Source organism: Mustela lutreola, chromosome 3 (genome assembly GCF_030435805.1).
Source record: "Mustela lutreola isolate mMusLut2 chromosome 3, mMusLut2.pri, whole genome shotgun sequence".
Taxonomy (NCBI): Eukaryota; Metazoa; Chordata; class Mammalia; order Carnivora; family Mustelidae; genus Mustela; species Mustela lutreola.
This window is the reverse complement of record NC_081292.1, coordinates 210,454,932-210,580,985: the sequence shown is the minus strand read 5'-3', so window position 1 is coordinate 210,580,985 and position 126,054 is coordinate 210,454,932. Positions and strand designations below refer to the sequence as shown.

The 126,054-nt window shown below is 40.4% G+C and overlaps 1 protein-coding gene and 2 long non-coding RNA genes across 15 annotated transcripts; 2 read left to right on the top strand and 1 right to left on the bottom strand.

The window, feature by feature from the left end:
• Window positions 1-6,494: 6,494 nt before the first annotated feature.
• On the top strand, window positions 6,495-9,690 carry LOC131827685 (uncharacterized). The gene is made up of 3 exons (XR_009352126.1): window positions 6,495-6,686; window positions 8,502-8,589; window positions 9,562-9,690. It is a non-coding gene; the product is annotated as an uncharacterized LOC131827685 (long non-coding RNA).
• Window positions 9,634-108,550, bottom strand: TFPI (tissue factor pathway inhibitor). 13 transcript variants are annotated; one of them, XM_059168644.1, is made up of 12 exons: window positions 108,462-108,550; window positions 98,237-98,325; window positions 95,561-95,605; window positions 85,971-86,101; window positions 52,535-52,630; window positions 48,298-48,417; window positions 41,747-41,944; window positions 34,906-34,944; window positions 31,115-31,291; window positions 29,773-29,955; window positions 12,758-12,937; window positions 9,634-12,057 (listed from the first exon to the last, which is right to left on the bottom strand). In XM_059168644.1, the coding sequence occupies exons 6-12, from the start codon at window positions 48,413-48,415 to the stop codon at window positions 11,951-11,953; spliced, it is 1,002 nt and encodes a 333-aa protein (XP_059024627.1). In that variant the 5' UTR covers window positions 48,416-48,417; window positions 52,535-52,630; window positions 85,971-86,101; window positions 95,561-95,605; window positions 98,237-98,325; window positions 108,462-108,550; the 3' UTR covers window positions 9,634-11,950. The 13 variants fall into 13 exon arrangements, 11 of the variants coding, with proteins under 11 accessions (XP_059024627.1, XP_059024626.1, XP_059024630.1 ...); XR_009352123.1 differs by lacking the exons at window positions 85,971-86,101; window positions 95,561-95,605; window positions 98,237-98,325; window positions 108,462-108,550 and adding exons at window positions 16,261-16,285; window positions 73,944-74,246; XR_009352124.1 differs by lacking the exons at window positions 85,971-86,101; window positions 95,561-95,605; window positions 98,237-98,325; window positions 108,462-108,550 and adding exons at window positions 16,261-16,285; window positions 73,944-74,238 and having other exon boundaries at window positions 29,773-29,898.
• On the top strand, window positions 65,880-68,388 carry LOC131827684 (uncharacterized). Its single transcript, XR_009352125.1, has 2 exons — window positions 65,880-66,064; window positions 67,986-68,388. It is a non-coding gene; the product is annotated as an uncharacterized LOC131827684 (long non-coding RNA).
• Window positions 108,551-126,054: the final 17,504 nt, after the last annotated feature.

Below are 126,054 nucleotides of genomic sequence, written 5' to 3'. Positions count from 1 at the left end.
ATAAAGGCGAACCAATAATTAGATGTTAAAAACACAATATAAGTTAAAAATACAAACTAAAAAGACTTACCATCTTTTGTCTTCCAATAAATATATACATTACATACATACACGTATTTAAGTATTGGAAACGATCTAAAGCTAGACAACTCTGACGTCCACGGCTAGGCTGGAGTGGACTTACTCCTGTGTGTCTGACCAGGAATACAAATCAGATCTTCAAAAGCTTGGGGCACCTGGGTGGTTCAGTGGGTGAAGCAACTGCCTTTGGCTCAGGCCATGATCCCAGGGTCCTGGATCGAGCGCCATGTCAGGCTCCTTGCTCAACGGAAGCCTGCTTTTCCCTCTTGCTCTGCTTGCTACAGCTCCTCCTTGTGCTCTCTGTCAAATAAATAAATAAGATAATAATAATAACAATAAAACTAACCTAAATCTTCAAAAGCTTACAGCAGAGTTTTCTCTGATGTCTATCAAATCAGTCCCTCACTATAGCCAAGCTTAAAAACTATATATTCCATCACTATGTGTTAGAAAAAAAAACAGTCATTAATTGGCTATATTCCTGTTCTGGCTAAATACAGCTGACATTTGAGAGAGACATTATTTAGGGGCATAATTATTACCTCCAAGATTTCTCTCTATAAACATCTGTATCTTAAGTAAACAAGGTTTCTTGACAACAGCCATTAAACACATATTAATTGATCACCTATCGTGTGCCAGACAGTGGACAGATATTAGAAGTACAAAGTGGTTCTTCGTACATCGTCATGTACAAGAGACATGGTCCTTGATCTCAAGGAATTGATTTAGACATTTATTTTTGCTTATATTGGTTAAATAACTCAGATTGCTAAAAGCAGTGTGTCCAGTGACTGGAACAAATCAGGCTACGTAGATAGCAAGATAGGATGGAGAAAAACAGATTTCCTGTAGAAAAGCATTGTCTCTGAAGATGAGAATTATTCTGGAACCTAGAAGGGAAAAGTAGGAGACATTGCCTAGATTAAAAAGAAGGGTTTGGCCGCAACAATTTACTGAAAGAGTGCTCAGGTGCTCAGTTAGGGTTAGGGTTAGGGTTAGCATGAAGGGAATGAAGCAGGTTTGGAAAAAGGCTGAGGTGAGCAAACCTGTTGTCTCAAGTAAAATCTGGATTTGACCCACGAAGGCAATTGCTCGATCAGGGTCGGGCTCTGGAAAAGCATTAGCAGGACAGAGTTGGCCTCCCAAATGCAAAGGAACCTGTCTTTACCGGCTCCTCATTAGTCACTGTGGGAGCCACTCTGGGCGTGGGGAGCATCACTTCTAGAGAAGGAACTGCTGTCAGCCACCATCGGGGGAGGACAGTTTGGAGAAGGATGCGCCGAGGGCTACGAGGAACCGATTCTCCCAGCAGCTGCAGGACCCGGCCCTGGCTCAGCAGAAGACATGTGGGAGGGGCACCAAAGTCGAGTTTGCTGGAAATCCGTCACAGGCCAACAAAGCCCATCCCAGGGCTGCACTAGGTTATCCGTAGAGGCTGGAGGCCGGTCCGTGAGAAGAGAGTGCGGCGTGAGTGCGTCAGGACCAGGATGCAAGGTGTAGGACCTCGTAGATGATGGGAAGGAATTTGCATCCACTCTACGTGTGGTGCTCCTGCGACCCAAACCAAGTTTTATGCTCTGTTTTGGTGTGGTTGGGTCTGGCCGGGGAGGTGGGGCTGCTCTGAGGGGGTAAGTGCCAAAGCTTTTCCTGTGAAATGTTTCCATGTCTTTCTGCCGTTGTTAATGAAGATAATGTTCACAGCGTTAGCCATGGCTCCTTATGTATGGGACCCTTAAAGCCCCCTTCTCGTGGCATGCGTGGGTACTCAGAGAATAAAAATACTACAATGGAAGGAAACCCTTCTTGTATTAATTGTAAAACATAAAAACAAGTTCAATAACGATTTGTAGTGATTAGTGTATCTTTAAGTACTTACCCTCTCGTCGTGCTGCTGGGTCTCTGCTCTGTTTCAGAAGTTGAGGAAGTAAAATAATGTTGATAACAGACATTGTTTCAGATATCTGCTCTATGCTTTAGATATTTAAAGCATAAAGCGAGGATTTTAGTCTCATTCTTCAGATGAGGGAAGGGAATCCTCGTAAGTTTACACAGCTGGAAACTGCTAGAACTGGAACTCGAAACCCAAGTGGTTTCGTCTTGAAACCCGTCCTTCTTTATGCTGTTGGCAGAATATTTACCTGACAAGCTACTGAAGATACTTCTGGAGGAAAATTGTATGGCATATAAGTCAAGTGATGGTGATTACTGAGGCTTCAGTGAGATAATCCCACACAGGAGAAAAATGAGTATGAGCAAGATAGCAAGATAGCACAGTGTTCAGCAAGTTTGCATTAAAGCTTCCCCACTGGATTGGCTATTTTTCTATTTAAAATATTTATATTTTGGGTTCTACCCGGATCATGCACTTTTCAATGCTACTCATATCTGAATGCTCATATAAGTTTTTTGAATATTTAAGAGGATGACGTAAGGAATAAAGATGGTCATTTCTGACACTCAAGATTCCTTAGAAACAAGACATTTAAACTTTGTAAGGTAAATTTTATCTCTGTAAAAGGTACATTTTACAGAGAAATAAAAACATTCACTGATTTTTTAACCCCCCCTTTTACCCTTGTTATGGAACTTTCCATATTAAAAATATTTTTAGCACCCCTTAGGCAATTTTCTCAAAAACAAATTATGAAAATATTTAAAATTCTCAAATACATAATTTTTACATTTTTCTCAGTTAATCTTAAAACCACTTATGTCAATTCCATTTCTTTTATTACATTAGCAAACAAATTTCACCTAAAAGTTCCTGCTTTAACTTTTACTGCCTGACTTACTTGAGTAACTCTTAGAGCTCAGAGACTATATTCTGAAGCCTTAAAATATGAAATATTTAACAAATTGTAGTATGACTAGTTAGCCATTTTAGTAGAGGCTTACGGTGTAGCAAACAGGACACTGAGGACTTCTACTTACCATCTCCCATGTCACAACAGAGGCCATTAGGGATACGAAGGCTTAAAAAGCTCGAATCTAGGCTGATTTGAACCCAGATTCTATGCTGTCCATTATTTGATTTGTTTTTCCTTCCACAGCCTTTAAAACAGTACGCATTTGTGTGAGTAAAGGTTCTATTTTACTACTGAAGCTCTGAGATAAACTACGCTTTAAAGATTCTCCTCCCTGATGGATTGTGTGTGTCTGTAATTTGTGAGGGCGGAAGAGAGAATACGCAGAGTTAAATAAAAAGTTTCCTATCATACTTAACATTACAGTTTGAAGACTTTCTCATTGAATAATGTCAGATATTTTGAGTAAAAACGTGGTAATTGTTTATTTCTTCTCTGGAGGAGCGATCTCTTGGCGAGGTGGATCATTAGGAAGCTCACAGATGTTCACATTTAGAAACTCTGGAAATTCCCCTAGAGTGATTTGCAAATTTTGTTGAACATTTGTTGAGAGTAGGGAGTATGTTTAAAAAATAGACTATTGGAAAGTAAACATTCTTGCTTTCTGATTCCAAAAATTGATGAAGGCAGTAGTAGCATTTTCCTCTGGCTTCTAACTTGAGAACTCCTGCAGCTTAAATTATAACCTCTGTAAAAATACAGATTAAATAGACATTAAAACCCTCCAAATAGGTTCATAATTGATTTCGCTGATGTTATCTCATAATGAGAAGAAGAGCAAATCATCAGTAATGCTGACAGGAATGGGTTAATTTTGGCCACAGTTAGATATAACTAAAACTTGTTAAAATAAATTTTATATTGAAATACAAGTTTGGGGTTCTAGAGATAATTTATTTTCATTGAATTTTGCTAGTTCCTTTATGAATGATTTTTAAAACACGGGGTGCCTGCGTGGCTCAGTCGGTTAAGCAGCTGATTTTTGGATTTGGTTCGGGTCATGATCTCATGGGCCCTAGGACGGACACCCCCGTGGAGCCCGGCTGGCAGTCTGCTCGGAGAGTCTCTCTCTGCCCTCCCCCAGCTCATGCACTGGCTCCCTCCCTCAATATTTCTCTGTCTAAAATAAGTTTTTAAAAAGAATGATTTAAGAAAGATTAAATGCTTTTATGTTTATTTCAAAACTTTCAAGATCGTAAAATGCCTTGATGACCTCATGTGAATCAGAAGCACATGAATTGCTTTCTCCAGAATGCATATAATCTTGAGAGGGAAAACAGTTAATGTTTCAGAAATGTTTTTAAATCATAAGCAAAACCAAACTGCTAAGGCCTTCGGAACCTCCCAGAGTGAGTGGAACCCCCGCTAAGTAATAAACTGGAAGCTTCTCATAAAATCTTCTGGTGTCTGGGAATCAACAAGGCACTGAGGAAGAAAATGTGATTCGGACATGGACCATTTCGATAAGGCAAGGTGCATCAACATAGGCCAGTTTTGAGGGAAAATAGCCAAACATTGAAGATGACCACGGGATGCTAGAGGAGACATCATTACCGAGGGAACAGCCTGGCCGGAGTGGATTTGGGATGGTCTTGGTCACATACACTTTCTGGAATACTATGTATTGGTGTTGAATGCTTTTAAATAGAGAATATTACCATAAAACCCTAAAATGCCAAAATCGGGAGAACTCTTACAGGCAGTCTAGCGCAGTCATTCAAGTATGAGTAAACGTACGGCTAAAGAAACTGGGTGACAAATCACCACCCAGTTGGGTCAGTATTGGAACCAAAAATAGTGTCTTAGGTCACACTCAGGAACTTTTCCCCAAAGCGTCTGGTGGAAGGTGAAAGCATTAAACGAGTCTATTTTAATTAACTTTTGTTTTCCCAGAAAAGTACTGCAGGCATCCCTTTGAAAGATCGGTCAGCACGAAGCCTTTCCTACCAGTGAACCTCGGAGCTTCATATCCGACTTCATGCTGGCCATGGGAGGAACAATCCCACTTTGTTTCAGTTTCTCCAGGATGGTTCCCCCACACTCTTCTCTGTGCTTTAGGAATCTTCTCTTCCTCGCTAGTATTTGACATTTCCTGTGTGTGGAGGACGGATGCTGGGGTTTCCGTTGTCGGTTATGACGCAGCGTCTCCATAGAGGAGACCTACCCTGCTTCTGTCTTCAAGATCTCTCTCCCCTCTCTTTTAGCTGCTCTAGTTTTCTGGACTTTCTGTTGCTTCAAGATTAGGCTCCTGAATTGATTTCCTAGTTTTCTCATTTTCTACATTTTAAAGATTTTATTTATTTATTTGACAGACAGAGATCACAAGCAGGCAGAGAGGCAGGCAGAGAGAGAGAGGAGGAAGCAGGCTCCCCGCTGAGCAGAGAGCCTGATGCGGGACTCGATCCCAGGACCCTGAGATCATGACCTGAGCTGAAGGAAGAGGCTTCACCCACTGAGCCACCCAGACACCCCATACAATCCAATTTTTGAAAAGGATTTTTTTAATTTATTTGACAGAGAGAGAGCCCGAGCAGAAGGAGGGGCAGAGGGAGAGGGAGAAGTCGACTCCCTGCTGACCAAGGACACGATGTGGGGCCTGATCCCAGGACCCTAGGATTGTGATCTGAGCCAAAGGCAGATGTTTAAGCCACAAGACTCAGGCACCCCTCTTACTCTCCAATTTCCATTCATATGCCGCTTTCTCTTTATAATAGAGATTTTTTTCTCCATTTCTTAATTTGATAAAGCTTATGTATTGGGGTTCCTGGGGGCTCAGTGGGTTAGGTGACTGACTCTTGATTGCTGCTCAGGTCAGGATCTCAGGGTTGTGAGATCCAACCCAGCATCCGGCTCCACTCCCAGCGCAGAGTCTGCTTGGGGTTCTCTCCCTCTGCCTCCCCTTGCCCCATGACCCCAACCTTCCACCACCCTCCGCGCGGGGGCTAGCTCGCTCTCAAAAAAAAAAAAAAAAAAAATGTTTATGTATTTTACATTTTCCTCCTTCACAATCTCAAAGGATCTTGTGTCCCTTTTTTTGCAAACACTAAGGGCTACAATAAATAGAATATTTAGCTCTTTCTATGTCTCTCAACATATGAATTTAGAGAAAATTTCAATTTTCTCTAAAGGATTAAAAAAATTTTTTTTGGTGTACATCTTTCATGGGATTTAGTGCTACGTACGTTTGGGGTTTTGTTCTGTTATAGCTAGTGCATATTTTCCGTTTTTCTGTGTAGTGTACAAAAGTGCTCTTGATTTCATTTATTGAGCTTGCATGTAGCAATCTTGTCATACTTGTGTTATTTGTTTTTTATTTTCCTAGATTTTCACTTATTTTTTTAAAGTTTTTTTTTTTATTTGTTTGACAGAGACACACACAGTGAGAGAGGGAGCACAAGCAGGAGGAGTGGAGAGGGAAGCAGGCTCCCCACGGAGCAGGGGGCTTGATGTAGGCCTGGATCCCAGGACCCTGGGGTCATGGCCTGAGCCGAGGGCAGAGGCTAATGACTGAGCCTCCGAGGCGCCCATGGATTTTCACTTATGCTAAGCATATTGTATGAAAATAACTTTGACATAATTATGCTTAATTTCTGTTTCTTTTTGTTTGGGTTTAAAATGAAGACTACCTGGATATGTTGAGTAGTGATGTTAGTGGAGCACACGTTGGTCCTGTTCCTGAGTCTCATGGGCCGTTTCTGAGATTTTATCACTACACATCATGTTGTATGTTTTTGGCAGGTATGCTTCCTTAGATAAAAAAGATCTTTATTTTGCTCAAAGTTTTAAATTCTGAAACAAGTGTTGAATTTGACCAAATGAACTTTATCTATTAAATGATTATTTGGGTTATTTTTTTCTGTTAATACTTTCTATTATACTAAATAATGACCAAAGGTGACCCATTTTTATACACTTAACAGTCATTGGTATTACTGATTTTTTTTTCTTTTGCATCAGATTCTAATATGGCTATTACTGCTCCTGTCTTAATAATTTCGATATTTTCTTCATGAATTGCTTAATTTTTAAAAAATGCTGCATTGCACTATTATTGATCTTGGTTATTGACTTTTTTATTGTCTTCTCAAATTTTGTGCCTGAAGCCTCACTCTAGGCCCAACCCTGGCAGTCAGATCACGAATTTCAGGTAGTGCTTATGGCAGCAGGATGTTCAGAGTGGACTTGTGACTCACACTGGGTTAATCAGAAAGTCACATTTCTCTAAGCATGATATTTGGGTCAAGGCTGGCCATTAGATATTTGGGTCAAAAAGAGGACAGCCAGGATTTTTTTTTTAAGATTATTTATTTATTTATTTGACAGAAAGACATCACAAGTAGGCAGAGAGGCAGGCAGAGAGAGAGGAGGAAGCAGGCTCCCCGCCAAGCAGAGAGCCCCATGCGGGACTCGATCCCAGGACCCTGAGATCACAACCCGAGCCGAAGAAAAATTCCTGAGAGTTTTTGTGTCCACAGCAAATTGAAGGAAAGATACAGAGCTTTCCCATATATGTCCTACCATGACATGGGCATGGCCTCCCCCATTAGAGCCAATCCCCCAGCAGAGCAGTACATTTGTGCCAGTGGATGAATCTCCACTGACCTGTGATAGTCACCCAAAGCCCATAGCTTATATGGACTCACTCCTGGTGTACAGTCCATGGGTTCGGAGAAATCATGACCTGTACTGACCAATTTCCGTCATTACGGCAACACACAGAGGATCTTACTGGTCTGAAAATCCTGCGCTCTGCCCATCCTTCTGCCTTTGCTGCTTACCCCTCGGAACCATTTCCCGTTTCCCTTTCCCACACCACCACGTATCGGGGCTCCTGCAGCACGTAGACTTCCCAGTTTGGCTTCTTCTGCTTAATAATACTCACTAAAATTCTTCCATGTCTTCTCACGATTTTGTAGCGCTTTTCTTTTTGACACTGAATAATATTCCGCTGTCGGGACCTGACACCGTTTATCCGTTCATCTGCTGAAGGACCTCTTGGTTGCTTCCAGGTTATGGCCATTATGGATTAAGTTGCCGCAAATATCTGTGTAGGCTTTTGTGTGGACAAACATTTTTATCTTATTTGGGTAAATACAAGGGGCTTGACTGCTGAATGGTATAGTAAGAGCGTGTTTACTTTTGTTATTAACTGCCCAGTTGGTTTCCAAAGTGACTAACCATTCTGCGTTCATACCAGTAACAAGTAAGGGCTGCGCCTGCTCCGTCCGTGTGTTTGCTGGAGTCGGGTCGTGTCCATGTACCTGGTTTTAGCCATTCCAGTGGATGTGTGGTAGCAGCTCATTGTTGTCATTTGTATTTCACTGATGACCTATGATGCGGAGCGTCTTTTCATACACTTATGTCATTTGTAGCTCTTCTTTGGTGAGGTGTCTGCTAAGGTCTTTGACCATTTTTTTTTTAATAGCATTGTTATTTTTTAGTTTTAAATGTTCTTTATCTATTTTGGCTAACAGTCCCTTATCAGATGTATCTTCTGAAATTTTTCTCCCAGTTCATGGCTTGTTTTCTAATATCTTTTATTATCCTTTGCAGAACAGAAGATTCTAGTTTTAATGAAGTCCAGCTTGCTGGTGATTTCTTTCATGGATCATGCCTGAGGCCAGGACTTCAATTCTTTGAGGTAAAAGAGTATAAACTTTTCTAGAAAAATTTATCTGAGAGGATGTGAGCCTTAAATCCTAGAAGTCATCTTGTAACCCTGTAAGATTAAAAAATAAAGGCAAAAAATGCTGGGCAGAAGAATCAGGAATAAAGATAGACTGCACCTGAGTCCATCTATACTGAAGTAAAATAACTTTGGCCTTTCAAATTTTGTGATCAAATATAACCCCATTTTGTTTCAAACTTTGGGGATCCAAATTTTTGGATGAGGAAATCCTATTCATTGTCCTCATGCTCTATTTTATTACATTAGATAACCAGATGTGTTCACATCTCTCCTCTTTCTTTGGAGAAATGAATTACCGTGTACCACTACTCCCTTAAAAAGTGCCCTGAGTAATTCTAGCCCAGACACCAGCTACAGGGTTGTAATTCAGGGACTGGCCCCAAGGGAATGTTCTGTGAGGCGGAGTACAAGAAGAGTAATTCAGGTGTGTTCACGCTAAAGTTCTTGAGAAAGAACTGAAAGTCAAAAGTTGGAAACTAAATTCAAATAATAACTTCATAAAAAGGAGACAAACAGGAACATTTTGTAAAATCACTCAAGATTTCTCCTAAATAGTTGATTAATGTCATTTTCTTCCTCCTTCTGACATGGAAATGGGCCATGACACCTTTATTAGTCAAGATTGGAAATCCTTATAAAATCTGTATATGTATATTAAATAAATATGTATATTAAATAAAATATGTATATTAATGATATATATTTAAATATGCATGTCATATTTATATAACTGTAGGAGACAATTGTAGAAATACGTGTGGAACAGAGTATGCATTGTAAGGCATAGTAATTAATTTGTTTAACAAATAAGAAGTCCTAGTATTTGAATGCACATTTGTAAATGAAAGAAGATTATTAGCAAATTCCAATAAGGGAGGTAAAAGTCAACTGAAGCTTATGGAACAATGTTTTTCTGTCTCTTAGGTCTCAGTCTTTGTAATAACTGAAGAACACTAAACTTTTTTGAAGTATAAAAAAACTTCGTAACAGTTACACTTCATTATTCAAGATAATATTTTATTTCTTGTAATGTAAAAACTAAAATCATTTGAGCAGTTTTCAGCATATTTGTTAATTTTGAACACAATAAACAAAGTTGGTAAATATATATAAATGCTGTATAATGTAATTCTATATAAAATTCACAGTTAGATGTATTTGATTATGTAAAACAAAGTAAGACAGTACCACCAGAAAGCTTCTTATCTAAAATTACAGCAAAAATAATATTCTTGTGAATTAAACATTGCAAACTGTCTCAGTGTGAGTCTGTCTCGATTACGTAATGAACCCATGGGTGGTTTTTGGAGAAAATGTCCAACTCACTACTGTGTTATTTATACAGTGTTGGTGGCAGCTAATCACTTGACCTAAGGAGACGTCACCCTTTATTTAAGGGTGTTGCTATCCATGTATAAATGACAAGAAAGCATACTGCACAGGGATTTTGGTTTCCCAAAGTCTCAAATTCCACAGCAAACATTCAGTTTAAGACTATTACTTATGTATATATTGTGTGTATGTATTCTATTTGAAATCAAGATATAAAGTTAAGTGGACAAGTTGACACTATTTTATAATGATATAATTTTTATGCCATAGGATGAAAATGATTTATAATTATATCTTAGGACTTCATATTCAGCCTCAAAAGTATGTGGATTTTATAGCGCACATGAGCTGGACCCTGAATTCATGTGGAAAGTTGAGAAAAGATCACATTTTTAGGTAGGAAATCAGCATGAATAAGTTGAGTAATTAAAGATGTAGTCAGTGAATAGCATATACCCTTTTAGCTAAATTGAAAGTTAAGAAAGAGAGCAGTAGTTAAATCCCAAAAAATACATATGAAAATAAAATTGTGGGGAATGGGGTGGGGTTAAGTACCAACTAGTGAGTCCTTGATGGATTCTGAGTGGTGGGGAAATATACTGAGTTAATTCTTAGGAATTAAACCAGGACTGACGTGAAGCGTGCAATAGGGACCTGGAGCTGAAGGACATGAAACAGGAAGCAATCGTGTTCAGAGACCGATGATATATATTTCTTTTCCTCATACATATATATATGAAGAAACATAAGAAGTCAAAATTGGCTTCAAACTTTCAAGACTGAGGAACAGGCAAAATTAGAACCCTACTGCTAGAGGAAAGTCATAAAGCTAAACTAAGTAGATGAAATGGTTACTTGCTTCTCGATGGCAAGTTCCCAGTTAAAGGCAAAGCTAGAGATGAGGCTACAGAGACCGGAATGTCCGGAAGGCTGTGGAGTCCGTCCGGCAACGGCTGAGCCGAGAAGGAAAGGTCTAGATCTGGAGGAACAGAATGAACTCCAAGGAAAGGTTAGGTCACTGAGAGGGAATATCACTTAGATTTTCTAGTAGAATCTTCCTCTTCGAAGGAAATAACATGACTTTCTTTTCCCCCACCTTAAACATGACTTACTGGGTTGTACTACATGCAGATCCCAAGGATAAATAAGTAGGTTTCAGCGGGTTTAAATATTCTTACAATTCTGGGTAAGAGAAAACTTTGTTAAACAATGAATTTGGGACACACATGAACAATTTCCTTTTGATTACCATTAAAAATTTCCCTTTCCACCAAGCCTCTTCTCACCACCATGACCATGATCTTAACACACAACTATTCAACCATTTTTACTAATATAATGGGTCATAAACCAACAAAAAATAGTTAAACAAAATCAGGCACATAATAGAGTTGATTCTTTTTGTTCTGATAATGGTTTGGCTCGAGATTGATCTGAGGCACGGGCTTACGAACAAGGAGAAGAGTAAGGTCCAGGGAGGAAGGCACACGACGGATTGTACTATTCCCAGCTCCCCTCAATGCGTGGTTGGCCGATCGATCCTTGCAGAAGAAAGTGCTTGTCACCATTTTAGATGTGAAATCCAAAGGGGGTTTGATCTTTAATAGCTATATTTTTTAATCTGTGCATAGGCAATAAAGGAGATTATCATCTACATGATCAAAACAAATAAATGACAACATATTTTCAAACAACTGATTACCAAATGTAAAAGTGGACCGATTGGATGTGGTCAGTTATATGATAACTTGTGGTCAAAGGAAATAGAGAGGGATTGAGAGAGTAAGTAAATTCATAGTAGCCAGCCCTGAATATGCACTTCGATTACATAAAGAAGTTAATTCTGATACAAAGTATTAATAGTGGTTAATATGTACATAGAAAATTCATGGAAATATTCATTAAAAGGATTTTGGGAAAGAAAATATAGTGAAAAGTTTCATCCAGAATATTTAGAACCAATACAATAATGTAACAAAATTTATGTTTTTTTAACAAAAATTTTTTCATACACTATTTTCACTCTCTGCTTCTTTCTTTTTCTTTTGGTTTTAATTAATCCTCCTTTTGATATTCTTTGGATGAAACCTACATAAGGAAGAGAAACAAATGTGTTGTGCAAAACAGAGTAATATAATAAAACATTTTATTTACATTTTTCTCAAATTATCTTTAAATATATAAAACCAAAAAAAATTGGCTTAAAAGCTTTAATTAGTCTTTATGCAGAACAAGCTATTTCTAAGGAAGTCATTTCACATATATAAGAATGAGCAAAAATGGATAAGCATGTTTCTGACTTTTATTTCTCATCTTCGGTCAGAAATTCATGCTCATTTTATTAAAGCAAACATGTGGCTGAATATGGTGGACTTACGTGTGATTTTTTTACTTATATGTTAATACTCTATAAACCTGCATCATTTTAATATTCAGAAGAAAATCAGTAGGTACATTTAAATGTTGTGCATTGTAAGACAGCTTAAAAATATTTTGGTATAATTTACAATGAAACCTTAGTATGTAAATATTAAAGAATAGAATGTTTTGTTTCAAGTAGATTATTTTTTCTGTGAAAGACACATTATGAGGAATTGTAGTTAATATCTCCAGCAATATCATCTAAATGTCATTGAAAAGGGGACATATATTACCTAAATTACAATATTTTGTTTATTATAAGTAGAACTAATATCATAATATTTTTCTTATATTAAAATTTGTTCATAATTTCAATGCAATTATTATCTTAAACACTAGTGAATTAATGGGAAAAATGTCCTCTTACCTTTCTTACAAGCCCTAAAACATGCTTTTTTAGAAGTGAAATTATTTTCATTCCCTCCACACCCACTGTACGTAAATGGGCGGCATTTCCCAATGACGGAATTGTAGTAGAATCGGCTCTCATTGGCGTGACACAATCCTCTGTCTGCTGGAGTCAGACACCAGGAAGGACCGTGAAATTCTAAGAACATCAAGAAAACATAGTAAATCACATGACAGGTAATCTGAAAACTTCACATTGTTTATTGTTCATCTATTTTCTTATAGTATATTCAAAACAGTAATCTGATTGAATAAAAGTAGTACTCAGTGAAATTCATGTATTTCAACTCCAGGAAAATGCTTTAGTAATCTCCAAGTGTTCACCGCAGTAGGACCTCGGGGAAATAAAGTAGATCTGTTTGTTAAAGTGAAGTGCTGTGGTAACGCTCTAGAGGGGAAAAACTAGTTGCACATGATAGAAACCGCTATTCAAAAATTTATAAAAATTTGTTAACCGTGTTCCCTTTAGCAGATTATCAGTGTTTACACATCCTTTTGTTTGTGGATGTTCGACTTGGGGAGAAGCGTCGGATGAGCAGTCCTCCCTCTGAGCGACACAGGCACTGGCACTGAGGAGGCGCGGCTGCTGCCGCCCTGTGACTCCAGTTCTAGGTGGGGTAGTTAACCACAGTTTAAGGCACAGGAATTCAGGTGTTCGAGCTTCAGAGGAGGATCCCTGAAGAGATGACTGATGTGGTGATCAAGTTCTCTTGTGACCTGAGGCATCAGTTCTTGATGAATTAGACGTTTTTGCAAAGGCAGGCGTATTGTTAAAGCCGGTGAGCTAGGACACATGCGGGTTTAAACCAAGCATACAAACTGGTCTGTCGGCGGACAAACCACTTTAGAAACCAAGAAAGAAAATGCAACCAGGGTTATATGAGGATCGCTCGTTTTCTTAAGACAAAGCAGAGAAATAGTTTCAGTTCAATGCTAGTTTTTAGCTCTTTGGGGAATTCCTGTCAGTGAGGGGAAGCTGGTGCTCTAGCCACAGACTTACGAGGCTTCACATTAGTAAACCAACACTGCAGGCAAGTTGGTAGATGGAATCCAAATAATAAAACTTTAGGGGCTTTGCCAAATAGTGAGATGTGGGACAGCGGATGCAGACAAAGAGGGTATACTAAATATACAAAACTGGCAGAAAATAGATCTTTGAGGAATCCAGCCAATGAAGGCAAATAGGTTGGCCAGAAAGCTAAGTGGTTTGATGACAAGCGAACCCCCGATGAGACTATAAAAGAAAGAAAATGAAACACTTTGAGGGGAAAGATGCAGAAATTATTTGATCTGATCTGAATTAATGAACAATAATCCTAATTAGAGGGGTGCCTGGGTGGCTCAGTGGGGTGAGCCTCTGCCTTCGGCTCAGGTCATGATCTCAGGGTCCTGGGATCGAGCCCCACATCAGACACTCTGCTCAGTAGGGAGCCTGCTTCCTCCTCTCTCTCTGCCTGCCTCTCTGCCTACTTGTGATCTGTCAAATAAATAAATAAAATCTTAAAAAAAAAGAAAAGAATTCTAATTAGACATAAAAAATACAAGCATCTACATTTCCTCTTGCCTTCTTAATAATGTAAATGAAGATGAGAGTGTCTTGATATAATGGCTCATATACTAGAGAAATCCTGGAAAACAAGAGTCAGAATACTACAGAAAATATATAAGACATTTTAGGAAGATGAAAATTCTGTGTCAAAATTGAAGAACTGTAGTCACCTAAAGAATACTGTATTATTTAGGTCCTTGATTAGGTCTATGAACACTGATTTTTAAAGGAAGACCTTCAGATCTGAAAAACTAAGTCATGCAGCCTAAGTCATCTTTTATGTCCTCCTATGTGGGGGTTATAGTGCATGATTACTGCCAGCATAAATCAAAACTAAAATGTTACTTGGTGAGAATGTACGCTTAACTTTCTAGAAACGGTTGAAGTCTCCTGCCTCCACTATGGCTTATGCAAGAGGAATTTTCTAACAGGACAGTAGAAAAACACTGTTATTGAGCCTACTATTGTGCGACTTTTCCAGCTCTTTATGCTCTGGATTCTCAGTAACCCAGAACCTAGAACATGAGGTGGCTCTCTCCTGCTCCCACTTCTATCCATGAGCTTCCCAGGTCATCACCTGTGTTCAGAAACAAAAGAAATATTCCTCAGGCAATTAGCCTAATTTGAGAAACAGAGAAAATTGCTATTTTTTTTTTCATTTTCAGCAAGCACCCACAGATGCTTCACAGCTGATGTAGAAATACGACAGTATGACTTATTCCTTAGTTTCACTTCTGCATGTTGGAAACAGGACTGAGTAGTTCACAGTAATTTGAAGATAATAAATATAGACATTTCTGTAATTGTTACACTTCTTTACAGATGCTAATTATTATGTGTTAACAGCAATGTTCTACCTAAAGTTCTTATTCCAGGGCAGAGAGAATTTTCTGATAACATGAAGTAAATCCATCCTTCTGTTCCCGTGATCTGCAGCAAACTTAGCCCCATAACAAAATCAAGGCTATTTCAAAGTAAGAACAAGCTTGACTGGTACATCTGGGGCTCCAGACCTAGACTGAAGTTAGCAATGGAGGCGGCTCTGGAACCGTGGGGCATATACTATGGGTTTGGTGGGGAGAGGTACCCTAGCTTCTGTCTTCCTTTGGTCACTGAGTCTTCCAACAATGTCTGCCACTCACCAAATCTACTCAGAAGCCATGGGAAAAAGCACGATGTATGTATAAGACAGGGCAAGAGGCGGCAGTGAGATTAGCTTGAAGGCAAACAGGCAGTTGGCCCACACAGATGCCATTGGAGTCTCATGGTTGTTCACTTGTTTCACTTTTTTTGCCTTGATTTTAATCACTGTCTACACAGATTATCAAATATAACTCGGTGTTTACTCAGATAATTATTATGATTTGTAGCTCTAAAAATACAAGTATTTTGATAGTGGGTTAAAATTTGAAATTAATTAGTAAGAATGTTGTATTACAGTTAACTTTTAAAAGTTTTTAATACAATTCTCCTAAAATCATTTGAACTCCAAGTAGTTAAGACTATCATTGGATTGGTGCCCCTGGCGGCTCCGTCAGTTAAGCATTCGACTCTGGATTTCAGCTCAGGTCATGATCTCAGGGTTGTGAGACTGAGCCCCACGTTGGGCTCTATACTGGGCAGGAGCCTCTTGGGATTCTCTCTCTTCCTCTCCCTCGACCCTCTCCCATCCCCCTCCCTCTCCCTCTCTTAAAAAAAAAAAAGAAGACTATCATCAGATCACGCTGGCATAGACAACAACCTATGACTAAATAATGAAGCAGACGGCTTTTCAAGGACATTGTAGTTCTAACGATTTTTTGAGTCCTTGATTATCATCTCCAAAGGTGAGGAACAGGGGTTCTTGCCCCCGTGGGGAGGTAAGCTTGGCTGTTTTCAAGTAACACACACTCTAGAGACACATAAGCACTCACCTATTCAAAATCCAGACAAGGATATCTATAATGAAAGAAAATATAAAGGTTTTGAAGTAGTTACACAATGTAGTTTTTTTTGGTCTAGATTATAATTATTCACAGGTATTTAAGATAGAATAAAAAGATACTAACCTGACTTCTGTTCATTTTCCAAAGGTAATTTAATAACCAAATGCATTCTGTCTTGATCTTGCCATTAATAACAACTTGGATGACTTCCACTTAGAGGCTCTAGGACAGTTTTCAGAGTTCAGGCTCCGCTACATGCTGCCAGGAACTGCCATGATCTAGTGTTTCTGCTAAACTGGAGGGCGCACTACAAAATCAGTCTTCTATTCACAGTGGTTTATGTAAGTTTTCTCCAAAACTTATACTGAAACTTCAAATTTTGTAGTCACTCTGAGTCCTACCGTGCTGTCTTCCTGTTCCCATTTTACATACCTAACATTTAGGCTTTTATTTTACCAACCAATTTAGGATCTATGAATCACCCCATGACTTGCTGAGAAATGTTTTGTCTTCTGAGATTGTTTTAAGGAATTGAATAACAAATCTTTCCTTTGAATAATATGTTCTTTTCCCCCATAATTTTCTAGTAAAGAAAAATATAAAGACTTTAACTTTCTAATTATAATTTATCATTGTAAGACACTGAATTAATGCAAAAGTATAACAAATATAAAACAAAAGTTCTCTCTAATTTGACCCTTGTCCCTTAACTGTTGTCAATGTTTCAAATTGCTTTCCCAGGCAAACGGATACGAGCGTACCACTCTGTGTCGTCCTGTACTTACTAGTATTTTGTGACTGTTTCAGTATTTGCTCATATCCACCTTCTTGTTAATAAGCGCAGTGCTCGTCTCTTGAACTGAGTCCAGTGTGTCTAGTCAACCACGACTCATGTGGATTCTTGTTTTCAGCTCCTATTGATGGCTCGTGAGCATTCTTGTACACAGGTTCAGATATTTCTAAAGATCTTTCTAAAATCAGAATTGTGGGGTGGCCGGGTGACTCAGTCCTGAAGCGTCTGCCTTCGGCTGAGGTCCTGACCCTGGGGTCCTGTAATCAAGCTCCACATCGGGCTCCCCCTCAGCAGGGAGCCTGCTTCTCCCTCTCCCTCTGCCTGCTGCTCCCCCTGCTCGTGCTCTCTCTGTCAAATAGATCAATAAAGTCTTCTAAAAATAACTTAAAAAAAAAGAATTGTGCAAAAGCCATACACGATTGATAATTTTGTAGATGCTGCCAAATTTTCCACTAAAAGTTTATATAAATTTATACTTCCACGATGATGTTTAAAGGTGCCTGAACAACTGCTAAATAAAACGTGGGCAATGCATTTAATTACATTCACTCTTCTCTTCTCATACCCACAAGAGCAGATGATTCCTGGAGAGACGTTTTTATTACATAGGGACCTTAGCAGTGCTCAAGGTTGCAACTCCCCAGAACAGACACTACTACGCTGTTTATTCTTTACTGTTAGGGATTCTCCAGAAGCTACCTTCAGTCTATATTTTATTTACTTCATGATGTGGTAGGGAACAAAAACAGCAAAGAAATGCGAAAAGGAAATATGCTAGAATGTTGACAGTGATTTTGTTTGTGAAATGCAAATATGGCCAGTTGTTTTTTTCTTTTCTATTTTTTCAATTTGTCTAATATTAAAATTATAAAATAACACATGTTAGAAATAGGATTATATAAGCAAAATATTTTTATATTCACCCCAGAGTCCTGGGGTCATAAGGAAAAGGCTGGAGATTGGGAATCTGCTGTGGTGAGAAGTAGAGAGTATCCCTGTCACCTGTGAAGACACTACTTACAGAGAGTAATTCTGTACTGCGGGAAAAGCAGTATCTCCGTTCACTCACATGGGAAAGCTGGTGTGAAATGGGCAGAGACTGGCGTTCTATATCGCAGGGAAAGCCAGCGGGGCATGGGAACAGGAGTACTGTGAACTTTTTTCCTTTCTGTCCCTGTGCACAGTAACCAGCTGAGATTGAAATGTAAGAAGCGGGCTTCTAGGACAGTCAAAACTGAAAGGTCATGGGGGAATAGACTGTGAGACGCCTTGTCCCAACAGGAAGCTCCAAGGTTAAAAAGAAAGAGAAGCTGTGCTGGTGTCCACTGTGTTGGACTTCTGTGCCTGGATACTGCCTACTCTGTGGACAGAGCTCACAAAGTTATCTTTATCCAAGGGTTTTTCTAAATAAAGCCATCAAGCAAGCAATCCACGGTAAAATTACAAACTATGATGCTGCTATATGAGTATAATTTATCCTGAGATAATTGTCTTATAATCAGAAAAATTCTTCCTTAGATGGCTGTACAATTGAAGACCCTGTAAGACTTTAGTAAAGGTGAAAATTAACATTTACTTAGTCCCTTGAGCAGCTTTCAAGGAAGAAAGAAATTTTAACAAGTGGAAGAGATAGAGAGGAACATGAGAAAAAGAAAGGACAAGAGTCAGAATATTCCTAGTGTGGGGCACTTTGCAAAGCCCAGGCTATCTGGAGAGGGTGTAGTAGGTGCCGGGCTGGGAGAGTAGATCTGGGCCAAATTCGGAAGGTTTCTGATTACTATAGACTTGGGTTTATGATATAGACATGAATGAACAACTTAAAGTATTGAAGGATGAAAAACACAGCTGTGTTCTTTCTTGATATGTGAAGCAAGCTCCACCAGGCCTGTGGAGGCTGAGTCCTGCAGGAGACCTGGCGACCCCAGCCGAGGCAGGTGCAGAGGAAGTGTAGGAAACCAAGCGCTGCACGGCCTCTGGCAGGGAGGGAGCTGGAAAGACCACCGTTCTGGTATTTTTAGACGGTCGACTCAGAAGATGGAATACTTTCAGTATGTTATGAAATAAATTATAGTATGAAACGTAGTCATAGCAGTTTTATAATTTACAGTTTCATCATGGCTTTCTTTCATTGTAGCTTTACCTAGAAAAATCCCTGAAAAGACAGAATTGTGAACTGTGCTTGTGCATTAGCCAGCATCTAAAAGAATAAATCCAAGAAGTTAGATAAAGATAGAACACAGGTTTAGGAAAAGATGAAGTTTTAATTCTGACACCCTTCAATGGAAGTGCTATACCACGCTCTGTGCCCCACACCGCCCGTGCAGCTCTCCGTCTTAGCACGGAGCGTAGGCACTGACGTCATCTTCACATCTGTCCCTCACCCCACTTCACAGGTGGGCCTGTAAGGAACAACACCAGCTTTCTTATTTTTTATTCAGACTCCCCGTTCCTGTGACGATCCCCATCCTAGAGAGTCACTCAGGATTTGTTGAACTGAACTGACATTAAGAAGTATAACAGATTTATGCCTCAGGTCATAGGATACGATTAGAAACACCGGAGAAGGGGGGTGGGGTTATGGACATTGGGGAGGGTATGTGCTATGGTGAGTGCTGTGAAGTGTGTAAACCTGGCGATTCACAGACCTGTACCCCTGGGGATAAAAATATATTATATGTTTATAAAAAATAAAAAAATAAAAATAAAATAAAATGAAAAAAAAAAAAAAAAAACAGGTTTTCAAGACCTCCCATCAGGGTATCCAGTCCAAAGACACGAAATGTGCATTGGTGTTTTATAATCACATCTGGATTTTAGAAGGGCTTAATTTTACTTCAGATAGTCATAGTATTATGACTATTGAATGAAGATACTTCAGGTCAAGGTTACAGGCTTTAGTTACATGTAATAATTATCACTGATAAAATGTATAAAATAAAACCCCTGATCATTTCTTCCTGTTATAAACCTCCACTGACACTGCGTAATCATGATCAAAACCTTCAAATATTAATAGTTCTGACTCCTTACTGCATGTTAAACATGGGGATAAGAATTTTATATTTTCCATAATCATCAGCAACTTTGTGAGCTATTGCTCTCCATATATAACAAATGAGGAACTTGGCCAAGAGTTGTGTGATTCTTTCAAGTCCACAAAAAGACCTGGCGAGTAGGAGGAATTTAAACCCATATCTTTCCATCCATAAGCCAATGCTCTTAACCACCATAAGGTGTCCTCCAAAAACTACCTAGAAAATAAAAATAACCGAGCAAAGACAATAATTATCAGATAAAGAGAAAGCTGCCGTAACTTCCCTTTTATATCCAGTTTCCAAATTCTGTCTCCTTTGCAACTCGGGCTCAGAATGTCTTCTGTATTTCTTACCCTAAGTTACATGCATGAAGTCGGAGTTTATCAAGTTTGAACAGGAAAAAGATACCTCATCCAAATAAGTCATCAAATGAAGAAACTGGAAACAAGTCTTGGGCGTAGGAGTGCTGAGCCGAACAGTATTCAAAGAGCTCAGATATGAAAGGCAGGAATTACTGCATTTGCATAGTAACCTGGACCGATTCTGGAAAGAGACCGAAGTTCCCGGTGTTTGTGCGCCCTGTGAGCCCATGTGCACTGGCCAGCCGGCTCTCCTTTTAATAGCGGGAAGAAGTGAGAAGACTAGAAACCACGTCCCGCCGTGTCTCAAGAAAAGATAGAGGTCAGATTTTCCTAATTGATATGTTTTATAAAAGTGCTTTTTAAACTCTCTCCTGCACAGATTGGTCATTATTCAAATAGAAGTAGGGCAGTCAGAGAATTACAATATAGAGTAGCACAGGCTTTTCTAACCCGTTCCTCATTCCTAACCTGCTCTGGAGCAGTTAATACCAAATTCCTGTGATAATAGGGCTGTGCCACACAGGTCCACGGAACGAAAGAGCCCAGTGATAAACCCAAACGTATCTGGTCAGTTTGTCAACGACAAAGGAGGGAAGGATATACAATGGGGAAAAGACTGTTTTTGCAATAAATGGTTTTGGGGCAACTGGTCAGCTCATGCAAAATAATAAAACTGGACCCTTTCTTCACCATATCTAAAACTCAAAATGGGTTAATCTCAATGTAAGACCTGGAACCATAAATTCCTGAAAGAAAACAGGCTGTGAATTCTTGGGCATTGGTCTTAGCAATATGTAGGAGTCTGTCTCCTCAGGCAAAAGCAACGAAAGCAAAAATAAACAAGTGGGATTACATCAAACTAAAAAGCTTCTGAACAGTGAACAAGACAACTAGCAAGACGGAGAGGCATCCTGTGGGATGGGAGATTCCATGTGCAAATGAGGCATCTGAAAAGTGGGACTATCCAAAATTTGTAAAGAACTTGTACAGTTCAACACCCAATTAGCAATTCCACTTAAAAATGAGATAACCTGATAGACATTTTTCCTAAGAAGACCTACAGATGTCGAACAAATACATGAAAAGAGGCTCAACGTTACTAGTCCTCAGGGAAATGCAAATCACAGCCACAGTGATACCACCTTACACCTGTCAGAATAGCGAGTATCGGGAGACAAGAAACAACAAGTGTTGGCAAGAATGTGGTGGAAAAGGAACCCGCAAGTGCTCCCAATGGGAGTGTGTATTGATGCAGGCACTTCGGAAAAAATTATGAAGGCTCCTCAAAAAATTAAGAATAGAACTACCATATGATCCAATAATTCTGCTGCTGAGTATTCAAAGAAAGCAAACACACTAATTTAAAGAAAAGATACGTGTGCCCTGCATTCATGGCAGTGTTACTGAGGGCAGCGAGCTATGCAGCGGCACAGACGTCCTTCGGTGGACAAACGGACAGCACACACGTACACCCCACAGAATATCGCTCAGCCACAAAAGGAATGAGCTGTTGCCATCGGTGAGACCATGCTTGAACCTAGAGGGTACTATGCCAAATAAGTCTGAAAAGTCAAATTGCATATGATTTCACTATATTGGAATCTAAAAAAAAACAAAACAAAACACAAATACAGAGAACAAACTTATGGCTCTGGGAGGGCATGGGGACGGAGGAGTCCACAAGTGTGGGCGCGCTCGAGCCGCGGGAAGTCTCCGTCCTATGGTGGGTCGTGCATGCACAGCACGGGGAGGATGAGGGGTACTGGAGTGACTCTGCGTGGGGGCAGGTGGGCGCTATGACAAATATGAATGTCAGGTCACTGTGAGCGAACAGTGCTGTAGGTCACCTTATCTCAATTAGAAAGTACCGTCCAGTTAAACTTGTTAATTCCTTAGTTTGCAGCTTGTGTTCATTTGTGAGTTTTGACTGACAGTTTATAATGGTCAGATGCTTAATGAGACACAGTATTTTACTCGCCCGTATATGATTAGTGTCATACAAAAGAATTTAATTCATCAATTAGAGTCTGTTTTTTCCTTTTAAGGAAAGTTCAGGAACACTGCTCTGGAGGACTCCCATGACCTGGGCAAGAGAGCGTATCCTTGTTGAAAGCAGAGACGGCCCAGGAAGAAAAGGATTAGCCAAAGCGGCCAGTGGTCACCCAGGGTGACTGTGTCCGGCTGGCAGCAGTGCTGGCAGAGGGAAGGTGCTACGGGTTTGTTTCTCACCGGCTCTGCTGCCAGGAAGTAGACGGTCTTACGGCTCTAACGGGTCGTCTCCACAAGGGACCTATTTTAGAAAGCCAGCTTGCCAGTACCTGTGTGAGGCACCAGTGTCACCAAGCAGGTGTATTTCCATGAGGGAAGCACAGGAGAAAGAGGGTGCTTTGGGAGGACGTTGAAGTGAGTTTTTGATGAAGGGGATTTTCAGAATTGTTGACAGGCCAGCAGCGAACTGTGGAGCTGGACGAAGGGGTATTTTCTTTGCAGACACTTCTGGTGGCTGTCAGAGACACAACAGGTGACTGTTTTCTCGAAAATCTATAAAGTAACTGTTTCAGCGACGGCTTTCATTTTACTTTCCTTCAGTCAGTTTCTATAACGTCTCTTCCAAAAGGCCAATGATAACCAGAACTTTTTTAAAAGATACATGTGTATGTATATGCATGTGTATCTACGTCTGTTTTATGTTTATGTTTTCTTTTCTCTCCATTTTTCCCACATGTATGTGGAATCTGGCCTGTAGGTTATACCTTGAGTACAGGCAGGAGCGAGAGCACCTCAGGTACCCAAGTGGCTTGCAGAATGATACACAATCATTTTCCCTTGACTTCGTGGCTGCCGGAAGAAATACGGACTAGGTCCAATATTTAGGTGATTTTTTTTTTTCTGTCAGAGACCAGGTGGGAGACTGACTGGCTGGGTTTTGAAGTCTATCACAAGACTTTGTTTTTTTTTTTCGAAACCTATAGCTGATGTAGTCCCAAAGCAGCTACGACGAGTTGACGCAGAGAAGTAAAGACACGATGAGAACCAGGAAAAGAAATCACTTTTTAAAAAAGATTTATTTTAGGGAGAGGAAGCCAGCATGGGGGAGGGGCAGGTGGAAAGGAGACAGAGTCTTAAGCAGAGCCCGCTGAGTGCAGGACTCTGAGGTCACGACCTGAGCCGAGATCGGGAGTTGGATGCTTAAACGACTGAGCACCCAGGTGCCCCGAATCACTTTTTTAATCAACAGGTCAGGTCCATTCAAAAAGCCCAGAATCACATGCAACTGATGAATCACAAAATTAACCCCTGAAATTAATAATATACTATATGTTAACTACATTGCCTTTAAATTTAAAAATCGCAGAAAAATAAACAAATAATTCCTTTAAACAAAAAAAGAGCCCAGAATTAGTATGAACAGTTGAGAACATTAGCTTTTCTTTGATAGATATTTACCAATGAGCTCTATTGAGAGGACTGTATTACTATGTTCACATAAATATTAAAACTTTATTAATGGCATGTTATCAAAGGCATCACATATACGATATAAAGCAGAAATATTAAAATGTGCACAAAATTCTGACTTCTCCTCAAACGGACATGGACGCATGGACACAGAAGGTGGGCGGAAAGACGTGCTTCCCACCACTGTCTGTTCTGTAACTGGGGGTCACAAGTCACAGATAAAAATCGTGAGCCTCCTGTCCTAGTGTAACACTGACCTGAATACTAAGGAGGGAAGATCTGCAAAGCGTATAACACATGGTCTCTTCCCTCAAAAGACTTGTAATGTAGCCAATGAGGCGAGCTAAGACAACATCCAGTCACAGAAGCATGAGGGGAACCAGCACAGGAGGCCAGGAGAAAAGGAGGGAAGAAGGCTTCCTCGGGGGCAGAACGCAGCCTCCATGCAGAGGGCCGTGGCTTTCAGTAAGGAGAAGCCGAACAAAACATCAGGAGCCCTAAGAATGGATAACTCGTGTTTACTAATAACAGAGTAAATGAGTTCTACTTAATGACAGTGTCCGTTCAGAAGGGACAAAAATACTTTGTATTTAGTGAGACAAAAATCTGGGACAGGGTGCCTGGGTGGCTCAGTGGGTTAAGCCTCTGCCTTCGGCTCAGGTCATGATCTCAGGGTCCTGGGATCGAGTCCCGCATCGGGCTCTCTGCTCAGCGGGGAGCCGGCTTCCTCCTCTCTCTCTGCCTGCCTCTCTGCCTACTTGTGATCTCTGTCTGTCAAATAAATAAATAAAATCTTTAAAAAAAAATCTGGGACAGTTAGAGGGGTAGCAGATAATGCAGAAAAATCTAAGACAAGGGAATGAGGCTAAATTACCACAGAAAGAGTCTATCTGTAAAGGTTTTAATTTATTTTCCTCTAATGGAAAAGAAATGTGAACTTGCTCGACTAAGATACTCTGACCCCAACATAATGGATGAGTGCGAGTAGAACAGCGATGTCAGGAACGCTGCATGACCCCTTGTTCTCTGTCTTTTCTGTCCCTCCGTGGACATAGGCATGTGTACGCATGTACTGTGCACATATACATACATGTGCATGTGTCTATATGCAAACCTATAGGAAATGTCGTATTGAACACGTGTGATATATGAGTACGTATTAATATATATGGTATATCTGATCTCCTTGGTACCTGTCTGAGGTTGATGACATCTGGGTTGCCTGAGCCAGTATTGGTCCAAGCTCAGGTTTTTTTTTTTTTTTTTTTTTTGGTAGATCATATCCCAACACATATGTGATTTTTTGAAAATAGAAATACTTTAAAAATAAATCTATTTTATCTATCCACCAAAATGACAGACCTAGTTTTCTGTCAATATATATATTTATTCCAAATAGATCTTTTTTTTTTTTTTTTTTTGGCATTCCCTTTCATTTTCATCAGTGTCCCTATTTGATGACATCAGATGGAGACCATCGAAACCCACAAGACTGACATTCTGAACAAACAAAACAGGTAGACTGAAAACGGAGAAGACAGGAGTGAACATTTCATTAGAAAAACAACAGAAGGACGGACTAGAAGGAGAGGGTGATCAGAGGAGACAAGTGCTCAAACTGAAACAGCCAGAAATGGGGGCAGAACTCTGAAAGTTTGGAAAGCTGCAAGTTTTCAGAAGACAAAGAAAAGCCACACAAAGTTCTTTTGGCTTCAAAGCCCCGTCATACTTCTGTATGACAATAATCTCAACTTGTTTCCACTAAACATATCTGAACTGTGTAAGTTTCCATCTCTGTATGAATTTAGGTCTCTTGTCCTTTCTCTTCTGAAGGTTAATTGTGGTTTTGTGACCTTATGTGGACCGATCCGCTTAGCTGAGGAAGTAGAGATCTTACGAGTGTCTGAAATACCAACTTCTGCGAAGAGGAACTTAGAGACCGTTGCTTTGCAGGTGAGAAATGAAGTCCAAGGACGTTGTGGGTGTTGCTCTGGGTCCCCAGGTAATAGCAGTGAGGGACACTTACGTGGCGTGGAGTGGGTACCGCTCTGTGCTTAGTGTACCTTGTATATGGGCTGATTTCACCTCACAGCAAAAATTAGAAAGAGAGAACTGCATTACTGCCATCCTCACTGGAGAGTGGGAAACTCAGGTTTGGAGAGGCTAAGACGTAACTCAAGGTTGCACAGCAACAAGTGGAAGAATGGGGATTTGAGCCCAACTCTTCAGGCTCAGAGTCTTCGACCTACTGGACTATTGTGCTAGTCCCAAAGGAAGAGTCAAGAAAACTAACTGTGGTAGTTTTTCGTTCTGAAGATGAAGTACAGACGTACACATGTTTAGAGGGGGGCTTTACACGGGTTTCTCTCACACACATGGTGAGAACAAGCATTTGTTTTACCTACGTTGATATACTCATTACTTCAGCCCATCCAAACTCAAATACTTGCACATAAGGATGAGTTTACAAAAGATGTTTAAAAATCTCCTTAAGGAACAGCGAGACTCAATCTTTGAGATCCCCTATATAGCCTACCAATAACACAATCTGGAAATAAAAGGAGAAAATTAAAGCTCAGTTGGGCTTGGCATTCCAATATCTCCAGTCAAGGAGGCTCACTGGGAAAAACATTCTCAAGCTTACATGCAATTTCCTGGTAGTTAAGGATAAACATCAAACAAAACTTCTAAAAGGTTTTCCTACTATCATCGTGAAGAGAAACATTAAAATTATGTTTACAAATGTTCTCCTTCATAACGATAGCACAGTTTAGCTACATTTTTGGAATATTCAAATACTCTGCCTAAGGATTGCTATTTAATGGAAAGAATTTTAAATGAATGCTATCCTATTTTTGTTGTGGGGTATGTTATTATTCCTACACATGGAATCACAATTAAAACAACTTACGTCTTTTCAAAAGAAAGTAATACGGAGAACCTTATACATTTGCCAAAACCTTGAACAACAAGGTTTTACAGAAACATAGAAACATATTTCTTAAAACATATTTCTTAAATTATGCTAATATAATCGCAAGCACTGACAGATGTAATTATTTTTGAGCTGGAATATCAACAGTGTCTTCATAGACCTCAGCAAAAGCCTTTGGTGGAGTAGGAAAGGGCTAGTCTGCGTACAGGCAAAGTGGGGGCACACCTTCCCTCTGACCTTGGATGAGGTGGAGGAGGGCTCTTCTGGGTCTTGGTGAAGAGCAACAGCTGCATTTCCACCTTCCCCACCTCGGACGGGAGGGACACGGAATTGAGTGGATCTTAGGAAGCCTGAGGGCACAGCTGCATTGTCCCCTTTCCCGTTAGCCTCAAACTGCTGCATTGTCCCCTTTCCCGTTAGCCTCAAACTGCTTCTAGTCGCTATTGCAATATTGTTTCATGCTTTAGCTCAGGAATGTTACAAAACAAAAGAATGAGAAATGAATACTCTAGAAGAGAAAGAAAAGGAGTCAGATTGGCTAGAGGAATTGAATAGAGGAATTGAAGCCTTGAGGCATTTACATGTAATAGAAAATGAAATAATTCTCTAGACAAAGAAAGGAGAAAGGTTTCCCTAATTTTAAATGCACTTACTATGAAAGAATTAAATGTCTGTTGTTTTAAATAAAAATCCTCTTAATCTTATTTTCTTTTAAATTCATGTTGTGAATTTTTACTGTTTCCTTAGTAATTTTCTGTTATAACCATTAATTTGGGTTTTTTTTTTTTACACTTTTCATTGTACAACTACATAAAAACCTAGGATATTTATCAGACAGTATTTAAAACTGATTTATCATCTCACACTTATTTTGTCTCCTCCTTTCTATTTCGGCCATGTGCATGCCAAAATCATGATTTTTATACTTGATAAAAGTTTAAGGCAAAACTTTCTCATAACTTATTCCATCTCATAACTGATTCATTATGATAAATCAATACAGACCTCTATTTGAATTAGTGAAGCATTCCAAACAAAAAATATTGAAACATATTGAAAACTGATTTCATGCATGATTTTATTAGTAGACATATCGTATCACATGTCTCTTTAAATGCATTAAGTTTGTTACTCTAAACTTTCCCATCTTTCACACAGTAAGGTTTAGCGCACTTTTCAACATGGCACACTTAGCCGGATAAAAAAAATGTCACTGAAAGACACAGGGCTGGAAGGACACAAAGAAACAATGCAATGAAATTACTTAATTTCACAGATAATAAATCAGAATTACCAAGATATTTACTATTATCATTATTACAAACAAAGTAGCGTTTGAAAACTAGACGTAACTCATCAGGCATCGGACTCGCTGCCCTGGTTACAGACTCTCATCTGAGGCCCCGAAGGCCTTTGAACACACAGTTTTCAAACTCCCTCTGAAGTTCTGCAGGGCCCTTAGGACACCTCACAGGCTGCTGGACCCGGCTTGAATGCCTGCAATTTCGGGAATTTAATTCCTATGGAACCCACTGATTTCTTAAGACCTCACATGAAAAAAAAACACTTTACCAAAGAAACCTTATACTCCAGATTTCACAAACTAATCCTGCTTCTGAGGCTGAGTTGAGGCAGCTCGGAAGGGCAGGGACGTGGGCAGGAGGGTCTGCACCGCACGGACAGGGGCGAGGATGGACACCTGATGTGCCCTTGCAGGGCAGCGCCACGCGCGGAGAACAGGTGCGAGTTCCCTCTCGGCCTCTCCCACTCACACCGCCCGGTGCTCCTGCACACACCCTTCCAGTTCTCCCTGGGGCCTCTCAGGGCTGCCATTCGGGGCAGAAGCAAAGCCCACAGACGTGACATGGTCCCTGTGGCACCGAGCGTAGCATTTACATCCCTCCCTCGGGACAGGGACAGGGGCAGGGGCAGGGGCAGGGGCAGGGGCAGGGGCAGGGCGCAGCCACCACTCCTCTCCATCTGTCCGGCACAGCCACTCCCCCCCTGCCTGCTGATGTGCTGGTTGTAATGGGGGACGCTGGAGACTGTCCCCACCAATTCTGACACACCTGCCGTGGGAACCCTGCTGCACACACTGTCTCTCTTACCCGAGGGCCACAGCTGTACGAGCTACAGAGCTCTCTCAACTCTCCTCAACTTGACATTTAAAACTTGCTCGCGGACTGCGTTGAAGCAAAATCTCCAGTGTGTGAAAGAGCACATGTGATTTTTTAAAATTTAGGTGGGACCTTATAATTATCCTGTTAACCTCAAGCTCTCTTGGTTATTTTTAACTGCCTACATATTTGTGGTTTCCAGTTCTGTATTCCAATATTTTTTACTATTTTCCTGCTCTGCATTTATTGCGGGCATATTTCCTCTATGTCTACTTAAATTTGAAAAATACATTGATAGGGGATAGCCCAGAAAAGAATCTTGTAGAAATCCAAAGGACAATTCCCTTCAGAGTGACATAACCTTTGGTGATGGTTATTCAACAAATTCCTAATGTGTCCTGTGACTGGACACCTGAGACCTTGCCCAGCGCCAGGCTCAAAGAGCCCCGCGCTGCCTCTGACACAACACGGCCTTCATAATCATTTATCACCAGACGTTGATACTGAGAGTTCTCAACATTATTTTATAAGATAAATTTGGCAGAGTTAAACATCATAGGAAAGCTTTCATGTGATATATAATCAAAAGCCTCCCTCAAAGCATACTTTAAAAGAGAGGAAAATGATCCCCCTTTCAGGATCGAAGACAAACATTTTGAATTTCAGTATCTCAACACACCTATTATAACAAGAGCATATTTAAAAAAACAAAAACAAAAACAAACTTCTAATAGACATTCTACTTCTATTGTTACCATAATATTTTGGGGGGAGCAATTAAAAAAAAAGGAATTCTTACCCAAAAAGCTGGGAGCCTCGGTAGGCTGGGGAGCGACGGAGTCATTCACAGAATCAACCGGGGTTACGTTATTCGTCAAATCAAGCGGCGTCATGCTGCCTCCAGAGTTAATGGGCAGTGTGTTATCTGTGGAGTCATATATGACTGTATTATGCAGGGATTGTTCCAACTGAAGAACTTGCCCTGCGAAAAACACACCATGAAAATGCAACATTGTTGCAAGTCCATGATTACACACACAGAGCAAGGCTCAGCAGGTGTGTTAAGAAGAGGAGACATCAGGGCACCTGGGTGGCTCAGTCATGATCCCAGGGTCCTGGGGTCAAGCCCTGTTTTGGGCTCCCTGCTCAGTGGGGAGCCTGCTTCCCTTCTCCTGCTCCCCCTGCTTGTGCTGTTTCTTGTTAAATAAATTAAATCTTAAAAAAGAAGAAGAAGAAGAAGAAGAAGAAGAAGAAGAAGAAGAAGAAGAAGAAGAAGAAGAAGAAGAAGAAGAAGAAGAAGAAGAAGGAGGAGGAGGAGGAGAAACAAACGGAGGAGTGGGAGGAGGCAGAGGAGAGGCAGGAGGAGGAGGGAGAGTCGACCTCTACAGACACCGGCGCCTTAGTCCGCCGAGACTCTTGGTGTCGGTTTAGGTCAGATCTCATGAGTCTTGAAGGGGAGCCCCGTTGGGTTCTGTGCTAGGTGGGGAGTCCGCTTCAAGGTTCTCTCCCTCTGTCCCCCCCCAGGTCATGTGCACAGGGGCGCGCACGCACACTCTCACTCAAATAAATAAATAAATCTTAAAAAAAAAAAAAGAGTGGACTTCTAGAAATTTTATGCACATTGCTATGTTAAATTAGTAAACAATAAATTTTCCTATTTATCCGTATCATTTAATAAGATCATATTTCTGTGAGTAACTTTGTAGTTCTTGGTTTAAAAGAGTTAACAGTCAAAGTCTAAGCCAATCCTTTAATAAATTTCAAGCTCAGGTAAAGCGGATTGATTTTAGGAGGTAGGTCCCAAAGAACGACTTGTCTTCAAACTATTATAAATCTAAGGGATTTCAGCAGTCCTAGTCTTATGCTTATGTTGTACTACAATCAGTCTCAGGAAAGAAAAGTAAATAATGTAACCTAAAATAAATCTATGGAAATAAGTTCCTCTATACATTTCTTACTTTTCTGTTCTTTTTTATTAAGTTAACACAGTGACTAACTTTTTTATCAGATTTCGTGGGTGGTCATGTATCTTCATCTGCGCGGCTGAAGTGAAAGTCTAGGTAAGCTTGCACATCCTTTAAGACCCGTCATTCTTGAAAGAATGCCTGTAAATGAAGTAAAATGAGACGGGGGCGACTTACCTAAGTCCTCACAGGCTCTCTTGCATTGTTCCAGGGTCATGAAGTTGTTCTGATTGCCAAGGCAACCACCATACTTGAATTCTTCACATTTCTTTGTCTCATTGTTATAAAAATACCTAGTTAGATAACCTCGACAGAGTCCACTATCTTCATCCAAAAAGCAGTAATCTGGCTTATCTGGAAATTACCAAAATGTCAGAAAGCAATATGCTTTTTTGTGAATAATTGAATTATGCTGGGTGAATGTACAAAAGAACTAAGTTGAAGTTATTTAAAGAGTAAGCATGAACAATTAAAGGTACAAGGTAAAACGAAACTTTATCCACAGCCGCACAATAGTAAAATTGTCCACTACATCTACTGGGACCTTTAGAATGAGGAAGATGTATCTATTGCACACATTGTTGCTACTGGAATTTCAAGTTCTAAATTTCTCAACATAAATTAATAGGGCACCAACTATCAACTATTTCATGAGTTAAAAGAGTAAAAGATATTGTTATTTTACCCTTGGTTTGGAAGAAATATTCAAAAATTCATAATATTACATATTATCATGGCAAAATTTTGGTTCAATTTTTTTATTTAGGCCTACATGCATTGACATTTAGGAAAGATCTAGGAATATTTCATATTTTTCAGGTGTAGATTCTCATTAGGGAAAGAAGTGTAATGCGTTGCTTCATTACAATGGTTTCAATTTTTAAAAAATATTGGAGCAGGAGCTTTGAGGCTTATGGAAGCTTTCATGGCTATTCTTAGAAGTTCCTGAATTCTTAAGCCAGAGTCTGTTTTAGGTGAGGCATGACATCCTCTGCCTCTGTGTCTCCTGTTTATCTTCTTTCCAGCATTGGAGTGACTCCAACAGAGCAAAGGCAGAAAGGAAATACATGTTCAGGGATTGGAGAGGCTTTTGAAAAAACTCTAGTGCCCATTCTTTGATAGTGGTCCAAACCAGATTAAACACAGCTGTCACAGAAGCTGTGCCACTGTGATCTACATTACAAGCCTTGTCTACATGCACACTCTGTAAAGAGGAGAATTAAACTTATTTTCAAAATGGTGATGGCAAGATATACGGAGCTTGAGTTGGGCGAGGACCCCCTCTCTCCCACTTTTCCCTGCAACTATATTATCCGAGTGGCAAAAATGAACTGTTGTGTCCTTTTACATTTTAAAGCAACTTGTTCTATCTCAAGGAAGCAACACTCAGGAGGGTTTTACTATAAAAAGTGTATATTTAATAGTGATTTCTGCAGTAATTGCAAAACTTCAGGAAGGCTGATCTCCTAGGAGAGTTGTTTTATTAAATAAACATCCTATTTTCATGTAGTATAAAATATCTATCTTCTATAACGTCTCAAATTGCCAGTGTGAAAGTTACTTTGTTTATTGTTTATTGCCTCTTGTTCCTCAAGGTGAATGTTACTATTAATCACCATATTGGCCATTTGTGGTTAAGTGTAATTTATGGGACAAGGAAAAAAACGAATTCTTTAAATTTTTGTAATACTTTTTTTTACAAGAGATTGAGGAAAAGATACATTCAGTTGCTATCATTTTTATTTGTTTTGGCCTTAGTATGTACTTTGTAGGAAATTTTAAATCATCCTAACAGAGAATATAAGAATTCTATGTTTAACAAAAAAGAGTAGGTAAAATACATTGCGTATAAAGAATACAAAACAATAGGAAATTATGCTGAGAAGTATAATTAAGAAATTGGAAGTTGCTATTATTTATGAGGCCCCATTCTAAGGACAAAAATTTATTTTAAGACGAACTTGAAATTGTACACTTGTAAAATAATTCTACTTGGGCCTACCGTTTGAAATAGGTTACAAATCAGGAAATTCATGCCCCATATTTCCCAGGTAAAGTAGCACTCGTACTAAATCTGAAACACAATCCTTACTCTAGGCTGAGTCTCAGTTAAAGCACAGAATACAGATTTTTAGAGAGAAACAAACTTCCACTGGCCACATTAAGTTTTACTATTAAGTTCTGTTTGAGGCTGCACACTTGACAACTGTCCTAAACCAAACTATTTCGAAGAGGCTGTCCTGTAACTGTCCCCGTGTTGACACTGAGAAGTCTATCATGAAGTTAGCCTGAAGTGGGTATGCTTAGAGGTCATTCGAGGTCTTTGTTCTCTCATATCCGTATAGAACACCAGTGAATAATGAGAGAAGAGGAGCTCCTAACTGGGACACTATCTACACGTCTCCCTGACGGCCCTGTGACCACCTGCTAAGCCCAGCGACTTCCCAGCCCACCTCCCTGACTCTTGATGACTGTGTTCATTCAAGTCACCCCTTGATCTTTCTCTTGCTCTGACACAGCAGTCTCCCATCCTGGGCTCTCCTGCTTCTGTGGCATCTCCTACAAATGCTGAAGTCGAACCCCTGAGTGGGGATTCTGGAGGCATGGTGATCTCGCTGAGCAAACCAATGTAACGAACCGAGCAGGTCATGAACAAAATTGAGGACACCTCGGTGTGCTCCTAAATATCACCGCTATTCTAGGATGCTTAAGAAATCCATACACCTACACAGAACGGAGAGCATTCTTACCTTGTGTCTAAGGAAATATTATATTTTTTATCTTAATCAAGTTAATGCCAATCTGACAAAGCTCCTAAAAATGCTGATTTAGAACTTGTTAAAGGTAAAAGGGCTCTATTTCCTTAATGTGCTCATTTTATAGTCAGGGAAGTAGGAGTTCCAATGGCAGAAGTGATTCTTCTAGTTGGTGGCAGAGGTGTGCCCCTTCGTCTACCATAGAGGTCTTCCTCATACCTACTAATTTATACTGTGCTTTGTAATGTATACGGTTATGTTTTATGTGCTGCCAATTTTTGACTGTGTGGAGCCCATAACTTTGGTAAAAACAAAATACTGCATTTTTGGAAAAATATAAATTAATTGAATTAGTAGAAGAAAAAGAATGATTGAATTCCAAATCATTACATATACATTAAATAGCATAATTTTATAATTAGTTTTATCTGCATACATTTTTTTCTTAATTTCACATTAAAAAAAAAAATACCCCAACATTTAAATGTTGGGATTTCTTTTCACGAAGATATCATCTTTTACTTGGTGGATGAAACCCGCTACTTGGAAATATCCTGCATTCTTTGATACCGCAGATAACCAATTTCATTTAATTGGGACATGGAACATTTCTGTAAAGATTAATACAATATTTATAGAAAGTTATTTTATACTTTTTCATGTGCTAATATAACCCATTAATCAGAAAATTATTTAGTATAAATCTAAATTTAAAACCAATTAATTTAAATCACAAGATAAAAGTGTGCACACACGGTGCATAATGTTGGTGAGAGCAACCACTCCTGCCACGCGTCTGCGGTCACTGCTGTGTAAGGACTGGCACGGCTCGGAGACACAGACCCGCTCGGGGAACTGCTGCGTGTAACTCGCGGAAGACGCACAGTGCTGAGATTATCAAGGGACTAGGATCTGAGAACTAAAGTGAGGTCAGCAGCATCTAAGTTACTGCTCAGGAGATGGTAAAATACCATGTGCACGGCTGTGGGACTTGGCCGATCTAATGCTAAATACCATGCTGTGTCAGTGCTCCAAGACTTCCCTACCAAATACCATGTACACTATCTTAAATGCTTCATTATATCGATACAAAATAAAACACAATTTCAAAGATCATATGGATTTATGATGAACTCCATATCAAGAAATGCTAAGAATCCAATTTCTAAGTGTCTTACATAAATGCTAATTAGCATATAAATGAATGTTTACCTTTGTCCAATTTTATCTCTGTCCTAGTCTTTGGATAAACTGCAAGAAAAAACAGTAAGTGCATCAGTTACAACAATATATATAAATAAATTATATATAAATTCCAATTTAACAAACTAGGATGATGTATTTATTGCCATTAAAATTATTCTCACACAAAACGTCAACAAGTAGCTTAAATTTCTTATTTTCTCTAAAGATTAAATAATTTTTTTAATAAATATGAGGCTCTCTACATTTTAACATAATAATGTCTTAAAACCAGGGTCGAAAGTTTCTAACACACTGACAAAAGTAAGAATTCCTGGTGAACTACAACTGCTATTCAAAAGAAATGACTGAAAATCATTAAGGTAATGTGAACTATGAATTCCAGCAGCGCACTTTGCATATCAGAACAGATCATTTCTACCGAGAAGTAGCAGTGGGGGAAGAAGAAACCAGAATCGTCTCCTTTCCTGATTCCTTTCCCGCTGCATTGCTTCAACCCAATCACAAATTTTATTATGATTTCTAAGTACAGAAGAGAAATGAAGCAAAAAATATCTGTGACATATTTTTCAGTTTAACTGCAAAGAATTAATGGAATTACTTCACTCAAGACTAGAACGCCGCTTGTCTTTAACCCACTGTATTCAAGTATAGATTCTATGTTCTAATTTAAATGAAGAGTAATGAAATGCAAATCAGCACAATTTGTGAAGTTTTAATTTGCTCAAGTGGACGTTAGGAAAGCTGAGTGATGTTTGTTGTACAATCGTTTGTTTTGCAGAGAAAAGCTTTGGTCAAGGCAGTTTATAATTAGTTGTATAGCCAGAGAGATAGGGGTTGGGGGAATAAGTTGGTTTATATTCCCTTTCAGCCAAAAATCAATAGTTAGGGGGTGCCTGGGGGGCTCAGTGGGTTAAAGCCTCTGCCTTCGGCTCAGGTCATGATCTCAGGGTCCTGGGATCAAGCCCCGCATCGGGCTCTCTGCTCAGCTGGGAGCCTGCTTCCCCTACTCTCTCTCTGCCTGCCTCTCTGCCTACTTGTGATCTCTGTCAAATAAATAAATAAAATCTTTTTTTAAAAAAAAACCAACAGATTATTCTTTCCAGAATAAAACATCTTTGAAAGAGAAGGTAATAAGCCTCTTTTTAAAATTTTCCTATGCTTTATTAAATAGTCTTTAAAAAAAACCTATATATATACAGTATTTTAGATATCAAGGAAACCTCAGGGTCTTTCTCATTGTAAATAACCAACTGTAAATATGTTTCCATTAGATCGTGAATTGTCATAATTAGCTTATATTGAAATATTTTAATGCACAATTAACTTGTTACAGTTTTAATTTATGAGGGCAAAGAATGAATATATACAGATAAATATTATATCAGACTAGAGTGCTAAATAATCATTTTTACTGTTTTGCCTACTGACAGTAGCCATTGGATAGGAACAGAGAAATGCTTGATTTCAGTGTTCATGCAATATTAAAAGAGATAACTCGTTTGTTTTCTGATTCCATTCCAAGTTGGATTAATTTAGCTGGCATCATGTGAACTAACTCAAATATTTGTTTTGCCATGCTGGAATTTAAATATATTTGTGATACCAGTGATTATCTTTGAGGATTCTGAAAATAACATGGATACCCTATTTAATTGGTATTTATGCCAACCAGCTTTATTTAATTAATATTATGCCAGTCTGAAGAAATAGGTAAGTTTTACAGAAAATTATCCAAATTATCTTTGCCTAGATTTATTTAGAGCATAACACATGTGAATTCACATTTTAAATATCTTATTATGATCATAATATAATTAATATCTAACAAATTAATTGGTAATTACATAACACATTTTAGTAATTTTACTTACCCCCTATTCTTTCTTCATCTTTTTCTCTTATATTGGGGGCCAAAGGGTAAGAGCTTAAGACTAACTTTTAATGATCCTTATTCGTTGAAGTCAGCCTAGAAACTATTCTAAGCCCATGGGGAAAAGGACTGTACGGTCAGAAGATTCTCATTATGACTGAATAGGTCTTCATGGTTCCAAACAAAACGTTGAATAATAAAGTGAAAGAGAAAGGAGGAGTATTAACATGCTCTTTCATTCCCTGTGGGGCAAATTCCCATCTAAACCCCCCACGAAAAGCCACAAGTCCCAACCAGTCCAGCCCGTAAAACAGCAGGCAGTGTAAGCCTTTATGCCTGGGTCCTGAGTCAATGAAGTCCAGTGAAACTAAATACACTTTTAGCCACGCGGAGAGGCTGGCTGGCTAGAAAACTGAATGAGAATTTGATAATTTGATCTTTACATCTAATTCTCTAATTACCCATGCTACATTACAGCTATTTTTCCAAAATTAACACTCAAAGATAATATTGTTTAGGCTATAGGAAGAAAGCAACTAACCCGAAAGATAATCATTTTAAAAGCCATGTATTTGAAGCCATTTTACAAACTTAACTTTTCTTTTAAAAAAATTATTAACCTTAATTCCATGTCTCTATTATTAGATGGGAAAATACACCAAAAATTATACATATTTGGAAAAAATTAATAAAACAACTTTATGTGCAGAAGGAGAGCTGTGCTTACACAGCAGACTAAACACCGTCGTGGTCCCTCTTCTCTGAGATACGTGGCTTGCTTTTATTCTCAAACATGCAGTTTACGAGACAGAGTTCTCACTGGTCTTCCCAAATAATGCCAAACTTCACCTTTCAAGCCTTAGTATAAAATATAAACCATATTTTGATTTTATGTTTCCTGTACTTATGGCATCTTCCCTTTACCTAGGAAACACACTCACAGCAGTGCATGAATTTGGGGGGCGCCTGGGTGGCTCAGGCAGTTAAACATCCAACTCTTGATTCTGGCTAAGGTCGCGATCTCAGGCTCCTGAGATGGAGCCCCTTGTCGGGCTCCTGGTGGGCACAGTGCCTGCTTGGGACTGTCCCTCCCTCTCCCTCTGCCCTTCCTCTCCCGCTTGGTCAGGCATACTCTCTCTCTGTCTTTAAAAAAAAAGTGATATGAATTTCTATAATGAAATACTTAATAACATTCTATCAACAGAATGTTAACTAATTAAAAATAATTAACACATATTAAATAAAAAACAACCAAAAATCTCTCAAAATAATCACACTGATCTTGGTTAACTATAAAATAATTAGGTTCTCAGCAAAAAGAGGGCCACTTTTGAGAGATTTCCCTGTCTGTTTCCATAATATTTATACCTAATCACAGTAACTAAGCAGCATGCTTTACATGTGCACAAAATTTAAGCCACTATGAGCATAATGAAAAAAAAAATGTATAATTTAGCAGTAGAGACATTTACAGGCACGGCAAGATAAGGGGACAGCATGTTGATGTCATTATTTTCTAATGTTTTTAAGTGCTTTCAAGCCTACAGTCACATTATTTGCTTGAAAGGATCTTTCCCATGAACAAGTGATATAAATATTAGGATAAAAGCATTAGTGACTGCGGTCTGTGTGATCACCACATCCTCAATGTGCCCAGGAAGAAACGAGCTTCAGAGAGTAACAACATTCAGGATTAAAACAAAATGAGCATTTATCCCATTTATTACTTTTTACTAAACTGTTAATCTACTCATAACATAATGTGTCCATCCTCACTGAGAGTCAGTTAACTCTGATAGTGTTGTCTCTTTCTGGATTATTCTATTCCATTGATGTCTGTCTGTCCTTATACTCACATGATTCTGCTCAATTTTGGCAGCTGTGCTATAACTGCTGAAATCAGATAAAGTCGGGAGCCCTGAGTGGCTCAGACTGTCTCTCGGTCTGGGCTCAGGTCACTGTCTCAGGGGTGTGAGGCCCAGGCCCACACTGGCTCTGAGCTAAGCGCAGAGTCTGCTCGAGGTGCTTTCTCTGCTCCCTGTCCCTCCCTTTCGAAGACAAACAAAGTCTTTTTTAGAAAATGGAAATCAGATAAAGTCCTCCAAATTTGCTCTTTTATTCAGAATTATTTTAGCCATCCTAAGTCCTTTGTATTGTGTATCAGTTTCAGAATTGACTAATTAATATAGAAACAAAAATGTGCTAGAATTTGATTGTCATAGGATAAAATTGTCAGATCCATTTGTGGAGAATTTACATCTCAACTAAAGAGAGCCTTTCAGTCTATTGCTTTATACCTGTGTTCACTGAAGTCTTCTTTATTACCAATGGCTTTTTAATAATGTTTTATAGATTTCTTTGTGAATGTTTTGCACTTTTTAATTTAAACCCATCATTAAGAATTTTATGTTCCTGGGCACCTGGGTGGCTCAGTGGGTGAAGCCTTTGCCTCTGGCTCAGGTCATGATCTCAGGTCCTGGGATCGAGTCCCACATCAGGCTCTCTGCTCAGCGGGGAGCCTGCTTCCCACCCCCCACCTGCCTCTCTCCCTATTTATGATCTGTGTCAAATAAATAAGTGAAATCTTTAAAAAAATAATAATAATTTTATGTTCCATTATTTTAAATTGAATTTTTTTAAATTTTGTCTAATTTTCTATTTGTTCACTGCCAGTATGTGTGTGTGTGTAAATATTTACACTGTCCTTTTATCCAATGAGATTTCTAAAATAATCTGCCAGCTCCTAAAATTTGTCATATATATAAGCGGGTTTTCTCTCAGTCCTGTTCCATTAACAAATCCCTGTCATTGTTTCCTCAAACTTAGGGACTTTCGCCAAATGCAGTTTTGTTGTTCAGTGACAAGCTCAAAGGGACTCTTGTTCTGACATTTTAGCTTTTTCTCTACATATGTCCATTCTCTCCCACTTATTAGACCCCAAACCCAGTAACCTCAGTCTCCTAATGTCCCATCTCCATATTGTCTACCAGGGAGACCACCATCCTGGACTGGGGCTCCCCTCCCATAGCTGTGGTTCTGAAGTGCCTTCATGCAGAAAGCTGGGGGCCTGGACTCTCCTCACGTGCCTCCCTTCTCTCGGAGGTCACATCCCGCACTCCCTTTTGAGCCTGCCAACAGTTGCTTCATATATTTTGTCCAATTTTTCTAGTCATTCATATTATGAGAGAAAGTTCAGTTTCAGCTACTCCATTTAGCTGAAGATAGGATTTTCTCTTTAGGTGGTTTTCTAAAGCCTGGCAGCCCCTTCTCTATCTGCTAGTTCCGTCCTCACAGTGGTTCACTACACAAAACAGCCCTCCCTCAAGCAGCGAGCGGCTTCGGAAGATGTAAGGAGATGGAAGCCAGAGCCTCGTCTCTATGTGGTAGGTAGGAGTGACGTTGTAGAAGACCGTAGGCAAGGTGGTCACTGAAAGGCCAAATAATTTTATTTGATCAAATTCTAAAGAAAAGGGTAACTTTTATACGTTGGTGAAATAAAAGAAACAGGTATGCATTACGGGAAAGACAAAAACGTTCAGGCTGCTCAAGGGAAAGACGAACATCAGAAAGAATGAGGCGAATGGGCCTCTAGCCGAGGTGCTGAACCTGCCGGTCAGCCCCGCACGGCCGGACGCTTGGCCCCACACGGATGAGAACAAGGCCCAATGAATGGGAAATGGCCTGGCGATCACCAAAACCGGAGGCCCCACAGAAGAGCCCCGAATGCTCAATCTGTGTTAGTAACGTTTCCGCACTTGTACGGAGGAGAAGGAAGGAAGAAGTGCTCAAGGGCAAAGAAATGTATTCGCTGTCGGCTCCTTCGGCTCCAGAACCTCATGGAGCCACACACGGGACACGTTCTCTCTTTTCAACACAGTGAGACTTTCCCACACGCCAGGAGCATCATGAAGCCAAGGCTATTTTGTAAAAGCTGCTTGGGAAAGCATTATCCAAGTGAGAATGCGGAACTGTCTGTTTTGCAAAAAGCAAGACACCTCGTGTTACTAAAGACGCCCACTCCATAGTGCTGCCATTTAATTCAACTAGCTCTGATAACGCACTCTGGGGAAACTGGGGTGAGACACTGCAGAGATGAAGACAATTCAGATTCCTCTATCCTGTAAGTAGCTCACAATTCAGAAGAACTAAACAGACGGAAAAGCATTCCAAATTTTGGCCAGCAATTATCTGGAATTTATCTCAGTGAGATGAGATAAAACCATATTATAGTTTGTAAAATTCAGGGGCAGATGTTTTAGTAAGATTAAAGCAAAATAAAAGTGTTCCATAAAGCTTACCAGCAATGTAATACGATATACTTTGAAAAAAATATAATATATGATATACTTTGAAAAATAATATAATATGATATACTTTGAATCGTAAAACTATGAAAAGTTGGGTTTCGTAAAGTCTACATGGGTCAGTGAGGTTCATATTTTCTTTTCCACACTCTTCCATTCTCTTTAGGTAGAGAATGACTTAATTTTCATATATGTATATGAAACATATATATATATGTCTACTCTGTGATGTAGTTTAGAATTTTAGAGGCTCGGAGCGGCTTTGACAGGCGGTAGCTATCGGGTCCCTGTGCCGATGAAGGGAAAGACTAAGTCAGTGTGACTAACGATTTCCTTCCTGACAACTCACAGCTACGCAGGAGGCAGAATTATACCCAATTCACTGCAGATATAAAACCAGTGAACTTAAAGGTTTTTCTTTTTTCTTTGTTATGGAGAAAAATATAGGATGACAAATGAGGCTTAATATAATTTGTAATAATGGATATGGAAAATGAAAAGCAGTAGTTGAACATGAATGCGAAAAATGTGAAAAAAAAATCCTTGGAATGTTCAAATAGTTCTTCTTTTCCTAAAATTACCAAATCTGTAATTAGATCCAATAACCCTAAACTTTTTTTAAAGTTAAAGGGGCTTCGAGGCTCCTGGGTGATAAGTGTCTCCAGAAACCTACCTTCTGTACATTTTTCTTCGCAGTCCTCCAGAGTTGCAAATCGATTCTGATTTCCTTCACATCCTCCATACATAAACTCCTCACACTGCTGAGTGTGGATGTTGAAAAAAAATTGCTTAATCATGGCTCTGCATGGGCCGTTATCTGGTTTCAAAGCACAAAATGAATGCAGAAGTTTCAGGGGCGGCAACTCGACATCTACAAGGTAAAAATAAAAGATATGGAACCCTTCATCCACACAGTGATAATGTGTTTTATTTCCTTTTCCATCTGTCCTGATTTTTCTTAAAAAGCACAACAGAAACAACAACACAGGCTGAAGAAACCAGGACAGGTTATTTAAAATTATCAAAAAGGTAAATAACATTTATAAACATGCCAAATGAAAAATATTCTATCAACAATTAAACTTTAAGAGTAGAATAATTTTCTAGACTAGTGTTAGGAATTTGGTTTAAACGTACACAGTCAACCAGCATGGAAACGCGTAGTCATCGTAAGGTCACCACTGTGTTGACATTGCAAGTAAGTAGAGACATCTTTTTAAGTTCAGCAGTTTTTAGGGGTAGACATTAATGGGAAGCTCTTTGATTTGCTCTCCCTAATCCACAACTGTGTCATTTTTTACATACAAACAACTTTTTAAAAGCAGCAGTATACACATGTTCGTGTATATATATACACATACGTATATAGTATTATCACACTGTATTAAGCCGTTCCCAAATTATGAAAACGCTGGTGATTAGTATTATAAATACATACATATCATGGTCCCTTCTTTTACTTACCATGGTTAGTTTTTAACAATGTTGAAAAGACTTAATACTGTCTATATTTTAAAATAAAATGAGGCAATTTTTTTTTTATCTCGAGTTAGAATTTTTTTTCCCTCAATATCCAACCACTTATTTTAGTCACAGAGGAATTTCATATCTTGGGAAAGGACTTGTGTATACAGAAAACTCAACTTAAAATTTTAAGTTTTATAGAGTCTAATAATATTAATATTGGACTAATTTTAAGTAAGTTGCATTTGCTTATCGAATCTCTCAGTAAGATAGATACTGAAAATTGTGGTTGGTACTATCAGAATAATAAAAACAAAATAATATTATTTATACTTCTTGAGTATTGTCTATAATATATTTTCTAAGACTTTCAGTATTCACAACGATCACTTCTGAGGGACAGTGAAGCCTTAAAATGACCTAAGCCAATTTGCCCTTTAGAGGGCAGCAGTAAGCTGCTAAAATAAAACTGATGAAGTCTGGGCATCTTCCAAAAGGAGTTTAATGCACTATGAATTTACTTCGAAAAAATATGAATGGACGCCATCATTTAGAAATATATGAAACATTTGAAAAGAATTAAATAAAAGAATGAGTTTGTGAATATATAACCGCCTAGAAGGAAATCAATTTTGAATATCCTATAGTTTTAAAACTTGTGTGAATTTTTTGAAAGAGAAGATATAGATATCATAAAAGTTAGATTAGATAATTTTATTAAATATCTACTACCCTCCAGCTTTTGTTACCTTAATGATCTACATCGAGTTAATGTCAAGTGTGAGCCACATTTCGGTAGTGTTAGAGCTCTTTGTGATAAAATAATTGGAATTTTTTGTTAATTTCTATATGGGTCATAAAATGATAAGTAAGCCCTGAAATATTGGAAGGGTTAAAAATATAGCTTTCTATACATAAGTTGTTATTATTCATAATTATTCATTTCACAGTAATTTATTTATGAACATGTGAATTTTATCTCAACCACTCATCCAGCTTTTAAACTTAAAAAAAAAATCAAAGTTTAATTTATAAACTTTGATTTATAATTTATAATTTTGATTTCTTGGATAACTGAACTGACAATTTTTTCAGTTGAAATAAATTGAGCTGACAGAAATGATAAAACAGTAAATTTTCAGGTCCCAAATTTGATCAGGTAGAATAACATAAAACAGAGATTTATTATGACACACAGATCTTCATCTACTAAAGACACGGATATTTTCAGCACCAAACACAGTTTTCATGAATTGCCTAATTAGCAGGTTTGGCTAATGAGCAGGTTAGCTAATTATTACTAGTCAAACCTTTAACTAATGCTGAATTTTATGCCCCTGCGCACTCGTGCATTTTCAGCTTCCTATATGGTTAGGTACAAACAAAAAAATGAAATTTGTGTCTTATCTCTATAATATTTTAAAATAATTTTATACCAATTACATAGCATCCCTAACGCCAGTCAATCTCTATAACATACATGTAAATAGCTTACCAAAATGAGTCAATAATCATTTATTGACATATACAATGTTTCCTCATTTCTTTTCAATTATGTGCCTAATATTTTATGCTGATGAACTTATTAGAATATGATTGGCTTTAAAATATCTCTCCAGGCGTATCGAAAGTTTCTGGCACCTAATAATGTGGATACTCCAGAATTATAATTGTCCTTAAATGCTCTTGGATGTCCCTGAAATATTTTTTAAAATTATATACACAACTACTTTTCTCTATAGAAATTCATCATATATATATATTATAGCAATTATATACACATTATATATAAAATAGCATTTTAGAGAGTTGGTAAAAATACTTTCCATAGATAAATACGTGAATATAAATATAAAAGTGATTAATGAAACAATATGTGCTTTCCACTCATCACTGAAGTTACAATTGTCAGTTTGAAATAAAATATAACCAAAGCCTTTTCAGAGTAGTAGTGCACTTGCGAATAATTGTAAATCCTGCTTACATTCTCTTTCTTGAAGATTTAGAACATGGTCCCTGATATCGTGACTTGTTAAGAGCTGTGAGAAGCCAGAAGACTTTGCCTCTAAGACCCTACAGTGCACTTTACTGCGAGCAGACCCCCGGCAAGTATCAGTGTGTGGGCACGAGGTGTTTTTACACTCTACACACGTTTTTATGCGACCAATAAAAATCATCAGTTCTATAAATATCTGATCTTATAATCAGATTGCAGAATCTCAGAAGTCACATATTTAATTTTGAAAAATGAGCTAGGAATAATAGTCATCTGGTATTCTCAATGATACGGCTCTACACAATGACTTTGGAAATCCCTATAGCGCTCCTTAGACAATACGGTGGTCGCCGATTCCCACATCAACGTGACTTCCGATGTTTACAGACACAGTACCTCAGGCAGGTGCCCGCAGTGTCATTCTCTACCTGTAGGACCCCGGCGGGGCTTTACCGACTCCTGAGTTGCTGTAGATATTTACGATAACTAGTTTTTATAAACAGTAACTTATATAAGATTCTTTGTCGTTGATCATTCCTCTGGTTCTGACTTTTGATACACCTGCTAGTACTTTTCGTCATGCCGAACTTGTATTGCACATTTTCTCTATTAAGCCCAGGCCACCGAGGTCAACTTGTTATTGAGGATTGTGCCACCAGGTGGTGGTCGTCCGCCACGGAAGTCAAAGCTGTCCTTGTGGGAGTCCCACTAGCTCATGTTTCCGCAGTGCTGTGCCCCAGTCATTTGGCGATTTTATTCTTTAGTAATCACACCAACCTTCGAAAGGTATTCTCTCCATTTGCAAATTACAAAACAGCACCGTGGAAACTGACTGCTCAGTTCACACCACGAGCACAGGCTGTAGAACTGACCCCCACCTCATTTTAGGCCAGACAGCCCCCACGCTCATAGGCAAGCGATCTCGCCAGAGATCTGCATGACCGAGATTCCTCAACGGGCATTTTAGGTCTAGCACATAAGATTTAATTCTAGAATTTACACTCACTACATTTTTTCTCAAATTGACCTTATTAAAACTGAAAATGTTTCCGCTATGAAAGGTCGGTAATTCTATAGCAATTTCCCAAGTGAAACACTAAGAACTATAGTTCATTAGTTTATTATCTATTTATTCATCTTTACCATTCGCACTTTAATGTATTTCTTGGATGAATCCCATACTAGAATACTCTTTTAAGCAGTCAGCCTGACCCGCCCTTGGCAGAGTGTCCCTGACGGCGGGGAGAGATGAAATGTGGCCTCTCCGGTGCGGTGCCGCTCCGCCCAAAAGGGATGGGAGTCCGTCTTGGTTTTCATTTCTCACCTTGGATAAATCTCCTAGAAAGTTAACAATCCTGTGTTGACCATGGGTCAGGCTCTGCGCGGTCATGGCAGATAAGATAGCACATTGGGGGGCAGTGGCGCCCCCCGGCATGTAGCCTGTGGACACTGAAGACTTACAAACGTTCAAGAAGTTCGAGGTGCCCGGAGAGCTCAGCTTGTCTGCAGGGTCAGGGACAGCTTTCCTGAGCCTCCAAATGGAGACTTCAGCAAAGTGTCACTGAGGAGGATCAGCCTAAGCCCATGTAACGAGAAGACAGGTACGGGCCGTGGGATGGGGGTTTAATCTGATGCAGTCACAGGAACAGAATTGTGGGTTTTAGTGTATCATTTTTATGATTGACTTTTTGCATTTTATGTCTCACTGTCCCCTCCCCTGTCCTGGACGTTGGATAGCAGCTCATGATAATATCTGGGGACATGTCATGTCCTTCTCCTGGACCTTGTGCAGAAACCAAGAGCGTTAAGGTAACTTACTATTTAAGAGTCTACATGCTGTTTGATCCTTTCACGAAAGATCTGCTTTGTCTGGCAGCAAAGAACACAGCCAGATGCTCTCCGCCGTCTCCGTGCCGGAAAACGTGCCAGGTGCTTCTGTGCAGTTTATGTAACAACCCTACGAACAGTTTCTGCCTCACGAACGTATCAGCTAAGACACTGGGAGTCAGAGCGTTTACGCAACTCATCGAATCTACCGTGTGGCAAACCTCACGCCTGATCGTGAACTGTACGAAAGACACCTGTCTTCCTCCCAGGGCTCCCTGCAAAGCTTCTCTCTCGCTCTAAAGGAATTAAAAAAAAAAAAAGAAAAAAAAGAGCTTATCGCTAATTTTTTTTATTATCAAAAAGTTTATTGTGTTTCATCTTCCCTGCTGGTTGGACTGATTAAGAAAAAGCCTACTATTGCCTTGTGAGAGAAGTGGTAAAATGTTGCACGTTTTTCTCTAAGATGATACTGGCCTATTCCAGGAAGTGGCCACCGCTAAAAAAGACGACATGACCTTGGCACCGTGTGATCAATGGTATCTTCAAAACCACATTGATTCTGATGTGGGATCATGCTATTTCAAGATTAAAGGCAAAACAAAAGCAAAGAAACCCCAAAACTGGTTCAGACTGTGCAGCCCGTTTCGTGATCTTCATATCTAGCATTCAGATAAAAAAAGTTTTCTTAGCCAGAAAGTTTTGTTTTGTTCTGAATTTATGGAGAGATTTTAAACTCCAGCTGAATTACGGATGGTTTATTCCAGTTTCTCGGTGGACTGTACCAGCCTAACAACGTCAGGAAGCTTCGGGTTACTGGCTTGCGTCTTCTCAGCCTAACTGAGGGACGACAGGTTAGGTGAGTACTGGGGTCCTTTCTCCTCCATCTTCAGGACCGGTTGTCTGCTGTTTTTCCCTTTTGCGACTTTATTCTCTACATTTCTTCTCTTCTCAGCTTCCAGAATATTAGAAACCTCTTTTGATAAGTGAGACAAATGAAGAATTAGAGCCCAGATTCTCATTTTATAAGACACAGTATAGTGTTTACTTTGTTAAATAGTGTCTCATCTTTAGGAAGTTTGTATAACAATATTTTATTTCCAATGACAAGTTAAGTCTCCCCTGTGAAAGTGTGAGATTCTTGAGAACTTGGTCTGAGTCATCGCTGCTTCCCCAGTACCTACTGATTTCAAGCACATCAGATGTAGTTACTCCATCTTTATCAAAGGGAAGTACATCAAACGAAATCCCCCTCGAGAGTGGTTGGAGATATGAAATAAGAAAATGTGTGGCAGTGTTCCGTACGTCGTCAACATACCGACAGAGCTGTCGCTTTGGTGTGTCTGTCTCACTACTACCAATGACTCGAGATCTCTACCAATAATTTACTAATTTGCCACAAAATGCTAAGAAAGAAATATATAATAATAATCACTATACAAATTTTCCTTTTTCTGTTGCTGATTATTAATATTTTATGTTTAGATACGGAGCTTTAGAGGATTAGAACTAACTGTATTAAGCCAGATCTCCTATGTCCTGTTTGACTAGAGTCTCACACTGGACTTATCTCAGAAGTTGTTATCTTGAGAATAAGGCAAAAAGTGAATGTCTATAGTGTCCTCCCCTTTCTCACGCTTTTCCCAGCTACAGGACGGTACCAAGGTTGACAGCTGTTTCTATAGTACTTTGCTCCTTGCAACTGTCCAGAGATACTTCTGAAAAAAAAAGAAGTCTTCCTTGCTAATGTGAATTTTTTTGGTCTAAGTTGTTTTGTTTTGTTTTTTGTTTTGACAGATTACATGTAAGACATTTTCCAGAAGGATGCCACTTCCATAGAAGCTAATTTTCACACACAATGGAGAAAAACATATTACATTTTGGGATCAAAATTGAGAGCTTTAAGTAGCCAAAAAATATGAATGCTTCTAATATTTTACCTGTAATATCTGTATAATCTTCAGTTTCAAGGACAGCACTAAGAGGGGCAGAGGCACAATCAAGCAGTAGATACACAGACACCCAAAAAATCTGTTCTTTCTTCATTGTATAAATCATCTCTGAAATACAGAACCCAGATATATTTAATTGAAAGTTAATGTCAAATCATCTGTAGACCAGTAGGAATCTGACGCATGCCTCCAAACTTAAATTTCTATGACCCTTAATGTGTACTGTCCACAGATTCCATGAGTCCTGTTTAAAACGTGTATATAGTATTCGACACTGTAGATGCACCAATGTGCAGTGCGTACGTCTAATAATATTGAGGCAAGCAGCTCATAGTTCAAACTCGAAAATGCAAATGAAAATAACAACTGATCAACGTGCCTAAGTATCACTAAGACCCATTTTCATGTACAGCTCTATTTGCCACATCTCTCTCACATCTATTCTTTGTCAGTCAGAATTAACTATATTTTAATATTCTGGCATTTTCCTATTATTTCATTAATGCAACGTTCAATTCCTGACTTCTCTTTCCCATGGCTTCAGATCTTTTCTTCAAAATGAAAGACATTTTCCAAAGTTTTGTCTTTATTTCCTTTAAAATATATTTGTTTGCATAACCAATTTTCAACCCAGATTTTCTATGAGACAGCAGACAGAACCGGAGAAAAGAAATCTGTGGCGTTCCAGCAAGTCCTTTACCCCAAGCTCTCACCCTCGATGTAGGGAGGTATCCGATTCCAAGAGTCTCACAGAACAGTGACCCTAGTGATAAACCAACACATTTACACTATGAAGGAAACAGATTTCAGCAGGAATGAGACTTGTCCTTCAAAATGATTTAGAGACCCACAATAAAGAGTAATGGGAAACCACACTGAAATTGGTTTAGGGTCTTTCTACTCCGGATTCAGAGGCAGAAGCAAGTGTGCTCATACAGCACAGGAAGAGAAAAAGCAGCAGCATAGGAACATGTCCAGCCACTGATGTTATCGGAGTCAGGAGGGAAAGAGAAATCTTATCAGTAAACCTCACAAGTGCAAGAACAGATACTCCATCTGAAATAATCCAGAGAATTCTCCATTTACTCCTTGAGGGAATCACAGTGGTAATATCCACCATTACGGCGTGTGCAGCTTTATACTAAATAGTAAAGTAATGCCGTTTGGGTTTAAGCTTCATTAAAATCACTAGTGAAACGTACAACCTACTTTTTCACAACACTTTGTAAGTGTTAGCATGTATTTGACTTTCTGTCAGTAGCCACGCTATATACCTTCTATGTCATACCTGAACTATTTGAGTCCACAAATATATATGTAGGTGTGCATACACATACATAAATGATTTTGAAGAGTCAATCAGCTAAACTTCTAGTCTTTATCTTGTGTTTGAAAATGTAGTTTTCAGGGCACCTGGGTGGCTCAGTGGATAAGCCACTGCCTTCAGCTCAGGTCATGATCCTGGAGTCCTGGGATCGAGTCCCGAATCAGGCTTCCCTTGCTCTGTAGGGAGCCTGCTTCTCCCCTCCCTCTGCTTCTCCCCTTGCTTGAGGGCTCGCGCGCTCTCTCTCTCTCTCTCTGTCAAATAAATAAATAATCTTAAAAAAAAGGAAAAAAAAAAAAAGAAAAGAAAATGTAGTTTTCAGAAGGTCTGGGTGACTCAGTCAGTTAAGCATCTGCCTTTGGCTCAAGCCCTGATCCCAGGGTCCTGCAGTCCCAAGTCAGGCTCCCTGCTCAGTGGGGACTCTGACTCTCCTTCTCTCTGCTTATGTTCTTTTTTTTTTTTTTTTTTTTCAAATAAACAAATCAAATCTTAAAAAAAAAAAAAAAAGAAAGAAAAGAAAATTTATTTTTCAAGGACTGTTCTGTCTCCATTAGTTTCTTTCAGAGATACAACCCCGTTGTATTTTGAGTGCAAAATATGGCCTGAGTTTGTGTCCCTTCACTTAGGGAACAGGCTGAAGTTGGGCGCCTACGACCTGGATGAGAAATTGGGGTCTCAACCCACCAAGTTACTTTCTGAAAACTAGTGGCCTATAGTGTTTCATTTCAGACTTTCCTTGTTGCAAGGATCGGATCCAACAGTTCAGACAGTTTGGGACAAAAGGCCATCGGCTCATTCACACCCGAGAAGGTGGAAAATCCCAGATCGGGAAGGTTTGAGCGTCGCCGGGAGCGGCGCCGCGGGGACGAGATTCCGTGTCCGTCAGCGCGCGCTCTCCACGGAGGAGGACCCTAGTTCCCGGGTTTTAACCTTAAAAGAGTCTCTCTTCAAAACAGTGTGACTGGAGCACCTGGGTGGCTCCGTGGGTTAAGCCGCTGCCTGCGGCTCAGGTCATGACCTCGGGGTCCTGGGATCGAGCCCCGCATCGGGCTCCCTGCTCAGCGGGGAACCCGCTTCCTCCTCTGTCTCTCCGCCTCTCCGTCTGTCCAATAAAGAATAAAATCTTCAGAACAGTGTGGCCGCTGCTGTTTACGGACTAGGGTCCAACCGCTGAGAGCAGCTCCGAAGCTCTCCAGGTGGAGGAAGCGCCGGCTCAGGCCTGGGCCAGCGGCGGGGCCGAAAGCCGTCGGGGAACCGGGCGAGTGCGCAGGCCGCGGCGGCCTTACCGCGGGGAGGGGGACCCGCGCGGGCCTGCGCCCCTGAGCACGGACGTGAGGCCTCCGGACGCCGCGCAGGGCGGTTCGCCTCCCGGAGAGACGGAGCGCGTCGGGCCGAGCACACCCCAAGCCCCGCGCGTGCGCTGCGGCCGACCCCGAGCCCCGGTTCCCGCCGCGGGAGAAACCGCAGCCGCAGGGCGCGGCGGGGGGCGGCGCGGGGCGCGGCATGAAGTCGCGGCTACACCGCAGGCGCCGAGTCCCGCGCCGGTCCGTTCAGCCGCGCCCCGCGCCCGCCGCAGCCCCGCGCGCCCGGCCGGTCCGGACATCGCAGGGCCCGCCACGAGCAGTCCTCTCGGAAGGAGGCGGCGGATGTGCCGGGCAGAGGCCGCCGGGGCCCCGGGGCGGGAGGCGGCGGCGCCGGCGGGGGAAGCGCGTCCCGGGGCCTCGCGGACCGGCTCGGGCTCGTCCACACCCGCAGGGCGGCGCGGGGCGCGGCGGGGCGCGAGCGCACGTGCCGCTGGAGGAGCGGGAGACGACGCGTCGCAAGGGCCTGCGGGTCACGGGGCGGGGGAGGACCGGGGCCGCCGAAGGTCACAGGCCGCCGGCGGACCGGCTCGTGCGCGGATGGGCCCCGCGCAGACACGCAAGGTCGACAGGTGCGGAGCCGCTGGGCGGGAGCTCGCGGACGCGGACGTCGGGAAACCGCCGGCTGGACCTGGACGAGCCCCGCGGCCGGAGCTCGACGCCGCGGCAGGGTCCGCCCGAGCCGCCGGGTCCCCAGAGTCTCCGAATCCGGACCCGCGTGCGGCGGGGTTCGGGGGCGGATCCTTCCGAGATAATCAGGCCTCGGGAAGGTTCGCGGTCCTGTAAAAGGTCCCCACCGAGACCCCTCCCGTGCCCCGCGTGAGGTGCGACCTGTGAGCCCGACCCGTGCTGACCCTTTCGATGTCCAGCTCAGTATCAGAAGCGACCGAAGCGGGAACACATCGTACGAATGGGTCATGACTAATGGGCGTGATCCTACGTTAGACACAGAGATTAGGGAACCTAGAGGAAGCCTCGACCCTTGGGGATTTACACGTAGCAAACTGGCTACATAAAAATGCGACGTGAATGCCTAGAGAAATGGTCAAGGATCTTTGTATGCCAGGCACGTAGCAGTAGGAAATGAACCCAACCTAAATTATTTCTCTTGAATAAAACCAGTATTTATTTTGGGGGCAACAAACTAAAATTCCTAAACTTACCTCTGCCAGCAACCTGTTAAATAACCTTTGGAAATAAATTTATACATATATTTTAATGATTTTATTTATTTACTTGACAGAGAGTGAGAGAGCATAGCAGGGGAGCAGGCAGAGGGGGAGGGAAGCAGGCTCTCGGCTGAGCAGGGAGCCATACTCCGGGCTTGATCCCAGGACCCTGAGATGATGACCTAAGCCGAAGGCAGACGCTTAACTGACTGAGCCACCCAGGTGCTCCATATTTTTTAACCTGATTTATAAACACATGACTTTGGCTACATTGTCCTTAAATTCCATTCAAGCTTTAAAAATGAATGCATTTTAATTAACATATTTTATACACTCCACAGAATAATATATAGTTATGTTGTAGAACTTACGTTTTCCATTCACTTTAATGGTAATCTGCAGCGTCAATTTTATCCTTTTAGGTCAAGATGTATTCTCAGGATAGAAGTTCAGCAAGATGTTCTTAGCTGTTATAAAAAAAAAAAAGTGTTCATAGGTTAATACATATTTAAGTCTGAATTAAAAAACCTTATATAGGCTTCTCAACTGTAGGATGTTTATAGGATCCTTACTATAGTATTGTGCAATTGTATCTTCTATGGGAGAGTATAGTCAATGTATTTCCAAACTTATATGACAAGGGGCTATTTTCCCATAAAATATTTTTGGAAAATTTCCTTGACAAATAATGTTACATTTAAGGAGAAGTCAGTAGATTATCTGATCTAGAAAAATATTTAAAAGCATGGTGTGATCTGTGCTTTAATAAAATCCAGCATGGATGGCAGGACATCGAGAGGGGAAAATTCAAGTGGAACTGGCCGCTGGGAAGTCGCAGAGGCTCAGACTGAAACTATGAACGGGAACCGTCAGTGGAGCTACAGGGCCAAGGTCAGGTCTGAGAGATGTTCTGAGTTGAGTATTGCGGAAACTGAGTAACTGAGTAAATACAGGATATGAAGGACAGAGAATTCAAGTATATCCTGGGTGATTTACTGTGCTGGGCACACAAATAGGTAAATTAACATAAGTATTGATCGGCGTGCGTAGTAGTAGGGCTGAATTCAGTCTGGAGAGATTGTGTTCTAAGTGGACCTGTATAAAGGCAGTTAAAGACGTCGGACGGGAGCTGGGAAGTGTTTCGCTGAATCACCATCCCTGGGAGGCAGGGTCATTTCCCCAAGGGAAGCAAGCGGTGCCAGTAGGTCATTCCCAGCTCCCCCTTCAACTTTATTTCCTACCCGCTCGGGTCTATGGACACTGCCTACTAATCCCCTGGCTTCAAAGAAACTGCTTATTTTTAAGCAAACCATACTCATTCTAGATGTTCTACACTGAAACTCCTGTTTCTTGAGACAGGGGTGCCGTCCTCCAAGACCCTGGAGCTGCAGGCTCCTCCTTGAGGAGCCTTTCCAGAGACCTTCTCCCCCAGAAGATTTTCTTCGAGCACCAGATTTAGAAAGTAACCACCACGGGTTCCTTATCATTTTCCACCCCAGTAACCTGGGTTTTCTTTTTTAAGTTTCTTTGCCTTTTCAGTACCAAACTGTAGAAGTTCTTTATCTGTTATAGATATAAATTCCGTGCCAAATGAAAACATATATATTTTATCTTGGTTTATGTCTTATCTCTACTTTTTCATATACGGGTCTTGATGAGCAGAAATTTTTATTTTTAGTAAATTCGATTTTTAAAAAATAAATCGTTCAGTAGCTATTAGTTTATCTACAAGTTGAACAAACATTGCCCTAGTCACTGTTAGAATACTTCATTATCCTCTAGGAAAATTCCCCACCCATTAGCCATCACCTCCGTGCCTCCCAGTTTCTGTCTCCACATGTCTCCTAATTCTGGACAGTTCACAGAAATGAAATAACGCACTATATAGCCTTTTGTGTCGAGCTTTTTTCATTCATGTCTTCAAGGTTCGTCCATGTATAGCATATACCAGTATGTCATTTCTTTTTATTGCTGAAAATATCCTATTGTACAGAGATACCATAATTTATCCATTTATTAGTTAGAGAGCATTTGTGTTTTTTCTACTTTTGGGGGACTATGAATAATGTTATGAACATTTGTGCACAAGTTTTTATGCAGACATATGTTTTCCTTTCTTTGGGGTATATGACTAAGAGGGAAATTACTGTATCATATAGTAATTCTTCTTAATATTTTAAGCAACTTTCAGATTATTTTTCAAAGCAGGTCTACCATTTCCCATTCCTACTAGGAATGTTCTGCTTTGTTTTCCGAATAGCACTTATCACCACTTATATATGTATTTTTGTACATGTTCACTGTCTCCATCACTAAGCATTTTCCATTCAAGCATAGACCCTTTATGTAACATTCACAGTTCCATGTTTAGTACCTGAAATAATAACTGAGGAACACTTGGTGAAAAGCAAATTAACTGGGGGGACGCCTGGGTGGCTCAGTTGGTTAGGCAGCTGCCTTCGGCTCAGGTCATGACCCCAGCATCCTGGGATCGAGTCCCGCATCGGGCTCCTTGCTCAGCGGGGAGCCTGCTTCTCCCTCTGCCTCTGCCTGCCAATCTGTCTGCCTGTGCTCGCACTCTCCCCTTCTCTCTCTCTGATAAATAAATAAAATCTTAAAAAAAAAATAACTGGGATATACTTTGTGACTAAAATTAGGTTACAATATGGATCTTTGGATATATCAATGCAGTTTTATTTATCTCTCTCAGTCCTACCAAAAAATAAAGAGATTAAAAGCAAATGTGACGAGGAGTCGTCCATCCATATTTCTCTTTTCTGGAAGTACGAAATACTTCAATTGATAAATGTGCTTATTTTTTTTTTAAAGAAAAGGTAAATACAGTAGATTTTGTGTTCATAAAATTTTGCTTAAGTGGTAGGTATTTTCCAAATCAAAAGAGGAATAAGAATGATTGCTTAAATCCAATCGAGATAAACGGCAGCGTGTAGGAGAAAGTGTGAAAGAAAGGGAAGTGGTTTGTGTGACTCTAGGAAGTGCGGAGCCAGAAATGGAAAGGAAAAGAGAAGAACCTTGAGATTTTCACTTATTGAGGATATAAGCTTATCTATGAACTTCAAATCAACTATAATCCTCTTAAAAATCTTACCTATATGAACTATTGTGCCCATCTTAAGAAAAGTGAGGCTCAGAAAAAGGGCATAACTTTTCCAAGTAGAATGAGACGGAGCTAAGCTTGCACCCAAACCCCTGTAACTCCGAGCTCATGGTCATCTCAGCAGACCAAGATGCCTTCCCAACCACCGGTCAGTCTTCAACAACATCTACAAAGCACTCTGCCTGTAAGGTTGCTCTGGTTTGCTTGGCAAGTATATCACTGTATACAGGTGGCTGCATTCCTTAGGGAAACCAAGAACCATCAAATCAAACCAAGTAATGTCCCGTGCGATCGTCCCAAAGAAGATCTTTCCTTCTTCCATTGCTCCTTTTTCTCTTTCTCTTGTTTGTCCTTCGTTCCTTCCTTGTTCCCTCCAGTGCTGCCCTCCTTCTTCACTCGACTTAGATTTGTTTACAGTTAACAGAAGGTGTGGGATGAGACTGTCATGGGCTCAGTTGTGTCCCTATAGATTCCATGTTGAAGTCTTAACCCCAATACGTCAGACTGTGTCCTATTTGGAGATAAGGCCTTTATTTTTTATTTATTTTTTAAATATTTTATTTATTTATTTGACAGGCAGAGATCACAAGCAGGCAGAGAGGCAGGCAGAGAGAGAGGGAAGCAGGCTCCCCGCAGAGCAGAGAGCCCAATGCGGGGCTCGATCCCAGGACCCTGAGATCATGACCTGAGCCGAAGGCAGCGGCTTAACCCACTGAGCCACCCAGGCGCCCCGAGATAAGACCCTTAAGGAGGTAACTGGGGACAAATGAGTTTGAGGTGAGTCCTAATCCAATATTACTGGTGTCCTCATAAAAAAAAGAAAAAGAAAAAGAAAAATATGGTTCAGATACATACAGAGTAAAGACTTACTACCTATTAGCCCAGAAGAGAGACCTCAAAAGAAATTAGTCTGTGTTGACACCTTGGTCTCCAACGTGCAGGTCTCAGAGCTGTGAGGAAATAAGTCTCCGTTGTTGAAGCTACCCAGTCAGCAGCACATTTTCACGGCAGCCCTGGCTCAATGGTACAGACTGTAAAACCTCAAATTCCAGTTCAGTGACCAGTTATCGAATTTGATAGTTCATGCATCCCTTCTTTGCCTCTGTTTACTCGTTTCTAAAATGGGTGTTTTACTAGAACCGCTCTCAGGGGTGTGAGGATTAAAAGGAGTCGGGGGATTGGGGTCGATTTCAAAGGCACCGGGGTGGTGACCAGCTCAGCAAACCGCCGCGGTCACAATCCAGGTCAGTAATTCCTGAGGACGGCCGGGCACAGAGTGAAACGCAGTCCTGTTCGCGGCGCGTGTCCTTCCTTGAGAACGTTCTCTCAGACTCTTTGAAGGTCTAAAAAATACCTGAAAATAGAGCTCTGATTGGGAAGAGTTCAGGGACCAACAGAGACATTTCAGGTCTCATGGTTACTGTGGAGCGGCTGGGCTGCCTGTGGACACGCGGCCGCACAGACCTTCAGGCAAAGCGAGTCTTGTCGGCTGCAGCCGGCCGGGCGGGGAGCGGACTGGAAGGGCACGGCCGTGGGGGTGCATGAGCCTGGGAACGTGGGATTCAAAGAGCAAAAGCTCCCAGAGAATGGAAGGGATCCAGAGCTGGGGGTAGCGCCAGGTTCTAGAACATCGTTTCAGGAAAGGCGTGAAACTACCTGCAGACAGTCACTCGGCTGTCATTCCCAACTTCTGCTGTTTTATCCTCTCGTTTTTTAAGACTTATTTCTTTATCTGAGAGAGAGAGAGAGAGAGAGAGCACGCAGGGGGAGAGGCAGAGGGAGAAGCAGACTCCACAGACTGGGGACCCCAAAACGGGGCTTGATGGCAGGACCAGAGGTCATGACCCAAGCCAAAGGCAGTCGCTTAGACCAGAGGTCATGACCCAAGCCAAAGGCAGTCGCTTAACCGACTGAGCCAGCAAGGTGCCCCTTATTCTATCATCTTTAAATTAATCTGGAAAAGTTGTATACTATGTTCATTTGTATATCATTGGCATGGTGCTTATGTAATTTAGACTTCCTAGCTCAAATTTTCTTTTTCATATATTGAATTTTTTTGAAGTCTAACTATCAACCTCGAGATCAATGCATACTTTCCCATGTTGAAAAGAAGAAATTCCATTTTGGCTGCGTCTTTGTAGTGCACCAGTGAAAGACAGGGGAGACAAAATGTGTCAACCAGAAAAGAGAAAAAAATAGCTTCAAGAATAATTCCAATTTTCTGCTCAGCAGTGGCTGATACTGTTACCCTGGTGTTTCTCACCACCGTCCACTCAATCTGGCTGGTCCCTGGGGGAGCTACCCTTCTGCCCACTAACATCTGAAGCCTGTTTTTATCTTTAACCTGTGTGCTTCTTTGGCTTTTTTTTTTCATTTTGTGTCAATTTGCAGTACCCAAACACCAAGAATAATGACTGAAGAAAGAAAAAATTAGGATAAAACTTATGGTGGGAAAGCAGAAAGATTAAAAACCCTATAAGGATTATAATAATTTTCTCTTTATGTTTTGAAATTCATTTTTTACAAGTAGTATTTTCAATGGAAAATTTTCAAATATCCATAATGACTAGGTTCCAAAAATGCATTTTTGTTAAAAACTATTTTTAATAGGCTTCCCACTCCTGTTCCTGAAGGCAGAGTTTCTGAACTTGTACCATCTCAGGGAGAGGTTTGAGAGTCAGACTTTTCTCAGGAAAAGAGTATTTTTTGAATAAATACATTGTGGGAATGCAAATGTGCTGGCAGTTCTCCGAGAGAGGTCTGAGGCTGTGTGAGCGCACATCCGCCACACACCGAACTCTGACGAGTCAGGTCAGGGCCGTCTCTATCGCTGTGTTAACTTTCCCCAGGCCCCACATTCTTGGGACACCGAGTCATCATTATAAATACTGTTTTGGCATTGGGATTATTTACCTATGAAATAAGATTAAAATAAAGATACAATGTCATGAGGTTCTGAGTAAATGGAAATACATGCCACATTTATTTTAAGAAATACTGAAAGTACAAAGATATCATTATAAGACATCATTTTTTTGTAATATTTTATCTTTTTTTGAGTGGTTTCTTATCGTTCAGCTTCTGTATCTTGACAATAATGCTGTATAGCCAGTGGGACAGATACACTGGATTTATGTTAGCAGTTCGTGATTTGTTCCCGACGTCCTATACCCAGCTGGCTGGTAAACGACAGAGGCGGGACTCAATCCCGGACTTGCCCAGAGATTTCCTTAAAATAAGCAAGACTCAGGGGACAAAGATGAAATCCGACTCAGGAAAATATAATTCAGTATATTAACTACTTATATCTCTCTGTATTTATTTGTCTTTGAAATATTGATCTTCATTGTGAATCAGAGACAATGAGTAAGTAATATCACCAAAGGAACGACAGGATAAAAATCAGTTTCTCTGGTTTGCTAATCCTGTAAGTCCAATTCATTAACTAAAACTAATTTTTACTGTGGTTCTTATTACTATTTTTGATTTATTGAGTTGCCTAAATGTTTCTATTCCTGGTTTAAAATATATACTTCATAGTGATTATATTTAATACAGCATAAATATTTCTACATCATTCTATCCATATATATGGGAAGTTGGTTTTTGACTCAACCTACCTAAGCACATTCACTAAGGGCATAGGTCAAGGCCTTAAAAGACCTGGGGGGGGGGGGGGGGTTGTCCCTTACACTTGAGACGAGGACCAGAAGTTCACCCAGCAGTTACAGACCCAGTGGACAGAACGAGTCTCCACAAAGGAACACCTAAAAGAGGTGCCTGAAAATCTGTAAAGTATCATATTTTCTTTTTTTCTCCAAACTTTAGAGGAAATAGAAGCTACATCTACAAACATTTAAAAAAAAATTTTTTTTTTTGACGAAAGACCAAATCTGAAGGAGCACGTGGCTGGCTCCGTCAGCCGAGCATCTGACTCTTGGTTTTGGCTCAGGTCACAAACTCAGGGTCCTGGGGTTAAGCCCCGTGTCAGGCTCTACCACTCAGCAAAGAGGCTACTTGTCCCTCCATCCATCCATCTGCCCCTCCTCTCTCTCCCTGAAAAAAAAAAACAAATAAAACCTTAAAAAAGAGAGAGAGACCGTGAGAGAGGTTCATATGATATATAATATTATTGCAAGTGGAAATGGTGAGACGTGGGCTGATCGGTCAGTAAAATACAAGGTAAATTCACGGTAATTGGATGGTTAAAATCACAGGGAAGATGAGGAAGAGAAAAGAATCCAGCGCAGCTACAGTTCCTGATTTAACAATGTGTCGATGCATCGTTCCAGGCACGAGTCGAGAAGCCAAAGACGAGGAACTTGTTGCTTCAGGAAAGTGATGACGTCCGTGAGAGGCAGTTGGAGTGTGAAATGTGTGTGAGACATTCCCGGTGTAAGGACCTATTCAGCCAGAGCGACTCCACCTCCGTTAAACAGCCGTTTTGTTGTTTGTGCGGAGAACGTAAACTGACCCGGCACCCACCCCCAGAGAAACTTACTTAGAAGCAAGTCTGGGAAACCGGTAAAATATGGTCGGCCGGTCCCTGGTAGAGCCCAGAATGCGAGGATGAGTCAGGCCAGGTGGGGACATGGAATCAGTGAAGCGCACCGGAGAATGCAACCCCCACCTTCGGGGCGCCAAGCTTGAGCGCCAGTTCTGACCGGAGTGATGGGTTCGTTCCAACAGCTACTGCAGGGTAAACTGGAATTCAAGTGGCCACTTGCCTGCGTGCGGCCCGACATGACTATGCAATGTTACAATCCCACTGGCCACCGATGTGTGGCCGGGCCTTCGCTCTAGAAGCGTTAGTCTGTGAGGCTGGGAGGCGTCGCTCACTTCGGGGGCGGCGCTGGCCGGTCAGTCTGACTTCTAATACTCGGCATAGAATAAATCTTTAAAAAACGTGCACCTTGTCTCAGTCTCGTTCTTTGATAACAGACCCTGAGAACAGGAGCCATGAACAAGCAGCCCAGTATGTAGACGTGGGGCTCAGGGCCGATGTCTCTGCTGGAGACAGAAACGTGACAATCGAAGTGTAAAGGTTCATCACTTCCGTGGACTGGTGTGTGAGAAACGGACTTTGTACAGTGTTTGCTCTGGACCAGGCACTCTTCTTCTTCAGGTGGTTTTACAAACTTCAGTTTGTGTGACCTGTGACTCTACGAGGTCAGTGTGAAGACTGGAAACAGATACCCGAGAGCGAAAGTCCGCAGAATGAGGAAGAGGAAGAGATCTGAGCAGAGCGAAGAACTCGCCAGGGAAGCAGGAGGAGACCCGGCGAGCCACAGCGGCAGGAACGTGAGGGGACATGGGCACTTGGAGTCGACACTGTCTAAAGCACAAAGGGTTCGAAGTAAGGCAAGAGCTAAAAACGCATGCGTGGGGTTTTGTGACAGTGACATTGTCATCGCCCTTGCAAAATTACAGAGGATTTGGTTCGGTTTCGTGGGCAGCAGCAGGTGAGCTATCGAAGGGACTGAGCAGAGGCTGTGAAAACAGCAAGTTAGGGTACCATTTTATGAGCGGACTCTGAAGAACCAGGAGTGCTGTCAGGGACACTTGTGGGGGGTAGAGTTCATTTCTGCCACTAGAGAGAGGGAGGCAAAAGCTAAAACAAAAGTAAAATGAACAGAGGGGCCCTGGGGGGCTCCGTTGGTTAGACTCCCAACTCTTGATTCCAGCTCAGGTCGTGATCTCAGGGTCCCAGGACTGAGCCCTGCAGGCTCCACACTCAGCAGGGAGCCAGCCCCTCCCCCCGCTCCCACACGTGCTCTCCGTCTTTCTGAAATAAATAAGTGAATCTTTGAAAAAATAAAATGAATAGAGGGTCCTGGGCAGCAGGCGAAGAGGGTCTTTGGCCTGAAGGAGAGAGTATATTCCGTTAAAACAACACGTTCTCTTTTTCTCTGGGGCCAGGGAGATAGAGGGACGCGATGCATGTCCAAGTGTGCACACGCACGTGTGTGTGAGAGTTGTTAAAGGACAAGTAGAAAGTAGATTTTCTTGCTGTGACTCAATTTTCTAGGTGACTGAGAGGTTGAGATCGTTCAAAAAGTCAAGAAGTAGTGGGCTTTAAAAACGTGAGGGTTTGATCCTCTCTCGATGCAATAAAAGGGCATATTGAAAATTTCTATTAAAGGATTTATGGGGGGTGCCTGGGTGGCTCAGTGGGTTAAGCCACTGCCTTCGGCTCAGGTCATGATCTCAGGGTCCTGGGATCGAGTCCCGCATCGGGCTCTCTGCTCAACAGGGAGTCTGCTTCCTCCTCTCTCTCTCTCTCTCTGCCTGCCCCTTCACTTGTGATTTCTCTCTGTAAAATAAATAAATAAAATCTTTAAAAAAAAAAAAAAAAGGATTTATGGGTTTCTGGAATCCAAAAATTATCAATGCATAATAATTTATGCCTCAAAAGTCAGTGCTCCTTCTCTCTCTCCGGATATAAAAATTAAACTTTGGAAGGATTCAGCGTTGGATTTTGTGAACTGGACAGACATAAAAGACTTTGAGGAGTGTTGGCCTGAGCAAATACACAAGAAAAATTGTTGTTCGTGCAGAAAAATACGCTCTAGTAAGGGAATGCGAATTAGGCCACTGAGATTATGGACATATTTTGAACTGTTTTTAATGATTTACTTCTTTATTTTAGAGAGAGCGACAGAGCGCATGCACAGTATCAGGGGAGGGTCAATGGGAGAGGGAGAGAAGCAGACTCCTGCCGATCCAGTGCCCGCGGGCTCAGGGCTAGACCTCACAACCCTGAGATCAGGACCTGAGTCGGAGTCCACAGGGGGCTGCTCAGCTGCCCAAGCCCCCCAGTTGCCCCTTATCTGGGACGCCCGGCACCGCTGTCTCCGTTATCTTACTTGCCGCACATTTAACCACATTCTTTACCACTTTCCCGGGAATCAGCAGTCTGTTCAGAGTCTAGTTCTCAGGGAGAGATAACCTAGAACTGCCCCAGGGGTACATTTATTAATAATAAACTGGTCAGGGGTGCCTGGGTGGCTCAGTGGGTTAAAGCCTCTGCCTACAGCTCAGGTGATGATCCCAGGGTTCTGGAATCGAGCCCCGCATTGGGCTCTCCTCTCAGTGGGAAGCCTGCATCTCTTCCTCTCTCTCTCTGCCTACTTGTGATCTCTGTCTGTCAAGTAAATAAATAAAATCTTTGAAATAAATAAATAAATAAATAAATAAACAAACAAACAAACTGGTCAGTAGTCCACATTCATGGGTGACTCCACTCCCCTCACAGGGATTGGTATTTAATTGTCTCTACATGATAAATCGCTAGCCAACAGCACGAGATAGAAAATACGCCATGTTCCCAGGATGGGCACTTTTGAACAAAATCCTTTCTCTAATGGAGCCACACGGGAAAGGCCACATGATGTCCCTGTTCACTGGCCTCGATGCGGTGCCTTTGGCTGAAGCAACCATCATGTACGACTGAGAATTACCTGAAATAAAACTGCATGTCAGGGGTGCCTGGGGGGCTCAGTCGGTGAAGCCTCTGCCTTCAGCTCGGGTTGTGGTCCCAGGGTCCTGGGGTTGACCCCTCATGGGGCTCTCTGCTCAGCAGGGACCTGCTTCCCCTCCACCGCCTCCTGCTCCCTCTGCTTGTGCTCTCTCTGTCTCAAATAAATAAATAAAGCCTTAAAAAGAAAACTAGCTGCTCTAAGTGATAGAGAGAAACGGACAGATCCTGGTTCACTAACCAGTCTTGAAGCCCGTTACCCCTCTGCTTTGTGTGATAAGACCATGTAACCAGGTACGTAGCCTCAATGTCTAAGCTAGCGGTGCTGCGGCTCTGTCCTGCCACCAGCCCGATGTGACCTAACTGGTAGTTATTGTGCCATTTTTGCTTCTACAAACTGGTTATGAATCAATTTGTTTCAACTGCTCTTACTTGGAGGATGTTGAGGAGATGAGATAATACCAGTACTACACAGCCCAGGTCAGAATCCCCTTTCCTTATCATTAAAACTATTTGACATTAAAATAATGCCTTATGGGGGTGTCTGGGTGGCTCAGTTGGTTGGACAACTGCCTTCGGCTCAGATGGTGATCCTGGGGTCCTGGAATCGAGTCCGCGCCCGGCTCCCTGCTCAGAAGGGAGTCTGCTTCTCCCTCTGACCCTCATGCCCTCTCAAGTAAATAAATAAAATCTTAAAAATTTAAAAAAGTAAAATAATGCCTGGTTTTCTTATAAAAGAGTCAAATTTTTAAAGTCTTTTTAAAACAGCTTTAGGGTCTTTTTTTAAATTAATCTCTTTAATTAACCCAACATGGACTGAAACTCACCACCCTGAAATCAAGACCTGCCTGGTCTCCTCCGTCTACTGACTGAGCCAACCGGGAACCCCTGCACAGTGAATTTTTAGATTATGTTTCAGAAGTACATGTAGAGGAAAGGTAAAATATGGGAAACAATGAAGCAAAACGCAATGCTTTGGTAAGTAAATAATATTAGAAACACAGAGTGGTTCACACTTGATCTTAGCCAAAAGGCCGAGAAGCGATAACACAGAGTGGTTCAAAAAGAAAACAAAATCAAAACAACAACCAAAAAACCCTCCTGAAATAATTGCAGACTATTGACTCCACTCATGTTTACCTAAAGATTGGCCAATTCTCCAGGAAAACATCTCCTGGGTCTGGTTCTTATTACAGGAAGTGACATTTCCGGAGAATTGTGTAATGTAAAATTCCCTAATGTTAGTTCATTGGTCAAATCCTAACACTGATTTGTAGAGTAGATTGTGATAAAAAGCTTTGTTACTCTTTCTTTTACTTTCAGAAGCAGTGTTCAGATATGATTTTATAAAGTTTCTTCTAAGAATAATACATTAAAAGCTGCTCACCATGAGGCTTAACTTCTTGTCATGTAGAATGTAAGAAATGAAAGTAAAGAGGGAGAAAGAGCATCTTCATGTTACAAACAACTTACATGTACAAACTATTTATTTAAAAAAATAAACCAGGGGCACCTGGGTGGCTCCGTGGGTTAAAGCCTCTGCCTTTGGCTCGGGTCATGATCTCGGGGTCCTGGGATCGAGCATCGGGCTCTCTGCTCAGCAGGGAGCCTGCTTCCTCCTCTCTCTCTCTGCCTGCCTCTCTGCCTAGTTGTGATCTCTGTCTGTCAAATAAATAAATAAAATCTTAAAAAAAAATAAAAAATAAAAAAAATAAAAGATTTTTATTTATGTATTGGACAGAGAGAGATCACAAGCAGGCAGAGAGGCAGGCAGAGAGAGAGAGGAGGAAGCAGGCTCCCCACTGAGCAGAGAGCCCGATGCGGGGCTCGATCCCAGGACCCTGAGACCATGACCTGAGCCGAAGGCAGAGGCTTCACCCACTGAGCCACCTGGGTGCCCACTGCTTCCATTTCTTTTCTTTAAGGGGGAAGAAGCAGATAAAGTTGGTATTCTATATCTAAACCGAACCTGAGTTTCCTGAGAATTCAATTCTCTTCAACTACTAATGCTAACAGCTCCAAACAGAAGCAAATGGAAAACACACACATGAGCGCAGTAAATTTAGGTGTGAGGAGAAAAAAAGAGCTGGATACATTCAGTGTGGCTTTCTCTGTCACTGGCAGTTCCGCCTTAAACAGAGAACAATACAGAAAAATCTGGGGCGCCTGAGCGGCTCTCTCTGTCTGCTGTCTGCCTAGATCTGTGTCTCTCTTCTGGTTATATAACTCACTCATTGATTCTAATGACTCTAATGAATCTTTTGGTTATACAAGTGTATTAATTCTTTTTAAAAAGATTTTGTTTGTATATTTAGAGAGAGACAGAGAGAACATGAGTGGGGAGGGGTGGAGGGAAAGAGAGAGAGAATTTCAAGCAGACTCTGTGCTGAGCTCGGAGCCTGGCATGGGGCTCCACCTCACCACCCTGAGAGCATGACCTGAGCCTCAAATCAAGAATCAGACCCTTAACCAACGGAGCCAGCCAGGCGCCCCAATTATTTATTAATTCTAATGACTCTATTAACTCACACTGACTGTGACATCTATGGGCAGGAGGTATACGAACTTTGGAAAGACGTAGGAAGACAGTTGAGACCATTCAAATCAGAACTGTGAGTGATAGCTAGTGGAGTTCAAGCTGACACTACCTTTTCCTAGTTCAAGAATCAATAACTGAAGTCAGGTCAAATTTCTTATTTCCCCTCAAAGTCTGTTGCAGTCCCAGATTTTGTGTCTGTTTAGACAAATATATTAGAGTCTTCTCAATGTTCTGCTTCTGATTATCTCAATTTATTTGAGAAAAGCAGAGCAAGAGCAGAGCAAACTGTGAGCCCATGTGTGAGGTAGAGGCCCAGAGCAGACTGCCCCAAGACGGGCCGCTCTGGCATGATTCTGAGCTGACGGCACTCGACATCCTAGGAGCTCAAGAAAAACTCTTGCCCCTCCCCTAATTACACAGAAAAACCTAAACCCGGGGATCTTTCCCAGAATAAAGGTTATTAGCGGAGATAAATTTTAGCTTGAGTGACCGAGCTGTATGACGGTACGAATATCTAATCACCCAACGTCTGTTCACCGGACCTCTCTGTGAACCCCACCCTTTCCTCCGAAGTCCGAGACCTCCACCCCCTTCTTCTTAGATCAGGATGACAAAACTACCTCGTCCTGCCGGGCTGTCTCTGGAATTTGTCTGCCTGCGTGGATTCCCATAGGTATGATAACGAATTTGATTTCTCCTGTCAATCTGCCTCGCGTCAGTTTAGTCTACGTCCAGCCAGAAGGGCTTCTGAAGAGGCCACGAAGCAGGTAACTTTGTTCTGGCTGGAAAAGGGTTATTACTTCCAAATATTATCTAAAGTTTTCATCCTTAAGCACAATAGATTGCGACTGTCGGTGACGTACCCATCCTGAGTTCAGCTTCCCGGAGTCATTGTTATAAAGGAATAGGCAGCCCCGGGGAGCTGAGTCAAGCACTTGTAGGAACCGTGAGTGTGCTCACCTTTAGCTACTTCCGTTCCAGATGCAAAATGTCAGACCCGTGGAAGAATGAGAGCTATGGGCCCAGAGAATGAAAGACAATGATGCCACTTCCTTTCTGACTCAGAGCATCCTACAAATAGTTCTCTTTTCCCCCTGGTTCCTTACAACTAATGCTCATTATTTTACAGTTTTATAAAGATGAGTTAGTTTGTCCAAATAATCATTTCTTTCTTTCTTGTCCAAATTCAACCTAATACATACTCATTTAATCAGGAATTTGGTAACATCTTCTTCTAAATGCCCTACTTAATTCCTTTGATTGTAATTTTCTGAGAATTGGGAACAGAGTGTTGATTTTTTTGGTAAGCTACTTTAAATCTTAATGATTAAATTAATGTATACATTATTAAAATGTATGACATTGCATACTTTTTGTATCATGCAAAGAATCTAATATATAAAAAGTATATACTAGGAAAGCCTGGGTGGCTCAGTGGGTTACGCATCTGCCCTTGGCTCAGATCATGATCCCAGGGTTCTGGGAAGGAGCCTGCATCAGGCGCCTTGGTGGGCAGGGAGCCTGCTTCTCCTTCTGCCTGCTGCTCCCCCTGCTTGTGCAGGTGCTTTATCTCTTTCTCTAACAAATAAACAAATAAACTCTTAAAAAAAATAAAACAAAAAATAAAAAGCATATAGTTAATGCTCAACTTTGAAGATACTAAAAATCGAATCTGCTTCTTCAAGGGTAGCGACAGAACTGAAAGTGGTCTTGAAATGATTTAATCTCCTCTTTGGCTTCTCAAAAAGATCTTTTCTCAAAGATTTCTTTTTCATGGGATAACTTTATGGCTTATCTCACACCAAAAACCTTACAAAGAGGGGCACCTGGCTGTCTCAGTTGGTAGTGCATGCCACTCTTGATGTCAGGGCTGAGTTTGAGCCCCATGTTGAGCATAGAGATTGCTTAAAAACAAAAGTCTTAAAAAAAAAAAACTTTATAAAGATAACTTCTTTACTTTGCCATCTGCAGGACATATTACTACCTGTTTCTCTTTTTAACCCTAAGTCTATATATTGTTTTCTTTAGCTGTTTAATCACGTCCCAGATATAGCCTTCATGGGACATGTAAGCTCCTGAGGCAAACGACACACTCCTCTCTAAAATGCAGATACGCATACGCACAGACACTTTTTCACACATATTTCTGAAGACCACGCGTGGATGCCCACTCATTCCTGTCTTTTTAAGTGAGGCGTCCGGTACCTATGACAAGGACGGATGGCCCCTCGTATCTCTCTGGCTCCTCAACATGGAGATGACGGTATGGTGTGCAGCAAGTGATAGTGGAAAGACTAATGTTGGTAGAACAGGGAAGTGGCAAATAGTCATTTCAGGAACCTCTAACGTTTTTCAGGGCTTTAATTAATGAATGCAATCATTAATTAAACGGCTTTAAAGGAGATGACCACTATAGAAAAAAATCTCTCCTGCCATGTGAATTGAAGCTAATCTAAATTCTCCTGATTAAACGTCTTTCCTCAGGATTTCCTTAAGAGAAAACATACCAAGAGAGGTTAATCCTGGGAGGTCTGGAACCGGATGTAATAAAATTATTGGCACCCAAAGAAGCGCCTAGGCATTTCTAGGAAAAACTGCTTATTTCACAATTTTTTGATAAACCACATTAACATCAGGATGTGGATGTATAATGATTTCTCGTTGTGTAACTGCTTCCTTGCCTCGTAGACTGAAGGACTACGCTAAATGAGATTAAAACCACGGAACTCAAACAGGATGTGCAGAGACTCGAATAATGCACATGCTCTCATCCATGGCTATGAAGTCAAATTCTAATGCTGAATATAAATTTTGTCGACAGTATTTATTATTTGGGATCATGCTTGCTTCGCCTGGCATAGATGATTGCATTCTGAGGTACCGTGAAGCATCCTCATAGATAACCCACGTCACCGGACTCGCGGAGAGAGAGGAGCGAGCCTGAGAAGGACAACGGCCTCCGACGGGCCGTGTAGCCACGTGGGCAACATAAACGACTTTCTTAACATGTAAATCTGTTTAAAAGATAATTAGCCCCCAATTTTGACAAATGTGTCATAGTACTATGTTAATAAAAGGCATTTGGAACCAATGGCTAGTCTTTCCAGCTTCATAAATTTTCTGTAAATCTAAATATATTTAATTAAAAAATTTTTTAAAAGATAAGTCACTAAAACCAGAATAATGACATTGTAGTGTGTTACTAATCACATATATGGAACCAAGATGTATGACTACAGTAGCACAAAGGCCAAGGAAGGAAAAGTAGAAGTTTACTGTTGGAAGTTCTTATGCTGTAAGAGAAGTGGCTTAAAATCTCTTGAAAGTAGACTGAGATATATCAAAGCCCCAAACAACTGTTAAAATAAAAATAATGATAGCAAATAAACCAACAGAGGAATTAAATATTATCATACATAATACTAAATTCAAAAGAAGACCCCAAGTAAGTAAAAAAGAAAACAAAAATAGGACCAATAGAACAATAGCTTAATGAGAGACTAAAATCCGAACATATAAATTATCACATCAAATGTAAATGTTCTAATTTAAAGGCAGATATTGTCTGGGGCACCTGGGTGGGTCATCAGTTAAGCGTCCCACTCTTGATTTTGGCTGAGATCGCGACCTCAGGGTCATGGAATCAAGACCTGTCTTGGGCTCTTTGCTCAGGGAGGTTGGCTTCTCTCTCTTTCTCTCTCCCTCTGCCCCTTCCCCCGCTAAAGCATGTGCACATATAGACACACACACTTTCTCAAATAAATAAAATATTCAAAAATTAAATAAAGGCAAATTTTGACTGATTGAATAAAACATCAAGACCAAACTATATGTTGCCTAAAAGCCCATTTTATATACGAACACAGAAGTTACAAGTTCAAAGATCTTGATATAGACTGATAAAATAGAGAAGGTACAAATCACTCATGTCAAGAAGTAGAGGTTTCACATCATTATCGATTCTAGTATGTTAATATTATAAACAAATTTATGCCTATAAATTTGACATCTTAGATAAAAGCACCAATTTCTCGAAACACACAAACTACCAAAGCTCACTGAAGAAGAAATAGATAACTTGTATATCCCTATAATTATTTTTTTTAAAAAATCAAATTTTGTAATTATAAACCTTTCTACAAAGAAAGCTTCAGTCCCAGATGGTTTCACTGGCGAATTGCACCAAACATTTAAAGAAGAAATAATATGAATTTTACATCAACTACTCCAGAAAATTGAACAGAAGGGAGGGAATACTTGCCAACCCAATCTGTGAGGCCCAAATTACTCTGGTACCAAAACCAAAAAAAATATGACAAAAAAAAAACAGCCTCCAGTACAGCAATATTAGGTAAAAATATGTTCCTGTTTTCATCAGGAAACAAAATAGGAAGAATTTGCTTTGATTTTTAAAAATTCAGGTATCCAACACCATAATATTTGTACTTTTATTCTATTATTTGAGAAAATGAAAAGGGAATGTTATTAGGAATCTAGAATCCTTCAAACTGAATTGTTGTTAACAGTTTTCTTTTAGTATTCTCTATTGTAGTAGATACACCATAAAATATGCGGTTGTAACCATTTTAAGTGTACAGGGCAGTAGCGTTAATTCCACTCACAATGCTGTACAATCATCGCCACTATCTACTTCTGAGATCCTTGTCGCCCCAACCAGATCTCTGTATGCAGTAAGCAATAACTCACCATTCAGCCCTTCCCCTGATGCTGGCAGACTCCAGTACACTCTCGGGCTGTGTGAACTTGTCTACTCTGGATAGACACATGGAATTATGTTCTTCTGTGTCTGGTTTATTTCACTTGGCAGAACGTTTTCAGGGTTCATTCATGTAGCATGAGTCAGAAATTCATTCATTTGTTTTCATGTATATTTGAAAATAGATGGCCCAAAAATAAGCAAGAGTAGGCATATGAAATTTTGATATAATTGTTTTGATTCATTTCCTTAGATACTATAGTTTCCTAGGTGAACCCTAAAAATATTATCAAAATTTGCAACAAACACTATTTTTCTGAAGACTCAACCCATTACTAAGATTTACTCCATTTCTAAGCCTTGTGGAATGAAAAATGAGGGGATGCCTCCAGATGGGTCATTATGGACAGTCAGACCCGGAGACAGACAGACTGATGGCAGAGTGGTGCTGGTGCTGAGGGTGTGATACAGCTGAAGAGATTCATGGCATATTACGTTTGGTGATCAAAACCCTACATTTTATTAGGGCCATAGGGATTGATACCTTCACACTTCTGATGTTGAAACAACATAATACCTACTCAGTGTGGAGAGAATGCTACCAGTACATTTTGATTTGGGGATTCCTTCCAATAAGTCCATGTCACCTTGGGAAACTCGCCCACCAGATGGAAAAACTGGGATAGAAATATTGCATCATTGGAACTTCCACTGCGGGCCACGGTGTCCTTTTACTCTTTTGTTTTTAAAATAAAATTAAAGCGTGTTTATTCCAACCGAGAGAGAACATAAACCCCCAAGGGAAGGCCTGAAGAGAGATGAATAGAGGAGATTTGACATGGGCCCAGCACTTTTGGCTATTGCTTCTGGAAAAAAGAAATGTGGAAAAGACTAGGTCACCCTCAACCTTTTGTTAGTTGAATCTTTTTGTTCCCCAAAGATTTTATCTATTTATTTGAGAGAAAGAGAACAGAGAAAGAGGGAGCAGCAGACCCACTGTTGACTGAGCAGAGTGTGGAATGAGGGGCTCAGTCACAGGACCCTGACACCATGACCTGAGCTGAAAGCAGACACCCAACAGACTGAGCCACCCAGGCGCCCCTCGGTAGTTGAGTCTAAGCTCTTGTTCTACACCTACCACTTGGAGAAGAAGTGGAAACAAGGAAAGAAGAGTAAGGGGAAGACTGGGCTCCTGGAAATGGTGTATCCTGCCAAGAAACCAGTTACTGAGGATCTCAGAGACCCAAGAGAGATGGTCTAGCATGAAAGAATTTTCTGGAATAAATTGTACCCTTTCTTCGTTTGGGTTAGATTTAATATTCAGAAACGAGGACTTCATTAGTAGCTCAACTTCTTTTTATTTTTTGTTAAGATGTTAATTATTTATTGGAGAGAGAGAGCATGATAGGGGAGGGTCAGAGGGAGAAGCAGACCCCCTGCCAAGCAGGGAGCAGGATGTGGGTCTCAATCCTATGACTCCAAGATCATGACCTGAGCCAAAGGCAGTTGCTTAACCAACTGAGCCACCCAGGCGCCCAAGTTACTCAATTTCTTGAATTCAGATTTCTCCAAACCACAAAACAATCAGAAGGAATTATAGTAATGATATATTTCTATAAAAACTAATGCATTTAAGAATATTTGTTTTAAAAAAGGCAGCTCTATAAATTAATTTCCCAAGTTAAATATTTTAGATGGAAAACAGAAAAGCGAGTGGTCGGAGACCGTCTTTACTGAAACAGCGGAATTAGATTACAGGACAGTTCCCTGATGGTGTCTACATACCAAAAATGAATTGGCAATACAATTAACCTATTTTAACCAATACTATTATTATTCAACTTAGCTAATGTATACTAACAAATAGTTTGAAAACCCCATTCTAAGAACTTCCTTCCCTTTCCAGATTGTCTTTCCTGCCTTTTACTTTTTTACTTTGCTTTTTTTTCCTGCTAATTACATGGTGATATGAGGTATAATCTGTCTTAAAAATTCCAGACACTGAATTTAAGCCAACCATTTCTAAAGAATATATAGCACATCTGCTATTTGGTCAGCTGTTATGTATTCTGGGAATAAGTAAAGCCTTTTGAACTTGGCCTTTTCTTCCAGTAGTTAGTCATCCTGTCCAGTTATCTTTTGAATTTGAGTAATACAGATAACCAAGATCAGGGAATTCATTCTGAAGAAAAGAGTAAATTAATGTTATGAAAACTACAATTTAACACAAAATAGTTTTCCACTTCATAGATTATCTTTCAATTTAGCAAAAATGTTTATTACAGAAGCTTCTAGTCAAAATAGTTGTACGACCAACACGTAAGTGAAGCCTTGGGTGACAGACAAGCAATCAGACCAGTAAGCACCGAGAGCGTAATTCATGTGGACAGGAGCCACGTTTCCCAGGGGGATTTTGATCCAGTCATTGGAGGTGAAACAAATTCTTAAAGGTATCAGACTAGACCTTTAAAAAAACAAAAACAAAACAAAATTTGTGCCATTCAGCACATCTAATAGAAAGAGGAACCAAATGGTAATGGGATGTCACTGAAGTTCTCCAGGAGGATTCTAAGGTCGGGCACCTAAAGACACATTTGGTTTCCCAGTGTAACGATTCAAATTGTTAAAGTATTTTAAAGTTTTGGTTTTAAATCTATAATGTTAATTATCTGTATTTACATTATTTTAAATGTAATCTCCGATGATCTCTGAGTATCTAATATCATTTTATTAACCCGCAGTCTCTGAATCAAATTTCATACTCCAACACATTTTCAAAGACATTACTCACTTTTTAGCTTAAAGATCAGATGAGATACAGATAGCACGTCTTGAAATAATCATCACTAGAATGATGAATCACAAAAATCTAAACATGTTTTAGGAAAGGGTTGTGTTAGGTTTAAAAACTTTGCAGTATCTCAAAATTGACATGTTTCCCTTCTGACCTAAATATTAGGCCTTTACACATAAAATACGGCTCTCTGGGCTGTATGCTTCCTGCCTGGGCTCTGCTCTTTGTGTTTATCACACAGTTTACAGAGTCATTTGTGACTAATTTCCAGAGCACTGTGACTCAGGGTGGCTGTTGCTTATCTTTTCTTTTTCTCCTACATGGCTCTGCTCTTGGCCTTCATTTTTTGGTAATACTTACATAAAAGAGCTTTCTCCATCATTAAATAACTTGGTCTCATTGTAGTTCTGTGGTGGTGTGCTTCTATAGTATGTGCTTTTATTTACTAATGTCTTTTCATAACCATCAGGACATGATAGTACATCATGGAGATCTATGGAGATCTATTGCTCTAATTAACATAATTACACTATCTGTAGTGCAATTCTCATCCTTATACTTACACTTAAATATTCTTATTTAAGTATCTTAGAATATGAGCTTTGGTCTTTAAAGACTTGTAAAGCATTTCCTCAGAGAGGCTTAGTTACTGTAGGCATAAAATATTTAATTTAGATTACAAGAATTCTAATGTGTATACTTCATTTTAACTGTCAACATTAAAAGGAATGAAAAAAAATTTCTTTAAACATGCCAGAGAGTCTCATTATCATATTTCTTTGTGTTAATAAATAATATTTAAAAGTAAACCAAATATTCAGAAAATTCTAATTAAACACACAATTAGTAAGAATTGCCACTACAAGTGGAAAATTATAAGAAAGGCTACATCTCACCAACTTCTGAAAGAAAAAGCATAAAGATATGCTGCCCATACATTCCCTTAAGACGGCAAAGTGCAGAGAGCTGGATTTGGGAGTTTACTTTGTTTAGAGAAGGGTCAATACCCCTCGCCGGTTGAACGAAAACGGTCCTCCCCTACCAGGCTTTGCCTCTCAGTAGGATCCTGCTCTTCTTCCCCCAAAAAAGAAAAATTATTTCTCAAGGGCTAGAAAGTATCTTGCCAAATACTCACGAGTAAAATCTCTGACGAAAGTTCTTTGAAAGATTTTTCTCAGCGCGGAGTTGAGGGCACTTTGTCCTCCCTTCCAGGCAGTGAAGAGGGGACTTATCTCTTCTGCGTTGTCTTTTAAACAGATCAAGAAACTGCGGAGTGGAGAATTGTGCGCGATGTAATCTGATCCTGCGGCCGCAGAGGGCGAGGAGGGAGTTGAGGATCCCACGGCCCAAAGCTCCTGTCTGCTGGAGCAGAGAGGGAGCCTCCGGGCTGGTTGCAGAGATGGAGCGTGGTTGGGACGACCCAGGCTTCCTGTTTAGGTCACTGCAACAGTATTTAGGCTAATTTTGCCAAAACTCTTTGAAAGGCTTTTCTTTTATGGACGAAACAAAGGAAACAGCTTACACTAAGAATTCACGATTACTGTTCTGAAATAACCCTTTCTTCTACTTTCTAGGATTCCTTTTGCAACAGTTGAAAAAACAGAGCACTTCCCCCCACCCAGTTACATATTTTTAAAGCAGTCTATATGTAGTATTACATTGTTACTTAATAAAATGAACATTTTTCCAGTTTGCTTTTTCTTCAAATTATTTTGTCCATAATATCAGTATACTTGTGCAAAAATCTGGCGGCTACTCCAGTTTCCTATGATTAGAGGGAATACGCTGCCTTCTCTGTTGCAGCACGTCGGGCTGTGAGCCCCGCAGCTCAGCTAGTTGCAACTTTGGTCAATTATGTAAATTCTTTTGTGCCTCTGTTTCTTTTTCCCTAAAATAATGATAATAAAATTTCCCAGGTTTGATATAAGAGTAAATGTATTGAAACATATAAATGTATATGCACATATAGCATATATAAAGTACTTGAGATAGGCTCCCACACAGAGCAAACCTTCGATAAATGTTAACTATTGTGTTTGTTACTGTTTATCATATGATGATGATGATATTAACATTTTACATGATTTGTAAGTACTTAACTCTGTCCCTTTGCTCTGCTGTAGGCTGCTGTCATTGAGGTTAACCTTTAGGATTTTCCCAATGGAATTACGGTCATCTCAGACTAAGATCACTAGAGCTTCCCTAAGACATCAGAATCCACTATGCCCTGAAACCTTAGGTCATTTGATGAGAAAATCCACCAGTTTCTTGTTTTCTCCGTTTCAGATTGTCTTTATGCCTTCAACTTTTTTTGATTCATTCCTTTGATCTCTGGGTAAGGGGTAACTTTTCTTCTGTGTTTTTCATATTTATTGAATAACTATTAGGTGTCTAGCTCATAAACCACCACATTTAATTCTCACAACTAGCTTATGAAGAGGGTCTTCTCTTTATGATGTAGGTGCCCAGGGCAGGCCACCCCAAGATGACCCACTTTGGCATGAAGTTTACTTTTTCATTAAAAGCAATCAAAACAGGGCACATGGGTGGCTCAGTGGATTGGGCCTCTGGCTTCAGCTCAGGTCATGCTCTCAGGGTCCTGGGATTGAGCCCCACATTAGGCTCTCCATGGGGAACCTGCTTCCCCCCTCTCTCTCTGCCTGCCTCTCTGGCTATTTGTGATCTCTCTCTCTGTGTCAAATAAATAAATAAAATCTTAAAAAAAAAAAGCAATCAAAACACAGCAGATTCGGAAAAGTCTATTTGCTTCCCCCCCAATAGTCTAAAATAATTTATGTATTTATTTTTAAAGATTTTATTTATTTATTTGACAGACAGAGATCACAAGCAGGCAGAGAGGCAGGCAGAGAGAGAGGGGGAAGCAGGCTCCCCGCTGAGCAGGACACCCACCTCCCCATGCAGGGCTCGATCCCAGGGTCCTGGGATCATAACTTAAGCCAGAGGCAGAGGCTTTAACCCACTGAGCCATCCAGGCGCCCCTAGCCTAAAAGAATTTAGATAGAATACTTGCTGCAGGAATAGAGCTGTTGCCAGAGATAACTACAATACAACTTGAACTAGGCATGGTAGACACATTTGTTCTTTTTTATCTTCCAGTGAATTGCTTTCTTTCCTTTTGATGTCCTAGACCCCTACGCCCTTCTCCTTAGTTCAAATGACACATAGACCTCATTTTGCCTATCTTTGGAATTTCCACACCTGTGGATTACGCATACGTACAAAATTAGTATTATTTTCTCCTATTAATCCATCGCCTGTCAATTTAGTTCTTATTCCAGCTAGAAGGACCTTGAAAGACCAATAAAATGTTTCCTTCCCTGCAGTAGTGTAGGAGAGAAGAAATGATTTCCCTCTACCCTTCTAGGTTCTTGGCTGACCACTCTGTAATAAAAAGATCAACAGGAAAAAACAAACACAAGTGTAATCACATGTATGCCTACTGTATACAAGGGCGATACCTTGGAAAACTGAGCAACTCCTTGAAGTGGCCCAAGCCACCACCTTAAACATCTCTAAAGACAGAAGACAATGTTGGGGTGTGGGTGAGCAGTTATGGAAGCTACTGGGAAAAGACAGTAACCGAGGATGCGATTGCTCCGCGAATTTAAGTCTTTGCCTTCTCCACTGATAAATCCCAGCTAGAGGAAGGGAGAGGGAGACCCTGTATAGATGGAGACTTCTTTTATAAATGTACTTGTTCCTTAAAAAAAGGTAACTTCTCCATTTTCAAAGCTTTTCCTGTATCTGGCGTTTTTCAGGAAGTATTCACCCTAAGTAGGAGCTACAGACTTCCAGTTATGGAATGAGTAAGTCGCAGAGTTAAAAGGTGCAGCACAGGGAAGACAGTTCATGGTGTTGGATGTGACACATGGGAAGTGGCTACACTGTGGTGAGCGTGATGACCAAGCACCGTCTTGTGTACCTGAAACTAAGGTAACATCATAAGCGATACATCAATTAAAGAAATTCAAATAAATAAATAAATAAAAGTTATAAATCAAGTCAACGAAATAGTAAGTATGTTCTATTTTTCTAACTTGGAAAAATAAACAAACCAAAAAGCAGCCTACAATCACCCTTACACCAAAGAAGAATATTTTGGGGTGATAAACTCCACTCCCTTTCTTTTTTTTTAATATTTCATTTATTTATTTGACAGAGAGACAGTGAGAGGAGGAACGCAAGCCGGGGGCGGGGGCAGAGGCAGAGGGAGAACCAGGCTCCCTGCTGAGCCAGGAGCCCCATGGCGGGGGCTTGATCTCAGGACGCTGGGATCAGGACCTGAGCCACACGCGGACCTTAGCCACCGAGTCCCCAGGCGCCCCTCCACTCCCTGTCAGGGGCCACACGTCACAGGTTAAGGAAGGAGGATTATGATCTGCGGATTCAAATCTGTGGTCTGACTTCAACGTGCGGGTGTTGGAACGTTCTTCTGTGCTCCTTGCTCACACACATTCGGTAACTCACACCGGAACACAGCTTGGCTGTGTTAAAACTTCACTTTCAACAAGGAAACGTTGCTGCATAATCATCCCCTACCTCCTCCTCTCCGGCCACTCGAGAGAGCCCAGGGGAGGCAGCGGGGGTCCGAATGAACGCGGGCGCCTGGGCGGCTCTGTCGTGAGCTTCTGCCTTCAGCTCAGGTCGTGATCGCGGGGTCCGGGCGGGCTCCAGCCCCGCACGGGCCCCTGCTCCTCAGGAAGGCTGCTCTCCCTCTCCCGCTCCCCCTGCTTGTGCTCCCTCTCTCGCTGTGTCTCTCTCTTCAAATAATAAAAACAAAACAAAGAATCAAGGGGAGAGAATGCGCAGCCCCGGGAGACAAGGAAAGAGCGAAAGCAGGAGCAGGGCTGGGAGCGGGACAGGAGAGGGAGGCCGCGCAGCTCCCCAGCCAAGGCCTCTCCAGGCGCCCTTCAAGCTCTTCTAGCCCTCAGAGACACACATCCTTCTACCACTCCCTTTTCCCCTCGTTAACAAGAAAAACACAGGCCCCACATGGCACCAGGTAGGCCAAGTCACTAAACTGGGGCTTAACTAATTGCAATTTCGACCTTCCCCCAAAAGGTCAACCCTAACTGATTATTCAGGAACTTCCTGAGCAGCACAAGCGAGGTGGTCTGCGGCCCAGGGCCTCCACGTTCCCCAGGGTTCTCAGCTAGTAAGACCTCTGGCCCTTAGCCCTACGCAAGATGACCTGACCTGGGACAGTCTTGTCTTTTCATTTGCTAACGACCTCCTCGTTCTACACCCTGCTTAGGAAAACCTTGCATTTGTACAATTCCTTGGAGCTCTCCTCTATTTTCTAGGTGGGATGATCAAAGTCATGACTTGCTGAATAAAGCCCATTTGACCTTCATGTCTAGTTGGTTGGATTTTTGTTCTTTAACACCCTACGTTGAAGAAATCTGCTTTCTGTGAGGTGAAGAACTCTATTTGGAAGAGCGAGCGACTGCGGAGCAGAAATGAATCCCGCAGAGACTGCCCATTGCACATTTACGTAGCACTCAGCTTCGATGAAGACCTTTCACCGTTTAGTGTCCATGTAGCTGACCCAAACTGGCATATTCTTGTCCCAAAGAGAGGCTGGGGACACGATGGAAAGCGACTGTTGAGATGAGACGGTCACTGTCGCTACCTGCTCCGTGGACTCAGCTTCTCCCTTCCCTGAGCTCTGCCTGTGCCCGTTCTTGCGGGTTTACCCCCAGTTTGCAGTCCGCTCTGTACAAGTCTGAGTCGAAATTAGTTGGATTAAAAAAAAATGTTCTCACCAACAATTTGACTATTTGCCATTGATCTTAAAGCTCTTTTTATCTCTCGGGATCTGGTTGTTTCAAACCCCATCTAATTCTGGGGACTTTTCCTTTTCATTCCTTACCACTCTCTGAACGCTCTGCTTCCAGCTCTCACAGGACTCAAATACACTCCAGGCTCTTCACTATGAGCTGGTCCGTATCTTATCCAAGCTATAAAACAGTCTTTTTTTTTTTTTTTCTTTATTAGTCCAATGTATCAGGAAACATTTCCTAATTTTATTCATTAAGAATCTTGTCCATTAAAATAAATCGAATGTTTCAACAAGTTCAGGTAAGTCTGTAGGAGTGAGACGAATCTGGAAGGAACTTAGTTCCTTAAAGGAATTGTGAGAAGAGCACACAATGTTGCAACATAGAGAACCACCAAATTCGACAGGATGTTCCAAACCAATGTCTACAGAAGATTTTATAAACATCTTCTTCTTTTTTAAAGATTTTTGTCTATATTTATTTATTTGACAGACAGAGATCACAAGTAGGCAGAGAGGCAGGCAGAGAGAGGGGGAAGCAGGTCCCCACTGAGCAGAGAGCCCGATGCGGGGCTCGATCCCAGGACTCTGAGATCATGACCTGAGCCGAAGGCAGCAGCTTAATGACTGAGCCACCCAGGTGCCCCTAAAGTCCCTATTTTTACTAATGTGAAAAATTTGTTCTGTTTTAACCATTAAGTATCTCAATTTTCTTAATTTCCAAAAAGAGATTTCCAAAAAAGCAATTCCAACAGCAACTCTTCTCATAGGGAAGAAGGGAATTAGATACATTCTGGGAAGAAAGGGAAAACTTAGCTTCTTTTTAAATTCTTCTCTGTGGCAGATTATGTTATTTGTTGATACATTCTCTGCTCCTCCCTTGGGGTCCCTCTTTGATAACCAGGGACAAGAGCATATATTCCCTCCACATCGGCATTAAGTTTTGCTCTATTGCTAGCTTCGGCTAATAGAATGAGCAGATAAAAAACACATCAGCAACAGCTAAACAGATCTTTATGAGCTTTATGGGAAGTTTATGAATTTTATAGTTGTATACTTATTTTCTTCATTTTCTCTGACAGATGACTCTCATGTCCCCCACATGAGGGTTATTCTTTTGAACACTTTACTGTGGTTTCACTTAAAGAAGAAATGGGGCACCAGCACGGATGACCCACCGAGGTCACTGAAAATAAACCCTCTCTTGGTAAAAGCCCTGCGGTGTTGGGGGGAGCTTTTCTCTCCAGCATAACTTAGGCAGAAATGAATACTACACTCTCGCTTACAGATGTTCTTCCCTCGAAGATCTATTATCCTCACCGCACCCATATTACTAGATTGTATAACCCCGGGGTCTGAGCTAAACTGGACCCTTGAACTGACTTCCTTCTGTCTCTCTGGAGCCATTTTCCTTTCTTGCTTTTTCTTTCTTTCTTTTCCCCTGCGCACTTCGTTGCCAGATATGCAGTAATCTGAGGGGAATGCGCTCTGCAGACTTACTGATGTTGAGCTGCAGCCCAAACAGAATCAAACACCGATCGATCTGAAATATGTAGCAGCCTGAAGTAAATTCTTGTGTAGCAAATTGTAATAACAAAGGGGTATTTAGGAATTTATGGTCACAAACTGACTCTCCTATCCGGACAAAATTGCAGAGAACTAGTTATAGAAAACTAGTACTTCTCTAATTTGGTTGAATCGTCGCATGGAGATCAAAATGAGAGCCTGCATACAAACTTACACTAGAATCATTGTTACCTTTGTTTTCTGTAGTTCATATTTTTATTAATAAGACGATTCTTTCTTTTTTGTACGAATGATTGTTGGGAAGTAGTGGTAACACTGGGACCTTGAAGGTCTAGTCATGGCTGAGGGTGGTGTGGCCTTCTCAGACCTTCGGACGTAACTCGCGTTACTAACAGGCAGACGTCTTGAGCAAATGATTTTCCTCATCGGACAAAACATATTAACTAAGAAAACAGGAAAAGCTACATTTTTGTATCATCTGTGCTTAGGCATTGTATTTCATAATTATAGCTACTTATTGATTTTTTAAAATGTAGTGTCTCAGAGGAAAAATAAAACAAGTTGAATTCCTAACTTCTTCTTTCTAGGTATCTAGAATCAGATATTCTATTGGCTAGCACGGTGAGATTACTTAGAACCTTTGCTTTCATTAATGTGCTTTTTTCCCCCAATCTTACTTAGTTTGTCTAACTCCTCTGTGAGAATCTGGAATGTTTCTCTGTATCTCTAAGACATTAATAAAGAGGTAAATGCTTTTGCTTTTCCCTGATGAGATGGGATTTGTTATGCTTCTACCTCTGCGAAGTAAGTCCCAAGGAAGTGACACGCCTGTTAAAAAAGCACCATGCAATCTTAGGTCACAGTAATTGATCTGTATCATCGAGCAAAAAGAAAGTAACATGCCCACTTCACTTTGGGGTATTTTGCTCTCCTATCTGGACAAAATTGTAGAGAACAATTGTCAAAGCAGAGTGTGCTCACAGTAGCAAGATAAGACCTAGTTTTCTTAAGGCAAACACATTTATATATCTTATAAATACATATGTCTAAAAATATTGATGCAACCTGGGATATTTAATTTTAAGAGGAGAACTCAAGCTGTGGAGAGTCATAGTCTATATTCTCTTGAAGTATTTAGGAGGTGATTGTGTAGAAACAACAGTACCTCTGTTCTGTATCGCTCCACAGAGAGTAATTAGATGGAAGAAGTTACTGGGGGCCCGTGACCACTGTAGTTTAAGGAGAGAGGATGAGCCGCGCAGTGGTGAGGAGTGTGTCTGCTCCTTGCAGGGGTGGAGGAGGCCCCGGGATATGCGGACGCTGTTCTAAAGACGTCCTGGCACTGGGTGAGGGAACTGGACCGACAGACCCGGAGAGCTGCCTCCAGTATTCAAAACCCTTGCGCGCTTTACTCCTTGATTAGTGGAAATGGTAATACAGCTACGCATATAAAAATAAATAAATAACACAACAACAATAACCAGTGCTTGCTTAAGGCTTATTTGTTGCCAGACATTACTCTCCATGTGTTCTGCTTAAGGAACCATCATGAAATGGGTCATTCTATTTTTCTATTTGGAGATTAAGATAAATGGTCCATTCACTTGCGCAAACTGGAAGAGCTAATGAATGACAGTGGGATATGAATCCAAATAGTTTGAATTCGGAGCATACAACTTAAGTATTAGGTCACACTTCCTCCCTGTTTTAGGCCTTATGTCACCTTTCTCATATGTTTCCATAATAACTACTTAATGTCCTTCATAAACTAGAAAAAAAGTTTCATAAACCCACGTCTAGTAATTTCTAAATAAAATATAGTCAGAAATAGAGAAATTCTATCTCTATTATACAAAAAAATTACGCACTGCTTTGTGCATCAGTAGATATTTACAGTGATATCAAGTGCACTATTTTTATAAAAATATAACATTAAAAGCAAAAAATCAATCAACATGGAATAGGTAAACACATTGTGGTGATCATTTGGTAGAATCTTAATGGAGAAGTAGGTGTTCATGAATATTTGTGAACATGTCCGGAACTCAAAAATAAATCAGTAAGTTAAAAACATGGGTGCCCGGTGGCTCAGTCAGTAGAGCATGTAAGTCCTGGTTTAGAAGTTCTAAGTTTGAGTTCCATACTGGGTGTAAAGATTACTTTAAAAATCTTAAAAAAAAAAAAAAACCCTCAAAAATCAAGATCATCATTTATTGGAATCCTGGGTGGCTCAGTGGGTTAAGCATCTGCCTTTGGCTCAGGTCATGATCCCAGGGCTCTGGGGTCGAGTCCCACATCAGGCTCCTTGCTCAGCAGGGTGCCTGCTCTGTCTCCACCTGCCGCTCCCCTGCTTATGACAAATAAATACATAAAGTATTTTTTTAAAAATCACATCACTTTGGAAGCCCACGAACGTAACACTGCATATTAAGGACAGAGGTGTGTGCACTGAAAGACGCACCTGCGGCAGCCAGTTGTCCCGGAAGAAAGGAAATGGGAAGGAGAGAGGAGCGCGACCGGGAAAGGCTAAAATAGTGGAGCTTTCAGTTGTATTTGTAATATTTTATACTTTTATATAAGAATACTGCATAATTCTGTATTTCATATAAAACACTATGCAGTAAAATGTAACTAAGTTCATGTAAATACATAGAAAATATAAAAATGTTAACATTTATTAACTGTAAATGATCATTACTTGGATTTTTGATGTTTTATTTCTTGTACTTTTCCTTGATGATGAATATTTAAGTGAAAAATCAAGCGGAGCATATACCCGCACAGCACTGGAGAGAGAACGTTTCCACTGTTCATTGTCTCCGAAATGTTTAATTTTTGAAATTCTAAAATCTTCCTAAATAAAAGCAAAAAGTATGGCATCAAGGCAACGTTAAAAGAAGAATAACTTCTTGAAACATTATTCTGTTTGGCCATTTTTATCCCAACGTGACTGTGGGCGTCGGGAGTTTTTACTGTTATAACGTGAGGCTGTTCTCTGTTGTGACTTCCAGTCCAGTGCACGACGGGCAGGAGCGTTTCCAGGCTGACTGCACTACAGCGGCACAGATCCGACGGCCGGCAGGGGCTCACGGAGTAACTACGCGGGACGAACACCATCACCCTCTTCTGAACGTGCTGATTTTTCTCTTCAGTGGCCTTTCTGGCCGAGGCAGTGACCAGCCTTGGCAGGACGAGTGACCCGGGAGACAAGTCTCCGGCCTGCCCCACGCACGTGCACAGCAGGTGCCTTCGGAATTTTGTCCTCAAAGGGGATTTCTTTTCTGCCTCCGTTTTGCCTTTATTATGAGGAAAATGAATAAGTAAAGTTCCTTGGGGTATGGCTGCTCTATAGACAGGAGCGTCTACTTAGTAGGATGTGAACTGCGGACTATGAGCTGAAGGCTTGAAAGTCGTTCTTGATCCGAAGTCCTGATGCCCCTTTCAGTCTTGCAATGTCACGTATGACTCTTGGGACAAATATGATGCCACACAAGGAGCAGCATATAATCTCCCCATCGGCCCTGCCCCAGAGAGCCTGGCTAATGAGGTTCTGTGACCTGCCCTGACCCCAGAGCCCCCGAGGACAGCCTGCCGTCCTCCCTGTGTTGTACCCAGCCGCCGCTCTCCCCCAAGACCCCCCGAGGGGACCCAGGTCCTTGGACTTTCGCTCGTTCCTTCAGCGAGGAACAGAAGTTCACTTTGAGAAGGGCTGGGTTTCCGCAAAGCAGGCAATAGCGCAGCTGACTTAGCTGATGACTACGTTTTCCAGTTTATTGTCCTGCTTGGCAGTTAAACTGTGTATTTATCTCGGATTTCTAAGTCCTTCTACGGTTGACATTTGGGGACAGTTGTCGCAGTCGGCTCTCCTGTGCGCTGCAGCAACATCATTGGCTTTTGTCTGTCAGACGCCAGTAGCCAGTTCCCACTCAACAGTGACAACTAAAGATGTTTCCGGACATTTTTTTCTGAGACCGTGAGAGGGGGCAGGGCGGGGAGAGGGAGACAGAGAGTCTGAAGCCCAAAGCAGGGCTTGATCTCATGACCTGAGCTGAAATCAAGAACTGGATGTTAAACCCACTGAGCCACCAGGCGCCTCTCCAGACGTATCTAACCTCATCCCGTAGACGGCAAAATCTGCTTCGAGCTAGAACCACGGTGCTGCCGTGAGCTCAGTTCTGCCAGACCTGACGGCATTTGGGTGTTCTGCCCAGCGGCCCGGTCCTACACTGACTGACGCCATGTCCCACATTCTTCCTCCGAAATTCTCCTCTGCAAGCTTTGGGCCTTTGGTTAGATGGTTTCTTTGCCGAGTTCATCCAGTCGTAGAAAGTGAGCTCTCTTTCCATTGATTTTCATTCCAAACAAAATGAAATATCAGTAAAATAAAATAACTGATTAAATAAAAGTATCTGTTAATTATAAAAAGTAGGAAAAGTCTAGAAAAGCCCAAACTCGAGTAAAACATTTCTCATATATATTGCCTAACTACACGCATTACAAAAATTATTCTGTATATTCTCATAGATGTTCCTATACAGGTGCATGTACATTATGTGTTTCTGTTTTCAAAATGAGATTATATCGTGTCTATCCATAGCTACTCTATTTTTTATCATTTAACTTTTTTTTTTCACAGTATATACTCTTCTAATACATTATTTTCATGGTTTAATGCTATTTAATTACAGATGTTTCATTATTTAGTTAACGAATGTCCTGTTGTTAGAAAGCTTCAACCTTTAAACTAATGTAAAAGATCTAAATTCCACAGGAAATAGATTCCAGAAAGCCTGTAGTCCCTGACACCATATTGATATCAATTATGTATTTTATGTCAAAGGAATTAGACCTGTTTTCTCCATGAAGTCAGCCAGGTTGCTGCCGTAGATCCAATGATCTCTGTATTTTCTTAGGCAAATGGCCGTATCTTACAGTATCAGAAAAAGTTGCAAAGGCAGCATAAGGTTGTTGAGCTTTAGGTAGAGGAGAAAATGTACACACGTTCGGTAAGTCTGTTTAAAAAGGAGACTTAGACCGGAGTTCAGGTTCATCTAAGTAACAGTTCGTCTAACTGCTATATGTAGTATGTACATAGGTGCATTAGAATGCCTAAAATTATGTTTATGACAATATATCTCAAAAAAGTTTCAAGTGGTACCAGGTAATGGGTTAAAAAGAAATTAAGGATACTTAGTTTTTTTAATTTTACTCTGATCACTTAAATTACCAAGTATCTTATAGGAAATAACTGTATGGGTAATAATTCTTCATTCAAAATATGTATCTTATTTAAAACAAAAAAAAATTTTTACCTCTTTGTTGTTAAGTGTATATTTGTGCTTTCACTAATCTTTTCTAAAAGAAACCAAAAAAACCATACTGCTCGGTGTCACTTGGAATTCTGAAGAAAAATGGCTCTGATGGGGATTTGTGATGATCTCCCTTCGTCTAAGACACAGCCACAAAAGCAAGAATGGTTGGCAGGCAGAATTTGATGAGATTTTCTGAAAGAATCTTAAAAATATTGCTAACAGATAAACCTTATTTTAGAAAGTTAAATAGTTCTTTTCATAAGTTTATTATTTTTATTAAAATATATTCACTTACAAATTTCCTAGGAAAAATTTCTAAGTGTAAAATAAAACAACATGTAAATAAACAACATGGACATATTTCCTGAGTATTAACCGTATGATACGCTCTGTTCTAGGATCTAAGGAAACACTAAAGAATGAGACAGTAAAACCCTTGTCTTCTTGAAATCTTTGTTCTAACAATAAACTGAATGTCACTAATGACGTAATGATGATTACAGCAAACAAAAGAATGTCTTACCTTATAAAATATGTCCTTTTAAAGCTGCTTAGAAAAAAGTTATTTCAAGAGCTTCATGTAAAATTCTATTTCTTTAATTTATATAAAACTGTGTTAGTTTATCTTGTAGAGGTTTTCACTAATTTCAACATCTGAAATGTAAAAAACAAAATTTTATTCATTTCACATCTTGATTAATTTCTTAAAACTTTTAGAATGGAATTTTATGGTTAAAAGATTTAATTCAGTCTTTAACCAGCTGAACGTCACCGCTTATGATAGTACCGGTATCCCAGCTCCGTCAAACATACTTCCAAGGTTTTTTTTCTCAGTTTTATAGGCAAAACATATAAAAATTTTAATTTGCAATTCATTGACTAACACTGACATTGAATGTTCATTTTCTTATTAAACATTTTCACCTTTTCTTTTGTGAAGTGTTATTTATATTCCTTGTTCATTTTACATTTTTGGTGCGCATATTTGTTGTTGATTTATGAGAGTTCAAACTTAGTATCCCAGATTTTCCCTTTTAAAAAACTTAAAACTGAGGTAAAAGGTAAACTGATGCTTATTTTCATTAAACCATCATTATTATTACTGTTATTCTCATATCATATTATCATATCATCATATAGATCTCTTTGTTTTAGTACAACCTAGTCTAATAATTACCTTATCCTTAAACATGTACATTTACATAAATGTATATAAATATATATATTAATAAAAATTGTTGAGCTCCCAATATATACATACCTAGTATTCTGCTATACCTTTTACAAAATTATCTTAATCCTTAAGCAATCCTCTAAAGTAGCCTTTGTTACTACTTTGAATTTGAAGAAATGTGAACATCGGAGAGCTGACGTCAACTGACGAGAGTTTAGCGCTTAAGGCAACAAGTAGCCGAGCACAGTCGCAGACCAGATCAGCAGTGACGCCTCACCGTGGCCCGTCCCTGGGAAGTGGTATTGCCAAGGCAGAGGCCATGATCCCACCAACAGGGCTGTGTCTGGTCATCACAAAACTCACTTCACTTACTCCCGTCTTTTCTGCCTCGTCTCCTTACACAAAGACGGATGCTGTTTAGGAAAAAGGAGTGTTCGGTTGGGGTGTTTATTCGAATGGGAGAAAATTGGAGTAGAATCAAAATTTTTCAAAAATAGTGAGAAAACTGTGTTACGCCGAATACTATCATCCTTCAAATTCTATGAAAATGATGATCTCTGGCTCCTGGAGACTCACGTGGGGCTATTTGTGGTCAGTTAGTGCCCTCTGCTGACAACATGTTAAATGTCTTCATTTGGTCTTCAGAGTGTTTAAGGTTATTAGAAATACAAGAAATTTCACCTATAAATCTCATCTCCAAAGACGTGTAATTAAATCTAAAAGAATTGAAGTGCCTTGCCTAATCGCCAGAGCTAGTTAATGATTAAGGACAGAAAGACCCCTCGATATCACGATCAGTATTGAGATCAGTCATGCCTTGACTAAATTTAAAACAATATTTTTCCCTGACAATATTTTCATTTTCTGAGACTCCAAAACAAAATTCACCATAGTCAAAGAAATTTTTTTAAGTCATTACAAATATTTTAAACGTAAAATGTCTGTTCAGGTGAAGAACGAGCCATATAGCACAGAAAGTGGCAAGAGGAAACTGAACATTTTCTCTCCCGTCTGCCTGATGCCGCTCGCAGAGCTGTTTGTCGTTCTGGAAGTTATTTATATTTTTCCAAAATCGAAGTACTGTTTTCCAACTTTTTTAAAAATATAAAGCTCAGATCTTGGAGCTACTTTCATATTGTCACATGAAGATATAAGCTCTTTTTAGCACCACGGACTTGGAGAACTGTAGGCGAGTGTAGGATGTCCTTGGTCAGGTTTGCGGACACTGCCTCATGATTAATTCAGTCGCGCATTTCTTCTCGGATGGTGACAGGATTGAGGCTGTCCTGCCCGGATTTCCTTCCGTCAGGAGGCATGTGACTCTGGTCTGTCTCGTTACTGATGACGAACAATCACTTCCATCGCGTACTGGAGGGGTCGCTGGCAGACCTCTCCGTCCTAAGCCACCTCCTGTGTCGGCTTCTGTGCAGAGAGGGGATTTGCGTGGCAGAAGTGCTCAGCTGAGATATAAAATCAAAATAATTACTTCGTCAAGTCCTTCATCTCACAAGGAGGGAACAGGATAGATCTCCGGATGGGAGTGTTGGTCTCCTGGCCTCTCGTTTGACTCCAGCTCCCATTTCTGGAGGGACACACAGATCAGTGGGTATTTGCACAGGTGCAGAGGGATGGTGAGGAGTGGTCTGGTGAATTAAATAATTCAGATAAGTCTGAAATTTGTTAGTAAGTGGGTCCAAAGGTAGCATGTGAAGCATAATAATGATATTTTCATTGGCAACTAGACGATCCAGAAAGGCTGACACTTTTTCTTAAAACATTTAGTAAGATTGTCATATTTTTAAAAATCATATTAAAATTTTAGTCTTGTAAATCGTTATTTTAAATTTTGTTATTTGGTAAAATTTTTCAGTTTACACATATATTTTAAAAAATACTTTTAAGTGCCTCTTGGACAAAAGCTTTTTGAAAACGTGAAATTTTTAAATGTTCAGATTTAATTTAATTTTCATTTGACAAAATGTTTCAAATTGTATGCACTTGAAGTAGAACAAAATTATGCCAATATCTTGATGATGCCATAATTATTAATGGTGCTGAAATGTAGGCGAGAGAGATCAACGGTGTGGGCCGGACATATAAACACTTACGAGCTACGCATGTATTCAGTTTGTTGTTCCTCCAAAGCATCACTGGCCAATTAACTAAACAACTAGATATGCAGAATAAAATCCACTTGAGAGGTCTTATGTGTCTTTCCGCCATACAAAAATTGTAGCTTCACAACATATAATACAACTTCATCTTTATGAATTGTATTTGTCTAAGACAGAAAATATTTTATGCAATAATGCGCTAACTTGATTAGCAACTTTCAATATTTAACAAATGGTCATCATTATGCTTTGCTGCTTCCCCCTTCACCATAATACAGACAGAGGTATTTCCTGAATAACCCATTTACCAAGCATTTATTGACCACCTACTGCATGCCGCTACTGGGACTGTAGCAGTAAGCAAACCAGACAACCATCCCTGCTTTCTTAGAACTTCCCATTTTAGTGTATTTTTCATCAAAGGGTTCAGGGGATGTATTCAGGTATATGACACGGCTTTCGGTCATGTGATAGCACGCACAGACTCTCTCAATTTTCTTCAATGACATGACAGATTTGGGCTGAATTAACATGTGGTTTGGTAGGACAAGGTCGTAATTGCAGAGAGATATATCAGAAGACTTGAAGAAAGGGTCTGGCCTTGGGGGAGATTTTAGGGGCAAAAGGAAGCAGAAGAATGATAGGAGAATGTCAACGCAGCCAACAGTATGCCAATATTACTGAGTAGAATTAAAAGAAGAACCAAGGAAAATACAAATTTAAACTGAGTTTTGTTACAGGACAGACAGACATTCTGGAAAGTAAGCAGAATAAGGTAGATCAGTTCGTACCTCAATATGTAAAGAGCAGTCACAGAACCGCCTCCTGCACGTCCCCGTGGAAACGCGGTGATCAACAGGGGTTTGCACACACAGAGAAGCGGGGCTGACTGAAAGTGCTGTGCGTGCGAACTCCGCTCCCCTCACAGCGAAGCCAGTTCAGAAGACGGTATTTTCAAGGCATTTGTTTCCTGCGTTCTATTAGGATCGTGTCAGATCCATGCAGCAGCGACTCATTAGAGAGCTTGGGAAGTGCGGCGCCTGCCCAAGACTCACCTGCACTGAGAAGAGGGTTTCCACTGTTCGGACCACGGTCATTTTTCTCCCTTTGAGTGGAAGTCACTCGGAACCCAGGCGACATCCATTCAAACCGAAGTCAGACCAAACCATGAAAGCATGACGATACTTGGTTCTCTCTCTCTCGCAAAAATTTAAGTAATGAAATGATAAATCACAAGAGTGAGGTGGATTTTTCATGTTTATCTTAAATCAGGGAGCAAACCGTCCGTTCACGAACACAGATGACACTGGCCCGCATTTACTTCGTGTGACATTCCGGCTTCATTACCTACGTGTCCCTAAGTATGGAAATAACCTTCGGTGAGTTGAACATTTCTTTAGGCCGCATGCGTGAGGGGCTGTTTTCTATCTTGAAACACGTCCTCGGACCCTTGTTTTATTCATGCTTGTGGAGAACATTTATCTCACGCTCGCAAGGAGGGACCGAATCCATTCTGCGGCCTGACATGACCCGAACTCCAGTCCAGTCCACTGTCTCTCTTCCCATTTAGTAATCAACGGCCCAAAGCTGGGGCGAACTTCTCCTATTTATTTGTTTACTTATTTAAGATTTTATTTATTTATTTGAGAGATAGAGAGAGCGAGCACAAGCAGGGGGAGGGACAGAGAGAGAGGGGGATGCATCCTCCCCACCAAGCAGGGAGCCTGACGCAGGGCTCGATCCCAGGACCCTGGGATCGTGGACTGAGGGGAAGGCAGAGGCTTAACCCACTGAGCCACCCAGGCCCCCCTTCATTCATGGTGTCGTGCCGTGCTGTGTATGATTTTTACACAAATAATTTATCCAGTTGCTTTTCATTTTATTTTTTTTAACATTGTATTTTTTGAGGAATATGTACATCCCACATGAGGTTCCAGCTCACAACCCCAAGATCAAGAGTCTCAGGCCCTTCGGACTGGGCCGGCCAAGAGCTCTCCGGGGCCCACCGTGGTGGTTGTCGCTGTGACCCGTAAACAGTTTGTCCTCTGCTCACCCGTGCACAGCTTTCCTTTCTGGCATGCCACGACGCTTCTGAACGCACACGTGCTCACACGCAGCTGTAGTTGTCGGCCGGGGCAGCCGTGTGTGTCCTGCGGACTTACAAAGCACAGCTCACTCCTCCGCCCTTGCACTTAGGGGCGGTTTGTTGCTGGATCTGCTTGCACTTGCGTGTGCGTCAGTGGACATTCTCACACGTGACACTTGTACGAACGTGAGTGCACGCCCCGGGCAGATACGTAAGTGGACTCGCTACCTTGCCGGATGAGCAGTTTTCCCGTTATCCAAGGTCTTGCTAATTGATCCACAAAATCATCTCATCACAGCACTACACAAGACTGCTTATTTCTCCACACATGTGCAGAAAGTGTTGTCAGAATTTTAGGTTTCTGTAGACTGATATTTAAGAAATGTTATCTTGTTGTTGATTTTACCTTTCTTAGACTTTCTTGTAAGGAAATGTTGGTGTTTATTGGTTTACTTGTCTGAAAAATGGCTGTTCATGTCCTTTGACACTTCAGAATATTTGGTTTTGTGTCCTACCTTGTTCTTATATAAATAAAACATATATATATATTTATAATGCAAATAAATATTATGTTATTTGTATTAATAATATATAAATATTATTTATATTAATACAATAGATGAAAGTATAAATATTTATTATATAAGTACAAATATATAAACATAAATAGATGTTTCATATGTATTTTGGGAAAATTTCCTATTGTTTATATGAGTCAGAGAAACTTCTCCAAATAGATATCTTTGTCTTTTGAGTTTGTTTAGAGTGGCTTGTTTTTTATTTTTGTTTTTTCTTTCTGTCATATAAGGATTAAGATAGAGGCAGGTAAATACATCAATTTTTTTCTTTAATGGTTTATGCTTTTAAAATCTTAATTAAAAAAATTCTACCTACCACAACATGATAGATATATTATTCTACATTTTGTTCTAAAAATTTACTTTAAAATCTTTAGCTTTGAGATCATTTACACCTTCTATCTCGAACATTTCAAAGTCCTTTGACTCTATTTTTACGCTTCACATCTTCTGTGTGAGGTTTCATACTGGTACACCAACTTCTTCAGAGACAACGAATAGTGACTGGTTGGGCGTTGAATGAATCAGTTAATTGGGGGAGAATAAGCTTGAATAACCAAGAGGAGTTGGGATCTGGTGACCTGTCGAGGTCCTGACCTTAGCTCAGGGACCAGCAGCTTATCCATAAAAGTAGGAGGACTGGCGGAGTCCGAGTCTGGCTTCCGGGACGCAACCATGCACGGCACGCGCGGAGAAGGGCCTGTGCTCAGTTCAATGTGCCTACGTTCTGATCAAGTGGGTCACATTTTCCTTTGGCACTAGGGCCCCAAATTATACGGCTGGTACAGGGGCAAAATATGGGCACACAGGGTGGTGGTGTATTGGGAAGTTCTCTTCTATCAGCTTTTATTTTCTCGGTGAAACAGGAAGCTACGTTCATTTCTCTGCCTGTGCTGCGTTTCTGGGTATATCTCCAGGTCTCGTGCTCAAATCATTGATTCCTTCTGTGCCTAATACGCTGTTTGGCTAATCCAATAAATTTTTAATGGCGGTGCTTACATTTTAATTCAGAGGTTCTATTTGATTTTCTTTTAACTCTGCCTTTTCTCATGATTTGTTGTTTTTTGTTCTATGCTTTTAGTTTCTTTTTTATTTAATGATTTTATGCATACTATTTTCTGGCCTTTTTATTTCTTTTGCATTTTTCCCCTATTTTTTGAAGTTTAGGGGACTTTAATCATCCTGTTGGCTACATCCACTAGGGGTTCCTTATGATGCTAATAATTTTGAAATGTTTCCACCTCACAGCGATATTATTTGTGCGAATTCTGTCTTGGGTTACATATCTTTTCAGAGTGTGTACATTTGCATTTGCCTGGTATTTCAGATGACGAACTTTCCGTCATTTTTTATTTTATAAAGGCATTTTATTTCATAAATTGTCATAATGCATTGGCTTTAGTGGGACAACATGATTTACTAGTATTGCTGGCAAGTTGTTAGAGAAACATCCCTGCAGTATCCAAGCAGGTATATCCAGTAGATGATTGTATAGATGACATTTGTGTTCAGAAGAGAAGTATTAGAAACAGAAGAATACTTGGGATTCATATGTGTATGGTGTATCTGGCAGCGAAGATAGGGGGGTGCCTGACGTGCAGCCTTTAGATTAGAAGAAAGAAATGTGTAGAAACTAGGGAAGACTCAGCAATCAGTGGATGCCCAGAGAAAGAGGACCATGTATAAAGCTGGACTGCTTCGCTGATTTTCTAAATCTAGCCTTCTTGATACCCTAGAAGATTCTTAACTCCTCCTTCTCCCTTACATCCTGCGGACGGCACCTCCTGGACGGCACCTCCTGGACGGCATCCTGGTCTTCTCCGTCTCTTGCATCCCCGGACCTACCACCTTGGTTCTCCCTTCCTTACTCCACAGTGGCCATAGTGGTCTCCCTGACGACAGGGTCAGCTTCCAGGAGTTTAGTTTCCAGATTGGTGTCAACGTGATCCTTTACAAACGAAGCTCTGACCACGTCACTCCTTCCATAGACAGTTGGTGCAGTGACTTTACAAATGTCGACGACACACTATGCTCTAAGTGCAGTGCAAGATCTCATAATCTCACACGTCATAATCGAAAACAAGCATTCCGGGGGTCTACCTGGTCTGTGACACCTGGAGTAGATTATTTTTTAACATCTGCCTCTCTGTATGATAAATGTTTTTGCTAATCATTTTTCTAGAGCAGTTTAGGTTCACAGGAAAAATATGACAAAATTATTTTTTAGGTGACCATGAAGCTGAATTATTCATAAGAAACAGATTCAGACATCACAATTGCTTCCCAGTGTGAGCTTTCTGTGTTTGCCTTAAATGTCTCCTTGTTGAGCTCTACTGGATTGCTTAGAGAAGTCTGGTGGGGAAGTGACGGAATTAATTGTATACAACATATATAAATCTATTTTTATTTAGAGTGGACTCAACCTTGCCCAGGGATGAGAGGACTGAAAAAGGAGGACTTTGACTCCTACGACTTAATCTATGGAGAACAACAAAAAAGGGAATTTCAGCTCACTGACTTTCTAATGTTTATTTTACCTACAATAAGAGCTTTTCGGCTTCTCTTAGGTAACACAGTGGTTAGAAATGAAACATTTCAAGTAAAAACCCATTTTAATCATTTCCTATTGGTACGGGTGTCACATTCAATTTTCTTTCTGAAATTCAGAGTAATTATGAACCAGTTGCTGGTCACAAAAAATATTGCAAATGATTACAAGCTTCTCTAGATTTTGTCGAAGAAAATAACAGTATTTTTTACAATAGCTTTTATATTCACTGGGGTTTGTTCTGTCATCCTTTGTGACACTGTTACGGTCTTCTCAAGTTCTAGGGAAACAAGCGTCCGATAACAAGTGAGTTTTAACACAACTGGGCGCGAGCGCGGCAAAAGAATTTAAGTAACTACCACACTGTACTGCTGATGTAGTGTTTTTTTATTTTCTTGATCTGTTCTTTAATTTCCAAATAATCAATTAAAAGTCAAAAATAGGAATATATTTTGGTTTTAAGGATAGTATTTAAATTTATTTTTTTAAGATTTGTTTGTTTTAGAGAAAGAGAGAGAGAGCATGAGCAGAGGGAGAGCGAGAGTCTTGAGCAGACGCCCGGCTGAGTGTGGAGCCCGACACCAGGCTGGACGCCGGGTCCCCGAGATCACACCTGGAGCCAAAACCAAGTCAGCACCCAGTTGCCCCATAACTTAAATTTAGTAAAAACTTTCATGCATGGAATAAAATTATTGCTCACTAAAAAATATTCTTCCCAGTTCATACTCTTATTTCGGTGTTTTAATTTTTAATTACACATGCAAAAACATCTGGTTGTTTACGGACTGAGCTCTGTTTCAACATTAAAGCTTTATGAAAAAAACCTCAAAGCTTTATGTAATAAGAAATATTCTAGATCAGAGAAAACTGGAATGTTTCACACGTCATTTTACACATTTATCACAACCTTAATATTATAACACATTAGGAAGCTCTAGGATAATTCACTAGCACTATTATTTTTCTAAATACATGATTAGAAATATAATTTCTCATAGTGTGAAAAGAATAACACCAGAAAGAGAAAGGATTTGGACAGAAATATAAGTTTTGTTCAGAACTAGGACACCAATCTTAAGCAATTACACATACACATTAAAAAAGACAAACCATATGCCAAAATATACTTGCCTAAATTCTAAATCCAATCTGAATTAAATTTCTAGACATTAGTAAGGAAAGAGGAATGTACAGAAACTGTTTAAAAACAATGATTAATATTCACACACACATACACAGATAACCAGCAAACACACAAAACAGTGAAATGCTAAGATGATTAAAATTAATAAAAAGACAAGGATGTCCCCTATCATGATATATTTCACTATTCTTTTTGGTACTTTAGATCTGCACTGTCCAACACAGTAGTCATTGTTGATATGTGAAAATTTAACTTAAATGATTTACACTTAAATGAAATTTAAAAGTCAATTCCACAGTTGCACTAGCCATGAGCGCCTACTACCGACCCTTTGGTTAGTGAAGATGTAAAACATTTTCATTAGCACAGAATGTGCTGTTGGAGAGTGCTGTTCTTCTAGATAATGTAACAAGACAGTAAAAAAAAAAAAAAAAATTGTATATGCGATAAAACAGAGAGAGAAACTTACTCGTAGATGTAGGCGACTGGACTGCATACCGGCAAACTGAAGAGCCTGCAAGCACACCAAAGAGGAGATTTGCTGATTGTTTGGGTTAATACACAAAAAATCTGGTGCAGCATTTTATCTCTATCAACAATTACCATTGAGAGATGAAAGTAAAAATACCCTATTATGGTAGTAAATAATAAACACATGAATAGCAAATGACAGAATACCAATAAAGAAATTTAATGGCAAAAATGGAAAATCTGTATAATTTGTTTTCAGTGTATTATTGATGGACGTTAAATAAGACCCACTCAAAAGGGAGAAACATGTAGCTAAATAGAAGGGATTGCAAAATTAATGAATAATTTCAAGCAATCTCATAATAATTTGATTTTAGCTAGAAGAATATATAAAAAGCCTGTAAAGGAATCCAATAGAGTATTATAAAGGAACTATTTTAATTCAGTGAGAAATTGCTTATTTAACATATTGCCAGGCATTAATTAATCATCTGGTAGAAGAAAAGCCAGATTCTTACTTCATTGTTTAAAAATCAATGTCAATGAAGTAAATATTTAAATGTAAAGAAAATGAATAAATATTCTACAAAAATAATAGAAAAATGAAGCACTACATGTCTTACTGAGCAAAGGAGGTATTCAGGAAATATGAAAGGGATAAAGGTATAAAAGGGATATATTTAGGTAGACATTTTCATTGCATGGCAAAACGTACCACAAAAAAGCTGATGAAAAATAATAAGAAGAAAGAGTAAACAAATATATCTTTATAATATAAATTATACAAAATATCCCCTACAAATATTTCTGATAAATTGATTGAAGAAAAGGCATACATCAAGCTAGAAACACAGCACCCATTGCAGGCATGGTTAACATTATCAAATATTTACCAAATATAGCTCAATTGTATTTCCCAGACTTACTAATAAATAGATTGACACCACAAAACGAGTTAGCATAAAAAGTCATAGATACTATGTGAAAGCTAAGGCTGGAAGAGCTGATATGTTTCCTCCACAATTCTTTGAGTTTTTGGAAACTTTCTTGGAACAAGGAGCTGTTGGTGGTTCACATACAGACTGAAGAGCCTTTTTCAGTCCCGCTCCCTGAGCGACTGTGGGTCTAGGGTTGCCCCTCATCCACTCATGCACCATGATTGAGAAATAGAATTCTCTTGTGGTAAGTCAGCAAAGCTTCTGCGTTAATGGGTTACCAAGCATAGCCTAGATCACCCTAATACAGTAAGCAAGTCATCGAACAAATAAAACAATGACAAAACCTCTAGGAGTATCTTCAACCTCATAAGATTGCAAGTTAAAGCAATAATTAAATAATTCTTTTGTCTTCAGCTTTACCAAACTTGATAATATCTAGTATTATGACACAATAGGGAAAATGAGACTCCCTTTCATTTTCCAGCATGATTGTCTACAATTACAAAGTAATTTGTAATATCTGTTAAACAAAATATAGTCTTTAACCCAGCATTTCCATCTTAATGAATGTTTCTGCAGAATATAATGTAAAATTAAAAGCAATGTAATTAAATACACATACAAAGTTGTTTGGTGCAGGTAGCATGATTTCAATATAAATCTAAAAAACTGGAACAATGAGTCATCCAGAGACAGAAGAAAGGTTGAATAATGCTTGTGATCCGAGGAATGGGCAACATGTTAAGGGAATTTGGCCAAAGTTAAAGTTTACTGTTTGTAATCCATATTTTAGTGAAGGAACATGTACATATATTTAATATGTTCATGTGGATATAGAGAAAGGATAGAAGAATATACAAAAGACTTTTGAAATTAAGTCAGCATTGTAGGAAAGGGTATGTATGAGTTGAGATGATTAAAGTTGTCTTTACATTTTTGCATTTTTCACTTGACCCAATATGCAATACTGATTTCATGATAAAAGAAGTTATTCTTCTTCTACCCACTTAAGCCCCCATGTTGCATCACCACTTCCTCATATCAATGAAACAAGATGGGATTGGGAGGGAGACAAACCATCAGAGACTCTTAATCTCAGGAAACAAACTGAGGGTTGCTGGGGGGAGGGGGTTGGGAGAAGGGGGGTGGGGTTATGGATATTGGGGAGGGTATGTGCTTTGGTGAGTGCTGTGAAGTGTGTAAACCTGGTGATTTACAGACCTGTACCCCTAGGGATAAAAATATATGTTTATAAAAAATAAAAAATTTTTAAAAAAGTTATTCTTAAATATTACAAGAGAATTTTATGCACTTCTAGCCTTTTATGTGGAGAGCCATTGACATGATTTATAATTTCATAATAGGTAATTAGCAGCAAATACTGTGTATTCTTCTCTCAAGATTTCTATCATTCTATTTTACATATGTTCATAAAAACAGATAGGGTCCAATTATGTTGAAAATAAAATACACCAATAAGTCTCTTAGTGTTATGTTAATATACTCAAATTCTGTGTGAACAACTTATGTGATCATAAGTGACAATCATTGAAATAAAATGTATTTCCCTGTAATTTTCACCCACTGCTCATAGTTTCCCTATAAGGAAAAAAAAAAAAAAGCTATTTCACAGGTAGACTTCATGTATTCAAAGGTAACTACTGCTGATTACTCATACTTTTCTTTCTTGGCTTAAACATTCATTTCTTCAGCTCTCATAAATTCCAACTCCATACCTCTTCTTAAGATGCGTTCACTCGTCAGTGGCTCTTAAAACGTGGCAATAGGAACTGAACACAGTGCTCCACAGTTGGCTTATTTTCTCCTTTGTTTCGAAAAAATAAATAATAAAAACAGAAGAAAAATAGAAATTAAACAAGTAAGGCAGATTAAATAAAATACCCTCATTATGAATAAGGTATATTAGACCTGTGGTCTGCTAAGAATCTCTTAACATTGACTTTTCAGTGTGAACCATTATCAGATTGTATCTCCCTTATAATATATTTTTGTAATTGATATGGCATTTTGTATGTACCCCTGTTAGTTTCATAGTAGGTCATTCTATTTTTTTTTATCCATCATGATTGCATTAAATTATGATTTTTTAATCCCTTGTATTAACTTTTCCCACAATGCTTTTAGAAATGGTAAATTATGATAAAAATATTGAATTCCTCAAGGACACGGACTGAACAAAGTAGCAAGCTTGTGAAGTCCTCCACATCCCAAGCCTATGCAATACCCAATTTAATTTTTGTAATATACAATCAGAATTATGAATAATGCCATGAAATAGCTTGGTGATGAATGACTCCACTCATTGAAAGACATTAATTCAATTTGTGAAAGAGATTAATATTATAAATGATTGTTGTTTGACTATTTTTTTAAATAAACAGACTACTTTTTAGGAGAGTTTAGATTTACATTAAAAATGGAAGATAGTACAGAGTTCCATATTACCCCACACAAACAGCTTCCATCATTATTAACTTCATGCCTTACTATGGTACGTTTGTTACAATGGATGAATCGAAATTGATACATTATTATTAACTAAAGTTTACATTGAGGTTGAGAATTGTATTGTACGGCTCTATGGATTTTTTAAATTTTTTTGATTTTTTTATTAACATATAATGTATTATTAGCCCCAGGGGTACAGGTCTGTGAATCACCAGGTTTACACAGTCCACAGCACTCACCACAGCACATGCCCTCCCCAGTGTCCATAACGTTCCGTGGGCTTTACCAAGGCATAACGTCACGTATTGCACCTTTACAGTGTCATACGGAAGAGTGTCACTGCCCTAAAAATTGTCTCTGCTTCGTGTATTCATCCTGCTCTTTGATGACCACTAAATAGTTTAATCTCTCTACACTACTGTCTTTCCCAGAATGCCACATAAAGAGAGTTGTATGGTACGTAGTCTTCTTAGACTTGCTTCCTTTTCTTAGAAACAGGCATTTAACTTCGTGGCTGGACAGCTCCTTTACTTTCGTGGCCAGGTACCGCTCTGGTGTGTCAGGGGACCACAATTGCTTCTCTGCTCATCTACAGAAAGATATTTTGGTTGCTTCCAGTTCGGAGTGATTAGGACCAGAGCTGCTGTAAGTATTTGCGTGCAGGTTTGTGTGTGGACCTAAGTTTTCGGTGTACATCAGTAAATACTAAGTTTTTGGTGTCCATCAGTAAATACCAAGTTTTTGGTGTACATCAATGAATACTAAGTTTTCTGTGTACATCAGTGAATACCAAGGAGCACAGTTGCAGGATAGAATGATGAGACTGTTTCTAGCTTTGTGAGAAAGAGCTCTGCAGGCAGGTGGCTGTAACATTACGTATTCCCAGCAGCAATGAGTGAGAATCCCCATTGTTCTATGGCCCTTGGTATAATCCGTCTGGTATTTTAGCCATTCTAATGGGTGTGCAGTGATAGAGTGTTGTTTTAATTTGCAATTTCCTTGTGACACAGGATACTGCATTTTAAGAGTTCTTTGATTATCTTGGGTGCAAATTCTTGATCAGCCGTGCTTTGCAAATATTTTCTCCCAGTTCATGGCTTATTTTTTTTCACTCTCTAAATGGCCAACTGGTTTTTATTCTCACCCAATGATTGATTGATCGATTATTTATTAATAAGTCCTACATACAGATACATATTGGAACATTTAAAACAAAATTTTAAAAGTGTTCAGTTTAATATTTAAAACACTTTTTCTTTTGTTTGTATGCCAAACTTAAACACTATGCCTGGATAAACCTTAGTTGTCACTGGATGTCACTGTTGCTTTACCAAATGTGACCATTTTGTTCATAAAGACAATGATTTAGAACATTTTCTAAATAAGCACTTCATTGAAAGAAGAACATCCACATTGTTAAGGAACTGTCAGTTAGGTTTAGATCCAAGCTACATAGGCTATCAAGAATTGGGAAAACATTTGTTTATAAGATATAATAAGTTTCTTGCTAAACTTACAGACATGTTTCAAATAGTACAAATAATTCATTAGGAAGACTACACAGAACTAAAAAAGTTTTTTGAACAATAATTTTTTTCCAAGATAGAGGATTTAGTCTATGTATGGAACATGGCTAATAAGTAGCACATTTAAAAATTTGGGAGTATCTTATTTATTTATAAAACATTTTAAATCATGCATATAACTATATATTTATGTATGCTCAAATACTAAAAATCTCTATGCTTAATATGAGCTAAATTCATCCTACAGACACTTTTCCATTGCAATCTGATATATGCCGAAAATGTTACTTTTAAATTTTTTTCCCTTTGTAAAAAAATGTTTGAAAGAAAGTAGTTTTATCACAACCTGCACCAGATGCAATAGCCACCAGTTAAAACTGCCTATACAGATTAGTTTCTTTTGCAAAATGTGCCTTATGCTGAAACAGTCTCTACACCTGTCCTTCCGTGCTTGGAACCTGGCCCACACACCACCCCATCGTCAGACTGAACTATTCTACCTTAAGCATCTTTTCAAGGACTCCAACACTCAGTTAGAACTTCTTATTTTACATTATTTTAGATCTGCCCTATAGAGCTATAAACTTTCTGAAAGCAGCATAGTATCTACCTTATTGATTGCTAATGTCCAATAGCACATATAAAATTATTCATAAAAATGTGTTTAAATATGAAACTTTGGTTAGTCAAAGACTAACACTGTAAACTGTTTAATACTAAAGGTTCAAACCATAAGGAATATTATCAAAAATTTATTTGAGAGATAGGGATAGAGCTTTAAATTTAAAAATAAATTATAATTGATAAATATTTTACTTACTTAATCCCTGGACTGAAGGACATAACTAATTATTCTGTTAAGTCTCTACTCCTAAGTCTGAAATGGATGGCACTTCCAGTGTGTTATATCAGTCACGTAACATAGTATTTCTGAGTCTTGTTGATTGTTTATGCAAGTTATTTTGCTAGGTACCTGATTAGATTTATATAACAATGACACCCCCCCCATTTTCTCCATGCTAGTTTTTTTCAGCTTCATACACTTGTAGGCATAAAAGAAGAAACAGACCCCAGGGTGGTGGATCTTATGGTCATTGAGGTGACGCAGTAAGTCTGTGCCAGACTACAAGACTCTCAGAATACAATTAATTCTGGGGTTGCGTGGAACTTTCCAAGGGAAACACAATTGTTTTAGGTATTTGCATATTCGTTTTGGAACTGGAATACAACTTTAGAACTCTGCATTGAATGGAAATGCAACAAGACAAAATATTCTGAGATTTCCAGCTCAGAATTAGGATATAGGGTTTCTGAACACCCAAACATAACATAATGAAAAGAACACAGAATCAGATAAAGTAGACAGACAAAACCACCAAGAGTCAATACACTCTTTTAATATACCACAAATGGGGTATATTATGTGTTATCCTTTATCATTTAAAAGATACTTCATATAACAAGCGATTATCTAGCTATTAGCCTGGTTTGTTGATTGTTCTGTAGAGGTTACGCAGACTGAAGAGACATCATCCTATCTGTACAGTAAGATCCACCACCAGCATTCATTGTTGGTCCTTGGAAGATGATTTTTGAATGAAAGGCTTCAAAAATACAGACTGGCAAAAATGATATTCTTACGTCATAGGTAGTAGAAAAGCTTACATGAAGCAGTGTATTTATGCACAGCGAATCAGAAATCTTATGACCCAGGATGTTCTGGTGAGACAGTTGTTTGCTGGCAAACACTTGAAACTCACAGTACATGATCAACTTCATGTGACAGAGGTGTATGAAAAGTTGGGCTTCACTTCAAAGAATAAATATTTTGGAAGAAAGAAAAAAGAAAATAAAAATCATGTGAATTACAATGTTGGTCACTTAAGCAATATGTATTCAAAAACAGAAGATTTCTTCTTGTAATAAAACCTCCACATAGGGGCACCTGGGTGGCTCAGTGGGTTAAAGCCTCTGCCTTCTGCTCAGGTCATGATCCCAGGGTCCTGGGATCGAGCCCCGCATCGGGCTTTCTGATCAGCAGGGAGCCTACTATCCCCTCTTTCTCTGCCTGCCTCTCTGCCTACTTGTGATCTCTGTCAAATAAATAAATAAAATCTTTAAAAAAAAAAAAAACCTCCACATAAAAATCTTTTTTACACACTCATAAAATCTGTGGCTTTTTAAAGGGTAGGTTGCGGTTAATATGCATACGGAGTGACGGAGGCAACCATCCACCACATACTCTGCCAATTTCTAAAGCACCGCGTCCCAGAACCTCATTTGCCGTAGTAACATGGGGATGGACACGTTTCAGTGGTTGATGAGAGCCACGGTAATGAGAGTGTTTGTCCTGCAGCTACCCATAATTCGTTCATTATCAACTGGAAGAATATTCCCATCAGTATAAATTAACTGATCGTCATGTGGAACAAACAGCGTCCAATCTGAATTCTAACAGTGGACAAGAGAGGGGGCTGACTTTACGTGTGAGAAACAAGGGATGTAGAAATACAAGTGAAGAAGAAAGACAATTGACAATTGCACCTGCTCACCGGGGCAAGTAGAAGTCAGTCGAAGGTGTATTGATATTGGTACTAAGGAGAGCATTTTTAAATATAAGACTGTCTGTAGCGGGAGATTGCTACTTTTCCTCCAATATCAGGGTGACGGTAGAAATTATTTCCCAGCACGGAAGTGTTCCGACAGTGAAGGGCCTTAGATCTGAAGGGATTCAGGAACGGGGGCATTTTTACCTGAACTTACACAGCGAACTGTGTTCGGCCTACTGCAGATCTGTTCTCTCCTTCTCTTACAACAATAACATTTTAAAAGTAAACTTACAGCCTCTCAAATAAAGGTCATTTTTTTCTAACCTCCCTTGAAGCTACTTTTGAGAATGCCAGTGACGGGGAACCACCTGATGGCACGAGATAAAGGCATCAGCTAAGCACCACGGAGGTTGGGAGGAACCTCGTGCCCTGACATGACCTCACAGCTGCTCTCCTAAGTTTTATGGAACAAAGACGCTAGCACATATTAATGTCCAAAGCAGAATTTGTAGAGCAAAGAGTGCATAGTAAAAATGTGCATTTGTTAATATTGGAAATACTTATATAATATGCATTTCTTCAGATAAATGATGATTAAGATCTTTAGGTCACAACTCGGGACAACATAATTAGAAAGCTCATGCCTGGTAATCCAAGCAGTTAATAATAACTAGTTAATAACAACTTAAGGAGTATATTAGTTTTATGAAAATGGCAGTAACCAAAAAGCAACCAAATTTATCTATCTATCCATCATCATCTATCTTTTTAAAAAGTACATAAGACTAAAATGCTGTTAATAGAAAAGTTGCATACTCACCCGACATTAGCTAGACTAAACTAAGCAAAATTAATATGATTCAGCATGTATGTCTGCGTAGCTGATATAAGCAATTACTGCTTTAATTACTTCTTGACCATGCATTAAAAAGGAAGAAATCAATGGAAAAATAGTAAAGCATTAAAATATGTCTTGAAATGAAGATTACGTTTCTCTCGGCAGATTTATTTTCTCACGTTTTGTTTTGGGGTTTGGGGGGGGGGGTTAGATTATTTATTTAATTGACAAAGAAAAAGAGAGCATATACAGGTGGGGAGAGCCAGGCAGAGGGAGAGGGAGAGGAAGGTCCCCGCTGAGCAGACAGCCCAGGCTCAATCCCAAGAGCCTGGGATCATGACCCGAGCTGAAGGCAGACATCACCGACTGGGCCATGCAGGAGCCCGAGTTTTCCCATGTTTGGATAAGGTTAATGCTAAGTTACTTTGAAAACTACCTTTACTGTCCAAAAGCTAGTCATCGTCTGTCTCTTGTACTCTCACAATCAATCATCACACCTTATATTTTATTATAGTATCTTATAATTTATCCAATGTTTTTGTATCTACATATGATCTTGATAGTTTCATTATAAGTGATATATATGATATTTATAGATAAAGTTTGAGTGAGAAGGAATAAAATTCCTTTCGATGTGTGCAGGTTTTCTTTTAAATTTAGTTTTACCAAAGGATCACTTTGCTTCCTTTGACAAGCAGGTTTCAAGCCTTGACATGGATATTGTATATTTCTGCATACAAACAACCTAAACATAGTCTTATAACAGGTGTAAAAGGCAGGATAGTAACTATTTGACACATGCCATTAGTCGCTTTTGCATGTTATCATCTCTTAAAAATATCAAAATAAGGGGTGCATGGGCAGCTCAGTGGGTTAAAGCCTCTGCCTTCGGCTCAGGTCATGGTCTCAGGGTTCTGGGATCGAGTCCCACATCGGGCTCTCGGCTCAGTGGGGAGCCTGCTTCCTCCTCTTTCTCTCTCTACCTGCCTCTCTGATCTGTCTCTCTGTCAAATAAATAAATAATATCGTAATAGAGTGTATCAAAATGGTTCTTGGGTGGAAGTCCCATACACAAATTAACTCGAAAGGTGGGTTTGGCCTGCCAGTCATGGTTTTCCAAGCCTGGCTTAACAACCACTTTATTTACTCTAATTCCGTGGATCAGAAGTTCGGATGGGTTTTGCCTGATGGTCTCCTTCTGTTCTCACCAGGACCATGGTTTTCGTCATCTAAGAACTCAGCTGGAGCTGAACGGCCTAAGATGCCCCGACTCCCATGCCTGCGTGTGGGGCTGACCACAGGCCGTGCTGTCCTCTCTCTCATCCTGCAGCTTCTCGAAGTAAGTACCTGAGGTTTCTAAGATCCTGCTGGAAGCTAGAAGGCGAGCACTGACTCAGAGGAGTGGGAAACAAACATCCCCTGGCAATAAGACCGTGTAAAACCACAGGAAAGGTGTGTGCAGACGTCGACAGAAGTAATTAGAGCAGCTTATCTTTACAAGCACTGTATCCCATTATTTTAAGATCTGGAAACTCAATTTTTTTAAGATGTTTATTTATTTATTTGACAGACAGAGATCACAAGCAGGCAGAGAGGCAGGCAGAGAGAGAGAGGGAAGCAGGCTCCCCGCTGAGCAGAGATCCCGATGTGGGGCTCGATCCCAGGACCCTGAGACCATGACCTGAGTTAAAGGCAGAGGCTTTAACCCACTGAGCCACCCAGGTGCCCCAATATTAGCTTATCTTCTGAGCACCATGGTGATGGTGTTCTTATACACACCCTTATGAAGCTTCTGGCATTCAAACTAATGTATAAATTCAATATTAAAATGAACCTTCCAGAAAAATGTTTGTCGAATTTGATTACTTTGACTTAAAATTTTTCATAAAAGAGTTATTGCCCACCGAGAGCAAAGAGAGTTCTAAAAACAAAGGATATTTCTCTTATGGATATTAAGGACCATGGAAAGCTGTGACAATGAAAACCTCACATGTGTGTCTGTGACAAAAAACAAACGAACGAAACACTGGAACAACGTGACCAAGCAGTCCAGAAGCCAGTGTTCCTCGAGTACAAGGGAGCTCCGTGGGGCTGTTGTGTTAACAGAGTCGTGGGGCCAGGACGGATTGCAGAGGAGGTGGACTAAGAAACTGGCTTATTATATCTGTGGGAATCAAAGCAATATGAAGGTGTGTGCCAGGCAGATCAAAAACCTCAATGTGAAAGGCAAGACGTAGGCTCATACCGAAAATAATAGAGACTTTTATGACTGTGACATGATGAAGTATTGTTAAAGTCCCCCAAAATGGAAATATATTTACTCGTATTTCTCTTCAGTGAAGGAAATGATAGAGAACGCAAGAAGGTGCCTTACAGATTGGGAGGGACAGCGAGTACCATGGGACGAGAGCCTCAAATACGGAGTCAACTCTCCACACTAATAAGGGAGACAGGACACTAGGAGAAAGAGGAGACAAGTACTTATCAGAGAACTAATCTGCTGGCTAATGTGTTTATGGGAAGATGTTCAACTTTAAATATTCAAATTATTCAAATAATTGAATAATTAAATACAAATAATCAAATAATTAAACAAATATTTAAAACATCAGTGTTATAGGGCGAGTGTCCTGGCTTGCTTAGCATAACCTCTTTATGATTTATATCTTTGCAGTTAACTTGGCCATTACCTTAACTATTTTTATAATAATTACATAGTAACTATAATAGTAACATCATTTTTATCTTCACAGTTAACTATTAAAAATGCTCTGGTTTGGAGAGATACAATTATGTATTTTCTTATTAGCTATCAGGTTACAAGCATTGGGAATGAGATAAGTAACAAGTCAGTTAATACTAAGTTTTGAAATGAATACAGAAATTTGAGAGCAGGTTCATCTTGCTGATAAGTGTGTAAACGGGAAGAACTGTTTGGAAACCTGACTGCCAAGTCTCATTGGAATTGTGACTGTGTGTTTCCTGCGACACTGAAGCCCCACGACTGAGGGTTTGCCCAGGGCCACTGGCGTTACCCATTACTGCATGACTGTGGTAGCAGGAAATTGGGAACTCTTATGTATCCATGAACAGAAATATTAAAAATGATTCGAGGGGAACGCTGTGTAGGCTTGAGGACTTGGAACTAGATGAACATGAGGCAAAGATCTTCAACTATACTATTAAATGAAAAAACTGGAGAAATAATGTGGTAGATAAGACCATCAGTCCAAATCAAAAACACATACATCAAATAGCATCATTAGAAAAAGTAAGGGTGCGGACATGTGAAAGCCCTGTGGCAAGTACGGTAGAGTGGACAGCAACGGGAAGAGGCGAAGAGAAAAGCAGGAAGTGTGCGCTGCGGAAGAGGCTCCTGGGGGCTCCGTCAGCGAAGCGTCCAACTCTTGATTTCAGTTCCGGCCATGACCTTGGGGTCGTGAGACTGAGCCTGGCGTTGGGCAAAGTCGGCTTGAGATCCTCTTTCTCCCTCTCCTCCTCCTCCCCCGCTCGCTCTACATGAATCAATAAAATCTTTTTTAGAAATTGAAGAAGAGTCCTTATGTAGCTGATAATATCATTGCATTGGATGGGGATACAATGAACTCAGCTCTGCCCCTTACGTGATCACGCGTGTCACACAGTGTGTATACGTGTATGTGTGTGTGCGCGTGTTTATACTGTGCCATGTTACACTATCTAAAGTAATTCGTTACTCATTCATTTACTTCCTACATAACTTAGCAAGTGGCTTTTACTTTTTGTTTTCTTGAGCCTTTATGTCTAAGAAATGAGACTACATAACCAACCATGGATTTGTTTATTTTCCTTCAATTAGTGGAAGTATTTTCATAGTCTATGATTCTTTGTTGGATGTAAGGAAGAGCCGAACAAAATCACTTTGAATATCTGTTTGAGACAATTCCAGATTTCAAAGATGGATATAGTATATATATAACGCGGTGAGACAATGAAGTAGAGTGTGGCGACATTGATCGGTTACAAGATCACGTGCAAACCCTTTTCCGTTTATCTTTGGCAATCTAAATCAGTTACTGACGAAATCAGTACTAAATCAGTACTAAATCAGTACTAAATCAGTTACTGACGAAATCAGTACTAAATCAGTACTAAATCAGTACTAAATCAGTTACTGACACCTCCAGCAACGACATCCAGACCGATTCTTCAGATTTCAGTTGTCTCAACCACATTTGCATTAGGCTTTTGTGGAAACAAAGAGCATAATAAAGAGAAGCAAAATCACACAAGTCAAAAGTAAAAATAAGTTATTGACACTGGAAAATTAATTCAAAATTCTGACAAAACATAGAGAGAATCTTTGATTTTCCTTCCGTAATAGAAGAGATACACATCAAATATGTTTGCTAAGAGACGTCTCCAGTAATTTTTCTCACATTTACTGATGGCCGGGCACTGAAGTCTGAATTGCTTTCTATTCATCACCCACATGTTATCCCCTGGATAGCCCCAGCATGGATGACTGGCACGGTTTCCCACGGGGTTAGTGGTGGTGCTCCAGTCTAACCGAAGTTCTAATTGAAGGGACGGTACTTACACTATCATGGAAGAGGCTGGGGATCCGTCAATAAGCCGGACTCCTAAGAATCAGTTCCAGCAGAACGCCACAGAACAAGCCCACCGAGGTTCATCTATGACAGACCATCTGAGGAATCTGGCCACGGATTCTAGAATCAGAATCACACGGCCTTTGTCAGTCTTGGAGCAAGGTAACAACCAGCAGAAGTAACGACTCTAGGAACCCACGGCCTTGGCTAGAGACTAGGAAACAGAAAATTGCTGTCCAGTGGTTGGCCCTCCTTGATCCGTTTAAGGAAAAGAGAAGCCTTACGCTTAGCCTCTCTTCTCTAGTGATTTTCTTCTTGACTCTAAGTCTCAAACAAATGCATCGCTTTGGAAAAATCTAAATCACACCCAGAGCCATAGTTGCGAGGAATCTGGGAAATGTAACTTTTTAGTTTCCTGCCTAGACAGACAGGACATCCGATGGGCTGGACTGTGTGCTAATGCAGAAGTCCCACATGGACGAGTTAAGTCACTTGTCAAGGCTACACATTTAACTAATGGTTTGCAAGTTAAACATAGGTTCTAATTATAGTAACTGTCACAAGGAACTATTTGCAATGGGAGAAAACTTCAGTGCAAACCACCAGTTTTCTAAGAGAGGAGAGAAGTTATCAGATAACAGAATTTCCGTTCTTCATAAGTAGACGATTAACTAATGTGAAGCTGATAATGTAACCTCTACTGCCTTGACTGGGCAACATCGGTAATGTCCCAGGTTCCTAAAATGCGGCAATAAATCACAGCAGGTATGCATAAGCTACTTAGATTTTAAAATATTGGGAAGATGAGATTTTAGAAAATAATCTTAGGTAGAGGCTACCTCACTGTTTCCTAGTAATGAAAACTCCCCAGGACTCCCCTCAGACTCTTCTGAGAGAGCCGTCTGAAGCGCGGAGCCTCTAACTCGCTGTCTGCTCCCTCGAGTAGCCTCTCAAAGTAACTTCAATTCAAATACTAAATTATAATTTCGACTTGGAAACTTGAATTGTGCATTTTACTTAGTAACAATAATTTATCAATGCGTCTGTAAAAATTATTGACTGGGGGCATCTGGGCGGCACAGCCCGTGAAGGCTCTGACTCTTGCTTTTCGCTCAGGTCGTGCTCTCCGGGTCGCGGGGTCAGGCCCCCGGTGTGGCTCTGTGCTCAGCCGGCGTGTGCCTAGAGCTCCTCTCTCCCTCCCCCGTGCCATTCCTCCACCCGCCCCTGCTCTCTCTCAAATAAGTGAATAAATCTTTAAAAAGATTATTGATTAGAAGGTGAGGTTAACTTGTGGTTAATTTTTTTTATTAACTTGTGGATAAAATTGATATTGTCTATTTTAGTTTGACTTTTGAAGAAGCCAGAATTATTTGTTTTTAGAAATTTAGAATATGAGTGTAACATAAAGTTGTACTTTTATTTTACATCAAGTAGTGACTGAAATTAAAATTTTTTTCTATATCTCCATCTCCATAAAATTCGTATCTACGTCCAAATACATATATATTTTTCTATCACCAGTTTCACTAATAACTTCAGTTCACAGCATACTCTGTGTTTTTAATGCTTTTTAATTTTATGATTATAAATTAGGTCTACCCAGAACACAGTATAATAGATGGAGATATTGTACAGCTTACCCATTTTTTTAGAGTTTGTTCAATATTTTAAAAAGAAATCTGACACATAATATAACTGACTTCAAAACTTCTTGCTTTAAGAGAAGTAAGTCTGTGACCGTTTCAGAGGTCTGATAGAAGACATTTGGTTCAAGATAAAAAATTCACAATCACTAGTTTCATGGGGGTATATTAAAGGGAAAGAAAATATGCTTTGTCTAAAAACTACAAAACCTCACACTAATTAGTAAAATTATATAACTTGTTTAATCTTGATCCATATATACAGAAAGATAAAAGCTGACGTGCAATGGGAAATTAATATGATCAGGAACCCTTGGAGAAATATGCATTTTCAATATTAGAGGCAAATTCTTGTCATTTAATGGAAAATTAGCTTGTTTTTTCCATAAATATTTTTTATTTATGAATAACTTGCAGTATACCTATATATTTGTAAAAATTTTTAAGAAAATATATTCTTCATAATGGTGGTATGGTTTCCTCTGCAACTTAACTCTAGAAACAGTATCTTAAAATACAGTATGGTCAGGAATACACTGTTCAGTAGGGAAACCTCTTAACCTGTTAATAGTGTACTAGTTACACTATTTGCATCTACTCACTCTACCTGTCACAATATCTGGACTTTTTCTAAGTTTTTTTTTTTTTTTTTTTTTTTTAATTTAGAACCTTGTGAACACACACTTAAACAGGTTTGTTAATCACAACACAGTGTATTGTGTATACTGTGATTTACACTGAAGTCAGGTGTAAATCACAATACAGTAGATAATGTTTAATAGAAATTTCATGTCATACACAAGAATATAATATTATGTATTTACAGTTTTGTCCACGTTAAGAGACCGAAGTCCCCGCAGACAGGTGTAAACATGCGTAGTCTTGTCCTGTCCTGGTGGGATGCTCTTTGCTTCGACGTTATCAGATGCGGCTGCTTCCCTTCTCATCAGGTGCTGTTCTCGACACACGCTGATCCGAGCTGCATTGTCTCTCTTACAAGAACAGTTACTTTCAGCAGAAAGTTCTTACCATAAGTCTATGTGCTATCTGTCTATTAAAAAAAAAAAATGTTTGTTAGTCTATTGTTCCAATACACTGTATGAAGTGTCTGGTGCAAATTCTATGTTCTACCACATACACGTACGACAAGTTGTGTTTCTACAGGGAAAGTAACACCCTTAGTGGGTTTGTCTGTCTGCCTGGTTTCCCTGTTTCTTCGTGCACACTGTGCTTGCTGATTGCTTTGTGACCCGAATCTGCTCTCTCTTGAGTGTCTTCGACTCTTAGGGTGAAATGAAAATAGATGGTCAGAGTTCCTCAGGAAACAGATGGCTCACAGACATTTAGATAATTCAAAAAGAGTTTATCCCCAGAAGTACTAATTACAAATTTGGGGGGGAACACAAGAATAATGTGGGATCTAGGCCTAACACAGCTTGCTATCAGCACCCCGGGGCCTAACATGGCAAAAGGAGGGAGGAAACTAGAATCCAGAAGAAAAAAGAAAGTCGTGATAGAGCGGACCCCTCTAGGGGAGCCAACTTGATGTCCCAGGAAGGACATTGACAGCTCAAGGGAATTTCCCAGAGAGAGCCACGGGGATACCTACCCTCCTATTTCCTCCTCTCCTTTCTCTCCATGTCTCCTAGTCTCTCTCTGAATTTCTGTCTCTGTCTGTCTGTCTCTCACTTCCTGCCAGGACTCCCAAGAGACTGAATTTAACCCCACACCAGTATGAATAGTGATCTTATTGATACAGTCCACAGGGATCAGCCTCCTGAAGCGATAGGACAGGCGGGGAAAGGGGGAATCGAATCTGAAGGAGCGCAGAGTCCCAGGACAGTCCGCTCTTCTTGCCTTTCGGTGTCCACTCGTGTTTTTACTCAGGTTCGTCTCTACATAAGAAAGCATGAAGTCTGATCAGCTACCTTATCATGAAATGGTACCATTAATGAGGTACCATTAACTTAAAATCTACAAATTTAAATACTCTTGTGTTCTTCATATAAAGTGGTGGGGGGGAGGATGTTGTAGAAAACAACCTATTAAGTAATACAAAATACAGCTACTAGAGTCCTTTTCTCTGTCATCATCAATGAGGCCAAGGTTGACAACTGTAACTACTTTCTGCCATTATCCAATGATTCTCTTACCCTTGCCTCTACCAAATGAGACTATTTACCAGTGGATAAGCCAAACCTTTACTTCTGCTTGAACTGGGTCCTAACTGGTCTTACGAATACTGTGTTCTTAGAGTTTCCTAAGAAGGAACAGTACTGTGCAGGGAAACACTAACAGGCTCCCAAGTCAAGGGTATCTCATGAACATAGCCCTCACTGACCTCACAGGGGAGGAGCAACCCAATTTCCCAATTGTACAATATTGTGACCCCTTCTCTTCTTATGGGGTCAGTGGCATAGGACATCGAAATGGCCAGGAATAGTCTCAATTCCTAGTTCTTTGGAAACATGACCAAGGGCAGTGAAATATTCTTTCATTGGGAAATGGTACCTCTCAATCTACGGAAGCAGAGATGGAAGACACGTGAATTTTAGTAGTGTCTCAAAGAGAAGGTCTTTGCCTTGGAATCACAGACCTGTGCATACTGCCAGTGGAGAATTTGGCCCAATATGTTGGCCCCTTGTTTGTGGCATATTTGGCAATCGGTAAGATAGATCCTGGTGGCACAGGGTTTAATCACTCAGGAATCATTGTAATTGAGTCTTCAGCTCACCATTCCCTATTAAGCATGTTGTCCCCAGGATATGTGACACACAGCCCAGTCAATTTCATGGGCATGAGCTCACGGCTACATCTCCTTTGTCAAAAATTATGCCCCTGGCCTATGAAGACTTTGTGCAGCATAACATAAGCATAAACAAGGGATTCTATAAATCTACCAATGGGTGGTGCTTGCAGGGGGGCTACAGTCCAAGAAGGCAAGTCCATATCCATGTGGGTGAGAATCAATAGGAAAATTAAAAAGAAAAAAAAGAAAAAGAGAGAGAGAGAAAGAGAAAACAGGAGATATCTGGCATTAGTTATTTTAATTGAGAGAGGTTTTAAGATACATACATATAATTTTAAAAAAGATACATACATATTCCTTTAAGCAAAAATACATGTCATACTAATTACTTTGTAATACTGGTTCTTGTATTTTTAGATTTTTGTAGTCAAGCAACATTTTATTCAGAAAATAGGTACTTTACAGAGAATACTAATTTTTAATTTTTGTAAGGCAACTGAAAAGTAACCCTTCTGTTTACTTTAGCCACATGAAAGAAAGAACATTTTAACATCTAAAAAGAAGGAAAAACATAATATCAGAATAAAAGGTGATTATTTGAAAGAAATAATGAAAAACTTCCTGTAGCATCATTACTTTTCTTATTTTTCTGTGAATATTTTTTAAATCACAGACCACTACCTGACAAATATTAGAACAACTGACCCGTAACCTTATTTAAGACCGTTCTATCGTCCTAACATGCCATCACAACTCCAGCATGGAATCGGGTAGAACCGTGAATTCCGTGGGCAGGAGCTCATTGCTACCCTTCGTTTATCATAAAAGTGCCTTCTTGTGAACGAACAGTGCAAGAATGTTACCGATTACCATTACACCGATAATGCACCATACACTTGTAGTAAGTGATGTGAGAGAAAAATAATTGTTTAAACGGTTACTAAGACCTATTAAAGAATTTCAAGTGTTATGGCTACTGTTTCCTATCCAATTGCTGGATAATTGACAAATTCTAAAGCCTCCTGTTTACTTGATGTATAAGAATATAAAGGAACTTCAGACTACTATCATGCCTTCTTCTAGCCTGTCAAGTTACAGAAAATTTTAAATGCCTATACACACCATAAGAAATAAGTTTGATGGAAATATCCATATTTCCCACCAACTTTATTCTGGTCTCAACATTATATCAAGATACATCGGGCATGAATTCACTTTTTCATTTATGTCCTTAAGGGGGACCGTCAATTTACTTAATTTACATATGCGGTACATGCCACGGAAAGGCGGCTCTATGGAGAGTTACAGTAATGAAACGAGTTCTTAAATTCTAAAATTAGAACAAAGCTTTCTATATCCCCCCAAAATAGAATATTTATGTTATGGTGGGTTTTTTATTTAAAACTTGGAAACCCTTAGAATAAAAATACAGAATTTTTTGTTTAGAAATTTCAAATACTGTGTGACATCATAGATGACTGGCATATGTAAAACTGTGTTGCAAATTAGAAATGTCGCGATACCTAACGTAGAACATATCAAAGCAACCTCTGCTTGCGTGCCTTCCGGAGGTCACCATCCATCTTTGAACTTAGCCTTATTTCCTTCAGGGTCTGGGCTAACTCTTATTCTTTCGACTCTTTGATCAAAAGCAATGAAAATATGAAAAAAAAATTCAATATCCTGTGCTAGAATTCTTCATGAGCTGGCATCAAAAGCTTAGTGTAGAGAGTATGAACTTCAGAATTTGACAGATCTGGTTTTAATCTTGCCTCTCCCACCCACTAATTCCGGGACCTGTGGCACGCTACGTAAACTCACTGAGATTGAGATTTCTGGTCTGTGAAATGAAAGCACCAGCTTTGATGTCGTTGCTGACACTCACCGACTGTGTGACGTCACCGTGCCGTGTCGAGCTCTATGGCTCACACTCTGTGTCTGTAAAATCACGATGACGATAGGACCTCCCTCCAGAGGCAGACTAACCAAATCCTTCCCAGATCCTGTACCTAATTATATATATTCAACATTTTTATTATCTTTAACCTCTCATATTAAAATCTTCAGGCTCCAGAAAATCTGTATCCTCTTCTGCCTGCTTCCTTGGAAAGTTTTGATATTATTATTTTTCATAATTATCATTATCTTCAGGGTTAGAAGGCATTATGGTTTGTGCCTGGATCAAAATAGGTGTTCATGTAAACACAGTTTTAATAATAATATCAGCAGTATTATTATTATTCTAAAAAGGCAAAGTGACCTTGTTCACCCAGATAGTCCAATTTTTTTTTAAGATTTTTTTTTTTAATTTCTTTATTTGACAGAGAGAGATCAAAAGCAGGCAGAGAGGCAGGCAGAGAGAGGAGGAGAATGCAGGCTCCCCACTGAACAGAGAACCCGATGCAGGACTCGATCCCAGGACCCTGAGATCATGACCTGAGCTGAAGGCAGAGGCTTAACCCACTGAGCCACCCAGGTGTCCTGATAGTACAATTTTTGCATGTGTAATTTATAATGGTTAAATTGTTATTGAACTGAAGAAAGTTCCCATACCAGTTAATTCTCATTTGCAAAAATATCCATTTTTGTATATTTTGTTGCTTAATTAAATAATCATGGTTATGTTTACTCTCATTAAATGAAGCCAGCACTACTGAGTGGTTGCTTGGCGTCAAATACTCTGTAAATGTAACCTATTAAGAATGGTAGATATGGGGTAGTAAATGGTAGTCTCACTCAAAGTGAGACTCATATGACAACTCTTCCTGTTAAAATATTATTACTCAAAAAAAGTTAATAATAATAATAATAAAGCACAATCTGTCCTGGATGAATGAAAAATGCCATGGCTTTCCCCTACAGTAAAAAAATTCCAAAAGTAAGAGTCTAGAATGATTTCCAACCAGAAAGGCAAAGCCCTCTCCTCTGAAGGGAGGGCTGTCTACTACGATGCCACATAGCTCATCGCGTCATTCCCAAACATCGCTGCGTTTCGGATACTGGAGTTGCTCTAGGTCTCCACATTGTCAACACAGTGCACAGTCCTCAGACTACATAATCCTCCGACAAATTGTATAATCCGTGGAAACATTCAGAATAAAAAGTAAAACCCCTCTGAGCAATCACAGAGAATTCCTACGTCATGTCTGGCTGCTGTTCAGGAGACTGTGTGGTGTGGAGCTTGGTGATTGCTGCGGCCAAGCTCTTCACATCACAGCAGGGCTCCTAAAGGGAGACCTGCGTGCCCCTGCTGAAAGGTGGCATGTTTCCGCAGTCCTGCCAGGGGCACCGGCCGGCATTCTGTGCCCACTCAGAGTTAGCTCACAGCACACTGTGTGAAAAATGTGGAGAGAATGTCTTTTAATAAAGGATATTTTATTTGGTAGCATACAGCATTGACTTGTGGGAAGACAGCACTTTCACCTTTTTGTTAACCTTCTACAATATGAATTTAGGCAGTAATTATCTTCAGAGTCTGTGAAGCAGAGCCAATTTACTTTTTTTGTTCCTGTTCGACAACCAGATTGCTCCCCTACACCATGTTCTACCGGCTTTTAAGGACCTGAGGAACGCCTGGCAGTGACTGCTAAGCAAACTGCTTTTCATAGCCCCACCGCTGGCCAATACGCCAATGGAATAGATCTAACAGGCTGGTGTAATCTCTTGACAATTACTCTTAAGGGGAAGAATAAAATCTATCTCAGCGTAGCCCTAAACACTTCCTGGGACTCTAGAGATTGCTCAGTGGTAAATGGCATTTTAGAAACCGTATTGAGGTCTGAGATACAATAGGCATTGTGGAAATCAAGTGCAAAATCACAGACATTAAAAGGCTTTATTTCAAGATGTGTTTAAAATAAGCTGTAATTTGTTGTATTTTTATTTGTTCACCTTGTTCGTGCCTTTTCTCTGTCATACATGAGTGCGTGAGACATACACCTAGTGGGCATATAATTAATTTTGATTCGTGTAATCAATTCATGGATCTAATTGCAGAGTATCCATGTTTGTATACTTTTGAGCATGACATGTTAACAACTGATATGGAGATACAAATTCCTTAAAGAAACATTGTATTTCTCATCAACAGATGTGTTCTATCAATATCTTTATTATCAATATTGAGTTAATATTTCTCTAAAAATATTCCAATAAAAAAGAATCTGTATTTTCAATTTGAAAACAATATTTTGTTTTTAGTAATTTCTTAGATAAGGATTTGTAAGTCATAATAAGTACCACCTCTTTTTGTCTATCGTGCATCCTGGTGTCTTCAGCTGCTCTGGTGTCCTGCACAGAGACAGCACTTCGCTTTGTGGATGAACTCCACACCCCTGTTTCTCACAGGTCCTGGAAGAACTCTTCCTTCTATGGATATTGTGTCAGAGTTAAAAATTCTCAGCACATAAATCGTCTAAAAAAGAAAAAGAAAATCTTGTAACTCTCAGAGAGGAGATACAGCCTGAATGGGACATTCTAAAAGAGGAGATGAAGCTGTTTTCCAGAAATCACAGGTAGGGACTGAGAGGACTAAATTGTTAACTTGTGTTAGAGATTTCTTTTTTAGCTAGTCAGTAAATTCTTGCCAAATGATCCCTGCAAGTTATAGGACTCAGGGTTTAATTCTTTAGTGGTACAGACAACTATAAGGTTACAAAAGAGGTTAAATAAAGCAGAGGCCATTTACACAGATGACAGCCAATTTAATTCTTTAATGTTTAATTGTCTGAAAGAAACCTAGTATACTTCTATCTTGCTAGCTAGCAAGCTATCGATATCTCAAAAAATAGGATTTATAAAAGATTAGGAGTATTTTATGAGCAATTGGTATATCAAAGTGAGAGCTGGAATTTCTGAATGTTAGTAGGGACAGCAGTCCGAAGCTGAAAGTGTTCAGCACTATTTACTCACACCCAGTGCCACAGTATTTACTCACGTCCAGTATCGCAGTATTTACTCACGTCCAGTATCGCAGTATTTACTCACGTCCAGTATCGCAGTATTTACTCACGTCCAGTATCGCAGTATTTACTCACGTCCAGTATCGCAGTATTTACTCACGTCCAGTATCGCAGTATTTACTCACACCCAGTATCGCAGTATTTACTCACGTCCAGTATCGCAGTATTTACTCACGTCCAGTATCGCAGTATTTACTCACGTCCAGTATCGCAGTATTTACTCACGTCCAGTATCGCAGTATTTACTCACGTCCAGTATCACAGTATTTACTCACGTCCAGTACCGCAGCACTTATTCACATCCAGTACCTGCAATACTTACTCTGAGACTAAGAACTCTGTAGCTTCTTGATGCAAATTCCCGGATCAAGAGAATTATCTCCTGGCTTTGAATTGTGGTAAACACAAATGCAATATCATATCAGTAAGAACAATGCCTGTTGGGAGAGTAATAAAACCAGCCAATGAAGTATTTGTGATAATGTAGGACTCAAGAGTAGTTCCTATGTTAATACCAAATGGTTATTACTTCCATTTTTATTCTCCTTTGTCAGGTATTCCTAATTTAGGACATTTTTTCTTCCTTTCCAAACACATAAAAGTGTAATTTAGGAAATTACTTCTGTGTCTATTTGGGAATTATCCTTAAATTAAAATAGCAAAAATCTTTATTTTCAGTTTAAGCAGGTATTTTGGAAATAGCCAACAACACATTTTACTTTGGGAAAAAATGAACTTTAAAATCATGTAGGTGAGTTGACAACTATTGGTTGTTCTGTGAATTTTTACATCTGAGTTCATCCGATAAGACTATGTTAGGGATTGTAAGGATGCGATGTCACTGAGTCTAAAGACTGTCCTTGTTCCTAATTGATTCCTCAGCATTTTACCAGGTCACCCAGCACATACTGTGGCACACAGTGAGCGTTGAGTTTGCTTTTTTGTCCCTACTCTCCACAAATCTAAACAACTTCCATCATTTCAGGTTACTTTTATATAGTAATATTTTATCCTTCTTCAACCTCTAGAACTTTTAAATGCTCTTAGAAATACCAGAGAAGATAAGTTATTTTTATGTTTCCCATTTAATTTCCTTTTCCTTGAACTGCTAGGCAGAGTCAAGGAACGTGAGTTGTTACTCTCAGTAGAGAATCTCCAAAATGACCAAAGTCAGCCTCAATTTGTAACCTAGGGGCAGGTTCTTAGGATATTTGGAAATATGGCCTCACGACTCTAAGTGTATGCACCAGAATACAGAGAAAAATGTATTGTTTGAGGAACCACGTCTCTTTTTGTCCGAACAGTGAAATTATTGTCTTTGATGTTCGGTTGAAAACACATAATACCAAGTAATGTGTTTCTATGGTGACAACCTCTGGGAATGCCACATTGTACAAAAATTGTTGGGACAAAATTAAATTTCTTTTTTTTTTCTTTTTTCTTTTTTTTTTTAAAGATTTTATTTTTTTATTTGACAGACAGAGATCACAAGTAGGCAGAGAGGCAGGCAGAGAGGAGGAAGCAGGCTCCCCGCTGAGCAGAGAGCCCGATGCGGGGCTCGATCCCAGGACCTGAGATCATAACCCGAGCCGAAGGCAGAGGCTTTAACCCACTGAGCCACCCAGGCTCCCCCCAAATTAAATCTCTATATTGTATATTTATAATTTGGGAACCCCTGCTAAAAAATGTATGATGTGGTCTGGAGAATACAACACATGGAAATTTAATAAAAGCAAAACTTTAACAAGTTGAAGAAGTAATTGGTTACAATTTTTTTTCTCTTTTTAATTTGGTATTGATTGATTATTTCTTAATCAATGATGAATATTCTGTTATATATTGATGTAGTCTGTTACCTAATGAAGAATGCACTTTGCCATTAAAGTGTTTGAGGAGGCCTAAACTGTTCCCAGGTGTTCGAGGTCGTAGTCGGTGATTGTAAGGGCTAGTTTCTGACGTCCATACACGGAGTTCCCCACGGCCCTCTTCACTGGGGTAGTAAGTGAGGTAGACAATGTTGGCGACGCTGGAGAGGAAAGCTGCTTGAAGCAAAGCCTGCCCTCCCACAGTGAGTGGCTGTTAACCAAGCATCGCGGAGATGACGGAACAGTCCAGCGATGAGAACAGCAGAAACAAAAGCAAGAAAGTGCGGAATTAAAGGTCAAAGTGAGGAGCTATGACGGCAGAAATGGATTCTTTTTAAATCAGCGTAAGACCAGGCAAGGCCGCCTCTTTGCTAGCGACACACACTGCTGCGGCTGCCGGTGATGGATCTGGGGCGCTCCTTACGACCCGGCAGGACAACTGGGCTATGTTTGCTCCTGTTCCTGGAGCAAACATGCAGAGCAGAGGTTTTACAATGTAGAGGAAATTCTAGGTTCCCCCAGTCTAAAGCAAACTCTCACCAAGTTGTCGCAGAATCTCGAAGGCAGGGAGGAGGAAGAGTGGGCACCTGCCCCTCTGTGCTCAGTGTATCGGACAGGGACACCCACGGTGCCCAGAGGCAGGGCTGGGAGGGCATGAACCTGCTGGACAAGGCCCAGTGGCCACTCCCTGTGCGGCTCCTGCCGTGCAGACGCCCCAGTCTGCCTCGGGGGCGTCCCTGTCAGTCGTGTCGCAAGGCCTCCCGAGGGCACGCTGCTCTTCCGATTGTGCAAGGACAGCCGAGGAGACCTGAGCTGACTTCCCGCAAACCGCTGGTGACGAGGGGCACAGTCGGACGTGGTGGTCACATGTGCAATAGCCAGACGGGTTTCCTTGTTAATTATTTTCTGATTCCCATTTTTCCTCTTTTGGAAGGTGAGGTCCGTAATGCAGGGTTCTGTGTGGGATAAACGAGGAAATAACAAATGTAAAATCCTTTTGCTAGAGTCCGGGACTGGGGACACAGATGCCTGGGGTCCCTGAGGCCCCTTCCTTTCGCAGGTCGCCTGTTGGTCGGGATTTTGAAAGAAAAGCCTGGGAGATTCTGAGCGTAGGCTTAAGGGAAAAAAGCACTAAGGAGAGAGGATCACAGAGCTCAACTCTTCATATGGTTTAGGACTTTCCCATATCAAAGAGAAACACTGATTTTGGTCCCAAGAGCTGGCTCAGGAGGCAGCGCCGCGCACGGCTCTGAATTAGCCGCCGTCCGTCGGTGGAGGTTGTTGGTTCGTCACTGCTGGCCATTGTGTCGTTCCCTAATTTCAGTCTGGAACGCACTCTTCTTGTGGCCTTTAGCATTCATCTGGTAGAAGAATGTATTTTAAAATATCTTTCCACAAATTAATGAGTTGTACAACTCCTAATTAATGACCAACAGGAATTTTGGGATCGGCAAAGCAGTTCAATTTTTAAATTTATGCATGATGAATACGTAAATGATTCTTAAATAACACATCACACCATTTTTAAAGAAATAGAATTACGGAATATATTATATTTTTAGATGTATTTTAGTCAAAAGTGTTCCTAGAAACAGCCTAGAGACATGTTAGAGAAAATTAAGATGTCAGTTTTTAGGAGCTCATGTGGTGTGGTTTAGGTTTATGGCTCGCTAGTTCTACTTACTAAAGTACGAGGAGCTGAACATTTCATTAGTGATACTTGGTAACTATGAACATTATAAATTTATCCTTAAACTGTTACTTTTAAGGTGCTCCTGGGTGGCTCAGTCTGTTAAAATCTGATCTCAGGCTCCTGGGCCGCAGCCCGGGCTGGAATCCCTGCTCAGCGAGCCTTCCGCTCCCTTCCGCCTCCCCGGTCCCTCGCACGCGTTTCTCTCTCTCAGATAAATTGATTGTTATTAAAATGTTACTTTTAAATAATGGCGATATAGGGAGACAGTGGGAGACACGGCATGTGAGAGCAGTAATGAAGACGGAGTATCTCGGTGAGGCGCACATTCTCAGAACAAAGAATAACCCGACGGAACACGTGCCGCTGCACAGCAAAGCGATGCTGAGAGTCATGAGACCGAAGTACAAGGAGAGATGCCTCAGGCGCATCGGTTACAAGAAGTCTCCGTATTACTAGGATCTTAATTCTTCCCAAACTGACGTATAGATTCAATGCAATGCCACTAAAAATTCCATTAAGCTTATGTTTAGAAATTTGTAGGCTTATTTTAAGATTTTATGGAAAAACTAGGACTCTAGAATAGCTTCTCCAGCTTTCCTGGAGAACTTACTCTACCACATTTAAGACTTACTAAAAGTTACAGGAATCTGGACTCTAGGTCTGGCAAGAGTCTAGAATGGGAGAGAACAGAGACTCGAAACAGACCTGTACGCATATCATCAGTGGATAAACAATGAAGGTGCTAAGAAAGTTTAATGGAAAAAGAAACTTTCAACAAGTGAAACGAAGATATAAAAGCACCGTCTGTCTGTCCGAGCTGTTACGGATGTATTATCTGTTAGGGCGTAACAAGTCACTCTGAAATCTAGCAGCTTCAGTACAAAAGCATATCGTCTTGCACAACTGCTGACTGAGGGTTAGGGTGCCGGAGTGGCTTAGCTGGGCCCCCTAGATCAGGGTCACCCCAAAACTTACCGTCAGGGTTATAGTCCTCTCACGGCTCAAGCGGGGCTGGAGAACCACTTCCAGCAGAACTCCCATGACTGAGGGAAGGTCCCCGCCTCTCTGGCTGCAGACTGGAGGTCTGGTTCTCTTCTATGTAGCCTTTCCACAGGGATGCTCACGGCACTGGAGCCTGCGTTCCTCCCAGCGAGCAACGAGAGAGCGCGCACCCAGGATGGAGGCTTTGCCCGCTAATAATCTGATCATGTAAATGGCCACCAGCATTTCCTCTGCCTGCTGTTGGTCAGATACAACCAACCAGGACGATGAGGCCTGAACAAAGGCATGACCAGAAGGGACAGGCGTGACTGACGACCATCCTGAAGGCTGTCCTTTACGTAATAAAGGAAACTTCATACATAAAGCCCTCGGAATGGGGCCCGACACGGCAGAAGCACTAAACAAACATTGCCTTTTCCTACTGTGACTGTACCAACTGTTTTGATTATTTAGTGACAAAAATACATTGCATTTAGAAAATAAATTTTTTAAATTTGTTTATTTCTTTGAGAGAGACAGAGCACATGCAAGTGTGGAAGAGGGGCCGGGGAGCAGGAGAGACTCAAGCAGAGTCCCCACTGAGCCAGGAGCCCGACGAGTTCGTTCCCAGGGTCCTGAGATCATAACCGCAGCCGAAACCACGCGTCAGGTGCTTACCCAATGGAGCCGCCGGGTGCCCCTACATCGGGGTATTACTGCTGTGTCTCTGACATATTTATAACCATGACTTTCTTTTCACACCAAGTGAAGTATAATTAGTAGTTAGATGTTGCTCCCAGATTTTAAGTTCACTAACTTGATATTAATGCAGAGAAACTACTTTAGTATTTACTGTAAAGTTCTCAGACTGTGGCTATTGCATGAATCTAGGCAGCACCCATGGGAATTCTGAAAATTGTCTTCATCTCCACAGGCCGACCCTGGCCGTACTGCACTCTGCAGTGAACCTTTATCCTTCTGGACGTTGGTAGATAATCCAGGCTGCGGTTTCCGGTGTCCGTGCCAGTGAGTAGAGCCAACGTGCCGGGGGCCAGCCGAGATGAAGCTTCAGTGGAGACAGTTTGGGTGCCAGTGTCGGTGCTTTGCCTGCTCTGGGTCAGCTCACCTTCCTGACGCAGCCGTTACTGGCTCGGTGCCCTCACGCCGCGAGGCCGTAACAGGTGGACGTCGTTGTGAATGACTCTCACCACACACATATCTTCATGCAAAATCTGCTCGTTTTATTGCCGCTTAGTATCCTCCTTTTCAAAGTCAGAATCATGACCTCCCGGAATTTGCATTGGTGGAGTGAGCAGATTGGCAGTAGCTCTGAATGTAGTCGATCTCCTTCAAAAGTGGGGAACCGTAAGCCTTCAGATTCAGGAGAAATTGATCCAAAGTCGAGAGTTTCTCACACCGCACTTGCACAGGAGGCAAATCGCTGCTGCGTGATGTCGCAGGCGTTGTAGTTTCTTGGGTATCTGCCATTCCTGCTCCTTTCACAATCATCTCTGAAGTTATTTTCAGTAAATTACTTTTCTCTCAGAGTGCATGAGCCTGAGCTACCCAGAAAACACGGCCTGAGGCAAACTTTCATGCTAATGTTTTATGGTGAACTTCATTCGAATGAAGAAAATTTGGGAGAAAAGGAAATTAGGCAGAAGAGAAGAGAAAGCCAGTGCATTTCCAGTGGCCAAGGAGATTCAGATGCTGGCTCGGTCGTGAAGAACCCCTCCAGGGTCCCTTGAAAACCAGTTTACGGAACAGCACCATTTCCTGTGTCTCCGGAGAGCAAGTCGGTCCTATGGAGTTCTGCGCCCCACACTTGTGTCTCCTCTTGACAGCGTTTGGGGGAAGACACGCCTCCGTCGGTTTTGTTTCCTTGATCCTGGAGTCTAGACGCCCTCGGGGACACTCTCAGTGGAGTCCGTGGGAGCCGGTCCTCACCCCGCACAGGCTGAGGCCATGCGAGGAGTTGTAGGGCCGCAGCCGTCCGACTGTGCGGGCGGCCAGGACGACCATGCGGGGCTGCTGGCTGGGAAGCAGGTCGGGGAGAAGCAGGTCAGGGGGAAGCAGCCCCTAAGGCCGGTGGTGCCGAGCTCTTCTGTCGTAGCATAACAAGATGTGTTTTGGTGGGGGGCGGAGGGGCAGTGAGAATTTCTACTGAAGTCAAAGGCGATTCCATCCCTTGTGCGGGCAGAAATAGTAAAATGAAGTGCTTGTCCACGTATCAGGATTTGAAAGAGTTTCATAAAAATTGTGTTTGTAGTCCCTGGTCTCGCGGCCGCTTGGGGATATAAAAGCAACGTTGAAGGATTCTCAAGGTAAAGTTGTAAATTTGCTGTGAGGAGATCATGCTTCCCCCTCACCTCCGACGTAACGATGGAGACTGAGTAAGACTCCGTGGGGGATTCGAGAGATCGCGAAGCTCAGACGTTTCAGGGACAAACGAACTATTTCCTTCCTAGGAAAAGTAAGAGTTCGTGACAGCAAACTGGAGGTCTGGCGTGGTTTGGGAAAGGAAACCCACTAATGACTGGTCGAAGGGCTGGTTGTATCGTGGACTCGTAGACAAGGAGAGACAATGAGAAAGACGGGCCGATGAAGAGAGTTTGTTTGGACCAGAACCCAGCAAGGGAAGTCACAAGTGTCCAGGTAGGTCTCATATTTCCTTTACATCAGAACTAACAGCTTCGAGAACCTCACTTAAGGAAGACCCTGCTGTCTTCTGCATCTCTGCAACCCCGGAGGCGTCAGAGAAACTGTGAGAAACTGGTCTGTCTGGGATATGGAAGATTTTTCACTCTGAATTTGAGAGTTTTATTGTACATGTCTGTGTATGTTAATTATAGGCTGAGACTGTTCAAACACTAGAACAATCAGGGAGGTTTTATTAACAAAGAGTGATTAGCAATGGGGCTGCCCAGATTTAATTCTGGACGAGAGGGACAGGTCTCATGCCGTGAGTTTTCGGGGCAGACTAAGGAAGAAAACCAAGACTGTTGTATATTGTCATGACTGTGTCCTCGGACTCTGTTCTCTCAATATCCTGAGTACTGTAATGTGCATTTTTTCTGTCTTATTTGTAGGAATGAATAAGGAGCTTTCTTCATTGCTATCCTTTAACAGTAAATTATTATTCCCACCAGGGGCTACTTTTTAATGTTATTTTGCTCACTATTTCCATTAAAATATTTTTAAAAATATTTATTTTTTGATTACAAAATTTATTTACTATAAAGGAAATTTAAAAATACAGAAAGTCAGGGGCGCCTGGGCCGCACCGTCGGTGAAGCTTCGAGCTCTCCATGTCTGCACAGGGAGCCACGGGCTCTGTGTTTACCGTGGACTCCGCTTACGGCTCCTTCTCCCTCTGGTCCCTCCCGCTCATGCGTGCCCTCTCTTTCTCAAATAATAAATCTTTAAACAAAATACAGAGGGGCGCCTGGGTACCTCAGTCATTAAGCATCTGCCTTCGGCCCAGTTCATGATCCCAGGTTCGATCCTGGAATTGAACCCGCATCGGGCTCCCTGCTCAGAGGGAGCCTGCTTCTCCCTCTCCCACTCTCCCTGCTTGTGTTCCCTCTCGCTGAGTCTCTCTCTGTCAAATAAATAAAATCTTAAAAAAAAAAAAAAAAAAACACAGAAAGTCTATGAAAAGTATGTAAAAAATAACTCACAAATGTTTTAT

What these genes read in the sequence shown, in the direction of transcription:
- TFPI (XM_059168644.1), bottom strand. Translation starts at nt 48,415, where the DNA reads ATGATTTATACAATGAAGAAAGAACAGATTTTTTGGGTGTCTGTGTAT. An exon ending in AGAGATAAAATTGGACAAAG is followed by an intron (nt 31,292 to 34,905) that starts GTAAACATTCAT and finishes GGTAATTTCCAG; the next exon opens with ATAAGCCAGATTACTGCTTT. An exon ending in CGAGGCTCCCAGCTTTTTGG is followed by an intron (nt 12,938 to 29,772) that starts GTAAGAATTCCT and finishes TGATGTTCTTAG; the next exon opens with AATTTCACGGTCCTTCCTGG.